At 38.8% G+C, this 144,179-nt stretch overlaps 1 long non-coding RNA gene across 1 annotated transcript; it reads left to right on the top strand.

The window, feature by feature from the left end:
- Positions 1-7,398: 7,398 nt before the first annotated feature.
- Positions 7,399-9,496, top strand: LOC140499387 (uncharacterized). Its single transcript, XR_011965426.1, has 3 exons — positions 7,399-7,436; positions 8,500-8,651; positions 9,278-9,496. It is a non-coding gene; the product is annotated as an uncharacterized lncRNA (long non-coding RNA).
- The last annotated feature ends 134,683 nt before the right edge of the window (positions 9,497-144,179 follow it).

Raw genomic sequence — 144,179 nt, forward strand, 5'->3', positions numbered from 1 at the left:
GGAAAACTGCTATGAGCCAGGATAAGTCTTTCTCAAATTAAAGTAGATAGGAGAAAGGAAGAAAGGAAGAAAAAGAAAAAAAGAAAGAAAGAAAGAAAGAAAGAAAGAAAGAAAGAAAGAAAGAAAAAGAAAGAAAGAAAGAAAGAAAGAGAGAGAGAGAGAGAGAGAAAGAAAGGAAGGAAGGAAGGAAGGAAGGAAGGAAGGAAGGAAGGAAGGAAGGAAGGAAGGAAGGAAGGAAGGAAGGAAGGAAGGAAGGAAGGAAGGAAGAAAGAAAAAGACAGAAGGAAAGAAAGAAAGAAAAAGATAGATGGAAAGAGAGATAGATAGAGATAGACAGACAGACAGATAGATAGATAGATAGTTTCCTAAAACTGGTACGTCCTCCCCAGTTCAAAAACATTGTGTCTCTCCATTGCCTACAGAATAAAATATGAACTGTTTTGTTGGAATTTAAGGTCCTTTTCACTAAGTTTCTAAACTTATCTTTCCAGATTTACTTCATATTACTCTTTAGAGATAATTATGAAGCCTCTACCCTCAGTGTTGTGTTAGAATACATATTAGCCACCAGGAATAGTCAAGGGGAATGAAGCTCAGCTCCATACATGACAAGATGGGAGGGTGGTTGCTTGGTTCATGAGTACCACCCTCCCATTACATATGTATATTTGCCATGTGCTTTGCACACCTTTAAGTTTTAAGAAACAAGATTATGCTAACAGCCCAAACCTCCTCCTTAAAGGAGCTTTATAATCATTATATCATTTGATCTTCACAACAGCCCTGGAAGGAAAATGCCATTATTAAACTCCATTTTACAGATGAAGAAACTGAAGCAAATGGAGGTCAAGTGACTAGCTTTAAGGTCACACAACTAACAAGTGTCTGAGGCTGTATTTCTGATTCTAGGTCCAGTGTTTTATTCACTATGCCATTTATGAGATGTCTGTCTATCTAATAAGAGAGGCGAATGGAACACTGGGTCCAGTGTGTGACAAAGAAATCAACCTTCAATTCATTATGGTTAGCTCTGTATGAAATACTTTAAGGAGGGGGAAGTTTGGGCTCTTAGCATAATCTTATTTCTTAGAACTTTATTTCTTAGAACAGACTGGACAACAAATCCTTGAACTGTAAAAAGACAAACTCTTAAGCTGCAAGCCCCCGGAACCAGGGTCCCAATATCAGACTCCGTATGTCAGAGGGCTCTCCTGGCAGAAAAGTTATGTCCTTCCACTGTGTTGCTAAGAGAAACAGTTAGGGTGCTAAAAGGACAGTGATTGGTTCATATAGGAATGACAGTTCAAGTGGGATCTTCCATAAGCCAAAGTGGCAGATGCATCCAAACAGATCAACCTCCTCTTATGAGCATTTCTGAGCATTTTTTTGGTCTCAGGCAGCCTCAAACATCTGCTTCCCACATCAACGGAAAGGAGAGAGGGCACATAAGGTAAGCCGAGTAGTCTATTAGTGGTGACTCTGTTGTGCATCCTAGGAGTATGACAGAAAAGGGAACTTGAGGTACAACAGTAGTAGGTATTGGAGAAACCCATGGGTATTTATCCATCCCTATTCCTCAATCTATAATTATTATAATTAATAATCATAGCTAATAAATGTATGCAACTTACTATGTGCCAGGTACTACATAAAGAGATTTCCAATTATTTTTTTATTTCATCCTCATAGCAACCCTGGGAGGTAGTGCTATTATTATCCCCATTTTACAGATGAGGAAATTGAGGTAAATGGAGATCAAGTGACTTGCCCAGGCTCACACGGCTAGTAAGTGTCTGAGACTGAATTTGAACTTGGGTCTTCTTGACTCCATGTCCAGGACATTATCCATCATACTGTTGATCGTCTACTTGTCTGTCTGTCTGTCTATCTATTTATCCATCCTAATAATAGAAACAATAGTTAACATTTTCATGGTGCTTAATATATGTCAGGCACTGTGCTAAAAGCTTTATAATTTTTATATCATGTGATCTTTATAATAACCCTGGAAGGAAGGTGCTATTATTAATCTCCATTTTACAGATGAACAAACTGAGGTAAATGGAGGCCAAGTGACTAGCTTTAAGGTCACACAACTAATAAGTATCTGAAGCTGGATTTAAACCTAGGTTTTCCTGATTCTAGGCCCAGGTTTTATTCACTATGCCATTTATGATCTGTCTGTCTGTCTAATCAGAGAGGCAAATGGAACACTGAGTCCAGTGCATGACAAAGCAATCAAACTTCAACTCAATTCATTATGGTTAGCTGCTTTAGCTGGAAGAAGTAGTGGAACGCTTTAATCAGATACATTGGGATAAGGATAATTATGCAGTGAGACTTTGGACATCACACTGAGAGAAAAATAGGTCTGCAAGGAAAGCTAATGAGACTTGGCCACCAGAGGATAAAAATTTACAGTCCTCCAAGACGGGCTAAGACCTTACAGCCAATGACAGGGAGAATAAAACTTTCCTGTTCTCATTTACTCCCTAGAGGGGTCCTAGGTCATCATGTCTACTTAGGTGAAGTTGGAGATAAAGGGAGAGTCATTTAAAGTGAGTTTTTGAGTTTGTCAGTTCAGGCAAAGGTTTGCCCAGTTTGGAACCACATGGATAACACCCAGTCAAAAGGTAATCATCCCAAACTAGGTTGACTGGCTCATTTCAATCCTTCCAGATAAGCTTGTAAGGACTAGTGATATAGTGAATAAGATACTCAACTCAGAGTCAGAAAAATTTAGGTGAGAATCCTGCCTCTCTTATTTCTAATACATTTGGCCCTGGGATAATCACTTCACCTTCCAGTGCCTCAGTTTTCCTATCTGTAAAATGAGGGATTAGACTAGAAGACAGGTAAGATCTCTTCCAACTCTAAATTTAAAATTGACTAGAGACCACGGTTACATTCATTTTGAAATAAAACATTTCCCTCTTAACTAATTCTGAGACTATGACTAGATTTTCAGAGTCTTGGCCTCCTTCCCTACCCTGGTGTTGGATGGGATACACACAAAAAGATCAACAGAATATCACAATGTTGGAATGGAAAACAATGGCCACCTAGTCTATCAGAGTAGAAAGAAAATCTCCTCTATGACATTCTTGATAAATGGTCCTCCAGTGTTTATTGGAAGACCTCCGAGGCAAATAAAGTTCAATGATTTGCCCATAGTCTCTAGGGAGAGGGAAATCACTACCTCCTGAGGCAGGTCACTGCCCCCTAGGACAGGGCTATTTTTAGATAGTTTTTTTTCTTTCTATCAAGCAAAAATCTGCTTCTCTGCAGCATTCACATATTGAAATTTCTGCCTTTTGAGGCAAACCAAAACAAGCCTAATCCTTCTTTCACGGGACTCCATGTCATTGATTGCCTATCAATTCTTCATGCCATTGAAGAGTCTTTTCTTCTCCTGGTTAAACATCCCTAGTTCCTGATCTACTGTGAATGCAGTTGGCCAAGTGATTTGTGACTTAGAATCTCAAAGATTTGCCTAGAATGTTGAGAGGACAAATGACTTTACCTAGGACCATGGAAGCAGGGCTGCTAGATGGGGTGGTGGATAGAGCAGTGGACTTGGAATCAGGAAGACTCCTCTTTCTGAGTTCAAGTCTGACCTCAGACACTTTTCAGCAGTGTGACCCTGGGCAAGTCACTAAACCCTGTTTGCCTCAATTTCCTTATCTGTAAAATGAGTTGGAGAAGGCAATGGCAAACCACTGCAGTATCTTTGCCAAGGAAATCCCAACTGGGGTCCTAAAAAACTGGATATAACTGAACAACATTATGACCAGGATGTGTCAGAGGCAGGATCTGAAGCAAGACATCTCTTTGATGGATATCCCACCATTGAAATTATAGCCCAGGAAGTGAAGTCGACAGCATGAAAAGATCCATGTATAGAAAAATACTCATAACAGCAATACTTGTGATAAAAAACTGAAAATGAAAGATTGAACCAATTGGGAAATAGCTAAACACATTCTGGTATATAAATGTAATGGAATCTTGCTACATTTTAAAGAATGATAAATGTGGATAAATCAGAGAAACATGGAGAAAATGGAATAAAGTACTGTGGAATGATGGAACAGAGGCAAAAGAAAAATAGTATAATGAATCAGGCAGTCTAAATAACAACATGGAGAAGGGAATGGAGTATTCATTTGCATAGTACCTACTATGTGCTAAGAATTGTGTTAAACGATTTTAAAAATAAATATATTATTTGAGGCTCACAGAAACCCTACAAGGTAGGTGCTATTATCACCCCGAGTTTTCATTTGTGGAAACTGAAGCAAACAAGGATTAAATGATGTGTCCAGAGCCACACAGCTAGTAAACCTTAGAGACTGGATTTGAACTCAAGTCTTCCTGACTCCAGGATTAATCTCTATCCACTGTGCCAGCAGCTGCCTTTGTGAGAGAAGAAACAGAACTCTGGTCAAATGCAAGTACCATATTCCCAAACTTTAAAAAAGGAATGGAGGAAGGAAGGAAGGAAGGAAGGAAGGAAGGAAGGAAGGAAGGAAGGAAGGAAGGAAGGAAGGAAGGAAGGAGGGAAGGAGGACGGGAGGGAGTAATTTTTTAAAAGATGCCACATTAAGGCATAGAGGTGATGTGGTGAATAAAGCACCAGCCCTGATGTCAGGAGGACCTGAGTTCAAATCTGACCTCAGACACTTGACATTTACTAGCTGTATGTCCTTGGGCAAGTCACTTAACCCCAATTGTCCTACCTTCTCCCTCCCCCCCCCCCAAAAAAAAGAGAAAGAAAGAAAAACTGCCACATCTCTTGGTACATTCTTCAGGATGGATACCTTATTCTCTCATCCTGGAGGGTTATTACCTCCAAAAGTACCAATAATATCCAACGAATAAATGAGCTAACTGATTATTTAGGCAGATAATATTCTTCCTGAGAAAAGGAGTTTTAGGGGACCCTGGGCCACTGGATCAGGAGAAGGAACTTGTATACTCCTTGCCTCCGCAGTGTCTCTTTCTGTAACCATCACTCAGTAAATCTTTCACTCCTTTAAAATTCACTTCATATTACTGAAATCCATGTTGCTCCAGATAGAGACCAGGCTGATCCTCACCAATAATTTCAATACCTGTCCCAAGGACTTCTACTCTGCTGTCATTCATCCCATTTAAATTCTCTGGCCTCCCATATCCTCAAGTGCCTAAAATTCCATGACTTATGACCACTTCTCTCCCTCATCAGTGGACACATACCTTAGATTTATCCCTGTATTCCCAACTGAATATGCCCCAAGGACTGGAATTCCTAGCTACAGCTCTGAATATCATCCACTCCTCATGAAATGAGCACTGAAGTACAGGCAAGATTTTAACATTGCACTAAACAACGATTAAAGGCAATTTCTAAATTACACAACTGACTGAATAAGGCTCAGACATTTCATCATTCAGGACTGAAGCCTATTGAGAGTACAGGGTTAATGATAAAGCAGAAAACAAAACAAGATAAGGAGGGATTGAGCTTTGGCTAAAAAAATGAAAAAACAAAAACTCCTAGCATTTAGATCTCTTCTGTTGCTCCTGGGCAAGGTCAATATTTTTTTGAGCCATAATCTCTTGCTTAATAGATAGGAAATAACATGACACTTGGCAGGGACTCGGGTGCCTCTCTCAAAAGCCAAGTGTTATTAAGGGTACGTGATTAATAAACACTAGTCATTTGCACTCTTGAAGCCCTTTTACCATTGTGGGGGTTGGTGCTGAACACACCCAATTAATTTTACAACAGCACTAAATATTCCTCTTTGTGAAACAGAAATTGCCTGCACAAACAAGTCTCTGGCAAATTAAATCTTGGCTACCCTAGGGAAGCAGTGATTGAGAATTCTTTTGTCCAATTAATGATTTGAAATTGATTACATGTAGGCTCCTGGTAAGATGGGGAATAAGGGCTGGAGAAGGTTACCTGGCTCAGTGCCAGAATTCCCTCCAGGACCAAGGGTAACCCAGATTCCACATCCATTGGAAGCTTTTCTTTGGAATAAGAGAATCCACCAGTTACCACAGGTTTTGTGAAGAGAGAAATCCTTTAAAAGGGGGGAAATGGAGGACCAAGGCTCTTGTTAAGTAGGTGCTACTAACAATGAGGCAGGAAATGAGTGAAAAAATGAATAAACAACAAAAAAGCATGTACTAACTTGCCAGATGCTACGCTAAACACAAAAGTGAGACAACGCCTTCAAGGAGCTTATATTAAGACAGGTGAAATGAGAGGGGAGGGGGGAAGGGAGAGGGAAAGAATGGGAGGGGAGGAGAAGAAAGGCAAGGAGAGGAGAAGAGTGGATAGGAGAGGGGAGGAGAGGGGAATGGAAGGGAGAAGAAAGAGGAGAGAAGAGGAGAGGAGGGGAGAAGAGAGGAGAGGGTTGGGGAGGGGAGAGGACAGGAGAGGAGAGGAGAGGAGAAGAGAGGAGAGGAGGGGAAGGGAGGGGAGGGGAGGGGAGGGGAGGGGAGGGGAGGGGAGGGGAGGGGAGGGGAGGGGAGGGGAGAAGTAACCAGGTAACCAGGGATTAGTGTTTGATTTGGGAAGGGAAGTCACAGCCATGGTGAGTGAACCCAAAAGACAACTGAGAGACATACATTATTATGTAACATTATGGTTCCCAATGGAAAAAGTAGAAAGTAGAGTGGGAGAGGGAGGCAGATAAAAAGAAGATGACCACAGTAACTTGAATGTGAAGCATGGCTGGGAACAGGTATATACGTACATACATACACATATAGAGTCATACATAGTCATGTAAGTCTTTGCTCAAAAGTATACCAGTCAAGACAGTAATGACCTCAAGTATAATTTCTAAAGTTGAGTGGTTCAATTCCCCAGGGCATGGTTTTTGAAAGACCAGTGTTTCAGCAGATGCATTGGTGTGGTGGCTGGTTAGAAGATGACTGAGATGCAATGTGAAATATAGCTGGAGTAAGGCCATTCAATTATGCCAGTATACCCTTTGATCATGCCTCAAGTAGGCACTACAGAGAGCTGAATGTGAACTTACAAAGACCTGGGGTACAGTGCTATGTCTGACACACACCAGCTCTTTGGCCATGGGTAAGGCACTTCTCTATGCACCTCAGTTTATTTATCTACAAAATGACAGTAATAAACCTAGAAGAAGGGATACCATTAGGGTCAAAGGAGATGATATATGTAAAAATACTTTGGATAATTTAAAGTGCTATATAATTATGAGTGACTACCCCCCCTTCCATTTTGCCTTTTCCTCCTTATGCTGTTTAAGTTACTACTACTACTACTACTATTACTCCTACCTCCACCATCACAATCACATCATTATCACCATCACCAGTCCAGCCCTATCACCATCACTATCACGGCCCACTCTGTCACCATTACCAATCCACCACTATCACCACAACCACCACTGCTTTCAAAGGTAAGGTCTCTACCAAGCATATCTGCCTATCTTGTATGACTCATGAACATATCTTCCCCTACATCCTCTAAAAGTGGTACATCCAGTATTTTGGAGGCCTTCCTCTAAGTTACGGGTGGGGAATCTGCGGCCCTTTGACTGAATCCAAACTTTTATTAAGGGGATTTTTTCTGAAGTTTAGAGTCAGTTAAAGGACCACTCTTGAGGACCTAGAGGGATACATGTGACCCTGAAACCACAGGTTCTCCATCCCTGCTCTAAGTCTTCTAACATTGGTACCAATGCCTCACTTGGGCTATCCATCTGCTATTCCTTGCACCATGACTGGCTCACTTATTTTTAGATTATACACCATATGGCTGATGTCTTTATAGCATTTGTAAAATTGCCCTTGATAATAAGCTGTAACCTCTGTCTTCTTCATCATCATCATCATCAAACAATCTCCAACTTCTAGAGCTTAAAAAGTGTTTTCCTCCTAATAACCATGGGAGATAGGCAGATCTAGAGATAGGTCTGCACCTGTGATTTATTTCATTGGTGAAGTACGTTCCCCATGAGAACTCTATTAACACAGATTGCCACCTCCTCTCCAACTGTGCTGTAACACATTGCTGGTGGAACAGAGCACTCAACTTTCTAAGTACAGGACTCCTCTTTTCAAAGACGTTCCTGACTGAACACCTGATTAAACCTTTCCTCCCTGAGACAGGTATGATAGATTTGTTCTCTCGACATGTCTCTGCCAGAAAATAAGGGACCCTCTAAGCTAGTGATCATGGGTCCATGACACATCAATGTAGATCATCACAACTATTCTACTTCTTATGAATTGCTTCCATGTTGGTCAGGCAATAAGTATTTATTGAGCCACTTTCTAGGTTCTAGATACCGTGCTAAGAAAAGAACAGTAAAATCACAATCCTTGTGTAAAGTCAACTTTCATCCTAAAGAAGGAGACAACAGTGAAGAAAAACAATGATATCACTAGGTCACGTCTTGCACATCAATTGGATTTGGGTGAGACAGAGTTGCACAAAGTCAGCCTCACTTTCTTTTCCAGAGTCCATCAAATCAAAAGTCAAGAGCCCCGAATGAGGTGGATGACTTTGGCATCTTTGTTGTCTGATCAAGCTCTAAGCACTATAGAGTTCCTGCTTCAGCTGTGGTTCTCAACTGCCCATGCTGCTGGAGGAAGTCTTTACATACTCCCAGGTAGATATTCCTGTGACTCATCAATGGGTCTGAGGTGGTTGCCCTCAATTTGGTTTAGCCCATCTGCTGAGATGGTTTTACTAAGGTATGGCCACTGTATATGCTAAAGCTTCTTGGAGCCCTGGATGAAAGTTGGATGCCAGGTGGACACCAAAGGGAGATGAGCAGCCCTGGGGTGTATGGGAAGTTTAGGGAGAACTAGTACCTCTGATGTGTGGCCAAACCCTTTCCAGGGCTGCTCACATACAAGATATACACAATGTTAATGACAGATTATCTCATAGAGAATATACTAGCAGGGAAGAGGGTTTGCTGAGGAAGGAAAAACCTCTTTCAAAAGTTTGAATAGTTAAATTTGAAAGGAATCCAAGGAAGCCTGGAGCCAAAGAGAAAATGGAGCATATCCCAGACATGGAGGGCATCCATTGAAAAGTCATGGAGTGAAGTGTTGGAATCTCTTGTTGAGGAACAGGAGGTTATTGTCCCTGGATTGTAGGGTTCAAGAAGTTTATAGAGTTTAATGTAAGAATACTGGAAATATAGAAAGAGGCAAGCTTTCATTGGTTCAATTATCACTTGATTCCCAGATCTATTTATTCAGCCCTAACCACTCTCTTGGCCTGCAGTTTCACATCAACAACTTCTGCTGAACATCGCCCACTGGATCTCCTGTATACATCTACAACTCAACGTGTTCAAAATTGAACTCATTCTTGGTGTGAGCCTGAGTGACTAGAGAGAATGATGGTACCCTTGACAACAGAAGGAAAAAGGGAAGGCTCTGGGAGAAAGATATAGTGGATTCAATTTTGCAATAATTATTAAAGTTACTTAAGTCTAAGTGACTGATTTTAGTGGGAAGTGTATTGGTGGGGGCTCATGAGTGACAGAATTAGAAATCTTCATAAATTACTCCTAAATCCCTGAGGTAAAGAGTAGCAAGCTTCTATATAAAGACCCCAACTTGTGAGTCCAAGTTGTGGGAATGGTCACAGAGGGAAATTAAAAGTTCTTCCCTCAAAGAACTTGCAGTCTATGGGTAAAAACAATATATACATAGATAAGTAAATGCAAAAAAAATTGGGGGGAACGGTGGAGAATACTAATAATTGGTCAGGAAAACCCTAATATTGGATGTGGCACTTGAGGTACTGTGAATGGGAGTAGGGTTTCAAAGAAAGAAAGATGAGGAGGCAGAGCATTGCACCTATGGGCAATAGCTTGTGCAATGTCATGGAGGTAGGAGTCCCTATCCTATAATATCGCCACTTATCCTTTGGGTATTCCTTTTCCTATATCCTGAGTCCCAAGGGGGCTCTCAAATGAGACAGTATGTAAAAAGTGCTTTACAAACATCACCGTGCTATAAAAATGTTAGCTGTTGTTTTTGGTCCAGTCCTCATCACCTGACATCTGGATCCTACTGCAATAGCCCACTGGTTGGTCTCCCTACCACAAGTCTCTCCTTATTACAATCCATCCTCCACTCAGTTACCAATGTGACTTTCCTAAAGTATAAATGTGACTATGTCACCCCTCTACTCAATCAACTTCAGTGATTTCCCATCACTTCCAGGTTCAAATAGAAATTTATTTAGCCTTCAAAAATTCTTCATAATCTGGCTCCTTCCTACATCTCCAGTCTCATACATTATTCCCCTCCATTTACTCTGCAGTCCAGTGATTCTGGCTTCCTTGGTGCTTCTTGAGCAAGATGTTCCATGTCCCAATGATCATTTTCACTGAGTGTCCCCTATACCTAGAATGTTTTCCCTCCCCTCTCTGCCTCTTGATTTCCCTCAAATCCCAGCAAAAACCCCTCCTTCTCCAAGAAGCCTTTCCTGATTCCTCTTAATTCTAGTGCTTTCCCTCTGTTGATTGAGTCCAATTTATCTGGTATGGAGATTGTTTGTACAGTTGTTTGCAGGATATCTCCCCCATTGGACTATGGGGTCCTTGAGAGGAGAGATTAGTGTTTGCCTTTCTTTATATTTCTAGCACTTAGCACAGCACCCCATGGTAGGTACTTAACAAAAATGTCTGTCGATTTGACTTGACTAGCCTGGTCAGAAGGGCTGTTTGCTAACTAAACTCTGTCTGTTCTCCCAGTGCTCTGAGCTCTGTTTTGAAGAGGTGCTAAATCAGTACTTGCTATTTACCAAATAGACATGCTTCATGCATATAATCAGCACAGAAGATGAAGTTGAAGCCCATGACTTATACTTTGGATCATTTATTATTATTTTGTTAGGTTTGGTTTTAAGAAGGGGAGGGATGATACAAAAGCCAAGAAATTGAACCCTGGCTCTATCCATCATGCCTTGACCCTTAATAAGATATTGATGTTCCACAGGCTATGATGCCAGGAGTCATAGAAGATGGAGGGCCTGATCCCCAATGCTCCTCTCCTGACTCTGACATTAACATGCATTATCACAAAGAAGATGCGAAATATGCAGATGAAAATGCCACCCATCCATCACTCCTGCATCCTTGGGAGAACAATGAAAGGAGAACATTTCTCTCTTTCTTCGTCCTTAGGGAGGCTCAGGGGAGCTGCCATCTTCTCAAGACGGCACCAGCTATTTCCCCCACACCACCATTTTCAAAATGAAAGCCATAAAACAGACATGAATCAAAATTCAAGTAGATCCATAAACATTTCACTCATTTTATTTTGGTGATTACTTCTCCTTCTCCTGACTCCCACCTCTCCCCTAACCCCTTCCCTGGCAGGCTGCTCTCTTGCTCTCTTCCCACTTCATCAAACAATATTTTACATTCAATGCTTCACTAGCCACGCTTCCCCTCCATGGCCATATATTCTGATCACTCCACTCCAAGGGGGTTTGCTGCATTTTATTCTCCTTTATCTTTATGATTAAATAAATCAATGTTAATGTCATGCCTTTAAAATCTAGCCTCTTCTTTACTGAAACAGATGTTGGCTTTCTAGATGGAGTATGCTGTAATGTCGCATCCTCCAGGAAAAGTCCAAAGGGAGATGAGCTGTCTGGTAAATGAATGGCATTTCTCTTGTGTCCTCTCTCTGAGCTGGACATATTCTCATAATGCCCTCTTGTTATTTCATATGACCAGTATTGAAGGTAGTGCTGAAATATTTTTCCCCCTTCCTTAGCTTTTTTCCATTGAATTTTTTCTCAAACATTAAGAATTATTTCCTTTCCCTCTCACATCCAATCTCTCACTGTTCTTATGGAGAAAAAAGAAAAAAGAAACACACACCCCATCCTAGTAAATATTCATCATTTCCAGCAGAATCAATTCTCACATTGGGTATCTTCAAAAATGTATATATCTCATTAAGCATCTTAAGTTTCTAATCTTTCTTTCAGGAGATGTGTACCTTTCTTCATCATTAATCCTTGGGAACCATGATTAATTAACACACTGATTAGAATGCCTAAGTCTTTCAAAATTTTCTTTTACAGTATTGTATTGTAGGAATTATTTTCATGTTTTGCTCATTTCTCTCTGTATCAGTTCAGACAAATCTTCCCAGATTCCCCTTTGTTTAGAAAAATTTATCTTTAATTTATGGAATAAAAACATTTCCATGACATAACATAATAAAAAGATGATTGTGCATGAAACTCCAAATCTGCTATGTGCAATTTGCTATTTCTTTTAGATATGCGACAAAATTATCATGTAAAATTCTTTTTTCCCTTTTTAATTCTCTCTCCCTTATTAATTAGTGATAGATACCCCTTAAGTTTCCAGTTTTTTCCACCACAAAAAGAGATGCTCTAAGTATTTTTGTGCATATGGTTCCTTTTCCTCTTTCTTTGATTTTTTCTCTCTTATTTATCAGAGAGCTAGAAGAGTGTGTCTAAGATCTGAAGATAACCTTGGATATAGCTCACCACCACTGGATACAAGAGATTTCATAGCAAGATCAGGGATTTTAAGCTAAAGGGGGTCTTAGAGATTATCTAGTATACCCCTTCATTGTACAAATGAGGAAACTGGGGCCCAGAGAGGCTAAGTCATTTGTCCAAAGCTACATAGGCATAGGTAGTAAGAGACAGAACCAAGACTTGGCTGCAGATCCTCTGCTTCCAAATCCAGCCCTCTTTCCATGGGGGCAACATCAGACCACTGTTCCTTTTTACCTTCAATTAACACAGAAGTCATTTACCCATCATTTTAAAAGCACTGGATTAAGTACATTTTTCCTTTTTGGTTTTGATAAAATCTAGCCATTTGGGGGCTTGGACTCTGAAACCATGGAAACCAAAAGCTTCTTGAAGGCATCAGCATCAGCCCAACAATAACAAGGGTGATCTAGAAGATGATCATTTTTTTGGCCCAGAACTATGAATTCATTGGTAGAAGAATGTGTCTCTAATTATGCAAGTAGGCACCCACATTCCCAATGATAATAGTTGACATTTTGTAAGGACTTAAAAATGATTGCATGTATTTATACTGTTTGAAGATTCCAACAACACTTTGAAAATATGTGTTTCCTTCATTATTTTCTATATTTTATAGATGAGGAAACAGACTGGAAGAAGTTAAATGACTTGCCCAGGGTCACCTAGCTAGGAAGTATCAGTCTTAAAGTCTAGCACTCTGTTCATAGATCATGTAGCTTCCACAAAGTGAAGACATGTGAATTACATGATATGAAGTTCTTTAAAATGCCTGTGATTCAATTAAGGACTTCTAAAGTCATAAGTCTCAGCTAATGCATTGGATATAGCATACTGTGTACACTAATAATAATATTATAATGAACAATTATTGTTAATAGTTACTTTATTAAGAAAGTCAATAATAATTTTATGTGATTATTAATGTTCTTACTGTTTTATTTTTTATTTCATAAAAATAAGGAAAGGCAGGATGACACAGTATAGAGAGAGGTGAACCTGAAACCAGGAAGGTATAGATTCAGATCCTGACTGAGATGCACATTATGTGATATTGACTTAGCGACTGAACCTCTAAGTGCCCTAGGGATCTCCCAGAGATTATAAATTACATAAATGTGACTCTTCATTAACTGAGGGGGTATCCTTATTCAGAATTCTCTATACCAATGAAATTGGAAGTCTTCTAACCTCCACAATGATAATGTAATGCTGAAAAGACACCAGGTATATGATTTGGTTGTTCAGTTATTTTCAGTCAAGTCCGACTCTTTGTGACCCCATTTGGGGTTTTCTTGGCAAAGATACTAGACTGGTTTGCCATTTCCTTCTCTAGCCCATTTTACAGATGAGAAAAGTGAGACAAACAGCAATAAGTGACTTGCCCAGGGTCACAGAACTAGTAAATATCTGAGGCTAGATTTGAACTCAGGAAGAGGAGTCTTCTTAGTCCAGGGCCAACACCCTATCCACTGTATGCCACCTAGCTGCTCTCAGGTAAGGAGAGCGTAAGATAAAGTACTTTCCTCAAAAAAACCCTGGGAGATAAATCACGGCAGTCTTTTTACCCCCAATTTACAGATGAAGAAAGTGATACTGAGAGGTTAAGTAACCTGGCCAGGGTGACACAACCAGTATGTTTCAGAGGCAAGACTTGAATCTAGGTCTTCTATCACCAAGTACAGGGAATGAAGATTCTACTAAGGACTTTAGTAAAGCAGCTAGGTGGCATAGAGTGCTGGGTCTGGAGTCATAAAGACCCACGTTCAAATTCATTCTCAGATACTTACTGACTATGTGACCCTGGGTAGGTCACTTAACCCTCTTGGCCTCAGTTTCCTCATCTATAAAATGAACTGGAGAAGGAAATGACAAACCACTCCAATACCTTTGCCAAGAAAATGCCAAGTAGTTTCACAAAGAGTTAGACACAACCGAAAAATGACTAAAGAAGAACTTTAGTGCATTCTGAGAAATTCTCTGTCTCTCTGTCTCTATTGTCTTCACTCTTTCTCCGCCTCTCCTCTTTTTTCTGTCTCTGTCTCTTTCTTTTCATCTTTCTCCCTCTTTCCCTTTTCCTCTTCTATTGTCTTTCTTTTCATCTTCCTAATTCTTTCTCCCTCCCTTTGCTTCTCTTTCTGTCTTTCTTCATCTTCTTCCATCATTCACTCTCCTCATCTGTCTTTCTCTTCATCTTACTTCCTCTTTCCCCTTCCCTCCTCTTTTATCTGTCTGCCTTCACCTCTCCTCCTTCATCTTACCTCCTCTTTCCTCTCCCTCTTTTTTTCTCTGTTTCTTTCTCTCTCTCTTCACCTTCCTCACTCTTTCCCTCTCCTTCCCCTTCTCTCTGTCTCTATTGCTATCTCTCCTCTCCCTCAAACAACTCCTGAATATTGAGGACCCCTCATTTGCACCTCCCTGTTTTGCTCTCTCATTATACCATATATTAAAGTAGTATCCCTGCCTAGTCTATAACATTCCCAAGGTCAGGAACTCAGTTGACTTTCCATTTTCATCATCTTTGGTACATCTATTACCAAATCCAAGTTTAGCATAGGACTAAATGGAGTAATTGCTAAACACAGGTTGAATTATCTTCAAACAGGCTAATCCCCAAAACATTGCCCAGGGTAGCCTGACCCTTATCTTAAAGGAAGAGAAGTATGGAAAGCTTAAGAGATGTGTGTGTGTGTGTGTGTGTGTGTGTGTGTGTGTATACATATATATATATATATATATATATATATATATATGTAATATTGCACCAAGATCATCAGTTTTCTTTTTTCTTCCTTCCTTACTGTTATTTGAGTAGTGGAATAAGCCCTAGATTTGGAGTCACAGGGTCTGGGTTTACACCCAGGCTCTATACATAGCACCTGTTAAAACTCGGGCCACTCATTTTCTCTCTCTGGGACCTCAGTTTCTTTATTTGTAAAATAGGAGGGTTGGAGGAGATGGCCTCTGAAGTCCCTTATCTGCTCTAAACAAGTAATCCTAGGATTCCTTGTCACTGTAACTAAATATATATATGCACACGCGCACACGCACACACACACACACACTCTCACACCAAGAAAATAAAACAAAATAAATCCCTACACTCCAGAGGGAAGAAATAAAATATGCTCTGCTATGACCTCAAGGAGCTTGGAAGAAAAAAAAAGACCTAACTTGAATCCTGAGGCAAAGTCAAATTTGAGACATTACCTGTAACCCCTTCCAAACTCTATTTGCAGGGGTCACACTCTCCTTCAAGGCCTTCCAGGAACACAGAGGGGAAGAGATATTGATGATATAATTTTGAAGAAGGATAGTGTATGGGAAATCAGCTTGCAGACAGTATGTGAATCAGCCTAGAATCCATAGAGAAGAATATATTGGACTGATCAATCTTTATTCCCAGGCAATCAAGCAATGCTACATCTCCAGGGCTCTTTATAGACAGCCCATAAAGGGCCAATATTGATTAGGACCCAAATTTGTAGTTTTGACTATAGAGGCAATTTTTTTTTGTTGCTGTTTCTTTTTTTTCTTTGCGAGGATGGTTATTGAAGATGAATGCATTTGCGTTATTAACTTCAAGAGCAACCCTCTCAGATAACAATGCAAAGAAGAATGGGGAGGGTTGTGTCCTTGAAGAGCCAGTCCTTCATAAGGCTTCTGAGACAGTAGCAAAGCAGCTGTACCATTGGGGAACGGTAAACATTGAAAAGGTCAACTCTTAAGTTTTGCAAAGAGACTTTTATTAGCCAAGCAGCAGGGTAATGTAGTCAGCCAGTCAATAAGCACATCGTAAGCACCTGCTGTGTGTCACACACTTTTGACAAGATAGTCCCTGATCTTGGAGAGCTCATAATCTACTGGAGGAGAAAACAGACAAAGACTACATATATACAGATACTGTAGTACAAAGACAGATGTTGGAACCTAGGAGACCTGGTTGGGTTCAAGTCTTGCCTTTGCTACATACTATATATGTGACCATGAGTCATTAACTATTTCACTGTCCCAGGAAACTTTTTAAGACTATAAGTTAAAGAAGAGGTACAGATCTGCATTGGTGAATGGATTTTCCTTCTCAGGAACTCCCTATACTATTGAACTCATGGATGCAGACTGAATAAAATACAAATAGTGACTACAGGAATGTGGAGGAGGAAGACTAACAATTGTATTTGTAACCTACAAGTGCCCTGCAAAGTTCAATGTGCTATAGAGAGTCAAGGAGACATCATAGGGTCATATATCTAGAGGTAGAAGGGACCTTAGAGGGGGGTGAAGCCAAGATGGCAGAGTAGAAGCAGAGATTTCCCAGTGCTCTTCCCCCCAAGCTCAGCAAAATACCTGTGAAAAATGACTCTAAACAAATTCTGGAGCTGAAGAACCTACAGAATGACTGAGTGAAGAAAATCTCCAGCCTAAGACTGCCTGGAAGGTCGACAGGAAGCATCAATGGTACTGGGCTGGGAGCAGAGCACAGTGTAGCATGGGCTATACCAGCACAGACAGGACCTGAACAGGTCTTGGGGGAACTAAATCTCTGGCACTTGTGGTGGTTTCCAGACTTCACAACCCCAAAAGACCAAGGACAAATTGGAAGGTCAGCTGAAAAAACATGTGGGACCTGTATGAGAGAATAGAGTGGTTTGGTCTCAGTCCCAGGGTGGTAGAGGGGGTGGAGGAGCCTGTAGCAGCATTGTCAGTAGCAGGGGTAGCAACAACAGTAGCAGCAGGGGCAGAGGCAGTGACTGTTTCTGGAGCTCTATGCTCACAGATTGTGGGGGCAATCAAGCAGCTAACAGTACACTTCCTCACTAGAACAGAGAACTACCTTGACAAAGAGCTCAAAAGTCAAATAAATTGCTGGGGAAATGAGCAAAACCCAGAAAAAGAATCAGACTATAGAATCTTACTTTGGTGACAAGGAAAACCAAAATATACAAACAGAAGAAGACAATAAAGTCAAAGCTTCTACATCCAAAGTCTCCAAGAAAAATATGAATTGGTCTCAGGCCATGAAAGAGCTCAAAAAGGATTTTGAAAATCAAGCAAGAGAAATAGAGGAATAAATTGGGAAGAGAAATGAGAGTGATGCAAGAAAATTATGAAAAATAAGTCAACTGCTTGCTAAAGGGGACCCAAAAAATGCTGAAGAAAATAATACGTTAAAAAATAGACTACCCCAAATGGCAAAAGAGATCCAAAAAGTCAACAAGCAAAAAAATACCTTAAACAATAGACTCAGTCAGATGGAAAAGGAGGTCCAAATGCTCACTGAAGAAAATAATTCCTTAAAGATTAAAATGGAACAGATAGAAGCTAATGACTTTGAAAAATCAAGAAATTATAAAACAAAATCAAAGGAATGAAAAAATAGCAGACAATGTGAAATATTTCATTGGAAAAACAACTGAAATGGAAAATAGATTTAGGAGAGATAATTTAAAAATTATTGGACTACCTAAAAACCATGATTAAAAAAAGAGCCTAGACATCATCTTTCAAGAAATTATCAAGGAAAACTGCCCTGATATTCTAGAACCAGAGGGTAAAGTATATATTGAAAGAATTCACTGATCACCTCCTGAAAGTGATCCCCAAAAGAAAACTCCTACAAATATTGTAGCCAAATTCCAGAGCTCCCAGGTCAAGGAGAAAATATTGCAAGCAGTCAGAAAGAAAAAGTTAGAGTATTGTGGAAATACAATCAGGAAAACACAAGATCTAGCAGCTTCTACATTAAGAGATTAGAGTGCTTGGAATACGATATTCCAGGGGTCAAAGGATCCAAGATTAAAACCAAAAATCACCTATATAGCAAAACTGATTATAATGATTCAGGGGAAAAAATTGGTCATTCAATGAAATAGAGGACTTTCAAGCATTCTTGATGAAGAGACCAGAACTAAATAGGAAATTTGACTTTCAAATACAAGAATCAAGAGAAGTATGAAAAGGTAAACAGGAAAGAGATATCATAAAGGACTTACTAAAGTTGAATTGTTTATATTCCTACATGGAAAGATAATGTTTGTAACTCCTGAGACTTTTTCCAGTATTAGGGTAGTTGGAGAAATTATATACATATTGACAGAAGGTACAGAGTGAGTTGAATATAAAGGGATAAAATCTAAAAGAATAAAATTAAGGAGTGAGAGAAGAATATATTGGGAGAAGAAAAGGAGAAATAGAATGGTGTAAATTATCTTTCACACTAAAAGGCAAGAAAAAGTTTTTTCAACGAGAGGGAAGAGGGGGGAAGTGAGAAGGAAAGAGTGAACCTTACTCTCATTGGTTTTGACTTAAGGAGGGGATTTGGCTTAAGGGAATAACATGCTGTAACAGAAAGCACCCTAACATATACAGGAGGCCTTGCTACGCAGGTTTTTTGATCTATTTCTCTAAAAGGAAAGGCAACTTTTGAGGGGTTAACAATCTCCTTTAATCAAGCACATATATCATTCACCTAGTTCAGGGGAAAAAGTCAGCACCCTGAACCAGAGAAAATACAGAGAAATCAAAGATACAACAGACATGGCTTCCAAATGTCTAACCATAATCAATACATGTATCACAAATCAACAGAAATGTCCAACTGTCTGACCATGGTTATCAGAGATGGAAGTACCAACATCTGGGTTTTCAAAACCAGCAGTGGGGGTGGGGGGCTGGCTCCTTAGCAGCTTCACAGAGTCTTGTCTAGCCAAAGAAACACTTCCAGTCAGTAAGCCCCAAAGTAAAACCTCAGCCCCAGAGTATTTGTATTTTTTTTTAGAGTCAGAGGGCATCACAACTCTTGAAAACCAATGCCTGATTAACAAAAAGCTTGGGCCTTCCTACAAATCTTCCCAGTCCCATTAATGGTGGGGAAGATTTTTAATCACATTAACAATACAAATACATATACTGTTTCTAGTTAAAGAAATTCTTGTTTCTATACTTTTACTAAAGACTTTTGATTGATAAAGACAAGATTCAATCAGAGGCACTTGATTTTACTAAAACAGAAAGAGTAAAAGATCCCACTTTGCTTGCCATCACACATGTACACTCAACTTGGCATGAAAATCTCTCTTACACTACAGGAAAGTAGGAGGGATGGAGATAACTGAGGGGTGGGGGGAGTGATAGAAGGGAGGGCAAATGGGAGAAGGGAGTGATTAGAAGTAAATACTTTTGAGGAAGGACAAGCTCAAAAGAGAGAATAGAATAAATGGGGGGGCAGGATAAGATGGAGGGAAATATGGTCTTTCACATCATGACTGTTATGGAAATGTTTCACATGACCACACATGTATAACCTATATGGAATTACTTGCCTTCTCAGTGGGAATGGGAGGGGAGGGAGGAAAGAAGAGATGCTAGAACTCAAAGTTTTAAAAAAATGAATGTTAAAATTTGTTTTTACATGCAACTGGGATATAAGACATACAGGCTATGGGGTATAGAAATCTATTTTGCCCTACAAGAAAATAGAGGGGAAGGAGATGAGAAAAGGTGCAGTGTGACAGAAGGGAGGGTAGATTAGGGAAAGGGGTAATTGAAATGGATAATGTCCTTAGGCAGAGGAGAGAACTGGGGAGAAAATTTGGAACTCAAAATCTTGTGGATGTGAATGTTGAAAACTAAAAATAAATAAATTGATTTTTTAAAAAAAGGGACTTTGGAACCCATGGAGCCCCACCTTAATGTACATCTAGTCCAATCTCATTTTACAGATGGGATAACAAGCCCAGAGAGCATATATAACTTGCCTGAGATAATAGTAGTAAGAATGCAGGCAGTATTTGAATGCAGGTTCTTGGACTCCTGAACCAGTGTACCGTACTGCTATTCTTTGGAGAGAAATATGTGGCTACATATCACATCATATAGAGAATGCTGCAGAATTAGGAAAAAGTACTGCCTCTGACACATAATGGCTGTGTTACCAGGAGCAAGTCACGCAACGCTACTAAAAATAACAATATGGAGCTTGAAAATTTGCAAAATACTTTACAAATATTATGCATTTCATTCTTAAAATAACCCTGAAAAAATATTGCTATTATTATTCCAATTTGATATCTAAGGAAGATGGGGTTAAGTGCATCACACAGGTAGCAGCTGACTCCAGATTTGAATTTAGATCTTCCTGAATCCAGGGCCCTACCCACTGAACCACTTAGCCCCCAAGAAAGTTATCTACTTCTGTGTATTTATTGTTGAATAGCTATTTTTATTATATTGACCTGATTTTTTCCCATTTGTTTAGATCTGACATTATTTGTTTGAAAAGTGTTTTGTAATGGTGTTCATATAGTTCCTGGGGTTGTCTTGGCAAATAGATGCAAAAGTATTTCAAACTGTATATAGTTATTTTAAATGGAATTTCTTTCTTTCTCTTGCTGCTGGCCTTTGTTAGTAATATATTGAAGTGCTGAAGATATCTCTGGGTCTATTTCGTATCCTGCAACTTTGCTAAAGTTGTCAATTAGTTTTTTTGTTGTCATGGTTGATTCTCTAAATATACCATATCATCTACAAAGAGTGATAATTTTGATTCCTAATTGTTTATTCTAATTCCTTCAATTTCTTCTTATTTCATTGCTATAACTAGCATTTCTAGTACAATATTTAATAATAGTGTTGACAATAAGCACCCTTTCTTCTCCCCTGATTTTACTGGGAAAGCTTCTAGTTTATCCCCCTTGTAGATAATGCTTATTATCACTTATTCTTTAGGATTAGATTGTTTAGTTTCTAATAAATTTAGATATCATCCCATCACAGACTCTCTGTATATGTAAATTTCATCTAATTGTCCTTATGGTGTAAAGTTCTTAAGAGCTGCAAATATCATATTGCCATGTAGGGAAATACACAGTTTAAACTTACTGAATCTCTTGTTTTCTCTTTCTTGTTTCTTGTTTACCTTTGTATGTTTCTCCAGTCTTGTCTTTCAAGATCAGATTTTTTATCCATCTCTGGTCTTTTAAGTAGGAATGCTTGAAATTCTATTTCATTGAATGTCTGCTTTTCCCCTATGAAAGTATCATCAGTTTTATAAGGTATAAGGTTTTACAAGGTCATACTTAGTTGTAACCCTAGCTGGTATTTTAAGCCCTTTACTCCTTTAAAGCTGCTAAATATTGTGTGATCCTGTGGCTCTGTTAAATTTGAATAGTTTCTTTCTGGCTATTTGCAATATTTTTTCCTTGACCTCAGGGCTCTGGAATGTGGCTATAATATTTCTGGAAGTTTTCATTTTTGGATTTCTTTCAAGAGGTAGTTGGTAGATTCTTTCAATTTCTATTTTACATTTTACCCTCTGGTTCTAGGACACTAGGGAAGTGTTCTTTTTTTTGTTTGTTTTAGTAATTTCTTGAAAGATGATGTCTAGACTCTTTCTTTGACTGTGACTTTCAGGTTATCCAATAATTCTTAAATTATCTGTCCTCAATATTTGTTCCAGTTCAGTTGTTTTTCCAATGAGTTATTTCACATTTTCTTCTATTTTTTTCATTCTTTTAACTTTGTTTCACTGTTTCTTGATGTCCCACAGAGTCACTAGCTTCCACTTGTCCACTTCTAAATTTTAAGGAATTGTTTTTTTCAGTGAGTTTTGTATCTCTTTTTCCATTTGACTAATACATTACAGAAAAAATAACTTTAATGTCATCATAGAAAAGGTAAGACAAACATTTAAGTTGAGATGACAGGCATAATGAAGATACAAACCATTCCTATAAATAGCAAACTCACTGTATTTTAATTAAGATTATGTTTATATGTCCCCAGGTTCTTAACTTAAGAGTCTGGGTCAATCCTGCTTTTTGAGGTGTTAATTTATTCAATATTTTTTAAACCAGGCCATTAACTGTTTTTCCATAATTTTATTCCTTTGCCTTCATTTCCATATCTAATTTTATATCCACTGCTCTTATCTAATTTTGAAAATAAATTTTTATCTCTTCCAGGAATTCTTGTCATGCTTGTGTCCAATTCTCTTTTTATTTGAGGCTTTGGTTATAGCTATTTTGATTTCATTATCTTCTTTTGAGTTTGTGTCTTGATCTTACCTGTCACTATAGCAGCTTTTTATGGTGTGGTTCTTTTTTCTTGTTGCTTGCTCATTTTCCTACTCTATTTCTTTATTTGGAATTTTATGTTAATGTTGGGCTGTCTTCCCATCCTTGGGGGAGGAGGGGCACTCTCTCAAGTTTTAGACTTTTTACATTCCTGTTTTTCCATCTAGTTCTGGGAGTTTGGAGTTTTTGATTCTTCCAAGGTAGTGTGTTTGTCCTTTGTTGCCAAAGAAGACCATGCCATCAGGGAAATAATGACATGACTTGCACTTGACTTTGGTTTGAGTGAGGGAGGGCTGTGCAGTTCACCAGCCTCACCTCTCCTCCAGAGCCATCTGTATCCAGTGACCAGATATTCATCAGGATGACTGGAGATGACCCAGGATGAGGCAATTGGGGTTAAATGACTTGCCCAAGGTCACACAGCTAGTGAGTGTCAAGTGTCTGAGGTGAGATTTGAACTCAAGTCCTCCTGACTCCTGCACTGGTGCTCTATCCACTGCACCACCTAGCTGCCCCTTCCAAGGTAGTATGATCTGGGAAGAGGTGTGGACACTGCTTTCTTTGTTTCTATTCTAGTCCTTACCCAGGAAAGACCCACAGTCCCATTGGATCGCTCAGTTTCCTTCTTTGTAAAAAAAAAAAAAAAAGGAATTGGTTATATGAGATGATCTCAATGGTATCTTCCCTACTCCTGGAATTCTATAATCCCACCAAAAGATGCAACATTTTTGATAACAGAATTAACTAACTAGAGGGCAAAAAAAAAAGCCCTTCCCCAACTGCTTAACAATATCCCAATGCCCTTACAGACACACAGTAAAATATATGAAAAAAAAATATTAGAAGATCATAGATTCAGAGGTTGAAGAGACCTTAGAGGTCATTTGACACAAAAGTCTCATTTTCTAGAGGAGAAGGTTACTGAGGCGCAGAGGCTTAAATTGATTTGTCCATCATCACTAAGGCAACAAGTGGTAGAGCTGGAGTGTGAACTCACATCCTCTGACATGAAATCCAGGGCACTTTCCATTGGAGTACACTGCCTCCCATCTTGGTTTCTTCAGTAATATATTACTTCCTCTGCAGGGCAGCTAGTTGGTGCAGTGGATAGAGCACCAGTGCAGGAGTCAGGAGGACTTGAGTTCAAATCTCACCTCAGACACTTGACACTTACTAGCTGTTTGACCTTGGGCAAATCACTTAACCCCAACTGCCTCATCCTGGGTCATCTCCAGTCATCCTGATGAATATCTGGTCACTGGATTCAGATGGCTCTGGAGGAGAGGTGAGGCTGGTGACCTGCACAGCCCTCCCTCACTCAAACCAAAGTCAAGTACAAGTCATGTCATCATTTCTCTGATGGCAGTCTTCTTCAGGCAACGAAGGATGAATACACATACTTTCTCTGCACACCAGTAGCAGAAAGGCAACTAAATTGAAACACTCATGAGAAGGCACTTCATCCTGGCTTCAACCATTTCCTTACTAGATCCCCCTCATTCTCTGTTTATCACAAAGAGTATCTTACAATTTCAAACATCTCTCTGTTCCTGCTTCAATTCCATGGATATGAGAGAATTAGACACAAGAAATCTTCTGCAGAATAAATTAAAACCTGCCCTGCCTAGCTGTTTGAAGTCTCCTTTTATCTTGTGGACAGTTAAGAAAGGGCAGTGGATGATTTCATTTGGAAATCAGACCCTTGCACATTAGGTTTTTCTCTTCTCTACCCCCTTTTTCTCTGACAGGGGAATTCTCAATGGCCAGAAAAATTCTCTCTCTCTCTCTTTTTCTCCCCCCCTTCTCTCTCTCTCCCCCTCTCTCTCCCCCTCCTTCTCCTCTCCCTCTCTTTGTCTCTGTGTCGCTCTCTTTCTCAAACCATGGGTCCACATTTAATTTTCTTTCATTATAAAGTTCACTGATGATTAAAACTCCTGACTCCAAAGGTTTCCATTATTATTACCTGTCCCTTCTCCAAAATGCAAGATATTCTAGCATCTGGTAATTGATTTCAGAAAATTTTATCTCAGAATCATTCATTTTGACCTGAATGAGGCCTTAGAGATAAACTTACACAACCTCCTCATTTTGTAGAAAAAGGAAACTAAGGATCAGAGAGGAGCAATGACTAGCTCTTCTTACTCCAATTCTGCCTTCTCTTTACCCTACTTGATCACAGTAGTGAACTAGCTTCTGTTCATGGATGATCAATATCAGAGCATTTATTTGTCAATTCCAGAGCCACTTAGAGAACAAAACTCACCAAGTAGATCAGCATCATTCCTCCTGAGGGACTTGCACAGGTTCTCACTGATTCCTCTGAAGACCAGTGAGTTATATCCCTAGCATTCACCCAGGTTCAGCTTTTATTTAAAATGATGATCCTTGGGAGAGAGGGCATTTTTCACCATTCTCCAAAAGCAATTTACTAGCCTTTTCTGGTTTGTTTAACTTTCAAGGGAAAAGAGTTGGTAATCTCTGTGAGTTTATGCAGATGGGAATTGGGTGGGGTTTGGGGGGTTGGGATATGGGAGTCATACCTGGGGAACAAAACTGAATGAATTCACTTTGAGCTGGATAGGGAAGCTACAGCAGAAATTTGTTTGTTGCACTCAATTTTTATGAGAGAGAGAGAGAGAGAGAGAGAGAGAGAGAGAGAGAGAGAGAGAGAGAGAGAGAGAGAAGGGGAGTGAGGAAATGACAAGTAAGTAAGTTGAAAGAAGAATTTGTTTTTAGCCAGTTTAATTTCTAAAGTGAGTCAGAGTACCATTAAAACTTAAGCCAAATAGAATATCCCTTCTATGTAGGATCAAAGAATCATATGTATGGAACTTGAAGGAATCTCAGAGAACGATCATCATCTTCATTTAGTTTTATGTTTTGCAAAGTATTTTACACATGGTGTCTCATTTGATCCTCAGCCACCCTGAGAGGTAGATGCTATTTCCTCCATTTTTATTGATGAGAGAAGTTAAGGGAAGAAGTTAAAGGGAAGTTAAATGACTTACCCAAGGTCATATAGGTAGGAAACATTAGCAGAAGTGCTTGGACCCTGGTCACCTGATTTCAAGTTTAGTGCTGGCCAGTATCATAGGTTTCCTTAGTAAAATATCTGTGTCTTATTGGCTGACTGTCTGGTGTTATCCTTCTCCATACTGGGCCCAGCTGGACCTTGGATAACTGACACAGACTTACTTCAAAGTTCAGCTTAAAACCTGCCTTCTTCAGAAGACCTCTTTCAATATCTCTTCCCCACCCCCTCCTCTTAGGACTAGTGTCTCCCCTCTGAGATCATCTGCCATTTACTCTGTATGTATCTTATGCACAAAGTTGTTTGTATGTTATCTCTCCAGTAGAATGTGAATTCTGCATGTAGGAACTCTGGGATCTGCCTCTCTTTGTATCCTCAGTGCTTAGCACAGTGACTGGCTTTTCCTTGGCTTTCTTTAAGACTCAGCTCAGATTCTACCTTCTGCATGAGGCCTTTCCAGATTCTCCCTCATGCTTAACAGTGTTTGGTGCATAGGATTGTGTTCATCCTTCATTGCTGAAGAAGACCATGCTATCAGAGAAATGATGACATGACTTGCACTTGACTTTGTTTTGAGTTAGGGAGGGCTGTGTAGGTCACCAGCCTCACTTATCCTCCAGAGCCATCTGAATCCAGTGACCAGATATTCATCAGGATGACTGGAGATGACCCAGGATGCAATGGGAGACCTTAGGCCCCTTAGGTCAAGATCCATGCAGGTACTCACTTAGGGTAAGGAAACGACCCATTTATTGAATAGGCCTTTTTAAGATGTATCCAGGGCATGTTCCCTTTAATGAGGTCAAGAAAAAGAAAGACATCAGGTTGGGTGGGAAACAGCAACAGTTACTTTTGACAATCACTCTAAAGCCAGGAGGGTCCAGAGAAGCCCTTAGGCAGAGGCCCATTGGTGTCTCAGTTTCAGAGTGTGGTAAGTTTTTGTGAAAGAATGGTACATAGAAGGGGCTTAATGAATGCTATTAAATGATTCAGTGAAATGACTGAATGATAATACTTAGACCTATTGAGCTTATAAGACCTATCAGTCATATCAGAGTCAGAGCTCCACAAACAGAGGGTCAAGAACGTAGGGTCACCCCCAAACTAACTCATCTGAGGGAGGATTTTGTGGATTTCTATCAATAAGTCAGCCAACAAGCATTAATTAAGCATCTACTACATGCCTACATGGCACCCTTTGTGCAAGGTGTTGAATATACAAAAGAAAAAAGGGACTTTCTCTTTATATCTACAATGACTCCTCCCAGTGAAATGTGAACTTTCTGAGGGCAATGGCTATTCTGAGACCCTAGTATGGGGGGGGGGGGATGGCAGAATTGGGTGAGAGGGGGGTGGAGAGAGATTACATACAAATATATGAGGCTTAATACATCCATTTAGCTTCTCTGCCCCTCAATCTTATCACCTATAAAGTGATTATAATTAATACAAACTGTCCATACCATGTAGGGTGAGAGAAGTCCTGTGATACAATAGATGATATGCTGAATGATGAGTCAAGAGAAACCAGGGTTAGAATCCTGTGTTGCACGGAGTCATTCAGAGCTTCCTGTTCCTTTTCTTTTGAATGGGAGAAATAACATTTGCTCTGGCTGTCTCACAGGGTCATTGGGAGAATACTGCTTTATAAACCTTAAAGTGCTTTGTAAATATGGCTTGTTGAGTTTGTAGCTGTTATTCATAGGATCAGAGACTCCTAGTTGGAAGGGATATTGGAAACCACAGAGTGCAATCCCTTCACTTTATAGATAAGGAAACTGAAGTCTCAGGAAGTTAAGTGACTCGTATGTATGGTCATACAACTAGTATCTGAGACAGGAGTCGAACTTGTCTTCCTAACGCTGATGTCAGCACTCACTCAACTACCTCAGCTGCTTGTTTTGAGAAAATGTGGTTTAGTGGAGGAGAGGATTTATGTCAGAGTCTGGACAGGCTAGGGTCTAGTCCTCTGACAGCTGCAGGCTGTGTGACCCTGGGCAAGTTACTTCCTATCTGTCAGGCTCAGTTTCATCAGCTATGAAATGTAAATATTAATAGTACCTATTCACAGGGTTGTTATGAGGTCAAAAGAGATAATATTTGGAAAGCACTTAGCACAATGGTTTGCACATAGTAGGCACTTAATAATGTGTGTTCTTCCTTTGGTCCTTTCCCCCTCTCTTCCTCCTCCTTTTCCTTTCTTTTCCCTTCCTTTCTTCCATCCTCTTTTCCTTCTTTTCTCTTTTCTTGATTCCTTTCTCCCTTCTTTCTTTCCTCTGTCATTCCTCTCTACTTCTCTTCCTCCTTTGATTTCTCCTTTTTTGTCCTCTTTCCCTTCTTCCTTCTTTCCTTCTTTTATCTTCCTCTCTCCCTCCCTCCTGTTCTATTAGACATTAATTCATGGGATCACAGGGCAATAGAATTCCAACTGTAAAGGCCCTTGAAAGGTTATCTAGTTTATCTCTTTCATTTTCTAGATAGGGATTCTAAAGATCAGAAAAAAAAAACAAAAAAACCTTATATCCGTGGGACCATAGATACGAAGCTGTTTGAACTTAGAGACCATCACATTCAAAGCCCTCATTTTACAGAAGAGGGAACTGAGGGTGAGGGAAGTAAAGTTATTTGGCCAAGGTCACACAGTAAGGGGCAGAGCCAGCATTTGGACCCAAGTCCGGACTCCTATACAGTGTTCTTTCTACCACACCAGGTGGCTTCTCTCAAAGTCCCAGGATCCCTCTGTCATTCCCTGATGTGGGCTGTGTTTCTTTAGCTCTCCACCAGACATCGTAATGGAAAGATAGGCAATAGCTTGCTATGCTCTCATCTTCTATTCCCCTTCCAGTTACAGAAAGACAAGGCTTCCTTTTATTCACCCATGACCAGTCACCAAATATTTCACTCAGGACCCTTGTTCTACTTTCTGTCAAATATCATATATTTTTTTCCCCTCTACTTATACCATCCAGCTTCTTCTTTAACTGTGTAATGGCCTTCTGATGGGAAGACCTGCTCAATGCAGCTAATTAGAAGGTAGATTAAGCTATTTAAGGAAAAAAAATCCTTAAGAGGATGAAACTTCAGATTCACTGAAAAGGCATTAGGGTGGTGTGTGTGTGTGTGTGTGTGTGTGTGTGTCTGTCTGTCTGTCTGTCTATCTGTATCTGCCTGTTTGTGTGTATGTATTCAGGCAGGGCAATTGACCAGCATATACGTTATCAGAGAGGCAATTTATTGCAGTGGATCAAGGGTTTAATTTGTAGTCAAATAGCTCTGGGTTCAGATCTCTCTGCCACTTAGTGGGTCTCTGGCCAAGTCTTTTCATATCTTTGAGTCTGTTTTCTCATCTGTGACATGGGGATATTGATATCTGTAGCATTAATGCTACAAAGTATGAGATTCACATGAGATGATGAATGGAAAAGTGCTTTGTAAAACATAGAATGTGGCAGAAACATCAATGACTGTGTTTGGTGTTATTACCAGTAACCAGTGGCAGCAAACTAGAGGCCATTAGTGGAGGGTGGACCCACATAAATTAAACAAAAGATCCTTGAAGTGGAAGGGGTTATACAAGGAGAAGATAATAAGAAATAGAGGAAAAAGAAAAGATTAAAGTTTCATTACTATTAAAGGTCTTCCTTTGGGATGATCATTTCTTGGAAGCTTTGGAGAGACTCATGAACTCTTCAGCATTCAAGCTGGATTTCCTTTCCTGCTCCTTGTGATCAAAGCATCCCTAGCTGGTACAATACCTTTCTATGAGATTCTAATCTCTCCCCTCCATTTTATGTACTAATGTGTATTTTATGTACCTCCCTTCCATAATGTTGGAGGAGTATACTGGGAAAGAGATAGGGTTACTGGGGTTTATCTTATCTAGGCAAATGAAATTTGAAACAGGCATCTAGGCAAATGAAACAGGATAAAAGATAGGCTTTGCAGAAGATCCCAGAGGAGAAACTTTGAAGGCCTAGAGGAGGACAGGATAGCACATGCTTAAACAAGAGACAGTAATAGGCTATAGAATACCAAAAAACTCAACATATTTATACCTTCCTTTATCTCCCTGCTTGCTGAGCTCCACTAACTATTCAACTGACACCTCTTTATTCCCTGACTTACTGAAAATGGGAGGAGTAATGAAGAGAAAAATACTAGACTGTTCCCTCCCTCTGACAGTCCAAGGAGCTGACAGTCCCAGCAATTTGTTTCCTCAGTGGATCTCTGTCATTTCGTTACTTATATCTTTAGTCTTACTGACGTAAAGAAAAGCTGGTGACCACTAACCTTGACCAATGTGACTAATAACTGGGTAAGGAGAAAGAGAAAAGGAGAAGGTTTGCTTTGTTTACCCTTAAAGAGACAGGAGACAAGTTTCCCTTTTTAGCAGAGGCTAGAGAGGAGGGAGAAATCCCTGGATTCCAGAAGGACAGTATATAAATCATGCGCACCCCATCGACCTGGGTAGAGAGAAACTCATAAGGAGTAAACTAGGCAAGGAAACAACACAAGTAGAGTCAGGGCTAGAGACTGAATTGATAGCACAGTTCCTTACTGGCATGGGGCTACTTGGCTTTAGGATTGCTAGAATTGTCCAATATGTTTAGGATTTCACCAGAGGCAGACTTCATGAGAGTCCAACATAACACATAGAATATACTGTTTATTAGAATTTATAATTACATATAGGAGCTCTATCTATCCATCTATCTCTAACTTTTTAATGCACTCAAATATGTACACACTCTCCACCTCAATTATATGTAAGCTCCTTGAAGGCAGGGAGTATTTCATTTTTATCTTTCTATCCTGAGTTCCTGGAATATAAAAGGTAATTAACAGACATTTGTTGATCAATTGATATACCAGTCCAATGTTCTCATTTTACAGGTGAAGAAACTGAGGTATGGAGAATTTATATGGCTTGCCCAAGACCACACAAGTAGAAACTTGCATAACTGAGATGGGAACTGATGCCTTTTGACACTAAATTCAGTACCCTTTCTACTATATCACACTGTTTCCTTCTTCAATGTTAAGTGTATTTGCTTGTCATTGTGTGGCTATCTATTTTAATATTAATTTTATCTAATTCAATTTTAACCTAGTTGAGACCGACTTCAGTAAAATTGAGTCGCAAAGGGAGAGAACAGAAGAGAACAGGAAAGAAGATTCTAGGATCATGATTTAGAGCAGGAGGATACCTTGGAGATTGTCTAATCCAACCACTTCATTTTATAAATGAACACTCATTCAAGTTGATACAGGTATTAAATGACAGAGTCCAAATTTGTACCCATTCTTCTGACTCCATTCCGAGTTTTTCTACTGTACCATAAGCAGAAGAAATTCAAATGGAAAGCTTAAGTAAGTCTCCAAGTCTTACTGTGTCTCATTCCAACCCTTTGGTCCCTTCTACCCCTTCTATTTTTTCAACTGTGAAATTGATGGGAAATCTATGCTCCATTTCTGGTTCATCCTTCCACTACCTCACTCTGCCCCTTAGCATCTCTTGCTTCCTTCAAGGAAAAGGGATCATGAACAGTCAAATTCTAAGCCAAAGGTTATGTGAGTGTATATATAAAGTTAAAACTGAATGCATCAATTAGTATTTCAACATAAACATTGCCACAATGTTTAGTTATTTGTATATCCACATGTATTTTTCTATATACATGACTAAAGCATTGAAAACTAAAACAAGATTCTTCCATGGTTCCCTGTTACCTCCAGGATAATGTTCCAACTCCTCAGCTGGCCTTTCAAACCTTTCAGAATTTGGCACTCCGTTCCCTTTCCCAAAGCATTTCTAATTATTCCTCATCATGTACTATAATTTCCAGCCAAACTAGGCTCTTTGCTCTTTCTGGAATTTGGCATCCCACATTCTCTCTCTGGGCCTTTGCCTGGGCCTATTTCCCATGATTTGAAGGCAAACTTTACTCATTTTCTCCTCTTAAAATCCTTTTATTCCTTCAAGGCCTATCTCAGACATGGCCTTCTAGGAGAGTTGTTCCTGAAACCTCTAATAGTTAAGTATCCTTCTCCTTCTTAAAGATATTTTTATGTTTTCTTATTTTTTTAAATCCCATATTTCCCAGTTCTTCAACAGCAGGGTTTAGCTGGTCAAATCCAGTGAATGGCCATTTGTGAAGTTCTTACTCTGTATCAGGCACTGTGCTAAGTACTGGGGCTATTTTTAAAAAGGCAAAAATACTTCCTGTCCTCAAAAACCTCTCAGTCTAATGGTCTTTTGCACCTAGCACAGTGCCTGGCATACATTAGATATATTTTAAAAATTTCTTGCTTAATTAAATTGAACTGTGTTTTGCATAGACATGAATGATACTACCCTAACTCCAAAGGGAACAATATTCAAATGAATTTCTTGACTACTTAGTGTCATCTCCCAGGTTAGATGATGCTCCAGTCCAAAGGCAGAAACCTTTTCATTCATCTGGAAAGAGGTCTCTGCCTGGTTCTGGAAGGATCCATGCCTTACAATAGGATGTTTGTTATGAATTAAAACCAAACCCAAACCCAAACCCCCTGGTGATGGGAACTTCAAGGTTTTAATTTGATTCGCTTTTTAGCAAGAGCCCCAAATTAGAAAAGAAAAAAATCCCAATAAGTGCCAATTAAGAGTAGTTTTGGTAACAAATGCAGTACTTGGAAACTTACTGATTATGAAATCCTTCCTGTGAGACACATCATCGTGCTTATGGAGTTCTCTGAAAAGCCATTAATTTTTATTTTAAGGAAACACAAGAGCTTTTCAGGGCCCAGCCAAGAAATCAAGGAAGAAATTGGCCTAGAAAAGTGATGGGAAATAACTGTGCTTAAATATACAGTAGAGTTCGCATAATTACATATCACATAATCTAATATGTGGGAACAGAATGACAAGTACAGCACTGAGTTTCTCTACAGGGAGTGCATGGTTCTAGAAGCTTCTCAGTTCCACCCATTTCACTCTGCCCAGAGCATCTCCACCTCTCATTTTTGGCAATGAACAAAGAAAGGTATCCATCAGGCCATCATTGGGCAGACTGTCATACAAGATTCTGGAACTGGCCACTTGGAATACATTAAGTCAATGTTCAGTGAATTGATAAGTGGAGAGTAGCCAGAGGGCAGGGACCAGGATGAAGGAGGTCCTCGAATTCATATCTCACACAATGAAGGAAAGGGCAATGGATAAGATCCCAGGTAAGAGAAGGTTCAGGGGGCATAAGATAGCTGTCTTCAAGTGTTTGAAAGGTTGTCATGTGGAAAAAGGATTGTCTTATTCTGTTTAGACTCAGAGATGGAACTAAGAGTGATGGCTGAGGCTAGCAAGGAGGCAGATCAAGGATGATTTATTAACAGAGCTGACCAAAAGTGTAATGGGATGCCTTGAGAGGTAATGGAATTCCCTCTCCTACTAAAGATCTTCAAGCAAAGACTGAATGATAATTTGTTTGGGTCTATCCTAAAGGGGATTCTTTGGGGAGGAGTATGTGTTGAGATCGATGGCCACTAAAGCCCTGTCCAACTCTGAAATTCTTTTTTTTTAAATGTACCGTGTAGAAATTGTAGTGACCTATTCATCAGTAAAGATGTATAATCTCTTTTCTTTAGTATTATTCTTGTCTCGAGTTTTCTATTCCTACGCGGAGGAGAAAAGTCTGAGAAGAACAAAAAAGGGGAAAAAAAGAAATTTACATGATAACTTTATTATATATTTAAAAGGAAGAGCAGGTTGTACATAATAGATATGCAGTTTCATGTGCAATCATCTTTTTATTACACTGTTTTATGGAAATGCTGGTTTTATTCCATAAATTAAAAATAAAATAAATTTTTCAAAGAGAGAAGCCTGAGGGTGACAGTGGGACAGAGATAAGGGAGTGGGAGCTATGTTCAAAGAAATCTACATTAGCAAGTGAGAAGAGGCATTCAATAAATCAGTCAGCAAGGTTTGGTTAAGTGCCTACTATGTGCCAAGCACTGAAATAGGTGATGGAGATACAAAGACAGAAGAGAGACAGTTCCTGTCCTCAAGAAGCTTACATTGCCCTGAGGAGAGAGAGCATGCACATACAGACAGACAAAGCATTTATCTGGTGCTGACTGTGGGCCAGGTGGTGTTCTAAATACCAGACTATCAGCAATATCTTCAAAATCAGTACAAAGGGTTTTAAGGAGACCACAACAGCTAGCATCATCAGGAGAGGTTCATGTAGAAGTGGGTACTTCAACCAAGTCTCGAAAGAGGCTAAGGATTCTAAGGGACAGAGAGGATGAAGGAATATTTTATTTTATTCCAGGAATAAAGGACAGTTAGGTGTGTAGGTGGTAAATTGAATGTTGTGAATGGAGAACAGTAAGAAGGCCAGTTTCATTAGACCTCAGAGAACATGGAGTCGAGTGCTGTGTAGTAAGACTGGAAAGACACATTGGTGCTGAGTTTTGGAGTACTTTAAATGTCAAACAGAAGAGAGTTTATCATAGAGGTAATAATGAATCACTGGGATCTTTTGAACAGGAAAAGGACAATTAGACTTCTACTTTGTGAAAATCATTCTGGGAGAATGTGGAAGATGGATGGAAATGGAGAGAGACTTGAGTCAGGGACACCACTTCGATGACTTTTGCAATAACTTGGTTAGCTTGGTCCCAGAGGTCAGAACCAATAGGAATGAGAGGAAGTCACAAAGAGACACAGTTAGAGTCTGTGTCCAGGAAACCTTTCTAACAACAAGAGCGTGCAAAAACAAAATGGTTGTCTCAAGTCGTAATGACTACATTTCTGGTATTCAGCAAGCAGAAGTCAGGTGGCCATGTCAGATCAGAGGTTTCAAAGCAGGAAGAGCCATTGAAATCATGTAGTCTACCTTCCCCTACTTTTTATAGATTAGAAAACTGAGGTAGAGAGGTAAAATTATTTGCCAAAGATCATACCACCCTGTTTTCCTCAGTTTTCTCCTCTGTAAAATGAGCTGAAGAAGAAAATGGCAAAACATGCCTGCCAAGAAAATCCCAAATGGGGTCATATAGAGTCATACATGACTTAAATGACTGAACAACACCACTACCACATGGGCAGCAATACAAGAGACAGGATCTGAACCCAGAGCCTCCCACTCCAAATCTAGCACTCTTTCCTTTACATCAAACTTGGTACAATTTGGACAGCATGGTTCTTTGACGTCTCTTCTCACTTTGAGAGTCGATGATTCTTAACATGATAAGCACATATGATACAAAGTATATTATAAAATTGTACATTATAAAATTTAAATAAAAATGGAAATTAGAAAAGAATATATCTTTGGGTTTCATTTTTCCCATTTGTTAAAGGGGGGTGGTTGGATCAGGTGATCTCTAAGGATGCCCTCCACATTACAGTCCGATGATCCTATCAGAAGGAATCACATACATGGGTTAAGTGAAAGAGTGCTGTACTTGGAATCAGAAGAGACCTTGGTTTCCATCCTAATTTGGACAGTAACAAGTTGGTTTACCCTGGTCAAATCAATAAATCTCCCAGTACCTGGGCTTCCTCAACTATTAAATGGAGATAGTAGCTCTTTCACTGTTTGCCTACCTTTTGGGAAGGAAAGATTGGGGGGACAAAATAAACTATTAAGTACTTATTCTGTGCCAGGCATTGTGCTAAGTACACAAACATTATCTCCTTTAATCCTCACACTCTTGCAAGGCAAGTGCTATTATTATTCTTGTTTACAGTTGAGTAAACTGAGGCAGAGAAAGGTTAAGTGACTTGCTCAGGGTCATACAACTAGTACGCATCTGAGTCCAAATTTGGACTCAGGTCTTCTTAACCCCAGGTTCAGTGATCTATCCACTGTACCCTCTAGCTGCCTTACAGAGTAGTTGTAAGGAGAACACTCAGGTGATATGTATTTATGATATAGAATTATTACCTCTGGGGACAAATCTTAAAGTTTTAGAAAATTCTGGATAATCTATTTCTCTAGAATCATGTTTTAGAGCGATGATTTCCAAAGTTGAGGCCATACCCCAGTCTGAAAGGGCTGGTGGTGTTATTTCAAGGGGTTCGCTTCCCACCCTCTACCCAGCACCATTATGGGCATGTCTCTGACACATCTCTACTATCTCTCCATCCACCACTGTTCAATGGTCCTCCACTCCATTGCCTCCAAACGCTGGCCTCCCCCAAGCTACCCTGGGCTTTGATCCCTTAGAGCAACTATAAACTAAGACCCAGGAGCCCACAAGAGCTACAAAGGGTAAATTCCAGGCCTCCTTTCTCCTCTTCCTCATTTACCACCCCACTCCCCAGCATCTCTATATCCTTAGATAATCTGCTGCAAGACAGACTCAAGGATAGTGCCCTGGAAGCAAGAGCCCCATCTCCCCTTCATTTTTCCATGGGACAATCAGTCAAGAAACATTTATTACCATATGCCAGTCACTGTGCTAATGGCTAGACAGAGTGAATTGCATAGGACGCACAGGCATAGGTGGGCTGGAATAAAATGACGTTATCACTGTGATTGTTCCCTCCCCGCTCCTACCCTGCCCCAGATAATTTCACTTCTGACCTTCTCTATTATATCAGGGTCACCATCATTCTCCCAGTCACCAGGGTTGGCAACCTTGATGTCATCCTTGGCTCCTCCATTTTATCTACTCCATAAATCTAAACAATTGTGAAATACTGTCATTGATATATCCACAATATTGTTCATGTCTTCTACCCACCTCCCACCCTCTCCACTTATTGACTCAAGTTTTGCAATAATCTCCTAATTAGTCTTTCTGCTGCAAACCTCTCCACTTTCTAATCTATCCTCCACATTCAGGACTACCAAAGTGATTTTCCTAAAGCACAGATCTAACAACATCACTCCCCTTTTCAATAAACTCCAGTGGCTCCCTATTGACTCTAGAATCAAATTTTATTTCATTATTACATCACCCTTTCTTCATTTCTATTTTGTGTAAGTTTTATAATGTAGTGTAAGATAGAATTTGTAATTAAGTTAAAATATGTGTAAAATGTATAGCCTCGGAGTCTGGTAGATCAGACTTCAGCTCACAATTCTTACCCACCATGACTTTGTGACTCTAAGCAATTCTCTTAATCTCTTACTGCCCCCGGGAAATCTCTAAGTCTCTAAATTGCAGAAAAGGTGCCTGACACTGGTAAAATGATTTTCTTCATCTAGGAGTTTCCTATAGCCATGAAATCACAAGTCCCATACCTATCCCTAGGCTCCACTGGGGATACATGCTGAAAGGTTTTTTGTTTTGTTTTGTTTTACTTTTTAATCTTGTTTTATTTTTACTAACAGGGACGTGAGGGAAAACTCATGGAGGTCATCCTTTTAGAGGAGTCTTAGAAAGGATCTTGTCCAGCTCTCATCTCATCCCCACACCCGTATTTTACAAGTCAGGCAGTTGAAAAGCACTTATTTTATTTTGTTCAGTTGTTTTCAGTCATTGCTGACTCTTCCTGACCCAATATGAGGTTTTCTCAGAATAGGTACTAGAACAATTTGCCATGTCCTTCTCCGGCACAGTTATGAGAAGCTGAAGCCAAAGAGGAGGTGACTTATCCAGGTCTCACAACTAATAAGTCTCTGAGGGTAGATTTGAACTCGTCTTCCTGACTCCAGGCATATCATTCTATTCACTGTGCCACTTAAGTACCTATTGTGTGTCAAGCACTGTGATACGTGCGAGAGATAAAAAGAAAAGCCAAAGACGGTCTCTACCTTCAAAGAGCTCCCAATCAAGTGGAAGAGGCAACATACCACATCTGCGTACAAACAAGCAATATATGGGCTAAACTGGAGATAATCAACAGAAGGAAGGCATTAGAATTAAGAGGGGTTGGGAAAGTGTCCTGTACAAGGTAGGTATTAGGAAAAGAAATCAGGGGAGCCAAGGTATGGAGGTGAAAAGGGAGAGCATTCCAGACATAAAAGAGTCAATGAAAACGTCCAGAGTCGAGACATGGAGTATCTTGTTCAAGGAACAAAGGCCAATGTCCTTGAATCACAGAGTTTGGGGGGGCAGGGTAAAAGGGAGAGATGGTATAAGGTGTAACCAGATTGGAAAGATGGGGGATGGCGCATTATGAAGAGCTTTGAATGACAAAAATAGAATATCATCATTGATCTTGGAGATGATTGGGAGCCACTGGAGTTTATTGAATAGGTGGTGATATAATCAGACCTGAACTTTAGAAGATCAATTGACCACTGAGTGGAGAATGGCCTGGAGAAGGGAGAGACTTCTAGCAGGCAGATCCACTAGCAGACACTGTAGTATTCTAGGTGTTAAGAGCTGAGAGTGTCTACCAGGGTGGTTACAATGTCAGAGGAGACAAGGGGACACATTGGAAAGATGTTATGAAGTAAAATAAGCAGGTCTTGGCCACTGATTGACAATGTGGGGGGGGGGGAGTGTGTGAGAGAGTGAGGATTGGACGTTGATATCTAGGTTGGGAGTCCAGTTGATTTGGGGAAGGTCTGGGAGAAAGATAATGAATTCAGTTTTTGACATGTTGAATTTAAGATTTCTATGGGACATCCAGTTCAAAAGTAGGTCACTGGAAGTGATAGATCAAAAGTCAGTAGATGAGCTAAAGCTGGATAAGTCAATCTGAAACTCTTTGTCATAGAGATGATCATTGAATCCATGAGAGCTGAAGAGATCACCAAGAGAAAGAGAATTGAAGAAGAGATGAACCCAGGGTAGAAAAGGGGCATGATGATAAGGGGCATGACATAGCTCATAAGTATCCTAAGGTCAAACATCTGGAGTCATAGGTTGTCTCAGAGGACAGCTAATCTAACCTCCTAATTGTACAAATTAGAAAACTGAGATCCATGGAGATTAAATGACTTGCTCAGGGGTTCACAGGCAGTAGATGTTAAAGGTGGGATATGGACAAAGTCCTTTCTGACTCCATTTCTAGGCCTCCATATCCTAAATCAGGCCATCTAGATGATGAAGAAGATGGAGTTCCAAGTTTAGAATCAGGAGGACTCATCTTTCTGGGTTCAAATCTGGCCTCAGATTATGTGATTCTGGGCAAGTAACTTAACTAGGTTTGCCTCAGTTTCTTCATCTGTAAAAAGAACTGCAGAAAGAAACGGCAAACCACTCCAGTATCTTTTTCCAAGAAAATCCCAAGTAAGGTCACAAAGAGTGAAACAGAACTGTACAACCACAACACACACACACACACACAAACACAAACACACATGCACACACACCATAAGTCATGCTGCCTTTTTAAATGACATTTCCACTTTCAAATTTCTTAAATACATATCTTGTCTCTACTCAAAGCCAACACCTTGGTCCAAACCCTCATTATCACTTCATGCTTAGACTATTTTAATAGTCTATTATTATAATACTAGTCTCTTAATTGGCTTTTAAAGTCCTTCATAATGTGCTCCCCTTCTATCTTTCCAGTGTCTTCATATATCCTATTCCCTTCCATATACTCTGCTATTCACTAACACTGGATTCCTTTCTGTTCTTTCCACAAAATGCTAAGTCTTCTGACTATGGGCATTTCTTTCTCTTGTGCAAGAACTCTCTCCCTCATTATCTCTGCCTCCTGGCTTCTCCAGCTTCCTTAAAATCTCAGCTAAAGTCCTACCTTCTACAAGTAGCCTTTCACATCCTTCCTTAGTACTGGTGTCTTCCTTCTGTTGATTATCTCCAAGTTTTTCTTGCATTTCTTTTGTCTGCAAATAGTTGTTTGTCTGTTGTCTTCTCTATTAGACTGGAAACTCACTGAGGGTGGGATTTTTTTGCCTTTCTTTGTATCCCCAGGTCTTAACATGGTGTCTAGTATACATTAAGTGCTTAATCAATGCTTGCTGCATGCTTGTTAATTGAATAGGTATTAGAAGGGCAGATAGAAAGATGGATAGATGGAAGAGGTAGGTAGAAAGACACAAAGAAATTGATGGATGGATAGATAGATGGATGGATAGAGAGAATAGGTAAGTAGATAGACACAGAGAGAAAGGTGGATGGATAGATAATACATAGATAGAATAGGTAGGTAGACACAAAGGAATAGATGGGTAGATGGATGAGTGGATAGATAGACAGATAAATAGACAGATAGGTAGATAGACACAGAGTGAGAGCTAGATGGATAGATGGATGGATGGATGGATGGATGGATGGATGGATGGATGGATGGATAGACAGGTAGAAAGAACGTTATATATCAAGCACTTACTATAGGCTTAGTGTTGGGCTTAGTGCAGGGAATGCAAGCAAAACTAAGCAAAACAGTCCCTGCTCTCAAGCAGCTTTGGTTTCAGTGAGAGAGAACAATACATAAAGGGAAACTATAAAAGAGGAACAGGTACGAGTGTGGCAGCATAGTATGAAATGTCCTGTAAATACAATGGAAGTGTAGATTAAGGTAAAATTTGATCAAAGCTGGCTCAGGAGGATTACAGGGCTGGATTCCAAGGTTTAGGTGAGGAGGAGGTAGAGATGCTGGAGTAAAGATAGTATGACAGGAAACATTAGGGTTAGATAAGGGTTGTAGACATAGCCAGATGGCTCAGTTTGTAGAGTGCTAGACCTGGAGTCAGGAAGACCTGAGTTCAAATCCAGTCTCAGACATTTACTAGCTGTGAGACCCTGGGCAAGTCACTTAACCCTGTTTGCCTCAGTTTCCTTATGGCAAATACTGGCCGAAAGAAAATGGCAAACCACTCCAATATCTTTGCCAAGAAAACCCTGCAAAGTAGTCCCGAATGAAACAATGAATCAAGAAAACCATTTGGTCTACCTGCTTCCGATAATGTGTGGTCTTGGGCAAGTCACTTCTCTGGGCTTCCACTTTTTTCAGCACTAAGCACATAGACTGTAGGGCCTCTAAAGCCCTTTCTCACTCGATCTATGGTTCTATGATAGTAAGCAGCCCATGATAAAATTCTAAGCCAGGTCCTCTGATTCCAAATCCAAGGTCTATCATGCATGTATTTTGGGAGAAGCTCTACACATATTTATAACTGCAGACTGCTAGGAAAAATCTGTCCTACTTTCAGGAAATCAGAGACAAGAGAGTGAGAGGCTCAGATGAAATGAGTATCAAGAAAGAGGCATGAGGCCAAGGGGGAATGGCAAAAAATAAGAAGTTGTGACACTCCCTCAGTGAATCAAGTTTGGAGAAGACTGAGGAATCAGTACAAATGGCAGAGTTCACTTGACGGGGAATGGGAATTGTCTGGCTACTTCAGTCTAGACCCCTTGAAGTTTAAAGAGCGAGAACATAAGATCATAAAAGAGGAAATTACAATAGTGGAGGTGGGAAATTTTTCAAGCATGAATAACGATCAAGGTAAGGATGAATTTTGGAAGTATGCCAAAGATGGTAATAGGCAACTCAGAATGAAGGAAATATTCATGTGGGAGGAAAGAGAAAGATAAGGTTTAGGAAAAACAATATTATTCTACCTCACTGTTGTACCTTGCTATAAAGAGATGAACACAACAGAAAGCACCAGGCAATTGTAAGGTCTTTCTCCTGCAGAGCAAATCTGATCTGAAAAAATTAGAAAGGAATATGTCCATCGGGGTCCACTGGAGCATCATGGGATCATGGATCCAGACCTAGGAAGGACCTCAGATGCCATCAATTCATACTCTCCCTTCTATAGCGAAGGAAACAAGTAATTTCCTTATTCCCCTCAAGTCTTCTCCAGCTTCATAGTAGTTGTCTTGGCCCATTGAGGATGACTCCACCCTAAGGCTGACCTGATGACTGTTGGGTCCTTGCCCAGACACTGTACATTCAGAAGTTGCAGCCACTTTGTTCATTCCCCTTCCACCTCACTGTCTGGGCTGCTCCAGATCTGCACTGGTCAACCCTCTCTCCCTGACAATACCACCCTTTCTCCTTTATTATGTCTTCCACCATTAGAATATAAATCCTTGACAGTAGGAGCCATCTTATATTCTCATTTTTCTATCCTCCATGCTTATCGTTGTATCTGACACAGAGCAAAGAGTTAGTAAGTATTTTATCTAATGTAGCAAAACAAAGAAAAATGACTTGTTTAAGGCTACTTTGATAGAGGTACCCAGGTAGTATCAGGGACAGAATCTGAACCCAAGTGCTTGGACTCGAGAGTAAGTATTCCATGTTTCCCCCACTGCATGACCATGAATCTTCCAAGTGTATCAACCTAGAGCCAGACATATATCTAGGTAAACTATATGTCTGCAATCAGAAGGTATTACCTCATTTCCATCTCACAACAATACTGGGAGGCATTGGGAGGCACTTTTGGATATATGGCAATCGGAATGTAAGTCCAATCTCATCCTTCGCTAAGGCATGCAGGCTAGCTTTAAAAATAAATGAATTTCAGAAACACTCCAAAGACGTATGAGGTTCTGCAAAATGGATTAAACATTTGGGATTACCATGAGATAATAGGCATATGTCTTGTAGAAGCCCATTGGGAACATTTGAGGTACCCTATGTGTTACATTAGAAGGCGCAGTTAAATCTCACCCCCTGAATTAGGAGATTTCAGGTAAGACCCAAATCTACACATTAAATGAACCTACAACTTTAATTTTTTTTCTTACTTTCATTATAAATAAAAGTCGAATAATTCAGAAATTCAAGCTGCCATCATCTTGACAAGCCTTGCCCCATCCAAGACTCATTTCTTCCTGCTGGATTCAGTCAGCAACACCTGGGGAGCTTGAAAATGAAATGTGCTAGCCATTAGTATCTTCAAGCATTGCTCCTGTGAATCACATCAGGTGGGAGACAGAACTTACCAGGAGGAAGCTCAATGGTCTAACACGCTGGCAGGAAAGAATTTACCTGAAACTCAAGGAGTAAGTTCCCTGCAATAAGATATATTAGAGATTGGGAGCTGTTCCTTTTACGTATGAGTTTTCTTTCTTTTTTTTCTGAGCAGAGATGTGACATGATCAGACCTTCCCTGTAGGAAAATCACTTTGGCAACTGAGTAGAAGGTAGACGGAGCAAGGAGACACTTGAGGCAGGAAGAGGAACTAGAAGCCTACTGCGGTGGTCCAGGTGAGAGGTGATTAGGGTCCAAACTAGGCTGATGACTGAATGAATGGTCAAAAGAGAACGTATATAAGAAATTTTGTGGAGACAGAAAAAAGCCAATATTTGGTCACTTACTGCAGATGGGGAGTGAATGACTGTGAGCAGCTGAGGATGACACTTTGGTTGTGAACCTGGGTAATGGGTAGGATGCTGGTGTCTATCACCATAATAGAAAAGTTTAACAGGGAAGGTTGGGAGAAAGATATTGGGTTCTGTTTTGAACATGTTGAGTTTGAAATGCCTATGGATGTCCACTTAGCAACTATGATGGGGTAATAGATCTCAGAAGAAAGGATACCATATGGGGAACACCAGAGGAAACATGATAATTGAACCTATGGGACCTGGTGAGATCATCAAATTAGAGAGAATAGTGGGAAAAGGGAAGAGGGCCCAGGACAGAGCCTTGCGGTAGATCTATAGTTAGTGTGAAAGACAAGGGTGAGGGTTCAGCAAAGAAGACTGAGAAGGACTGGTCAGAAATAGAAGAATCATGAAAGAACAATGCCATGAAAACCCAGAGAAGAACAATAAGCTAGCATTTATATAATGTTTTAAGGCTTGCAAAGAGTTTTAAAAATTATCTCATTTTATCTTCACAGCAACTTTGGGAGGCAGGTTCTGTTTTATTTTTATTTAACAGATGAGGCAAAAATAGGCTAAGTGACTTGCCCAGAGTCACATAGCTAGTAAATGTTTGAGGCCAGATTTGAACTCAGGTCTTTCTGACTCTGGAATCAGTATTCTACCTACTATATCAGCTAGCTTCTTCTAAGAGAGGATATCCTTTAAGGAAAAGTGTTCAATCAATAGGGCTGTGATCTAGTGACAACTGCCTCCATGTGGTTTTTCATATATAACACTCCATATCTAGACTGGGCTTTCTCTCTACCTCTCCCTCCTTATCTTCATTTTTTAAACTTCCCTTGATATCATTCAAGTCTCAGCTAAAGTCTAGTCTTCTTGAATAGGTCTTGCCTAGGTGTTCTTATTCTTAGTGCCTTACACCCAAGACTACTCCCAATTTATACTGCATAAATCTTGTTTATATGTTGTCTGAGCAGACTGAGCTCCTTAAAGGCAGGGATCATGTTTTTGCCTTTCATTGGATCATCAGAGTTTAGAACCATAGTAGGTACTTAATAAATGCTAGTTAACTGACAGAGAGGTCAAGAAGCCTGAGAAAAGGCCATTAGATTTGGTAATTAAAAGATCATTCAGAACTTTGGTGAAAGCAGATAATAACAATGCAGCAGCTGTTCAGCCTTCATTTTTTGAGGAGTACCAGTGACATCAGAGAGTAATGACTTGACTTGTGTATGAACTAGGTTTAAGTGAGTCAAAGTTGTTAGCCTCACTCTTTCTGCCACAGTCATCAAAGTCCAGTGGCAGGAAAAAATGTCAGAATGACTCATAATGGCCTTGAATGCAGTGGATGACCTTGGCATCTTTGAGGTCTCACCAAGCTCCAAACATGCCATAGTGCCTGCTTCAACAACCTTCTTGGCCATTGGAACAAACTGCATTCTCTCTGTCTCTCCCACAGACAGACAGACACACATACGCACACATACATGTGTTTGTGTGTGCATGTGTATGTAAATAGATAGATATAGATATCCTATCTTTAATGTTCTCAATGAGCTTTGACTAGGTAATCACATTCACTCCATACATCCCAACAGTGACCAAATGTTTTTTTTTCTTTCTTCCCAACATTTCTCATCCTCTTCTCTCCATTAGTGCAGATCAACCAAACGAAGGGGTTAAACCAGATGACCTTTCTCATCTGTTCCAGTTCTAGGTCTATGACTCTCATTTTCCTTTCTGTCGCATTTGAGAGAACACAGTACAGGACCAAAAGACTATAATATGAAGAAAAAGAAAGAAATCAGATAAAATACCTCAGGAAAACCCAAGAAAGGAGAAAGCCCAACTTGCTTTCCCTGGGTCTCAATTTCCTTCCCTGTAAAATGAGTGCATTATAATAGATAGAACTTTCAGGTTCTGAAACCTTTGAGGCTATGGCTAATGCTTGGGTTTATCTTGGGAACAACCATTTTGTTCTTTTTTGGGCCTCAGTTTCCCCATATGTAAAATGAAGGTTTTGTTTTTATTCAATCTCAGATGTCTCTTCCAACTCTAAAGTGAAGATTCTATGATCAAAGGGGATAGTGTATGTGAAGCATTTTGCAAACCTTGCAGTACTTTGGAAATGTCATCTATCACTTTGTTCTTATATTGAATGGACAAGACAATGTGATATGTTACAAACAAAGACGGGTTTGGAATTTGGACCAAATCCCTGTTGATTTTCTTACTTCTTATGACCCTTCAGTCTTCTGGGTTTCAGTTTCTTCTGTAAAGTGGTCTTGTTGGACAAGGAGACCTCTAGCTTCTCTTCCTGATTTACACCCTAAAGTTCATAGCTTGGGTAACACATGGCCCTGGAAGCAGGAATTGGCCATTAGTCAGTGAACATTTATAAGTATCTACTCTGTGCCAGGTTAAGTTCTGGGGTTACAAAGAAAGGCAAAAGACAGCTCCTGCCTCAAGGAGTGTACAGTCTAATGGGGAAGACAACATGTAAGTAATTATGTAGAAACACATTATAGACAGGAAAAATTAGAACTAATACACAGAGCAAAGGCACTGATATTACGGGGAGTCAAGGAAGGCTTCTTGTATTAGGAAGGAGTTTATATGGGACTTGATCATAGCCAAGGAAGGCAGGAGGTAGAGATGAAGAGGTAAAACAATCCAGGCATGGGGGACAGCCAGAGAAAATGCCCAAAGTCAAGAGATGGCATATTATGTTTGAAGAACATCAAGGAGACTCATGCCACAGGATTGCAAAGTAGATGGAGGAATGTAAGATCTTAGAAGACTAGAAAGAAAAATGTGGGAGGAGTTGGGGGAGGAAGGACTCTGAAAACCAAGCACATTTTGTCTTATCATAGAACCTGAATATCTGAATGAAACACAGCATGGACTCACGGAAAGGGTATTTAATTTTCTTCTTTGAGTTTACAATGCTTAGCACATTTTCTGGCACATAGTAACTGCTTAATAGATGCTTATTGAAAGACAACTGGATCTGAAGTCAGAGATCATTGTTGTTCAGTTGTGTCCAATCCCTTGTAACCCCTCTTGAGGTTTTCTTGGCATAGATACTGCAGTGGGTTGCCATTTCCTTCTCCAGCTCATTTTACAGATGAGGAAACTGAGGCAAATAGGGTTAAGTGACTTGCCCAGGGTCACAAAGCTAGTAAGTGTCTGAGGTTGGATTTGAACTCATGAAGATGAGTCTTCCTGACTCCAGCCCTGGCATTCTATTCAACTGTGCCACCTTGCATTCAAATCCTGATTCTCCCACTTACTTCTAGCATCACCATGACCTCATTTCTAGGGCCCTCAGTTTCATTCTCTATAAAATAAGGCCTTTGGACATGATATTCTGTAAGGTCCATCAATCAATAAACATTTAATAAGTACCTCCTAAGCATTGGGAATACAAAAAGACAGTCCCTGCCTTTAAGGCGTTTATAATCTAATGATCCTTCCCAGGTCTCAATCGACCGACCTATGATTCTACAAAAATAGGCTTCCTACTGATCTAATCACTGAGCTCAGATATGTCTTCTTATTTATTCCACCAACAGCCAGACCTCTCACTTATGGGCCATTTTAGCATACTCCAAAGCCTGACTCAGACATTAAAAATAAGAAACAACAACAACAACAGAATTCAATAGAAAAGTTCTAGATTTCAGGAAAAAGTGCAAATTGCAATAAAGCTCCGTGGATCAAAAAGAAATTCCAATTGAAGATGACAGCTAATGCTGAAACCCTTTCACCAAGTCGGAGAGAATCAAGATAATGCTCAGAATGCGAGAAAAGGAGTTGGCAGGGTAGAACCAAACTTGGAGCTTGACAGCCCTCATATCCAATCTCCCAAGGCCTCTGGGACCAGCAAGAAACAAGCCTGGGGAAGCCCTAAGCAATTTTCTTTTGGTAGGAATGCTGTCAATATCCAAGACATGTTAATTTCTCATTTGAAATCTCCTTTTAGAATCCCCTCTTTTAGTATGTTGGCCAGTTCTCTAAATCTTGCTCCAAAGCATTCAGAGAAGACGTCGGGAGTGCAGGGTCAGTGTGGCAAGCTAGCGAGACCCAAATCCATCCTGAACTGTTGATAGGGGCCCTTGAAAGAGATCCTGGGAATTAGGATATCTAAATCCCAGTGCTGTCTGTCACTAGGTTTCAAATAAATACTTTTTGAATGAAGGGAGGTAAGGAGGAGCAGCTGGCCAATGCGATCATCCAGGGCAGGAACTGGAATCTAAACCCAGATTGTCTGTGGCTGCCCTTAAGAAGGGACAAGGCTAGAACTCCAAGTTCCACAATGGATAGGGTATTGACGCAACAGGAGGCTAGGAATGGGGGAGCCTTGGGATGGCTTGATAATTTTTATTAGGGAGTGACTGATTCTCAATATCTGAGCTGTGTCTGGGAGCTCCTGGGCTTGGGGTGGGACTCTAGACAAGGGATGTGCCCTCTAGGTCCTCAAGGGTGACCCTTTGACTGAATCCAAACTTCAGATTCAGTGCGGCTCTTTGAATCCAACTTCAGATTCAGTCAAAGGGCCACACTTGAAGACCTAGAGGGCCACATGTGGCCTTGAGGCCACAGGTCCCCTACCCTGTTCTAGATTATTAAAGGATGACCTGGATATGGGAAAATGACATATCTGGAGCCTGAATCGGTCATTCCAAAGGATTTTATTTGATTTGATGAGTAAACTTGATATACAGTCAAGGAAAAACAAACAAACAAACAAAAGATACATATGAGTATAACTTTGGCTAATCATTCCCTTTCTCTTGGCCTCAGTGGTCTCCTCTCTAAAATGAGACAGCTAGATAAAAGAGGCTCTAATATTCCTTGCAGCTCCCCAATTGTCCAATTCTGTTATCCCACCAAATTTCTTTCATTTATTTATTTTTTTAATGTTCTACAATCACTACCAAAAAGCTTATATTTTGACTCCTCTGCCTACCCCTCACCCCCGTCCTTCCCCAAGATGCCATACAATTCTATATATGATCTACATACACTTTCCTAATGAATACATTTTCACTATAGTAATGCTGTATAGACAAACTAAAATAAATGGAAGAAATTCTGTAACAAATCCAAACACAATACACACACACACACACACACACACACAAACAAGATCTGCTACATTCTGCAAATGAATTCCATAGTTCTTTCTCTGAGTGTGGAAGGCATTTTGCCTTAGAAAACCATTGGGAATTTTTTTTTTTATGTTCTTAACTTATTACGAAGTTCCAAGTCCACCAGAAAAAACTCTCGCACACTGTGGTCATTGCTTTGCATAAAGTTCTCCTGGTTCTGCTCCTTTCACTCAGCATCAGATCATATAAGTCTTTCCAGGCCTCTCTGAAGTCTTCTTGTTCATCATTTCTTATGGCGCAATAGTACTCCATTACATTCATATACCATAATTTATTCAGCTATTCCCCAATTGATGGGCATCCCCTTGATTTCCAGTTTTTGGCACCTACAAAGAGTGCTGCTATAAATATTTTTGTACATGTGGGACCCTTTCCCATTTTTATGATCTCTTAGGGATACAGTCCTAGAAGTGATATTGCTGGGTCAAAGGGTATGCACATTTCTGTAGCCCTTTGGACATAGTTCCAAATTGCTCTCCAGAATGGTTGGATGTGCTCACAGCTCCACCAACAATGAATTAGTGTTCCTACTCTCCCACATCCTCTCCAACATTTATCATTTTCCTGTTGTGTCATGTTAGCTAGTCTGATAGGTGTGATGTGGTACCTCAGAGTTGTTTTGATTTGCATCTCTCTAATCAAAAGTGATTTAGAGCATTTTTTCACATGATTATAGATATCTTTAATTTCTTCCTCTGAAAATTGCCTATTCATACCCTTTGACCATTTATCAATTGAGGAATGACTTGTATTGTTGTACATTTGGCTGAGTTCTCTATATATTCCAGAAATGAGGCCTATCCCACCAAATTTCACAGAGCATGTTGCATGGGCTATCACGTGAGGTCCCAGAGGAGGGTGGGGGGAGACTGGACTGGGTATGGAACAGGAGGATTTTATTTTCAGTACCTACTCCCTATTCACTGTATGGCCATAGGAATCATCTCACCTCTCTCAGGCTCATGTTATACATCTGAAAAATGAACAGGAAAAGAGTTGGCCTATGTGCAACATGGTACAACAGAAATGATGTTCTCACTGAATGTAGAGGAACTGGGTTCGGATTCTGCCTCTGGTAGTTACTACATGTGTGAACAAGTCCTTTAGCTTTCCTGAGCCTTGGTTTTCTCTTCCGTAAAATGGCTTTTGAGATTCCTTATAGCTCTGTGATTACAAGGAGAGGAGGGTAAAAGACAGGAAGATACAGTACATAATATCTTAATCATTAAGATTTGGCCTTAAAGAATTAGAAATGGAGGGAATGTCCATCAATTGGGGAATAGCTGACCAAGCTGCGGTATATGATTGTGATGAAATTCTGTTGTACTATAAGAAATGATGAACAGGATGGTATCAGAAAAACCTGGGAAGACTTTACATAAACTAATGCAGAGTCAAGTAAGCAGAACCAGGAGGACATTGTATACCCATAACAGCAACAACGCATGATGATCAACTGTGAATGACTTAGCTGTTCTGATCAATACAATGATCCAAGACAATTATGAAGAACTTATGATAAAAAAAATGTTATCCACCTCCAGAGAAAGAACTGATGAATTCTGAGCACAGATTAAAGCATATTTTTTTACTTAATTTTTCTTGCTGTTTTCAAATAATGAAATAGGTTTTAATGATCTCACATGTATAACTGATATTATATTTCTTGCCTTCTCAATGGATGGAGAGGGGTGGGAAGAAAGGAGGGAATTCAGAACTCAAAAATGAATGTCAAAATAAAGAAATAGCAATTTTTTAAAAAGAAAGAGAAAGAAATAGTTTGGCCTTGATGTCAAATGCAGTAAGAAATGTCATCATTTTCCCAATTCTGAATCACAGAGCAGTGCTTTCAAGAGTTCCAAGCTGTTCCCTGTCACTATAGGCTCTCTCTGTCTCTCTCTGTCTCTGTCTCTGTCTCTGTCTCTGTCTCTGTCTCTCTCTCTCTCTCTCTCTCTCTCTCTCTCCCCATCTTTCTCTCTCTTTTAAATACCTGCTGAATATGCTTCAAGATTATAAATTCTAAAACATCTCAAGCTCAGAAGAATTAAAATGGCAATTGAAATAATGAATAAAAAGCATTTATCTTGTGCTTAATGTATTCCAAGGACCAACAAATAATTAGCATTTATAAAGGCTTACAAAGTACTTTACAAATATCTCATTTGAGTGTCAAGACAACCCTAGAGAGAGAGGTGCTATTATTGTGCTCATTTTAAAGATGTGGAAATGGAGGAGAGGTTAAGTGATTAACCCAGAGTCACCCAAAACTAATAAGTGGTCTGAGGCTAGATTTGAATTCAGGGTACTCCGGACTCCAGGTCTAATCCTCTATCTCCCGAACCCTTTAGCTTGCTAGGAAAAGCAAGACAGTTCATGCTATCAAGAAACTCCTACTTTAATTGGGAGAAACAACCCAAATAAAAGCACCAGAGTGAATGGCAAGATCCAGGGATCCTCCAGAGGTAATATCAAGGCAGAATGTGGTCCCTGGAGGATCTTAGGATATAGTAACAAGGCAGACAGTAAGATCTTCCATTTCACCAAAAAGGTTATAGTTGCTGATTCCCAGTTTATCCAAACTGTCTTCTTTCTCTCATCCCTTCCAATAAATCCATGAGATCTTGGCACCCAAGGACCGAAAGAAAGGCAAAGGGAAGGCAAGGGGCAAGGAATGGTGACCCAATTGGTGAGTTAACTCAAACGATAATGGAAAGATGGATAGGTTTTTAGGTTGGTCCCCAACCATATTACCAGCAAAGACTTGTATGGGAGAAGTAACATATAGGAAGTTATCACATACATTTTATATTGCCTTATCTAGATACCCATTGTAAACGTCCTCCCCCAGTCCCAAGCAGAATGAAAGAAAGCTCATTAAACGCAGGAATTATTTCATTTTTTGGTTTTATATCCCTAGTTTTTAGCATAGTACCTGTGACACATCAAACATTTAATAAATATTGGGTTTCGTGGAATTAAGTCAAAGTGAAGTGAATTGAATTAATGATGCCATGAGAAAAAAAAAAGCAGTTGATCTGAAATCAGATCACTTGAGTTAAAATTCTGTCTCTGCCATTTATATCATGTTTGACCTTGGGCAAGTAATTTCTTGAGCTCTATTTATTCATTTGTAAGGGGACTGGATTAAATGATCTCTAAGAAGGCCTTTCCTAATTCTAAATCAATAATCCAATGAATTGGATTGAAGCAAAAAGGAAGGAGGAGTTGGACAGAAGTTTGATCACCATCACCTTCAGCTCTCAGACCAAGAGAAGGATCTCTAGCAACTATCCTGACTGGGTTTCCAAGAAACCTACCTGGGCCTGGGAGGTTATAACCAGCAACCTAGATTCTCCAAGATCTCTGACTAGTTTTTGGGTCTCTACCTCAGGAGGAAAGGTATCCCCAGCAAGCCCAGTACTGGGATGACCTTTGGTGTAATGACATTCCCTGTTACAGGTCTTTCCTCATGATGATTGAATTAGACAGGGAACGCATACAAAAATAACCGATATTCAAGGTCCTCCACAGGAGATCCCCACCTATGTTTCCAGCCTTGTTTTATGTTATTCTTCTTCCTAAGGCTCTATGGTCTTGGCAAACTGGATAACTAACTCTATTTCTATTGGATTCTATTTCCCAGAATTCAATGTACCATTTCCACACCAATGCATTTTCATATGCCATTCCCCTTTGCTAGAATACCACCCTTCTCATCTCTGATTTTGAGAAGTCTTTTCTTCTTCAGAGGCTTAATTCAGATGGTATTTTCACTGAGAAGATTTCCCTTATACATTCTCCCTCCCCTTTCTCACACATAGACATGCATCTCCCAAGATGTTAAGTCTCTGTGTTTCTTTATTTCTCTCCCCCTCACTATCTGCTTTTCTGTGTCTCTTTCTCTCTCTCTCCTTTCCCTTCTTTTTTCTTTTCCCCCTTTTTTCTGTGTCTATCTCTCTCTGCCTCTCTATGTCTCTCTAATTCTCTCTAATTTTGTCTCTCTGTCTCATTTGGTCTCTCTGTCTCTGTCTTTCTGTGTCTATCTTTCCATCTCTGTCTCTTTCTCTCTGTCTTCCTCTCTCTACCTCATTCTGTCTCTCTGGGTGTCTGTCTCTCTGTCTCTATGTGCCTGTCTCTCTCCAATTTCTTTATACAATACTTGTTTCCATAGACTAAGAACTAGACTGGACATTAGACACATGTTGTATACCCTTAGTCCAGGGATTCCTCACCGTTTTTTGTCTCACGGACTCCCTCGGTAGTCTGATAAAACCCATGGATTCCTCAGAATCATGTTTTTAAATGTATAAAATACATAGAATTATACAAGAAACCAATGAAATGAAAATATATTAATCAAGAAATACTTTTTAAGTTCACAGCTCCTGGCTAGGAACTTAAGCCGAAGATAAGCTTCTTGAAGGCAGCTTTAATGGTTTCCTTTTAAGTGTCCTCTTTCCTTAACATAGCCTGGTGCAGAATAGGTACCTGTTGTTTCCTCCTGTAGAAGGGAAGTACCCTGAGGGCAAAGGGTGTTTCATTTTTGTCATTAGTCCCAGAACCTGGTACAGAACCTGGAACCCAGTAGGTTCTAATGAAATGTTTGCTGATTAACTGACTGAGAAGCATTGCATCTGGTAAGATGGAAAGCTTGAAGCAGCTTAGGTATTTCAGTGCCGGATCTGGAGTCAGCAAGTTCAAGTTCAAATCCTGCCAAAGATACTTACTAGCTGTATATCTCTGAACAAGTCACTTAAATTTTTTCAGCCTCAGTTTCCTCACCTGTAAATGGAGATAATTAGAATACCTACTTCACAGAGTTGTTGTGAGGATCAAATGAGATAATATTAATAATTTGCTTATCAAAGTACCTGACACATAATAAGCTCTATGCAAATGTTGTTGAGGGGTTCAACTATGTCTGACCCTTTGTAACCCCTTTTGGAATTTTCTTGGAAAAGCTACTATAGTTGTTTGCCATTCCCTTCTCCAGCTCATTTGACAGATGAGGAAACTGAGGCAAATGGGGTGAAGTGACTTGCCCAGGGTCATACAACTAGTAAGTTTCTGAGACTGGATTTTAACTTAGGAACATGAGTCTTCTAGACTTCAGGCCCAGCACTCTGTCCTCCACCTAGCTCCATCTAGCTGCCCTGTATAAATATTAGCTATTACTATTGTTACGGCCTCATAGGGTTATTATGAGGATCAAATAAGAAATAATATTTTAAATAGCTCTGCAGACCTTACAATGCTATATAAATGTTAGCTATCATTATTATTGCTGTGGTCTTATAGGATTGTTATGAGGATCAAATGAGATATTTGTAAATAGCTCTGCAAATGTTATAATGCTCTAGGAGTGTTAGCTAGGTAATTCATTTTCACCATCATCTCCACTAGTGAAGAAAAGGACCCATCATGAATTATACCTGTGACCCTGTGAATTATCATGTCCTCTGTTCCTCTGTACTTGCTTTCCAATAGAACTGGGCCAAGCAAAACTCTTTAGGAACTAATCAAGAAAATAAAGGGAAATAAACAAAAAGGCATTACTACGAATTTTGGCTGAAGCCTTCCTGTAAGCTCTGAATTGGTAACTTCCTGTACTTATCAGTGCCCAGAATTCTGAGGAGGGGGCGCAACCTGGAGGGTATGGTAGATTAAGGTGGAAGGTCTTTTTTATCTCACTTTGTCTATATCTCCAGTATCTCTGGAAAAGATCCTAAAACCATGCACAATAATTGCAGTGAGGAGAGACCAGCTGGCAGATATTAAAAATTCTCTGCCAGAACACCTAGAAATGAAGGCGATCAAGGGGCACAAACAGTTGCGACCTTACTCTATTGGAGAAGCCAAGTCAGCAAGTGCTCAACTTAACTCAGTGGGGAGCAGAAGGCTTAATTTTACACCTCCTTAGGGGAAGCAAATAGTTTGATTCTGAGCTCATTCTAAAGCACAGTTCCCATGCCCCCTTCTACCTCCTCTCAGCCCTCCTGCTCCCGAAGTCCTTAAAGCTCTTTCTTTTGAAATCACTTTCGATTACGTGGTACACACTTTGCATTCTCTAAGCTGAGGACAAGTTGAAAGTCAACAAAAATTCCCTGAAGACAGGGGCATCATTTTTGTCCATATCTCTACTGTCCAACACCATTTATTTTTTAAAATGTCTTTTAACCTCAGTTATTTTTATACCACTGCCATTTATTTTTATTATGATTACTTAGATGCCTAGAATATTCAGACATTAAGTGGCTTTCCAGGCATCATAAACGTTATCAATTATTATGATTATTAAGCATTATTAATCAGTACTAAGGCAGCTGGGTAGTGCAGTGGATAGAGCATTGGGTCTAAAATCAAAAAGACTCCTCTTACTGAATTGAAATCCAGCCTTAATCACCTGCTAGCTGTGTGACCTTGAGGAAGTCACTTAACCCTGTTTGCCTCAGTTTCCTCATCAGTAAAATGAGCTGGAGAAGGAAATGCAAACACTCCAGTATCTTTGCCAAGAAAACCCCAAATGGGGTCATGAAGAGTCAGACGTGACTGAAACTGAGCAACAGCAAAAATCAATGTTAATAATTAAAATTCTATTAGTCATCCTCAGTAATAACAGCATTTATGAGCCCGTAAAGCCCATTAATGTCTGAATGGACTGAGTATCTCTTTAAGTTTATAAACTTCAGAGAATGCACTGGACTGCATCAATGGAGGGAGTTTCTTCATCTGGGAGTTCCCATAGCAAAGAAAACACAAGCCAGACTCTCCCTATCCCTATCCTTTATAAAGTGCTTTAAGGTTTGTAAAGCACTTTACACATATTATCTCATTTGATGCTCATATAAACCCTTTGAGGTAGATGTAAATATTATCCCCATTTCACAGAGGAGGAAAGTAATTCTCGAGAGGTTAAGTGACATGCCCAGGGTCACACAGACAGTGTCAGAGGCAGTATTCAGATTGCAAGCCTAGCACTCTATGCCACTCTGCCTCAACTCCCAACCTAAAACTTATCCCTTCTTTGTAACAAAGAAAAACAATTAAGGAAAAGTAATGGATACACTGACTATATATGACAATGCAGGCAACAATCTGCTATCATAATCCTTTGTGATCAGAGATGCGTTTTTATCGGAGTCCCCAGTTCTTAATTTAGGACATAGGATGCATCAGACACTTAAGTATCAAACTGAATTGAATGGAATTCGTAGTGCCATAGTAGAAAGAGCAGTGAGTCTGGAGTCACACTCCTGAGTTAAAATCCTACAAAAGAAGGAGGGGTGTTTTATCATCTATTCTATGGGGCCACTGCTACATTGGTCAGTGATGGTTGATCCTCCTTTCAATAATCTTTTCAATGGTATTGTTGTAGTTACAGGAACAAGCCTATAGAGGTCAATAATACTGCACATCTGGACGAGGTCATTTCATTTTGTATTAATTCATGTAAATCTTCCCATGTTGCTCTGAATTCCTGATTTTTAATTTCTAACACAGAGTCTTGAACATAGAAGGTGCTTAATAAACATATGTTTCTGAACTGAATCAAATAATCACGGAAAGTGAGTTGGGCAGAAAAAAGTGCCAATGTGCCTTCAAACATTGGGAGCTGGGAAATGCCCTGTTAAACCATTCCACTCCCACCCCGGTCTGAAACCTGAAAGAAATGAAAGTTTCCTTTTTCCTGCAACATTCAATTCACATCTTCTCATAAATCCTGCCCGAAGTTTTTGCTTCAGTTCCTTGGGCTCATAACCTCATCACAAGGTCATGGAAGAGAGATTGAGGGAAGTTGGCTCCAATGTCATCATAGCTGAATGAGGATAAGAGAAAATTATACATGGGCTCTGATGATACTTATTCTTATAAGGGAAAAAAAGAGAAATATCCACCAATTATTGCTGGATCAATGAATGAGCAGTTATGGATACTTCACAAATGCAGAGTATGACTTCAATTTGTCTATCTGAAGATTTGAGATAATAACTTGCTAATTCTCACACCTCTTACAACAAGAATAACTGAATATTCTGAGACTCATAAAAAAGACAGATGTTTCTTGCCTTCAAAGCCAATCAGAAATGTGGTCATTCAATGGGAAAAAATGTTCATTAATATTTGCACAATAAATACACACTGATGACAATTACCAACACAATTATGTTTCAAGAACAGTCAGGGTAAATCATTTTATTTCTGATCTATTTGACAATTTCATTAAAGCACAAGGATGACTCTCTACATCATGGCAGAGTCTTAAGTCTTAAATCTTGACAGAGTAGATAGAGAACTGGGTAGAGAGTAAGGAAGTCCAGAGTTCACAACCCATCTCTAAAGATGCTAAGTCCATAACCCTATTGTTGCCTTTGTTCAGCTGTTTCAATTGTTTCCTATTCTTTATGACCCCATATTGGAGTATTTTTCCAAGATACTGGAGTAGTTTGTCTGTTCCTTCTTCAGCCCAATTTATAGATGAGAAAACTGAAGCAAACAGGGTTAAAGAACTTGTCCAGGGTCCTTTAGCTACTAAGTGCTTGAGCAAGCCATTTAATTGCTAAGTGCCTCAAACAAATTCCAGTATACAACCATGGGATTAGTATAGGATGGAGCCAAAGAACCTAGGTTCAAATCTCACTTCTAAAGCAATCCACTTAAGCAAGCCACCAGACATCAATTGGCTTCCTAAAAGGAGGGGGTTGTGACTAGAGGTCCCTTTCAGCTCTAGAGCTATGATCCTATGTCACCCTTGACAAATGACTTAACTGCTCTGAGTCTCAATTTTCTCATCTATCAAAGGAAGGGGGTGGATTAGATGATTTTTGAGGTCCTTTACAGTTCTAGTTCTCTGATCCTTCAATCTACTGAGTCACTACCGTATGATTTTATGATCTACTATGTCATAGGCAGATTGGTAAAGGGAGTTGTCATACCAAGAGTTCTCTACACAAAAAAACTCATAGTTTATGAATTTTTCAGGTTAATTCTTCTCTACATCGACATCATGATGGGTCCTTTGTGTACTCATGTGTGTCTGGCATCAGGTTTGTGTTTTAAGAATTTGTGTCCCCCTCATTTTTCTTTATGACAACTTTTGAAGAAATCGGAATCATTTTCAAAATAATGTTTAAAATGACTTAAGGCAAATAACTCCACCACTACCATCACCACCATTCCTGGACTGATGGTAGAAATTTTGAATTGTATCATTTCTTTATAGAAGGATATTTACAGTAATATACAAAAAGATTATTTGCTTATATCTGATCACTTTTAGGAAATGTAGTTTTCTGCTATGGATAAAGGGAAATAAGAAAGTCACATGATTAAAGCAAATATTCCTGGAGTCCTTCCCACAGAATTCTCTCCCTTTCATTTCATTCACTATCTCATTGATTACTGGGAAGGTATAATGAATTCAGTCAGTGCTGTCAGACTTTATAGGATAAGAGCATCCACATTGTTGAGTGTAAAATAAACTCACTCCTCCCCTCTCCTTCATCCATAGTCCCATAATATCCTCTTTCCTGATCCTCAAAGGTTCCTCTTCCTCACTGACTCAAGCTCCATTCACATCCCCAAGTACTTAGAGAACACCATTTAGCATGTTGGGGGAGTCATGATCAGTCACCTCTTCCCCAGGGAATATTTAAAGGGAATGCAGCTTATCAATCCAGTCCCACAGACCTGGGACAGTAGTCCCCATCAAGTACTGATATTTTCCATGCTCATATCTTGGTGGTACGCTTGTGACATATCTGTGCCTTCACAATCTGGTCATCTTAAACTACACAGAATATAAACTCCCAGAGGACGGGGACTGTTTATGTTCTTTGCTCTCTATCCTTAGGGTTTATCACATTGCCTGGCATGTAACAGGGACCTAATCAATTTGTGTTTGCTTAATTGAATCACAGTAAGGATTTCAGGGCTTTGGAATATCCTAGAAGTAATAGTAATGAAATTCACTTAGAAGGAAAACAACAACACTAATATAGAAAAATGCATTATTATATTTAAAGGACACTTGCATATTTTTTCTTATTCAGATTACAGACTTAGAATCACAAAATGTATATTCAGTATATATATATATATATACACACATATGTATACACACACACACACACACACACACACACATATATATACTAGACCAAAGAACAAAATCTATTTTAAAACAGACATGATCTTAACCAAAGCTAGAGAAAGCTTTAGAGACCATTGAATTTAACCTACTGTTTTATCAGAGGAGATAAGTGAGGTGTAGAGAGGGGAAAATACTTTGCCTGGACATCTCCAGCAATGCCACTATCCATGTATCCTACCTTCCCAAGTCTCTAGTTTGCCCTTAGATGTTGTCTTTTCTCGCTAGAAGGTAAGCTTCTTGAGGGTAGAGAACATCTTGCTTTAATTTATTTCTTCAGTGCTTAGCCTAGAGCCTGGAACATAGTAAACACAATAAATACTTTCTTTGTTTCTTTCTTTTTTCTTTCTTCCTTCCTTCCTTCCTTCTTTCCTTCTCTCTCTCTTTCTTTCCTTCTTTCTTTCTCTCTTTCCTTCTTTCTTTCTCTCTCTCTTTCCTTCTCTCTCTCTCTCTCTCTCTCTCTCTCTCTCTCTCTCTCTCTCTCTGCCTCTCTCTCTCTGTCTCTGTCTCTCTCTCTCTGTCTCTCTGTCTCTCTCTGTCTCTCTCTGTCTGTCTGTCTGTCTCTCTGTCTGTCTCTCTCTCTCTCTCTCTCTCTCTCTCTCTCTCTCTCTCTCTCTCTCTCTCTCTCTCTCTCTCTCTCTCTTCAATAACACTGTAGATTACATATAAAGCTAGTGGCATACCCAGAACTAGAATCTAGGGCTCAAAAATAACAGACCATTTGGGAGGGTTGTTTTGCCCCTAAGGGATCATTCAATCCAGCAACAATTATTTATTAAACACCTTCTATACACCAAGCACTTTGCTTGGCACTAGATTTCAAGATGGTAGATTTTAAGATGGCAGGAAGCTCAGAGACTGTCCAGTTCAACCCTTCAAATTAAAGATGAGGAAACTGAAGACCAGTGAAGTTAAGTGATTTGACCAAAATTAGAAAGGTACTAAACAGCACGGCCAGGATTTGAACTGAAATATTGTGACTTCAGCTCTTTTAGCTCTACTATGTTGCCCCAAAATGAAGAAATTCTATTATAATTATTGTTTCCATCCTTTGAATATCTAAAAACTGACCAATAATAATCAGAATTTATGTAGCATTTTAAAAATACATACTTTATTTATCTCATTTTCCAAAATGTTTGTCTTATTCCTAATATCTTCACTCTGATCATCAGGGTTATTATATGCCTCACCCTCACTGAATCATCCACTCAGGGGTCCAATGCAGGGCTTCTCTAAAACATTCAATTTATCTGACTGTTGGGCATATTATTCAAGGTCCCAACCCCTTGAAGCTTTAGTGCTACCAGCCCCATTAGAAGCCTCGATCATGACCATATTGAGAGGATTCTATTTTACTCACCCTCCAAGACGAGATCTGAAAATCCCCACTCCTCCCCAGACTGAGAATCCACCCAGGCCCGGTATGCTTCATAGAGCAGCAGCTTAGAAGAAGGGAGCAGCTAGTGGCCCCAAGCATTACATTAACAATCATCTTTTAAAAACTTTTGAGTTCCAAATTCTCTCCAATCCTGCAGCCCTTCCCCTGTCCCTTGAGAAGGCAAATGATATGACAGCAATTACACATGTGAAGTCATGCAAAATATATTAACCATATTAGCCATGTTGTTAAAAAACAGAGCAAAAAATAACAAAATAAGTGAAAAAATATGCTTCTGTCTGCTTTAAAAGTTCATCACTTCTCTCTTGGGATATGGATAGCATTTTTCATCATGAGTCCCTTGGAATGTCTCAGATGATTATATTGATTAGAGTAACCCAGTCTTTAAGACTGATCATTGTTATGACTCTGTTGTTTATGCCACATTTTAAGGTTCTCAAAGTTCTTTAAAAATATCTCATTTTATCTTCATAATCCTTGGAGGTAGGTGGTATTATTGTATAAGTAAGGAAACTGAGGCCGAGAATAGTTAAGTGATTTACCCAGAGTCACAGAGCTAGCAAGTATTTGAGGCTGGATTTAAACTCAGGTCCACCTTACTACATTTTTAGCACTCTAGCCACTTCCATAAAATAGCACTTGCTTTTTGTAACAATAGCAGATATACCCCATGGTATTTTCTTAATCTAAATGTGTGAGGTAGAGAATCTGCCTTGCCTTTGAGACACTAGAAGAATAACTAGACATCTGTGAAATTTTTTTTACTACAATTCTCTTTTCAACCGATAAATCTTCAAAATAATCTAGTAAAGGGTTTTCTAATCATGTCTTTGTCTTATAGTTACAGACTAATGTTTTATTTGTTCCATTTGTTTGTTAATTGTCAAAAGATTAACCTTGGCTTTGATTACCACAAGGAAAAAATAAATAAAAAGGAAACTCTCTACAAATACAAATTAAAGAAGGTAAGAGTCACTAATGCACAAAGGGATGCAGTGACTTGGTCCTTGACAAGCTAAATTTGGTGCTAAGCAACAAATGGCTGTCATTTTAAAATGAAGCCTAACCCAGGAGGGGGATCTCCAGAATTTCTTATAGATAATAATGTCTCTATCCCTCTCTGTGTGTCTGTTTCTCTGTCTTTGTGTCTTTGTCTCTATCTCTCTTTTTCTCTGTCTGTCTCTTTCTTTCTCTGTGTCTCTGTCTCTCTTTGTTTCTCTGTCTCTGTCTCTCTCTTATCTTTGTCTCTCTGTCTCTTTGTCTTTGTCTCTGTCTCTTTTTTCTCTCTGTGTTTGCCTCTGTCTCTGTCTCTGTCTCTGTCTCTGTCTCTCTCTCTCTCTCTGCCTCTTTCTCTGCCTCTCTCTCTGTTTCAGTATCTCTATGGAAAAAGAGATGACATGCTAAGTCTTTCTGGTACCTGACAAAGTAAGTAAGTAAGAATGGTGTCAAGGCCAGACAAAGAACATCAAGATCATGTCTTAAACTTGGTGAATACAAAGCACAAAGGTGGAAATCTGTCATGATAGAAATACCTACCTTCTGTAAGAACAAAACGAAACAAACAAAAGCAGCAGTTCAGAGATGAAGTAGAAGAGACCCTCAATTTCAAGGAAATGACAAAGGGAAACTTCCCAGAAAGACCCAGCAGGATCATGCTGTCTGTTAGTTGGGTACATCAGAGGCTATCTAATCCGATCCATACTGGACCAACTGTTATCTCTCCAATGTTTCTACCAAGTGGTCACCCAGCTTCTGCTTGAAGACCTCCAGAAAGAGGGAAGCCACCACCTTCTATGGGGCATCTCCATTCCACTTTCCTCCAGCCCAAATTTTTAGGAAGTTTCTCTTGGCATCAAGCTGAAATCTACTGTCAATTCCCCAAGCAGAACAAATCCAGTCCCACTTCCCTAGGAAAGTCTTTGAGATGGCAGCATCTCCTTTCCTCTTCATAGCTGGAAGAAAGCTTCTTTACATGTGGTGTGTGTGTATGTGTGTGTGTGCATACATGTGCATGTGTTTTTTAATGTTCCATGAAATAATAGTGCCTCTTTTAGCTTCTGCTCATGACTTGAAGGAACAGAGATTTACTTCCAGTTCTAGAAGCATTCCAATGCAATTAAGCAAAGGAGGGAAATCTAGAGGTTTCAAGGGGTTGGGGGTAAAGCTCATAGTGAAAGTCTTACTTTGAAGAACGTGAGCTCATAGGATCCTTGAAGAACATAAGCTCATAGACGCAGAATTGTAAAGAACCTCACATATCACCTAGGGCTACTCCTTTCTTTTATAATCAAGGAAACTGGAATCCAAAGACATTAATTAACTTGTCCAGTGTTGCACAGGTAGCAAGAGAAAAGGCAGGCTTTGAATAAGAGTCTTCTCTCTCCAAACACAGTTGCCACTGTACTACCCTGATGTATATTTTACTGTTTTTTATTACCCGTAATTCCTTACAGATATTTGTACAAAGTAAGCAGTTGACAAATGCTTGTGCAATGAAAGAAAACAACAAAATTATTCAAATAAATATGTCAAGTGGCAAAGTACTCATATTTCATATTACATATCAGTTTTCCCTAAGAGTAAGAAGGAAAGAAACAAAGAAGGGAAGGAGAGAGGGAGGGAGGGAGGAAGGAAGGAAGGAAGGAAGGAAGGAAGGAAGGAAGGAAGGAAGGAAGGAAGGAAGGAAGGAAGGAAGGAAGGAAGGAAAAGAAAATGAGGGAGGGAAAGGAAGAAAGAAAAAGAAGGAAGGAAAGAAAGAGAAAGAAAAGGGAAGGAAGGAAAGAAAGAGAGAGAGAAAGAGAAAGACTGTTGACCACAGAATTTCATTGATAAAGTTGTATATATTTGGAAGATCTTTTCAGAACTTAAAAGCTCTTATATTACTATCACCGCTTCCACTTCAAGTCTGGTCATTTGCATTAAGATCAATGACAGCCTAGACTCTGAAAGATGGACTGTGAGGCATCCCATTAGCTACTGCTTCCGCATGCATTTTGGTAATTTCACTGGCTGAAGTGTTTTATCTTTGTTCGAGATAATAAACAGCCTGGTGGTTGGCACTTTGAAATCAGAAACCACAGCCACCAACACTAGCCATGATCTTCAGTGCAGGCATGCATTTATGAAGCATTTTGATGAACACCGGCAAGCGGTATAATCTAATTATTGTTGCTATTAGATTATTATTTATGTTGCGTTATGTTCCCGCTGTTGCTCTGGCTAGGAGAGTGAAGTTCTATTTTTGGATTATGACCCTCTAGAGATCCCATCAAAAGTAATGGCAGCTGTGATGGGGAAACGAGGGTGGCACTAAGTCACTGCAGTTACCCACCAAAAGGAGATGTTAAATCATTTAATTCCAAGTTCTGTACACTCCCCTAAAATGAGAAATATTAAATGTTAAATATATGGCTATAATAAAAGTAAAGTAACACAAGGGTAAATTAAGGCAAAAACTTGTACTTTCCTTACTTTGAAAATAGACTATTCCATAATGGATCTAGATGAGTGTCGGGGAATGCTAAATGTGGCAGCCTAGGGTACAATTTCATAGAGAATTGGGCTCATAATTCCCCTCCAGAGCAATACTTCCTTATTTAAGTATTACTGCCTCCTTATTGGGTCCATATGCTGTGCTTCCCAGAAGATGCAGCACAAAAACACCTACTCACACTTTAGAGCACTAACTGAAGCAACACTGAGAGAACCTTGCAAAAAAAATCAGTCTGTTTCTCTCCCACTCTATCTCAAGGACTCTTCACTTGACTTAAGTAATGAAAGGAAGCATTAAATCCATCCTGTTCCCATAGTTCAGGACACCTGAATTCAAGTTCAGTTTCTGACACTAATTAACTGTATCAAGTTGTCAAGTCACCAAGTATTTAGATGGATGTCTAAATGGGATTATTCCAGTTAAGTCCAGAGGGGAAAATTAGGAGCAATGGGATGAGAATGAAGGAAATAAATTTGAATTTTGTGTAATGGAATGATTTCATCCAAACAGGCTATTTGGAGATGAATGGGCTTCCTTGGGAACTACTGGGCTCCTCCTCATTGTATGTCATTAAGTAGAGGCAGAATGATCATTCATCCTGAGCATTGTAGAAGGGATTCTTTGGTATAGAGTAGGCTAGAAGACTTCTGTCATGTCTAGTTCTGGAGCTTAGAAACGTCTACATTCTGAGGCTCAATTTTTTCATCCTCAAAATAAAGAGTTTGAATCCTATGATAACTAGATTCATTTAGTAAAATTCAACACAACGAACATTTGTTCATGTCTATCACACGCATGATCATTGGTAATATTCTTTCACAGAGAATGTGATTAGGCTATAACAATTAGCAAATAAGGAACTATAGAGGTAATTCAAAATAAAGCACCATGGAAATGGATCACCCCAAAAGATGGGCAGGTCACATGACAAGAGAGAGGAATAACTGATGGGCAGCCTGCTATGTTTACAAAACAGAAAGCAAGAAAAGCATTCTCCATGTTGGGAACATGTGGGTAGACCTGAACAAGGACTATTCAAGATGGCCAAGCATAAATAGACGTTTACCCTCCTTTTTGGAGAGGATGTTGTCTCTGAGATCATAGGACTATTTTAGTGTGTGCAAAGTACTCTGCTAGGCACACAAAAACAACTGGTCCCTTGACCTCAAGCAATTTATGTTCTATTGAGGGAAGGAGCAGTTATAACATCTACCAAAGTAAGAAACATCAGATATATGTACACTAATTTCAAGAGGTAAAAAGAGCTGACAATTTTAGGGTTGAGGTGTTTGTGTCAGGAGATACTTTCTGAAGGAAGTGGCCACTGACCTCTCACCTCCTATATTCAATCTGCGGTCAAGTCCTATTGATTTTCCCTTGGTAATATCCCTCATATACACCCCTTCTCTCCTCTGACCTTGCCACCATCTTGGTGCAGGCTCTTATCACCTGGACTATTACAGTAGCCTTGCTAGTTGATTTCCCTACCTCAAGTCTCTCTCCACTCCAATTCATTTCACTAAACTGTCAAACTGATCTTCCTAAAGCTCAGTTCTGACCATTTCACACACCCTTAGCCCCATTCAATAAACTCCATTGGCTCCCATCTCCTTCTAGGATCAAATATAGAATCTTCTGGCATTCAAAATCCTTCATAACTTGCCCCCTCTTACTTTTCCAGTCTTCATAAACCTTCTTCTCCACCTACAACTTGTACTGCAATCTAGTGACACCTGAATCCTTACTCTTCTTCATACAAGACACTTACTTTTCTGACGCTAGACATTTTCACTAACTCTCCGTGCCTGGAATGCTTTCCTCCTCATCTCTGCCTTCTGCCCTACTTGACTTTCTTTTTTTTCTACTTTTCTTCCAATACATTTTATTTCATTAAATATTTCCTAGTTACATGTAAAGCTAATTTTGACATCATTTTTTAAAAAAAATTCTGAGTTCCAAATTCTTTCTCTCCCTCTTGTCCCTCCCCCCTCCTTAAGAAGGAAATCTATTATCAATAATACATGTGAAGTCATGCAAAGCATATTTTCATATTAGCTATGTTGCAAAAAAAGCAACATAATATACTTCCAGAAAAATGAAATTAAAAAAGTATGCCACAATCTGCATTCAGAGTTCATCAGTTCTTCTTTTGGAAGTAGACAGCATTTTTTGTTATCAGGCCTTTGGAAATGTCTTATATTAGTGTCTTGATCAGAGTGACTAAGCCTTTCCCAGTTGAAAATCCTTATATTATTGCAGGTACTGTGTACAATATTCTCCTGGTTTTGCTCACTTCATTTTGCATTAATTCATATAACTCTTCGGCCTGAACAAGTTATGGTATATGATTGTAATGGAATACTATTGTGCTGTAAGAAATACAGAGAAGGATGATTTCAGAAAAACCTGGAAAGACTTATGTGAACTTATATGCAAAGTGAAATGAGCAAACCAAGAGAATATTGTACACAGTAAGAGTAACATTGTAATATGACCTACTGTGAGTGACTGAGTTACTAGCAGTACAAAGATCCAAGCCAATTCCAAAGGATTTATGATGAAAAATGCTATCCACATCAAAAGAAAGAACTGATAGAGTCTAAAAGCAGACCAAAAAGCATGTTATATTTCACTATTTTTTTCTTATTTTTTTTCCTTTTGGTCTATGTTTTCTTTCACATCATGACTAATATGGAAATATCTTTTGCATGACTGCACATATATACTCTATATTAAACTGCACACTATCTCACAAAGGAGGGAGAGAATTTGAGACTCAAACTTATAAAAAAATGAATGTTAAAGAATGTTTTTGTATGTAACTGGGGAAAATAAAATACTATTAATTTTTTAAAAGTATATATGTGTTCCTAGGACTTTCTGAAACCATCCTGCTCATCATTTCTTACAGTACAATAGTATTCCATCACAATCACACACCACAACTTGCTCAGCTATTCCCCAGTTGATGGGCATCCTCTCAATTTATACTTCTTTGACAAAACAAAAAATGTGATAAATATTTTTGTATAAAATGGTCCTTTCCCCTTTTCATTCATCTTTTTGGGATACAGACCTACTAGTAGTATTTCTGGGTCAAAAGTTATGAACAGTTTTATCTAGATTTTAATGTAGACCCAGCTAAATTCTGTAAGAAACCTTTCCTGATCCCTGCTTAATGTTAGCACCCTCCCTTTATTATTCCCAATTCGTCCTGTACATATTTTGTACATAATTGTTTACATGTTGTGTCCAGACTATGTTGTGAGCTCCTCGAGAGCAAGAATTGTTTTTTGCCTTTCTTTATTTTCCCCAGTATTTAGTACAGCACCTGGTACACAGAATATGTAAAGAAATGCTTATTGGACTGTGGACTGAAGGAAGCTAGGGATTCTCTGAGGAAGAAGTAAGGATAAAATACAGCCAAAATATAAGGACCAGTTTTACAAAAGCACCAAAGCAAGAATTGGAATGCCATCAATGGGGTAACAGGCAGTTGACCAGTTTGACTAGAATATAGACTGTAGAAAGAGGAATAATATGAAAGAGGACAAGAAAGGGAAATGGGAGCCATATTGTGAAGGGCTTTAAATATCAGGTTGAAGATTGTTCATTCAACTCTGTATACAGTAGGGATCTATTAAAAATTGTTAAGTGGAGGAGGACATAGTTAGAGACACTAAGGTCTTAGCTATGATGAGAATGAATTGAGAAAATGAGAGACATATTGATAATTCTGTCATCCTATGAAGTCAAAGACTGTAGCAATAGAAGGTCTTAGATCTTTGGACAATTTCCATGTCTTCAACATAATCCAAGTGCTCACCTTAGAGTACTTCATAAAGTCCAAAAATATTTTTTATGTATTTTGTGTCATGTGATCCTCAATACACTCCTGTGAAGTAGGTGGAAGGGACCTCAGTCATATTTTACTGATGGGCTATACACAGGTTAAGAAGGTCAGGAGGAGTTGTAAAATATGTCCATGGAAAATATAATTACACCTGTACCCAATTGTGAGGGATCTCAGTAGCAGAGTAGATAAAGTTCTGGAGAGGGAATCCAGAGGAATTGCCTCAGGTAATTACTATGTGACCTTTGGAAAGTCATTTAAATTCTTTAAACTTCAGTTTCCTCATTAATAAAACAAGGATAATAATAGCACCATGTTTCAAATGAGGTAGTATATGAAATCACTTTACAAGCCTTAAACTGTTACATAAATATTAGTTATAATTATTAATAATAGATCTTCAAGGCTCAAAAAAGATGGCACAGAGGCATTAAATTGAGGCATAAGTGAGGTGCACAATATGCTTGAAGACCTCAAATTAGGAGAAATCTACTAATATGCCACGATACCCTATTCTACTTTTGGATAATACCTTTAATTATCAGAAGGATCTCTCTTTCTCCCTCCTTTCCTTCCTTCCTTCCTTCCTTCCTTCCTTCCTTCCTTCCTTCCTTCCTTCCTTCCTTCCTTCCTTCCTTCCTTCCTTCCTTCCTTCCTTCTTTCCTTCCTTCCTTCCTTCCTTCCTTCCTTCCTTCCTTCCTTCCTTCCTTCCTTCCTTCCTTCCTTCCTTCCTTCCTTCCTTCTTTCCTTCCTTCCTTTTCCTTCTTGTGATTTTCACCTATTATTCCATTGAAATACAGAATTGTTTATTTTCTGAATAATAATGACAATGACTGTGATGAATAGGGAGGGGGTTTTTATGATGTACAATAGCCACTAAATTACTATTATTCACAGTCCTGCCTTAGATACTTACTAGCTGGGTGACCCTTGGCAAGTCAATTAATTTATAAATACCCCATAAAATGCTCAGAAGTTAATTCATAAGTTGGTAACTCATTGCCATCTCTGTTGGTAGAGGAATTCCCATATTGGAGCTCCTCACACTAATAAAAGCATAGTCTCATATATGTGTATATCTATATCAAGATATGGAGATATATGTATGTTTTCCAGGACTTATGTTTTCATTGAAAAGGAAATACCTTCCATTAATGCAGAATGGCATCTGCTCTCTAACTCTTAATTGCATAGGGTTGTTTAGGGCACAGAGAGATAAGGAGACTTACCTACAGTAATACAGACAGTAAGGATCCAAGGCAGGACTTGAACCATGGTCTTTCTGACTCCAAGGCTAGTTCCCCATCCCTTATGCCACACTGTGTTTTAGGTGTACTATTATTATTTCCCAACAACAAATGAATGAGTCTAACAAGAGGAATAATTATGTCAATTTGCTGTACCCAACTGCTTTGCAGGTGAATACATGCCTTTGTTCCTGGTTTCATTCATTTCATCCCACCTTCCATCTTTTTCTTAAATTTCTTTAGTTACAGAGCTTCTGTATTGTTCTCCATGGCAACTGCTGACTCTTACAGAGGGTAGACACCCACAACTGAACCCTTTCCCTCCATGGAGAGTACTAGAGATGGATTTTTTTTGGCTGAAACAAAAAGGTATTGAATTCTGCAGGATACCTCCCACAGGGGGACCAACAGGAAAGTGGGGGACCTTCAAGTGTAGGTGCTCCTCAACAGTGCTTAGGAAGGTCACAAAGAGCCCAGCATTTTGGAAAAGCAATAGTCACAAGTCTATTCCTAAGGGATATGGAGATACTTAGGCATTTTGGTTTTTTTCCTTAAAGAATTACAGAATGTGTATATGTAGGGAGTGGCAATACACTTATTTAACACATTTGAATACAAATATAGCTTGTTTTTATATATGTGTTTGCTTGTCTTCTCCATTGATTGTGAGCTACTTGAGGTCAGGAATTATCTTTTGTACTTAGCACAAAAGTGTTTGTCACAGTGCCTGACACATAGTAGGCACTTAAGAAATGTTTATCGACTTCCTTCCTTCCTTCCTTCCTTCCTTCCTTCCTTCCTTCCTTCCTTCCTTCCTTCCTTCCTTCCTTCCTTCCTTCTTTCCCTTCTCTTCTTTTCCCTTCCCTTTTTTCCTCACCAATGTTCTCCTGATGATGCTGTATGATTACAAATAATGGAACACTAACATCCCTGGAAAAAATCAAATGACAATTAACTCAAAAGGCAATGGAGATATTCATTATGACTACAACGAATGACTGTAACCTATTTCCATTATTGCATTATGAGGGGAAAATCACATAAGATCCACAAAATGTATGATGAGAAAAGGAGATACATCAGTTGTGCAATGAAAGTTAATGATGCCTGAGTGACAATACTGGGACCTCCCTCCCCCCTCACTACTACCAAATATAAAGAGACATAGAGTAAGACTTCCACTTCGTTGACTTGAGATTTCTGGGAGAAAAGGACAAGTATTATTTGAAATTAGAGGACACTTATGAGTTACTACTAAACTGATGACAGAAATATCTATGATAATGAGATCACAGTGCCATTGAAGTATTATATGCTACAAAATTGTGTGTATTATCCTTCCTTCTTGATACATGGCTAACCACCTTCTTTTCTGACCACCCGTCCCCTTAACAATCCTTTCTTCCTCCAGTTTTTAATAGTCTTCATCATGTCTCCCTCTTGCCCTTTAGCTGTTGTATTTGCATACATGTAATTAATAGAACATGTCATTTAAGGAAAGAAGGAACAATGGAAGCATTCAGAAGAAGCAGAGACAGTAGATGTTCCCAGGCACTTAAGAGTAGTTCATTATACCAGGTAGGAAATTAATTTAGCACTCGGAATGGAGGCAGGTAAAGAAAAAAGAAAATATGTTACATAATTTCATAATCAAACAAAACAGCCCATGGGACCAGCTTCTCCTGAAACTCAGTTGGGAATCATTATGCCAGTGGATTAAGATCTAACTGAGTAAGGGTAAAATCTTGGCTTAAATCCTGGTTCTGACACATGGCAGTTCTATCACCCTGGACACATCATTTAACTTTTTTGTGACCTAGAGAACTCTAAGATAATAAGTTACAGAGAAAGTGCTGCCCTATTTTGATAGAAGGAGTTTCTTCATATGGGAGTTCCCTATACTAGTAAAATCACAAATCTGGTCTTGATTCCTAATTTTAAGGCTGACCCTTAAGAAAGATGTAGATGTAAAGAGAGATCCATACAAAAAAGGAAGAAACTTCAAGGAATTCAAGCATGGCAGTAGAGAGGAAAATGGTCTATGGAGAAAAGCAGACTTTGTAAAGTTAGCTGAACAACTTGCCTAGTACAAACTACATCCAAGGGGAGCTCTAGAAATACTCTGTGAAAAGATCAAAGATTCCCAAGCCCTACCAGGGGTGGGGAACTTGTGATCACATGTGGACTTCTAAGTCCTGGGGTGACTGAGTCCAAGTTTTATACAACTTTTATTTTTTATTTTATAAAATAAAAATAAATAAAATTTTATTTTCTAGAACTTTAATTTACAGAATCCTTTTATTAAGGTAATTTATTCTATGAAGTTTGGATTCAGTCAAAGGGCCACACTTGAGGACCCAGAGGGCCATATGTGGCCTCAGGGCTGCAGGCTTCTCATTCCAGCCTGTACTATCAGTAGATATGGATTGCCTTTGCTCGTATATATCCTTCACATGTGTCTCGCTACCATATTATTCTAAGTTTGACCTCACTCTTCCCATAAATGCTGTGTGTATTTATGGTCAAGTACATCTCAGATTTATGGAGGGAATGTTTTGTATATACTATTTGTATTTTGATGTCTTAATAAAAATCTTTGCAAAGAGCTGATTGTGACTTCAAGTAGACACAATTTAATGTGCTAATGGAAGCACACCTGTAGGGGCTCATGAGATATAATGTTAAAAGGATAGCTGCAAAGGCTTCCCCTAGAACTCCAAGAACAGTCACTGCTCCTAGAGACCACACCATAAACTGGAGGGAAAGTTGGGAAAGTATCCCAGAAGAGTTGCTTCTCTCATTGATGAGTTCTTTCTGGGCCCTCTATTTGGAGAAGGGGCCCAGGGTAGTCATCCTTTATTTCCCCCTCAATTGTGCTTCTGACTCTCCTGACTTCACCACTATGCCCCCAAGTAGGTACTTTTTACATTTTGTCTTTCTCAATTGGAATGTAAACATCATGAGGGGAGAGAATGTCTTTTGTCTTGTATTTGTATCAATAGCACTTAGCACATTGCCTAGCCTATAGTAAGCATTTAAGCTTATTGCCTATGTACTTGCCTTATTGGTATGGGCTAGACTTCCCTCCCTCAAATTAGGGGGCCAGATTCCCAAATGAAGGCTGACTACTTCTCCCTCAGAGTTCTAGAGGTAACCTCTGAGAGTTGGAATTTCTATTACTGTTGCTCATAAGTCCCCATCAGTGTGCTTCCCACTGACCATCAGCCAGACTTAGCTTTTAGAAAGGTTATTAACTATAGTTACAGAGCAAATAGGATTGTTAAAAAAAATTCCTCTCCCCCAAACAGGGGGCACATTCTTCCCTTACTCCCATGATATTCCAGGGGAACATGGGCTCAAACTTAAATCTGCACAGAGTGAGGTCAAAAAAGGCAAGGTGATGGATGCAGCCCGTGGCCAGCCAACAAAACAGCTGTGAATCTACTCAGGGGGACTTTGGGAGATTACAGGATTGCCAAGGAGTTGATATTGGTAAGTCCACTCTTCAATCACAAGGACTCAGGGACAGGTGGTTAGAAAGATATTTGTCTATATGAGTAAAAATGGAAGAAATTAACACTGCACCTGTCTGTCACTTATCCAATCATCTAAGACTCTTGGTTACTACATGAGGCAGGCTTCGGGAACTCAAAGTGGTAATTGACAGGCAGACTTAATTAGCCATTCTGTTTCTGTTCTAGAATATTTGCCAGTAATATTCATTCAACAACACCCTGCTGGCTGTGATAATATTGGTATGTTAATTCTATTACAATTAAGCTTTTAGCAGCCCCCAACCTCTCCAAACAAAATGAGTGATCTATTTTCACTTAGATAAAGAAATCTTTCAATTCCAGTGAAGTTTGTCACTGGCTCAAAAAAAAGTCTCCTTAATCCATGAAATTACACCTGTCACAGTAATTTGACTTTATCACCACAACTTCGTGAACCATGTTAAAATATCCAAAATACAAAAGCCGTGTCTCTCAAGCTAATTAACAGGGCCACCTTTACATTTGTGAGATTGGTGGCTGATTTTTAAGAGTAATTAAACAATATGCAAATGAGATAGAATATTCATAAACTCTAGCAATTCCAGAGGCAAGACTCCTGGTGGTAATATTTGAACATGCCCCAGTCTGTATTCAATACTAATTTTCTGAGAGTACCAATAAAAGTGTAACCCAAACCACAGTCTCACCCACAGGACCCAGAGCTATATTTTTTCATTTCACTTCTTCCAAAGAAAAGAAAAAAGTTAGGGTGGGAACCAGAGAAGAGAATGATGACTGCATGACAAAGGGAATAGGATCTTATTTTTCAAAACTGTTAAGCAGGATTTGATTCAGCAACAGGCAGCATTAATTGCAGTGGCCAACTGGAGTTGCAGAGAATGGGTGATCAAATGCTTTCCCTTGTGTTGAGTGTTTTCTGAATTGCCAGATTTAGTCTTTTTTCTTGCTTGGTTTTGATGTCCTTTGTATTGCAGAAGAGAGGTTCCTTGGAGAGAGGAGTATGCTAATGTTCAAAAAATTCATCAATAAAACTTTTTTTTAAGAGATAGGTTCCACTACGCTCAAAAAATGTGCATACCCTTTGACCCAGCAATACCACTTCTAGGACTGTATCCCAAAGAGATCATACAAATGGGAAAAGGACCCACATGTATAAAAATATTTATAGCACCTTTTCTGTGGTGGCTAAGAATTTGACATGAAGGGGATGCCCATCAATTGGGAAATGGCTGAACAAGTTGTAGTATGTGAATGTAATGGAATACTATAAGAATGCTATAAGAAGTGATGAACTTCTTAAACTTCAGAAAAACCTGGAAAGACATATAAATTGATGCTGACTGAGGGGAGCAGAACCAGAAGAATATTGTACACAGAACCACATTGTGCTATGACTGACTTTGATAGACTTGGCTTTTCTCAGCAATGCGAGATTCTAAAACAACTCAAACAACTCATGATGGAAAATGCAATTCACATCAAGAGAAAGAATTATGGGCTTTGGATGCAGATTGAAGCATACTATCTGCTCTCTCTTTTCTGTTTTATTTTGTTTCTTCTTTCTCATGGTTCATTCCATTGGTTACAATTCTTTTTTACAACATGACTAATGTGAAAATACGTTTAATATGAATGTATATGTAGAGCCTATATAAGACTGTACACTGTCTTGGGGAGGGGGATGAGTAGGATAAGGAGGGAGAGAAAATTTAAAACTCAAAAGCTTGTGGAACTGAATGTTGTAAACTAAAAATAAATAAATTTATATTTAAAAAATAAAAGATAAAAAAGGTAAAATAGATAAAAAGATAAAAATAAAAGATAAAGTGTCTATTTTGTTGGTGGGGGGAGCCAGGAGAGGATGTTTTGCCTTTATTTGTAAACTGCAGTCACCATGTTACACCTATGCCTGAGGAAGCAGACTTTTTTTCTAAAAATGGTCTAAGTTCCTAGTGCCCTTGTTAGTATAGTTATGAAGTAGCTTGTGATTTTGCTCATAGAAAATACACAAAAATCATCTCTCTAATAAAGACCTTGGGAGCAGAGGGGATTGGGTTGAGATCCTCTCTCTGAATTAGGAACAGTCACTCTCTCCCACATACTCTCAGAACTGTCCTGTATCCTCATGTCACAAGCAAAGAGACACCAAGAAATCACAAGTGTTCATGAGAAATAAGATTATATCCCTGAAATGTAATTTTTAATAGAATAAAAATAGGACAGATAGATGCAGGTTCCAGAAGCTGTATACAGCTGTTTGCATGTTGCCCTTCCCCATTGGATTGGAACCACCTTAAGAGCAGGGATTATCTTTTGTCTTTTTTATCCCCAGCACTTGACCTAGTGTCTGGCACATAGTAAACACTTAATAAAAGTTTAATGACCAATTAACCAACTATAGTAAGTCAAAAACTGGAGAGAGACAGACCACTAATTCTTCAGATCTGTTTTTCTCTTACCACTCTAGATGTGAGTGAGCATCTGCCATTAAGAACCAAAACACATTAAACCAAACAAAAAGCCTGCCAGCTATGTATGTCTCTCCTGCTCTGTTTCGATATCACCTCTAATGGTTTTCCCAGGAGGCTTGGAATTTGAAGAAGGGAACCACAGATATTGCTACCACTGAGCACCACGCTCATGCTACCGTTCCATCTTCTACAAGGATGACCCACTACCACTTCCCTCTTCTACTTCTCTCTCTCTCTCAAGATACTTAATGCCCCTCCACCCCACTCTATGGGGGAGGGAACTGCTCTCCAATTCTTTTCTCACATTAGATTATTTTCCTTGCCGAGCTTGGGTCTTTGCATCCAGTCCAAGCTTTGCCAGATGTTTCATACATATTTTTGTCAATTTTTGAAAAAATATAATCTTCACTTATGAGTATATCCCTCCCCACTTTTCCCTAGCAGTCTATGCCTTATAAGAAGTAGCTGAGAGAGAGACACAGCAGAAGGGGTAAGGAGAGAGAACATTGAGAAAAACTAATCAAAACATCAAATCTTCTCTAATAATGCAAAAATTGGAGTTAAATCAAATTTTTCTACAAATTATGTGCATGTGTGTGAGTTTCACACATTAGTCACATCTCAACCAATAATCCAACTATGGTATTTTCCCTTTAAAATGTATTTAAGCAAAATTGCTGATAGAATGTGTCAAGTTCCATTTGGGGAATATATGATTTACCTGGAAAGAAGTTTTCTTTAACTTCAGGAATTTGGAGCCAACATCATCCATTGCATTTGACCTGAGTTTTATTGCATTATAATCATATTAATTTACATTTGTATATTCATTGTGCTTATTGTCCTTTTTTGCCCAGCTTTCTTTTCTCTGGGTCAGTCCATATGAGTTTTTTCAAGTTTCGTTGAATTTTCCAAATCTGTCCTTCCATTCTGAACAATAATATCTCATTACATTCATAGAGCACAATTTGCTCAGCCATTCATCAATGGATAGATACACAGTTTGTGTTGAGCTTTCTTTTGCCCTGAAATAATCTTTTTTAAATGAAAGAAAAACACATTTTCTGAAACAATACTAAGGGATGAAGAAAACTGAGATCATACTCTGCAAGTGAATAGGAAATACAAAGATTTCATCTTCTTTTCATTTTAAAAAGAGAGTATTGTCTAGAAATGCAAATTAAAACAATTTTGAGATACTACTTCATACCTATTAGATTAACTAATAGGAATGAAAAGGAAAATGATAATTGTTGGAGGGGATGTGGGGAAAATGAGACATCAATGTACTGTTGGTGGAGTTGTGGATTGATCCAACCATTCTCTAGAGCAATTTGAAATGATGCCCAAAGGGCTATAAAATCATGCATACTCTTTGACCTAGCAAAACCACTACTAGGTCTATATCCCCAAAGAGATAAAAACAAAAAAGGACCTATATTACAAAAAATATTTATAGCAGCTCTTTTCTGGGGGCAAAAATTGGAAATTGAGGAGATGCCGATCAATTGAGGAATGGCTAAATACATTGTACTATGTAATCCTTATGGAATACTATTTTGCTATAAGAAATGATGAGCCGGATGCTTTCAAAAAAACCTGGAAAGACTTATATGAGCTGATGCAAAGTGAAATGTGCTACGTACAAAATAACAACAGTGTTGTAAAACGGTCAGCTGTGAATGACTTAGCTAGTCTCAGAAACACAATAATCCAAGACAACTCTGAGGGACTAATGAAGAAAAATGCTGTTTATTTCCAAAGAAAGAACCGATGAGGTCTTAATACAGATTGAAGTATACTTTTTACTTCATTTTTCTTGAGGGCTTTTTTTGGTCTATGTTTTCTTTCACAACATGACAAATATGGAAGCGTTTTGCATGACTACACATGTATAACCTATATCAAGTTGCTTGCCTTCTCGATGAGAAGTGGGGAGGGAGCAAGGGAGAGAATTTAAAACTCAAAGTTTTAAAAATGAATGTTAAGAATTGTTTTTATTTGTAACTGGGGAAAAATAAAATACTAAATAAAAAGTGAATAGAGTATAGTCTGAGGACATCTAGGAGGTTAGAGGCATTAATATGATTATCTATTCAGGGACAATGCCATTAAAAGGAAGTCTTGCCAAGGCTGGAGGGAACCAAATGAAAAAGACAAGAACATCCTAGCAACAAAGGACATTTGGTTGGGGAATACTTCAAAGACAGTGACATTGAATTCAAATAAATGTCAGAGCTCTCAACAGAAACACTCATTTCTTAAGTATGTCAAAGTTACCGTTGGTGTCTTTTCTCCCTTTTCTTCAAAGCTGATGAGAAAGGAAGGGACATCATTCATGGTGTGAAATTCAACATGAAAAAGAAACCATGGTGTTTATAAATGTCCAAAGCCCTCTCCTCCAGACTCCAATGTAAATGATGAGATATTTCATATCAGAAGTAGAGAAGGAGCAACACTCAGAGGGTAATAGATTTAATAGTGAAAGGGATCTTAGAGGGCATGAATTCCAACCCCTTCCTTTTATACATGAAGAAAATGAGTCCCAAAGAGGGTAAGTAACTAGGCCAGGACCATATAGCTAATAAGCTGTATGAGACAGAACTTGAAACCAAGTCTTTCTGGCTCCTGCACTAACACTCTATAGTCCATACATTACTTCACAATTCCTTTAAGAAGACAGGGAAAAACATCAATTGGATTCCTCCTTTCTTAATTCCAAATTACCCCTCTTCTCATAAGAAACATATTTTCCTCAATGTAAAAAAGGTAGAAGTGACAAATACCACCAGTCTGCATAATGCTTTAAGAGTTTTAGATTTCTTTTCTCATCACAGTTCTGAAAAGTGAACACTGAAAGAAATGTTATTTACATTTTACAAATGAGGCAACTGAGACCCAGACAGAAGAAATGTCTTGCCCAGGTCTAAAACTAGTGTCTGGAAAATGCATGAATTTAACCCAGATCTTCTGAGTCTAAGTCACAAATCCTCCTACTGAACCATATGTCTCAAATGTATTCCTGATATTAATTCTTTCCCTGTGAATACTTATAAAGGCACGGAGTTGTTCATCAGGGAAATCCATCCAACATTTATTGAATATCAGGCATTGCGCTAGGTACCAGGGTTATAAAGATACAAAACAACCAAAAAATGGAAAACAAAAAAACATTATCTGCCCTCTAGAAATTGACAAGAAACAAAACAAATACACAAATAATTATAGTCAAAAAAAGAATAATGTTGGGAAGCTAGGTGATGCAAAGTGTGAGACTTGGAGACAGGAAGACCTGAATTCAAATGTGACCTCAGACACTTCCTAGCTGTGGTACCCTAGGCAAGTCACTTAACATTATTTATCTCAGTTTCCTCATCCATAAAATGAGATGGAGTGGAAAACTGCTCCATTATCTTTGCCAAGAAAACTGACAAATGGGGTCATTAAGAGCTGGCCATGACTGAAAAATGACTGAAAAGCAGAATGATATCTGAATAGGTGAGAACTACAAACGGAAATGATAATAGTTTCAAGAGGGGAGAAACCATATTCAGGAGGAGAGGTAGGAGAAGGTTCCATGGAAGACACCTGAGGAAAAGACACCAAGAAAAAAGATGTCATCTGGCAGAAGTATTGAGGGATGGTACTCTAACCACAGGAGATGGTTCAAGCAAATGCATGGTAACTGCAGTAGGTAGATCACGGTGTAGAAATGAATAATACAATTTAATTGGGGCACAGAGTACCATAGATGTTTAATCTGGAATACCAAATGAAGAACTTTATATTTTATCCCAAAAAGCAATGGAGTGCCACCGAAAGGGGAAATTTTATTTGAACCGTATAGCAATGGGGCCCAAATATTCAGGATGAAAACACTGCCTCTGAATTCCCCAAGCAGAAGAGATGATATGAAATTCTGTTCCTCTACTTTTCTACCCTTGCAGTGGCCGGTAATAAGGGTATTTTGATACAACTTTAGGAATTGTTGACTTAAGGATGTCTAGAAGATTTTGGGAAATGAGTCTTCAAAACCCTTATAAGAAGAATAAAATATTAATGAAAATGATCTCATATTGCTCAGACATTTAGTCTTGTAGATAAGCCTTTGGTGTGTGACAAACTGACCTCTCAACCTGAGTAGAATGTATTCTCCTTAAGGGTGAGGAACATTGCATTGTTATCCTTGTATCCTTGGTGCCTAACATGGTACCTTTAATGTTGCAGGCATTTAATTAATATCCATTACATTATTTATTCAGTTTGTTATTTATTATTTTTATCATTTTTTATTTATTGGTTACGTTATTTATTTATCACTTTATTTATTTATTACATTGATCAAAGCTACTACCCTACTAAGCATCTCCCGTCTGTGGTTCAAGGTCAATACTGGTAGTGGAAGGAACAAAGACAGGTACTGTGAGAACAGTTAGTTTTTCTCTCCAAATTTTGTTTTTGCTACATATATTATTTCATTTGACTTAACTATTGTGTCCCCTCCCACTTCCAACAGAATGTAAGGTGCTTGACAGCAGGGAATTCTTCATTTTTTTTGTCCTGTTGTCTCTAATACAAACTCATAGATCGAGAGCTGAAAGGGACCTCTAAGATCATCTCATCTAAAACTTTCATTTTACAAATGGAGAAACTGAGACTCAAAGAGGTTGCCATCTTCCATGATCATGCTGATGTTGGTGTTGCTAAGTTGTTTCAGTCATTTCCAACTCTCTCTTGAACTCATTTCTTAGAAAAGATGCTGGAATTGTTTGCCATTTCCTTCTCCAGATCATTTTACAGATGAGGAAACTGAGTCAGAAAGGGTTAAGTGACTTGCGCAGGGTCACACAAGGGTAGATTTAAACTCATGAAGATGAGTCCTCCTGATTCCAAGCCCAGTGATCATGAGTTTGATCTAAGTAAGCTTTTGATCACTTCATTTTTTTCCTCTCTACCTACCATTTGTACTCCTGTTTTCCATTCCCATCCTCACCTTCAGTTCTTTCCACCCTTCCTCAGTTCTTTTCCAGGCCAGCTCCCCTACAGAAGTATTCTCCCTTTATTCTAACACTTAGGACAGTGCCTGGTATGTAGTAAGCTCTTAAATATTTACTGATTGTTTTCTTAACTCAAACATTTGGTAAACCAGTTCAGCGCTACACTTTCCCCCAAATTCTAGCTCCTTGCTGCCTTATTCTATTGCCAATTATTTCTTGCCAAGCCTGAACCTTTGATTATTCTCACCATCTGCTATTTCCTGCCTCTTCGAATACTGTTTAACAGAACTGGAGAAAATCGTGAAACTACTCTGGATATATCAACTACAAATATATGTTGTATAATCTCAAGTGGGTCCACACTGCAGCAAAACAATCCTTTAATGACACCTTAATTGATTCCCTATCCCATTCATGACAATCTCTCCCTGTCTTGTGCTTGTTTCCTGACTGCCTATAAACACAATTGTCTAGACCATTTTTTTAATTAAAAAAAAACAAAAAACTTTACAACCCTCTTTGGGAGCCATCATGCTATATCTCATCTGTTTTGTGGCTAATTTTTTTTTGGGGGGAAAATCATATATTATCAACATCTTCACTTCCTTTCCTCCTACTCCCTGATAATCCTCTACAAACTCTTCTGAGCTGATCATTCAACTGAAAGTACTCCCTCAGATGTTATTAATGATCTCTTAATTGCCAAAGCTGATGGCATCTTTTCAACCCTTATCCCTCTTGACCTCTCTAAGGCCATTGATCCAGCAGATCACCCTTTTCTCATGGATACTCTTGCCCTCTCTAGGTCTTCATGATATTGCTTTCTCCAGATTCTCCTTCTCCCTGTTCTCAATCTCCTTTGCTGGATCTTAATCCAGGGCATTCTCACTAAATGTGGACATCTTCCAATGTTCTCTCCTTGACTATCTCCTCCCCTCATGCTTTCTCAAATATCTTGATTGACACCACTTCCATTAGCCTCCTCTGACTGGAGGGTGGAGCATAAATTTCTCCCAGTGTCTTCCATTTATAGAGGGCAGAAACCAGATTCTCAGCTCACTCCATTTTGTATCTGTTGCTCTGTCTGGTTTCACCTCAGTAGCCAAGATCCCTGAACTCACCTGCCTCTGGTGTCCTCCATTCCTTCGCTTTCTCTTTCTTGCCTCTTTTTGTATGTTGTCTACCCCTATTATATTGTAAGCTCCTGGAAGGCAGGGACTCTCTTTTTTTAAATTAATTGTATCCCTAGCTTTTAGCATAATGCTTAGCACATAGTAGGTGCTTTATGTTTCTTGGATTGGATTGGGGTCTCCTCCATTAGTGTGACAATCAAAAAGATTCTAGACATTGTTTCTGGGTAATAGAATCATTTTATTAATAAGGGAGCAGGTTATTAGTAAAAAGATGGTCATTTGGCCATTTCTCTTGGACCAAAAACATTCATGGCAGCAGGCTCACAATTTACATAGCCTTCAAACTTCTAATGATATCATACCCTTGGACAGAGAAATGATCTTTACTCAGACCACAGCAGCCTTGGGCTATCTAGACAAAGGATCTGTCTTCACCCAAGCTTGAAGAGAACACAGTAGGCTGCCCCATGCTAATTTAAATTCCTGGCAAGGTTGGATGAGGTCTGACCACGATCTAGGGGAGTCAATGCGATCTCATTATCAGTGTGTGTTTGTCCTTCATTGCCGAAGAATACCATGCCATCAGAGAAATAATGACATGATTTGCACTTGACTTTATTTTGAGTGAGGGAGGGCTGTGCAAGTCACCAGCCTCACTTTTTCTCCAGAGCCATTTGAATCCGGTGACCAGATATTCATCAGGATGACTGGAGATGACCCAGGATGAGGCAATTGGGGTTAAATGACTTGCCCAAGGTGACACAGCTAGTGAGTGTCAAGTGTCTGAGGTGAGATTTGAACTCAGGTCCTCCTGATTCCTGCTGTATCCACTGCACTACCTAGCTGCCCCTCATTATCAGTAATGTCCTTCAAGAAAAGTGAACTTTTTAAAACGAAGAATTTAGAAAAAGGGGAGACCTCTGAATCACCCTAAGATACTGGTTATTAATAGTGACTTCTCTCATTACAATGTGAACTCCCTTAAGGCAGTGCTTAGCACAGGGTCTAAAACATCAAGGTACTTAATAAATGTTTGTTGACTTACTGACTGACACATCTATTAAGAGACAGAATTTGAATATAAATCCTGCAACTAAGGAATCAGGGCTCTTTCCTCCCTATACAGTTGTATGTACATAATAGGTAGTTAAAAACTACTTGATAAATTGAACACCTAGTTACACATGATATATAATGAAAGGGTTACAGCCTGTCCTATGGATTATTCCATGGTAACCAATAAAATGTGAGCTCCTAGACAGCAGAACCTGCTTTGTTTAGTCTTTGTGTCCCTTAGGCCAGCACTGGAGACCCAGAGTTTAAGAAGTGCTGAAGGGCTCTCAAATGAAAAAAGCCCTTCCTTAGGCATTAGCACAATGCCTAAAACATGGTAGATGTTTAATAAATGAATGTTGAGTGATTATTGACTAATTGAAGAAACCTTGTATTTGGAGTCAGGGTTCAAGTCTCAGCTTGAGTTCTATCTCCAAACATATAATGTGGATGAACTTAGCAAATCCCTGACTTACTTCTCTGGTCCTCAGTGTCTTCCTCTTTAAAATAAAGGAGTTTGATTAGATAACCTTTCCAAGTCTTTTTGCTCTTTAAAACAAAGGAGTTTGATTAGATAACCTTTCCAAATCTTTTTCCATCCCTAAATGCATCTCCGTAGATGTTTCTTGAATGTATTCCTTAGTCTGGAAGGTGGAACTACTTCCCGTATCACAGGAAGACATCACTGGTTGGTACTTCAACAACTCTTTACTCTTCTATACTCTCAAGGTGTGAAAGAGTTAATTGAGAAAAGAGGATACACTTCAAGCAAAGCTGTTCTCAATCCCTGTGACCCCTGTTACCCCTCAACTGTTAGTGTTTTCTTCCTCCTCAGACTTCCTGGTATTGATTTATTTGTACACATGTTGTATTCTTCCCAGTGGAATATAAGCCCCTTGAGGGCAGGAACTATTTTATTTCTGCCTTTGAATGCCTAGCAGCTAGTACAGGATCTGACAAATGAAAAGCCCTTAATGTATGCATGCTGAATTAAACTGAATCAATAAACTACACACTCTAATAGCCAGAGACTGTAGTCATTACTTACAGCAGTGATCACAGTCAGGTAATAAGGAAATAAAATCTATCCTACAAACTAGAATTGGGGAGGGGGGGAAGATTGTTCACAATTTGATCCTAGCAATGACAGTATATTATACTCAGAGGACTATTACATTAGAACTAGAAGGGACCTTGGAGGCCATCTGATTCGACCACCTTATTTTATAGATGGAGGAAACTAAAACCCAAGGAGGTTATATGGCTCTCCCTAGATCATAGAGTTAGGACGTATCAGAGGCAAGATTTCAAGCCAAGTGTTTCTATACCAGTTAGAAGGGACTTCAGAAGTCACGTAGTTCAACCAACTCACTTTAGAAATGAGGATACTGAGACTTGGAGTGGTGATGTGGCTTGCCCAAGATCTCATACAGGTAAGAAATAACAGACCGAAGATATGACCTTGTTTCCTCACATTCCAAATTCAGTGCTCTTTTCATGAAACTATATTGCTTCCCTTTAGGGATTATGCCTTTGCTTCTCAACTTTTAAATGAGTTTAGAAGGAAACAGAAAGCAAAAATTAGAAATCCCTAAAATGAAATATCTGGTCAAACTAGGAATTTGTTCCATCGTCTCAAATAACACATGGGGGAGATGGCCATCTCCTCCAGAAAATATTTCTGATTCTCCCAGTCTATAATAACCTTCTCTCCCCAACCCTCCTTATCTCACAAAGCATTTTGTTAATAAATGGTCATAGACTGATTTTGGATTGAAGGTTCCCTACTTAAGTCCATCACTTTAGGAACAAACATATCATTGACAGCCTGTGTTGTCATCACAAGAAAGGGTTAAGCAAAGTGGCCCTGGCCCTCTCACCATCATTCCTCCTTCCCTGTCACTTATTCTGCTCTTGAGGGCCAGGCCTCCTCAAGGCTAGAATCACATTATATTTTCCTACCCACACTATTCCAGGCTCAAGGTCTATTAGAATTCAGAAATAGAATTACATTTTCTGCATTGTCTAGAGAAATCTTACCCTGGCCTAGAAGATGCAGAAAGCTATTTCTACAATTTCATTGCATTGACTCCATCTTGGAGACCTGGACTCTGGCAGAGCCTGTCTGTTCCCTGTGGAGCTTCACCAGGCATCTGAGATGCAGTGAGGTTCATAGGTTCAATCATAACCAGGCTGGATATCTACTAGGCACCCTGACAACATCGTTTATCAAGTTACTTCACAGGTAATAGAGATATGTTAGAGCTTTTATGTCTATAGAGAGTGAATCAAAATCCCTGCTCTATTCCCTGTAGTAGATGATAAGTAGAATTTTGTCAACAAATCTTTGCACACAAACACAAATTTCATACACCAATTTCAACAGTATTGGGAATTCCCAGCGTGAGAACTGTATCTCCCCATGCACATTACAACCAATCCATGACTTAGGTGGCAGAGAATTATATCAGTGTAAAAAGATTTGAATTTGGATTGTAAGGACCTGGTTTCAGGGCCAAGGTCTTCACTTACTACCTATGTGCCTTTGGGTAATCATTTAACCTCTCTGGACCTCAGTTTCCTCCTCTCTAAAATGAGGCTAGAATGGATAACTACCTAAGAGATTATCCAGCTTAGCACAACGTCTGGTATGTTGTTTTTGTTCAAATATGTCTGACTCTTCATGACTCCATTTGGGGTTTTCTTGGCAGAGAGAATGGAGTAGTTAGCCATTTCCTGCTCCAGCTCATTTTACAGATGAGGAAACTGAGGCAAACAGGATTAAGTAACTTGTCTAGAGTCAAACAGCTGGTAAACATCTGAGAACACAGAAAACATTTAATGAATTTTTATTGATTGAAACTATGACCTTAAGGTGTTTCCTCCAGGCACGTTAGAGATTAATTGAATCAACCAGGGTCACATAATTAGGACCAGTTCTGGAAGGCATATTATAAGCCATCTAGTCCAAGCCCATCCTTTTACAGATGAGGAAACTGAGACTCTGAAGAGATTAAGTGGATTGTTCCTGATGACATGGGTAGTAAATGGCAGAGTTAGAATTTGGGTAGGTCTTCCTGAAACCAAGGTCACTTTATCAGAGTGACACCAGAAACACAGCTGTTACATGATAATATGTGACAGGTACCACAGAAGATAGAGACCCAACCCAGGAGTCAAGAAGTTCTGAGTTCAAGTCACATCTTTGATGCATGAACACTAGGTACTCACTTAATTTCTCAGTGCCTCTAGACAAATACTCTATGAATATTATTTACAAAATTTTTACAACTCTACATCGATCAACAGAATTTTCCTTAACTAGAATTCCTTATACCTATGAAATTTCAAGTCTGATTTTTAAAAAAATAGCTATAGCCAAATATACTTGGCATATACTATTTTAGTCTATATGACCATGTTTAGGAGAGATGCCCAGATACCTTTTAATCTGCCATATGTGAGATGGATTGATAATAAAAGGGTAACTCTGGGGACAAACTAAAGCCCACTGAACATGAAAGAGTCTTTGGGATTACACATGGCATGGGGCTCTGGCCTAAGAGATACCCTCCATGTCTAAAAAGTTCATTGCAAATAATAGCTCACCCTTGCTAAATCCACTTTATCTCTATGTTTTTGCATTATCACCAGAGGAGAAAAGTATACTTTGATAGAAACGCACATTTGGACAGCGTCCAGCAAAGAAATGGGGAGAAACAAAGGAGACCAAAGGAAACATCAGTGGATTTAAATGTGTGTGATACCAGTTGGGACTTACCTGTTCTCAGAAGTGGTAGATTTCCTCTGACACACATATTTCCCCGTGTAATCCACGCTCTCTTTGACATCCCATAAGTGTGGGTTGCTGGCTCGTACACCAATAATATTAATACCTTTCTTTACTTTTGCCCTGTTGGGGAGGAAATAGATATATTTCTGAGATAAGACAGACCTGTGGTTAATAATAATTCATGGAAACCACTTATGCTGTGATGATATTATACCTCACCCTATGAATGCATGACCAACTGAGGAGGGTACATACAAGAATCAGGCCAAATATTAAAGCTTGGTAAATTGGAAAGAAGACGGGACAGGGAGTCCAAGAGACTTGGTTTAAATTCTGCAGCTGACTCTAAGCAGTTGTGTGGAGTTGGACCAAGTACTTACTCTCTCTGAGGCTCAATTTCCTTATTTATAAAAAAGGGGGATATATTTAATTTTGATAGCTAGTATTTGCATAGTACTAAAGCTTGAAAAGAATTCTGTAAATGTTATCACATCTGATCCTTCCAAAAACCCAGGGAGGTAGGTGCTATTATTATTTCTGTTTAACCTATGAGCACACTGAAGCTAAGTGACTTGGCCAGGGTCACACAGCTAATAAGAGTCTGAGGTCAGATTTGAATTCAGGTCCTCCCGACTCTACGCCCAGGGATCTATTCAACACCGTGCCACAGTTGCCTCAAGAACAGAGATAGAAATATTATTATTCCTATATGACAGAAGCAAAACTTGGGGCTTAAACAGTAATATGAATTACCCTAGGTCATGTAGTTAATAAATACCAGTAGGAATCAGAACTCAGATTTCTCACCTCCACGTCATGTGCTCTTTGTACATGTGAGCTCTCCAGATGATAACGGTGTGATTACAGTTATAGTCCATTAGATAGAATCATAGGATGTTAGAACTAGAAGGGATCTATCCATCATTCTGACAAGTCTTTAATTACACTCTCAAGGGGAATGTGTAGAACATTTTTAAAAAACCAAATGATAATACCAGTTACAAGCCCTTCTGCCACCTTGAGAAAAGAATATCTTTAAAAATAATTTTTAAGATAACTTTCTTTTTTGTATCAAGGATATACTCCACCCTCCCCAACAAAACCTGCTCCAATTAACCTCTATTTATAACAAAGGAAAGTTAGTAAGGAAATTATTCAACACAATGACTGCATCTGACCATGGGCATGACACTCTACCCTTGTGGTGCCTCCTTATAGATGTCTGAGAGAAGGATCCATTATCTGGTCCCAAGGAACATCATTGGTTTCTTAATTACTCAGAGTTCTACCTCCTTTAGAGATGAGAGAGAGACAGAGACAGAGAGAAATAGAGACAAAGAGAAAAAGGGAGGGAGGCAGTAAGGAGGAAAGGGAAGAAAGAAGGGAAAGATTAATGGAGGGAGGGAGGGAGGAAGGAAGGAAGGAAGGAAAGAAGGAAGGAAGGAAGGAAGGAAGGAAGGAAGGAAGGAAGGAAGGAAGGAAGGAAGGAAGGAAGGAAGGAAGGAAGGAGAAGGAAGGAAGGAAGGAAGGAAGGAAGGAAGGAAGGAAGGAAGGAAGGAAGGAAGGAAGGAAGGAAAGAGGGAGGGATGAAGGAAGAAAGGAAAGTTTTCTTATTGCATCCTTTAGAAGCTGGAATAAAACTCAAAGATGATGCCATTATAACATCTGATAACAATATTTGGGTGAAAGACTTCTGCTTACAACTGAAGCTATGTCTGGTTGTTGCAGTCCATTCAAGGTTCTTTGTCCAAAGGAATGAAGTAACCCAAGGAAATTGGAATCTAGTGGTAAACCAGATAATTTTTTTTACTTCTTATAATGTCATCAGTCAAAAATTATTTACTGAGCACCTACTATGTACCTAAGTGCTGCTCCTGCTGCTGTTTGACCATCATTCTCAAAGAGGACCATGCTATCTGGGAGGTGAGGCCATGCCATGCAAGTGAATTGGATTTAAGTGAGGCAAGGCTGTGCAAAGTAACCAGACTAACTTGAGTGCTGGGAGACAAAGAAAGGCAAAAGACAGTCCTTATCCTAGAGGAGCTCACAATCTAATGGGGGAAACAAAATGAAATGACGTGGTTATTAGTCAGACCACAGAAACTTAAGAGGAAAGTGAGAAGGGAATTGGAAATATTGACCGTAAATGGCCTTCTTAAGGAGTCTCAGCTTTCTTGAGGAATTTATTCACAAAAGGGAGAATATGGGACAATAACTAGCCAAGTTGGATAGACCAAGTGGGGGTGTTTTGAGGATGGGAGACACATAGACATGTTTGTAGGCAGTGGGGGAATAGACAGTAGACAAGGTAAATGAGAGTGGGAAGGTAAGGACAAGTGTGGGAGTGATAGATAGGGCAATCTAAGGAAGAACAAAGACCACTTAAGCATGAACAAGAATTTGCTTTGGAGAGAATGGTCACCTTTCCATGTGACACTGGAGTGCAGGGAAAGATAGTGGCAAAAGGCATCTGGGTTAGGAAATAAGAAGAGAGAGCTCTCAGTAAATGACTTAATTATTTTTGGTTAAATATGGGGCAAGGTTCTCATCTGAGAGGGAAAGGGGATAAGGAATCATGGAAGGTTTGAATAGGAATGAAATGGTTTGAAATAACCGCTGTGGTGAGTAGCATAGTGCACCAATTAAGGAGGAACAAAGTGATTGCCTTGGTGAAGGGAGGGCCCAGTTGAATTATATAAGATAAATTTGTTGTAGGTTCATTTAGCATGGTTTTGTGATTTTCCCCGGCTTTGTTCAGCATCCCATAAATAGGAATGAAGGAAACAGATGGTGAGAATAATTGAAGGTTCAGGTTTGGCAGAGAGAGTTCATTGATGGGATAAGGGGCCAAGGTATTCAAAAGAAAAGAACAGTGTAGAGTTGAAAGGACTTATCTGGTGTCAATATAGGGAAGAGAGGAGAGTATGACCAGTGATGAAATGATAGCCTGGGAAAGAATTGAAAGGTCAAGGATTTCAAGGTCATGGTGAGGATGAAGAGCAAAGTTCAAGGTTGCAGGGCAGAGGGGGGAAATGAAACGACAAAAAACTGTGATCAGATTAGGGAAATTCAGAACTAATGAACATGGAAGTGGTACATAGTTGGAGGATGGCAAGACGAAAGGTGTGAACATCTCCACGTAGCTGAGGTAGGGTGGAAAAGAAGATCATGGGAAATAAGTCAAGGAACTGGGAGTTTAGTGTGTTAGAGAAGGAATAAAGTTCTATTGTTTTTCTGGGATGTGGAACCCAAAATGTCAGATTTGTATAAGGCAATTGTGGGGTTATTTCTTCCCTACTAGAAGAGTTAAAGAATGGTGGGAGGGAGGGAGAAAGGGAGGAAGTAGTCCCATATGCATCTACATCATATCTGGGCAAAAGCTGCTGCTGCTACTCCTCTCTCCCTGACATCAACCAACCACCACTATGAATACCACCAAAAAATCAGCAGCAAAAAGTAATATCAACTACGACGACTGCAATGAAATAATAAAAACAGCAGCACCTACTGCCGCTGCTACTGCTACTAAAAAGTTATATAATTCATTGAGTTTTAATTCAACAAGAATTTATTAAGTACCTAAAATATGCATGACAGTCTACTAGATAAACTGTAATACCATCCAATGCATAGACAGAAATGGAGCAGTTCTTGCCCACAAGGAGTTTAAATTCTACTGGTCAATTAAATATACTCAGAAGAGAAAACAATATATTTAAGGTGAGAGTGAGGACACTCCGCTGGGGTATCAGAAAAGGATTCCAGCGTGAATCTACCTCCAAAAAATAATAAAGATTATAAAGGGTGAGGGCACATTCAAGTAACTCAGAAGATGTTCAGATGGACTTCATCTCACTTGATCCACACAAAAGAACTGTGAAGTAGGAGTTACAGACATATTATCTTAATTTTAGAGGTATGGCAGGTAAAACTCAGAGATGTTGAGTGACTTACCTAAAATCACACAGCAAATAAATACCAGAGTTAAGATTTGAACCCAGATCTTCTCCTAACTCCAGATCCTGAACTGGTTCTACTATACCATGTGGCAGAGAAAACGGTATATCAACACTTGATGGCCCCAGTTATAAAGTTGCCAAAACTAGTTTGGTTTCCAACATAGTGTGTGCAAGCAATAGACCATATTTCTACAGGGTGTTGCCTTCTCTGTCTTTTAAGGAAATGTGCAGCCATCCTAAGAAATGTGTAGACAGATGAAAGAGGAACCCAAGTGGGGATCAGGTGCAAAGTCATTTTTTGTTTGGGGCTTGACTCCCAATAGTAATACTTCAGACTATTCAGTCTAATCAAGGGCCATCATGACTTAGCACGAGCCTTTCTTTTCAGTCTTTAGCTTTCCTCCAGTTAGGGAGAGCTGTGACCAACTGTAATATGCACACCATCCAATACCGAAGGGTGCAGATAGGGCACACGTGTTAGACATCTGTCTATTCATGAGGGTCAGATATATCATGAAACAAGCTTTGAGATCCTTCCCCTGAAATACGCTTAATAGAAATGAGAGTCAATATATCATTTTGTAAAAAAAAATGAGATGAGAGAATAAAAGATTAAGAAAGACTTGTAGATAATGACAGTAATATTGGAACTACCATAGTCAATTTGTAATATGTGTAAATATACAACTATCTGTCTATATGTTTGCCTTTCTACCTATATATCTATCTACATATCTACTCATCTTTCCATTCATCCATTTATCTACCCGCCCATCCATCCATCCATCCATCCATCCATCCATCCATCCATCCATCCATCCATCCATCTATCCATCCATCCATCCATCCATCCATCCATCCATCCATCCATCCATCCATCCATCCATCCATCCGTCTATCTATCTATCTATCTATCTATCTATCTATCTATCTATCTATCTATCCATCTATCTATCTACTATCCACCTACTTATCTATCTCAGGCTGGGTCTCCTTATATCAGCCAGGCTAGTCCTACTCCAGTTGGCAGGAGAGCTTCAACTTTTTCTGTTTCTGATCTTGTCCACTTTATTCTTCCTTAAGTAACCCAATGAGTCCCCACTCTTAGGAACTCAGAGTATTAATTCTGAACTTGCCATGGGTACCTGATTGGCTTGACATATTTCAACTTAGAGCTCCTGAGTTCAAAAGATGCACTACTCTCATTCAACCTCCCTCATACAAAGGATTACATGTAGGTGTCACCATGTAGAGTTAAATACACACACATACGCACATATTTTATAAACATATGTACATATATACATATATGCATATGTTATGTATATATATGCTATACATGGTAGAAATTCCTGATTTCATGTGCTACACTCTTTTTCTGTTGTTTGTACAGGAGGAAATATTCATGTTTATAGACATTTTTTAAATTCATGATGATAAAAAGAAAATATTAACTAGTATTTATATAATGACTTAAGGCTGGCGAAGTACCTTATGTACATTAACTTATTTGATCCTCACGGTGGGTTGCTATTCGTGTTTCCATTTTATAGAAGAAAAAACTGAGACTGAAAGAGGGGGAGCGATTTACCTAGGGTCATACAGCCAACAAGTGTCTGAGGCTGAATTCCAATTTAGATTTCCCTGACTCCAAGTCCAGCACTATCCACTGTGCCACTTGGGGAGCCTTCTTCTGGCCCTAAGTGACTGGGGGACTGAGGCCATGTGCTGAGGAGTTCTTATGCTTCTCTTCAGAGACAGAAGTATGAATAGTGAAGCCAGAAATAAGTTTGCATAAACTAGGATCAATCAGCCCCTCCCATGGCCCTTTTGACTGAGCGCTTTGATGACTATCCAGAGACAAAATGAACCTTGTGATCCTTGAAAGGTTTGAAGAACTATCAGAAGGTGGAAGGTAATCAGCATATTAAGCACCTACTACTAGGAATTGTGATAAATGCTTTACAAATATTATCTCCTTGAATCTCCCAACTCTATGAGGCAGATGCTTTTATTATACCACATTATATTACATATACTTATATATATAATATTTATATATATAAACATATATATATTGTCTATTTATGTATATTATCTCAGTCAAGGAACTGAGACAGAGTTGCTCAGGATCCCACAGACAGTAAGTGTCTGAGGTCAGACTTGAACTCACATCTTTCTTACTCCTTACTCCAAGCCCAACACTATCTACTGTGCTGCCTGGCTGCCCATGAGTTCTTACATGAGTTACTCACAACTTTTAAGATTGAGCCCACACTCCCCATGGACTACGTATGTACCAGGGGAAAAGTGAACTTCTTCTTTGTGGAATTTAAAAATGAAATAATTTCTGTCCTTGTTATACCACCTCAGTACATATCCTTTCGTAAAAGCAAATCAATATCAACTAATTAATGGATATTGTAGGAACACTTTGGTTAGGAATTTGTGAGCAAAAACGTTAGACACGGAAAATGTTTAGGTTTGCCCCTAGAAACCTTAGAAGAAAAATAGCTAGCCACCCTCTGGAGACTAGAACCACCCATGTGATAAGAGCCAGGGATATAGCCTTTGGGGGTGTCATGTTTGTTAATTTATCTGTGTCCTTTCTATTCTAGAATACAAAGTCCTTTTCTTCCTTTGTATCTAAAGCATCTAATGCATTACCTTGCAAATGGCCAGTACTTCATACATGTTTGTGGAACGGAACTGAATTAAGTCATGTATTTTTAAATTGGAATAGTATCACTGGAGTCGGTTTTATCAACCAACAAGTTTCAGCCTAATAAAAGGCTACCATGAAAAGATTTGGAGTCAGAGTATGTGAGTTCAAATCTTGGCTTAGCCTCTTGATGACCCTGCATAGGATCATTGTGGACAATAACAGCAAAAACTGAAAATGCCTTAGGGGTTACCCCTAGAAACCTAAGGAGAAAAATAGCTATCCACCCTACAAGATCCAGGACAACTGTAGAGATGGGGAGTTAAGGATGTAGTCCTTGGGGTGGGGTAGGGGCACTTTAATAAATTACTTCACATTTCTGCCTCAGTTTTCTCATCTGTAAACTGAGGTGATTGGATCACATATCTTCCAAGATCCTTTACAGCTGAAAAGTTATGGCTCTACAAACCTGTATTCCTGACCTCTCAACTACGGGTGGCAAAATCTGTGAATGGTTAAGGCTGATGAGAGAAGTCCGTGTGTGAACCAAATGTTAATTCTTCCCTTTTTTTGTTTATGACAAGTGAGTTACTTACATTCATTAATGGAAGTTTTATAACCTACTTGTGGTGCAATAAATACGGGTTAGGCCGACAGCTTCATTACTCAGAGATAAACACAGCACTTGAATCCAAGAGATAACTTTACTCTAAGCTTATATTTTAATAATGCCTCTTTCTTGGTGCAAGAGAACTCCCCATAATTTTCCCCAGAGAGTAAGTACACGCTATGGATGGGGAAATGCAAAACCTGCCCAGTCAGAGGATTTATTCCTTTTTAAAGCAATGGTTCAGCTTATATTTTCCACAGATGCTCTAGAAAGAAAGTGCTATATCCCATAACACAAGTAGAATGAACATCCAAGAAGCTACCTTCTGAAACCTGGATCACCAAGTACTCCACTTTTCCTCCTTGCCATCCTTGAACCTCACAGGAACAAGGAGACAAATCCTCCATTCCTAAATTGGACTCTCACCCATTTCTGAAATCTAAGAGTATGGAAGAATTTTGGCTATTTCTAATCTAACTAATTCCTCTCAGGCACAAAGCATCAAACAAGAATTCATATTTCACCCAAATCCACCGAACCACCAATCGTCTCCATTTCAATTGATGGCACCACCAACTTTCTCATCAACCACATTTGCAACCTTACAGTCTTCCCTGACTTTGCTCTTACATTCAGACCCCATATTCAACCAGGTCTCAAATTTTGGCTAGTCTACCTAATACAAGATCATGAATTTAGAGACAAAAGGGACCCCTCAGGCCAATGTCTTCATTTATGACCAACTTGGCATCTAAGTGACATAGTGGATAGAATGTTGGGATTGGAGTCATGAAGACAGAGGTTCAAATCCTGCCCTAGACTCTTACTAGTAATATAACCCTGAGCAAGTCCCCTCTCCCTGTTCACTCTAAGTATTTTGCATTTATATAATAAAGCAATATATAATCACAGTTGTTCATTATCATCATCAACATTATTATTAAATGTTATGCAGGTGAAAAGTAACTGAACTAGAATTTTAATCCTGGACATCTGACTTCACATCTAGTATGCTCTATGTGACATTGTCTCTCCCCAGGAACATCTCTTACATCTGTCCCCTGCTTTCCACTTAAGTCTCTTCTGTCTCAGGACCTCATTACAGCTTATTTGGATTACTAATCATTATTACACTTGGTGATATAATATTATGTAAAATCTTATATGTGATGTATGTATGATATGATATGATCCATTATATTATATCATTTATATTATGTTATCTTATATTATATAGCTTCCTTATCCCTAGCCTTTTCCTTTCCTAATCCATGCTCTACCCAATGACCAAACTGGTACTTCTGAAACAAAGCTCTCACGATGACATTTCCTCTACTGAAAATAGCAATGGTTCCTTATTGCATGTACAAATTAATGTACATTTAAATGTAAATTAATGTGCAAATTAAAACACATATTAATGTACAAAATCCTCAGCATTTCAAGCCTTCCACAACTTGTATCCCAATTATCCCCCTAGCAATATTTCATGTTGCTCCACTTCACCAGGTAAACTGGCCTGGTCATTCTTTATACCCAGCATTCCATGTTCTACCTTTGCTCCTTCATATGAGATGTTTCCCATGCCTGGAATGCTCTGGCTCTTCACTGACACCTTGAAGAATATCTATGTTCCTTTAAAGTAAAACTTTCCTGATCCCCTAATTATTAGAATTTTCTCTTTCTTAAACTTACTTTTTATTATTTTTATATACCCTACTTAGTTGTAGGTTGTAGACCCCCTACTAGCATTTAATAAGCTCCTTGAGGACGAAGATTATTTTTTAGGTTTTGTATCCTCTAACAGCTAGCATAGTGCCTGACATACAGTAGATAGCTAAAAAATATTTATCAAATGACGTTTTTTACTCTATAATATAATCTAATACTCTATAATATCTCTAGGCATTATAAAGTTTGTCACTGGCAACTGGGAGGTGTAGTGGATAGAGAGTAGGTCATGGAATCAGGAAGACCTGAGTTCAAATCTATCCTCAGATACTATCTGTGTGCCCTTAGACAAGTCACTTAAATTCTGCCTCAGTTTCCTCAAATATAAAAAACAGAATAATGATAGTACCCATCTCCCAAAGTTGTTGTCATGATCAAATAAGATAATATTCATAAAATACTTAGCAAAATGCCTGGTATGTACTATTATATATTAGATAAATGCTAGCAATTATAATAACTGTTGATGTTGTTATGGGTATTATTATCTTTATTAGTGACATCAGAACTGAATAGCCTATCCTTCGTGGAGGAATAGGAGCAGAGTTACTGTTTCCTTCATTTTGGACAAAATGTTATTTACATTAGCCAAGATTTCACTCATTACCTTTCTGACCATACCACATTGGTGACTTGGATTGAATTTAAAGGGGATGCTTCAAGTGACCACTTAGGAAAAAGGTTGGATACAAGTAATGACAGGCACCCATCAATAGCTCCCTGCTATTAGCAACCACATTATACATGTTTAAAAAAAAAGGTCATTGAATTTCTATTTGAATTTGAATGTACAAATTGACTTTTGATAGCATTCTCTGAGGTTTAAACTAATAACCTGCCTAATTATTATATTAGATAGCTAATTTCTCATTGAGTCTCTTCTGTTAAGCACACTACTCATTTGCTTTCTCTCTCTCTCTCTCTCTCTCTCTCTCTCTCTCTCTCTCTCTCTCTCTCTCTCTCTCTCTCTCTCTCCCTCTCCCTCTCTGTTGATCTGTCTCTCTGTCTTTGTCTCTGTCTGTCTGTCTGTTTCTCTCTCTTTCTCTCATGCTCCCATTTTTTTCAGTAGGGTGCTGGTGTAAACTCAGAGCATCTATATTCAAATCTCCTCTTCTCTTTACTAACTGTGTATGGTCTTGGGTAAGTCCCTTCATGTATCTGGGGCTTCCCTAATTTCCCCATCTATAAAAAATGAAGTTGGACTAGATCAGGGCTTCTTAAATGTTTTCTACTGATGATCCCTTTTTCCATTTTGACAGCCTTCTTGGTGTTGTATGGCCTGGGAGCATGTGCAATGCAAAGTGTGCATGCTGTGTGTTCAGAACCCAGGTGTGAGTGAATTTGCAGGATGCAACTCGGGCAAGTGCTGCCAGAAACATCTCAGATTGTTTGACTTTGAATTAATTTTTGATTGTCAGAAAAGGTCAGAAACCTTTTAGTGTGGCCAAATTTTCCACAACCCCATATAGTTTTGACCCACAGTTTAAGAGGGGCTAGACTAGATGACCTCTAAGGTCCCTTTTAGCTTTAGGTCTTATGATCTCATTTCACACTTTTCTAGATTGATTTAAACAAATCACCTCCCACTTAGTGTCTTACTTTTCTTATGTATTATGTATTTTTTATAAAAAATAAACCTTATATCACTTGGTCAGTCAATAAAGATTTGTTAAGCACTTATTATGTGTCAGGCACTGTGCTAAGCACTGAGGATACAAATAAAGGCAAAACAAAACAATCCCTGCTCTCAAAAAAGCTTATTTTCTAATGGGGGAGATAACTGCACATAAAATAAGAATACATCATGTATGTGGATTGTAATCTCAGAGGGAAGACAGGAACAATGGCCAGGGAAGGGGGAAAGGATCACTTCTTATAGAAGGTGGGATTTGGGATGAGCCTTGAAGGAATTGTGGGAGGCTACGCAAAGAGGTTAAGAGTGATGTTATATATATTTTTATTTCAATTTTCGGAATTGGTTTGAATGAAAGGTCAAGGTAACTTTGCTAGGTCTGTTATCTTACTGGTGTGAATATTCCAATGTGGAAAATGACCAATCAATCCATTCATTCTCCTCATCCCATGCAACTCTTACTCCCTTCCTCCATAAACTTCCACAGGAGGGCCATACAACATGTTAGGAACCTTTTTAAAAATCTCTTTGTGTTCCTATCCATTGGCCATTCCTTCTTCTTTCTGTGCTGGTAGAACTATTCCTCTGCCATTCACCAATGTTGGATGATATGTTTATGATTCTTCTCCTGCATATTTTTGCCGCCTACTCATACCCACCTCAGACATCTCCCTTGTCTTTTGGGTGACCTTCACCTTTAATTCTAACAGATAAATAACTACTACTGTTCAAGCAACAAGATGCTAGAGAAATCTATAATACAGACTGCCTATAACAGTGCACCAACATTCCTTTTTATATGATGTTCCAAAATTTGTTTTAAGTTATTGCAGCTTTATACCTATCTCTCTATCTCATATATATATGCATATATATACACATATATATGCACATGTACATGTATGTGGATGTATATATACATATACCTCTCTAATAGATATATCAGTCTATCTAATAGATCTCTCTCTCTCCATTTATCTATCTAGATATAAGGGCAGCTAGGTGGTACAGTGGATAAAACACCAGGGTTGGAGTCAGGAAGATGTGAGTTCAAATCCATTCTCAGATAATTACTAGCTGTGTGAACCTGGGCAAGTCACTTAGCCCCTATTTGCTTTAGTTCCTCATCTATAAAATGGGGACAAACTGGAGAAGAATATGGCAAACCACTCTAATATTTGTGCCATGGACAAAGTCTACAGGGTCACATAAAGCTGGACACAATTGAAAGACTAAACATTGACAATATGTAGATATATCTCCATATATATACATATACATATATATGTGTATCTAAATATACACACACATACATATATACATAAACACTCATATGTATGTATGTATGAATGTTGTGTATAGGTATATACATTGCAGTGCTGTGCTAGAGAAAGATGATTGTTAAATTTTCAGAGGGAGAATTTACAATCAGTAAACCTAAAATTGGGACTGGATTTATTGTCTTGTTGGGCATCTAGATTTAATACAGTGATGGAGAAAATGTTCGTAATGAACATTAGATCTAAAAGTGCGTCATGAGTACATTTTCAGTGAGCTAGTTCTTAAATGATTATCAGCACACCAATACACATATGCATGTGTGCTACTTTTTGCATCACCAAAGAGTTGCATAAGAAATATGTACTCATCAACTATAGAAAGGCGAAAGAAATTGTGGTATATTGGGCAGATAGGTGGTGCAGTAGATATAGCACTGGACTTGGAATCAGGAAGACTCATCTTGAGTTCAAATCTGGTCTCAGACATTTAATAGCTCTGTGACCCCAGGCAAGTCATTTAACCCTGTTTGCCTCAGTGTCTCATCTGTAAAAGTGAGTTGGAGAAGGAAATGGCAAACCACTCCAGTATCTTTTCTGATAAAACACCAAAATGGGGCCACAAAGAGTTGGATAAGACTGAATTGAATGAACAAAAGTAACAATGATTATAATAGAATAAAATTTTATCAAAAGAAATGGATGAATACAATGAATTCAGAGAAATTTGGAAAGATTCATATGAACTGATACAGAGAAAGGTAAGCAGAACCAGCAAATTTTACACAGTGATCAGCACATAGGAAAAAAAAAACTACAAAATCTTCAGAATGGTAATCAGTGAGGAGAACAATCATGACTTCACAGAACTGACTGGGTAAACCATGCTTCCTGCCTATAGAAGTGATGTACTACAGGAAGGGAAAGAGACATACATTGTTAGCTATGACCAATTGATATTTTTTAAAAATTTGACTAAATTATTATTCTTTTACAAGGGAGTTTGGAGGTGTTTAATAAATGCATATGGACTTCTATTGGAAGTTGGGGGAGTGATTAAGAAGCGATGGCAATATAATAAAAAGAGCATTAAGAATATTTTTTCCAATTTAAAAATTATTGATCTACCTGAAAACCATGATCAAAAAGGAGCCTAGATGTCATCTTTCAAAAAAGTATTAAGGAAAACTGCCCTGATATTCTAGAACCAGAGGGAAAAATAGAAATGGAAAGAATTCACCAATCACCTCCTGAAAAAGATTACAAAAGAAAAACTCCTAGGAATGTTGTAGCCAAATTCCCCAGTTCTCCGGTCAAGCAGAAAACATTATAAGCAGCCAGAAAGAAACAATTCAAGTACTGTGGAAATACAGTCAGGAAAACATAGGATTTAGCAGCTTCTATACTAAGGGATTGGAGGACGGGGAAGATTATATTCCAGAGGTCAAAGGAGGTAGGATTAAAACCAAGAATCACCTACCCAGCAAAACTGAGTATAATACTTCAGGGGAAAAAAAATGGAATTTCAATGAAATAGAGGACTTCCAAGCATTCTTGTTGAAAAAACCAGAGCTGAATAGAAAATTTGACTTACAAATACAAGAATCAAGAAAAACATAAAAAGGTAAACAGGAAAGAGAGTCATAGGGAACTCACTAAAGTTGAACTCTTTACATTTAGACATGGAAAGATGACATTTGTATCTCATGAGACCTTTTTCAGTATTAGGGTAGTTAGAGGGAATGTATACATACATACATACACATATATATGTATATATGTAATATGTATACACACATATAGGTATATATGGATATGTATGTATGTACATATTGTATATTGTATGTATATGTGTAGGTATGTATATGTACATGGCGTGTATGTGTGTATATAGACAGAGGGGATGGTGTGAACTGATTATGAAGGAATAACACCTAAAAAATAAAATTTACTGTTGGGTAGAATGTACTAGAAGTAAGAGAAAGAAAGATGTAGAATGTAGCAAATCATCTCACATAAAAGAGGCAGGAAAGCGTTTTTATCATGGAGGGGAAGAGGGGGGAGATGAAAGGGAATAAGTGAACCTTACTTTCATAATATCTGGCTTAAGGAGGGAATAACACACTCTCAGTTGGACATGGAAATCTATTTTACCCTGCAGGAAGGCAGGAGAGGAAAGTCCTGGGAGTATGATAGAAAGGATAGCAAACTGGGGAAAGAGATAATCAGAAGTAAACACTGTTGTGGGAAGACAGGTCAAGGGAGAGAATGGAATAAATGGAGGGCAGAACAGGACAGAGGGTTAGTCTTTTTTATGGAAGTGCTTTACATTGCTACACATGTATGACCTATATTGAATTGCTTGTTTTCTCAATGAGGGTGAGTGGGGAGGGAAGGAGAGAATATGGAACTCAAAGCTTTAAGAATGAATGTTTAAAAATGGTTTTTGCATGTAACTGGGAAATAAGATGTACAGGCAATGGGGTATAGAAATCTATTTTGCCCTATAGGAAAATAGAGGGTAGGGCAATGGAATGGGGGGGGGTGTAATAGAAGGGAGGACAGACTGGAGGAAGGGGTGGATGGGGCGCATGCTGTCCTGGGTTGGGGGTTCAGGAGAGAGAGGGAGAAAATTTTGAATTCAAATTCTTGTGGAAGTGAATGTTGAAAACTGAAAAATAAATAAATTATATATATTTTTCAAAAATAATATTTTTCCCCCAGTAAGGGGCAATGTGGGATAATGGACATAGGGTTAGTCTTTGATTCAGAAAGCCTAAATGTTCTAGCCCTTCCTATAATACATGCATATATACACATACAAATACACACGTGTACATACATATATACACACATGTACATACATGTACACACATATATAAATATGATATGTGACCATGGACAACCACATAATTTCTCAGTGACTTTGGCAACTTTCCAAGACTTTATGTTACTGATGTGTTGCCCGTCTTCAGAGGTGGAAAGAGATATTCTGCACCTTCCTGAAATTGCAGGGTTTAACCTCCTTTTAAAAGGCAGAGGAAATAAAAAGGACAGGGGAACTAAAGTAGGAAAGCTCAGTCCTACGCTCTTCCTATTCAGCTGGGCTGCCTTAGCCTTGCAGCTGGAGAAAAAGGACACTGGAGTAGTATGTCCTAGAAGCAATAGTTTCATATGGTAAGAGGTTAGTAGCCAACCAAGTTCAGAGGTTCCAGATGAGGAAAGGAGCTGGAACAATGAAGACTATGAAGTATAACCAAAGGACACATGAGGATCTCATGCTCAGACCCTCACCAGGTTGTGCTGATAGAGTTCTCTTTCTTTCATGGGGCCCTAGATGAGTCAGCAGGACTTCAGCTCATTAAATATGGCCTCTGGGCTTTCACTACCATCACACACAGATGTTTGATGAATTTCTGGGAAAGAAACAAAAAAGTGATTTCCTAGTTAAATACTCTCTGCATATGTTCTGATTTACTTCAGGGCACCTACACTGTGTTCTGTTTCCCGGTATAAAGAAGAGACAAGGCTACATAAGGCCAGTGTCCTTGAATTGGGCATCCCTGTTATGCAAGATTCCAGAAGAGACACCTGTAGTTAAGATAGCAGGATTAAGAATCACTGCCTGACGGTAGGCTGACTGCTTGCTTTCAGATCTCAAGCATGTTTGACTGCTGGATGGTACGGTGGAAAGAGTGTTAGACTTGAAGACAAAGGACCAGGGTTCCAAGTCTGTCTTTGATTCTTGACTAACTGTGTAAATCCAGGCCAGTCAATCAATCAATCAGCAAACATTAAGTAAGCCCCTACTATTTTGCAGGTGTATGCTAAGTGCGGGGGGGATACGGAAAGAGACTAAAAACCCTTCCTTCCCTCAAGGAATTTACAATCTAACAAGAGAGATAATCTACAAACAAACATATACAAACAAGCTATGTGCAGGATAAATATGAAATAATTAAAAGAGGGAAAGCACTAGAATTGAAGGATTGGAAAAATTTCCTGAAAAGATGGGATTTTAGTTGGGATTCACAGGAAGCCAGGAAGGTCTATAGGTAGAGTTGAGGAGATAGGTATGGGGGACAGCTAGAGAAAATGCCTGAGATGGAATGTTTTGTTCATGGAACACCTGGGGATCTGAATCATTGGTTCAAAGAATATATGATGGGGAGTAAGGTATAAGAAGACTGGAAAGATAGGAGGAGTATAGCTTATGAATTCTAAGTCACTTAATTTCTCTCAGCCTCAGTTTCCTCATCTGTAAAATAAGAATGAGAAAATAAAAGCACTTTCCTCACAGGTTTATGGTGAGAATCAAATTTTATACACACACACACACATATATATACATATATATGTATGTATATACTCACATATAATATATGTATATATATGCAAATTACTTTGCAAACCTTAAATCACAGTATAAATGCTGTTATTATTGTTACTGTCATTATTATATCTTTCCGAGTTGGCTTCCTCATCCATAAGATAAGGAACAACCTCTTTCATTGAATTGTGATGAGGAAAACCTGTCATATACCTTAAAGTATTATAAAAATGTGAATTATTTAGGTCCTCCTTCCATCAATACAGATTGTAACCCACCTACATTGTAGTAAATAGTCATTTGGTAATGCTGAGGCTGAAAATGTATTCCCCTATGGCCAATAGTAGTAAAGTAGTAAAGAGCCCTTCTGAATCTGACTATGCTGGTCCTTCAAGACCAGATATATAGTCCATCCCTGTGTTTGCACTTAAAAGTTTTTCCCATTAAGTAAGGATTGCCAGGGTTTGTGTTCCAATAGCATTGCTTTCAAGAACCAAGGTCAGCTCCACTCCAAAATGAGCATTCATCAGAGTAAGTAAAATTTAGAGAATTAGGACGTTGACTCATTAAGAGTACGGACTATACCATTCTTTGTACTTGTGATTTCCAGAACCTAATACAATGCCTAACACTGAGTAGATCCTTCCTATCCGTGATTTCTTCTGGTGAAATAATGTTCTCTTTCTTTCAGACACCATAATTTATTCTTATTTCCTAACAGGAAAGAGATGATAGAGACATGAAGAATTAGAAATTTTGTAAAAAAAAATGGTGTGCATATTTCCTAAGTCCTTTTTATAGTCATAATGCAAAGAAGATAAAAAGTAATGCACCGTAAAAATTTATATGTGAAAAATATTATAGTTTTACCCAGTCCAGTTGGCAGTGCCACCCTCCAATTATCTTAAAGTTTGTGTATTTATTTTGTGTGTGTTTGTATATACACACCTCTTTCTCAAATCCAGTATGCTTTTTCCTACTTAAAATTTGTTTTTATACCACCTTCATTTTTCAATATATTATTCCATGTTCTCTCTCACCCAGAGAGTGAGTTATCTACCTCTACCATCTTTTTATCTATCTTTTTACATCGTCTGCCTCGCTATATCATCTATCTCCCATTTATCTCCCTATCATTTCTCTCATTTACCCATCTACCTCTCTATCGAGAGTCTCCTCTGATTAAATGTAAATTCCTTGAACACAGAGACTGTTTCAATTGCCTTTGTATCCTCAATGCCAGGCACATGACAGGTACATAACAATTCCTTTTGACTGATCAGTTGAGCATACAAAGTAGAATGTGATAAGTTATTTAATGTATCAATGGACATTTATTAAATATGAAGCCCTGATCCTGTGCTGAATACTGGGGATATGAAGATAAAATAAAATCTCCCTTAACTTCAAGGAGCTTATGTTCTCTCAGAGGAAACTTCACATACATATAAGTAGATTTTTTAAAAATTCATTCAAAGGAGTGAAGTCAGAAGGATATAAACATAAGCAGAGCCTTCAACTGGGAATTGACCAGACACAATGAGGTTTCTGCACTTAACGGAATGCTGTTGTGTTATAAGAAACTACTAGTAGAAGACATTAAAAGAAACATGGGTAGACTTTGACAAGCTGGTGGAGAGTAGAGAAAATAACCAGAAAAATAATATGGAAAGTAACTACCACAATGGCCTTGAAAACACTAAAATTGTATTGAATGTTTTTGGTCTATGCTAGGGCTTCTCAGTTGGCAGTTAGCTGGTACAATGAATAGAGTGTCATGCCTGGATTCAGGAAGACCCATCTTGCTGAGTTCAAATCTGACTTAAGCCACTTACAGGCTCTATGACCCTGCGCAAGTCACTTAACCCTATTTGCCTCCATTTCCTCATCTGTAAAATGAGCTGGAGGAGGAAACTATTCCAGTACCTTTGCCAAGAAAACTCCAAATAAGGTCATGAAGAGTCATGACTAAAAATAATTGAACAACAATAAAAAAATGGCTTCTTAATTTTGTCTGTGTCCTGGACCCCTTGTATAACATGGTAAAGATTAGGGACCTCTTATCAGAATAATGTTTTTTTCAAGTGCATAAAGTAAAATATAAAAAATGACAATGGAAATCAGTATAATGAAATGCAAGCATCATTTTTTTTTTAAAGTTTAAGCATCCCGGATTAAGAATTCCTAGTTTAGATGAAGAACCACCTACTTGCATTTTTTAGAAAAGAAGCAAGGGATTATGGGTAAGCAACACTGCATCAAGGTGATTGTGCTATAGTGGCTACTTTGTTAGATGAATCAGAAAGACCTGGGGTTCAAATGCCCTGAATACTTACTCTCTGTGTGACCATGTACAAATCATAAGATTATAGATCTGAGATTAGGATCTATCTGAGATGCTACCTACTGCAACTCCCTCCTTTTATGGATTAACAAACTGAGACCCATGGAATCTGGGTCTTGCCCAGAGTCATATAAGTGTGATTTGTGTGTCAAAGGTGTGATCCACACCCAGACCCTCTCACTCTAGTGCTTTTTCCATTTTATACTTAATTTCTCTCATTCTTAGTTTACTCAGTTTTTCGTATTAATAGGATCCATTACTAGAATACAGGACCTACTTCATAGGGTTTTTATGAAAATTAAATGAGACTTACAACCTCAAATTCATAATCAATTCTTTAGTCAAACTCATCAAACATATCTATTCTACATTCACAACTTCTCCCATATTTGTGCACATTTGTACTTTCAACTCTCATGACTTACTGTAATATTGTGTATGTAAGCCCCCATCACCTCATACTTAATCTATTACAATTATTTTTGGAGTGATCTTCCCGATTCAATTTTCTTCTCAATTCTCTACTTAAGATTCTTGAATTTCTCCCAATTTTCTCCCCAGTCGAATATATTCTACACTTGGCTGCCAAAGTAATTTTCCAAAGAGCACAAGTCTGATCATAACATATCCCATTCAAGAAACTCAAATGGTTTCCTGTTACCTCTAAGATCAAAAATCAAATCCTCTATTTGCAGTCTACATCTCTGCAAACATGGCCCCTTTTTACCTTTCCAGGACTCTTCCACTTTATACTCCTCTCCACATAATCTCTGATTCTATTAATACATGATATTCCACCTTCCTTTTTCATGCGTTTAAATTGGTTATCCCTCATGCTGAGATTCTCCCTTCCACTTTCTGGCTTCCCTGGCTTCTTTCCATAGTCAGTTCGAATCCCATTTTCTGCAGAAAGACTTTCCTTTTGTCTCTCCCTCCTCTCCACCCTGAAAACTATGAATGCTACTTTTCTGAGACTATTTTCCATTTTCTCTGTACGCATCTCGTGTATACAGGTATTTTCATGTTGTCTCCTCTGTTAGAATATGAACTCCTTGAGGGCAAGGACTATGCGTTTGCCTGTCTTTGGAACCCCAGCAAAGAGCATAATGCCTGGAATGAAGTCAGTGCTTAATAAGTAGTTGTTCATTGATTATACAGTAAAATGTCTTGAAAACTTTAGAAATGGTAGATCAATGATAGCTATCAACTCTTATTATTACATACAATGTCAACCACTGTTAGTTTTGTCTGACTGTCTTTATTACAAGGGAGGGACATGGGATGGTGGTAGTAGTGAACTTTTTGGAAATTACCAAAGTATCAAACAAAAGTCAACAATAAAACTTCTTTTAAAGAAAGAACAACATTGAAAGATACCAGAATCTTTATTGATTTCAATGGCCCATCTTGGTCCAAGATAATAACTGGTAAAGCACATTTACTTCTTATCAGTAGAGAGATAGAACACTATCAGGACAAAGTGGTGCTTATATTGGCAGATTTATTTATTGTGATAATTGTTGCTAGGTCACTGAAGTTATGTCCTGCTCTTCATGACTATTTCTTTTTCTTGACAAAGTGACTGGGGCAGTTTGTCATTTCTTTCTCCATCTCACTTTACAGATGAGAAAGCTGAAGAAAGTTGAGTCCAAAATATATGAGAAAACTGTGGAGAAATATGAGAATTTGGAGGCTGGGTGACTTACCCAGGGTCTCGCATCTAGTAAGTGTCTGAGGCCAGATTTGAACTCAGGTCTTCCTGACTGCAGGCACAGCACTCAATCCACTACAACCACCTAGCTACTCCTATGCTGACTGGTTTTGCTTAAATGTTTTATCAGTCATGAGAGAGGGTATAATATGAGCAATATTTATCAGTGATTTATTTTGGGGTAAAAATGAAAGATATTGATAAAATGAGTACAATTGTCCCTCTCTTTGCACAGGTGGAAAACTATAGAAGGTAAAGCACATTATAGACAATTGAAATTGATGTGTTGGTTAATTGTGCTGATGTGACCTTTGTGTTCTCTATTTTTTTATATAAGAAATGGTTCTTTGGATAAGAGAGGAAAAGGGATAATATGTTGAGAGTTGATGTTGATATTTTAAAAGAGGGATTCACATTTTAAATGAAAAAAAGTGTCATAGATTTAGAAATAGAAGACCTGGTTTCATGTGATAATTCTTCTACTTTACAACCTACAAGACCTAGGCAAGTCGCCTGTCACTCTAGGCTTCAGTTTCCTTAACTGGAAAATGAAGAGGTTGGATTAAATGGCCTCTTAGCTCTAAATTTGTGAAATTTACATATACTCACAAAGAGGCAGCTAGGAGTGAAGTGCATAGAGTCGTGATCCTAAAGTCAGGAAGAATCATCTTCCTGAGTTCAAATCTGACCTCAGACACTTAGTAGCTATGCGACCTTGGGCAAGTCATTTAACCCTGTTTGCCTTAGTTTCCTCATCTGTTATATGAGCTGGAAAAGGAAATGGCAAACCACTCCAGTGTCTTTCCTAAGAAAATCCCAAATGTCACAGAGTTAGGCATGACTGAAAACAACTGAACAAGAACATATATACATATGTACTCATATAATGCCAATAGAAACACATGTATAGGTGTAGATACGTATAATATGTTTATATATATAATTATAGATAGATACATGAATAGATAGACAGATGTTCAGACATAGAGATGGATGGACAGACAGAGAGATAGGTGAATAAATGAATAGATGTCTAGGGACTGGAACTATGATTTTATTGAAATAAAGAATTTCCTGATAAAGAAATTCCCTCTGCTGCCTCTACTGTCCCACTATTTCATAAGGGGCCAGGCCATGCACTTTTCACCCCTGGCTTCATTCACTCTCCAGATTCTTTCCCTTTCAATAGTAGCCTTACTATATTTTGGGTACCCTCCTCTCTTTCCAGCTCCTTTTTATGAATTATCTTTCCTCATTACGATATAAACCTCTTGAAGGTAGAAGTTGTGTTTACTTGGCTTTATATCCCCATTGCTTGGCACACAGAACTCCTTAATTAAAGGCTTTCTCCATCTTTATCTGTCTATTAATTCCTGTGAGCATCTTGTCTGCCCTGACAGTCACAGAGAGTTGCCTACAGCGTTGAGAGATTGTGTCTTGCCTGGGTCATATAACCAGTAGGGGTCAGAGGCCAGACTTTAACCCAGGCAGTCAGGGTCTCACCACACCATTCCTGACATCCCTAGCACTATTTAAGGAAGCCTATCTACCAGTGACTCCAGATTTAAAACTCTCTAGCACATGTCCCTATTTTTCAGGGAATGATGATCCATGGAGGTAAGTATGTGCTTGTTTTTAAAAAGGCCTAATTTTCCTTCTCATTAAAAGCCCCAATCCTTTGATTTGACTGAAACAAAGGAAAAGACAGGCTAGCCATTGGTTCAACCTCTGAGATTACCATCTCTGCAGTGGAATTGGCCACACAAGGCACATTTCTCTAATTAGGGATGTATTTTTCAATCAAACAGTGAACAGCCTCTATAGATAATGCAGTCCAATTTTCAAGGGGTGACTTTATGCTTTTGTCTTTTTTTTTGAAATATTTTCCTCTGCCAACTCCCTTTAAACAACTCATCTTTTACTTTATCCAAAGGTGACCTTGAAACAAAGAGGTAGATGTGAGCAGTGGCTACTTTGATTGAACAATAAACATAATGAAGACCACAGTAGAACTGGGGGAAAATTGCCTGACTGATCACAGGGTCAAATGATTCATCGTAGCCTTGAGAGGTGATGGAAGAGAACTAGGGATGTACGTCTAGGCAGAAGCCTAGGTTTCAGGGGTCGATATCTGCACTCTCTCTTAAATAATGGGCAGAAAATTGAAAGGGTAAAAGGAATTGTTGTAACTTCAAATTGCCAGTTGTTCAACAGCTACTGTAGCTATGCTTTAATTAATGAGGAATATGATGCTTTGGAACTGTTTGTTTCCAGAGACCATGTTACTAGAGGTAGAAATTTTAAAGGAAGAGATCTGCCTCCTAGAATATCTCACTTCTGTATTGCTAACAAGGACTTTCTCCCTTCCACATTTTGACAGACTTAGTTAAAGGAGATTAATTCCCAGAGGATACATTAATTACTATTTATGCAAGCATGGTAGAGAACTGTACAAGAGTAGCAGAGACTGAAAGTCAAAAGGGACCTTAGAATGTTTTATATAAATTGTAAGCTCTCTGAGGACAGGAGATGATTAATTTTTGTCTTTGTATGCCTAATCAATTAATCAGTCAATCAACAACCACTAATTTCCAGGTGTTAGGTGCTTGGCATGCAAAGAAAAAAATAAAATTGTCCTTGATTTCTAGGAGTTTCCATTCTATCACAGGAAGAAAAAAACATACTTATGCATTATGTACACATACACACACACATATATATGTATATATATGTATATATAGACACACACATGTATATATATATAGACATATACACATATATCCACATGCACATATATACATATATAAGAATATGCCAGATCTATACAAAATAAAAATGGGGCAAAAATTTTGAAGGTAATAGGGCACTAATAGCTGGGGAATCATAGAAAGCTTCAAGTAGAACTCAGGTTCTTAACCTGGGGTTCACAGACCCCTCCTCATACAAAGGAACCATGGACAGTTTCAGTGAGTAGGGATGAAAATTTCATCTTTGGCTTCCTTTATAATACTATCAGTCTATCTATCCATCTATGTATATATGTATGTATGTATCTATCCATCATCTATCAACACACACACATATAAACATATGTGTAAATATACATATATATGCACATGTGTGTATATATACATACATACATATATACACACACATCTAAAAACATGATTTTGCAAAGGGATTCATAGGCTTTGATTACCAAAAAGGTTCAGGACACACACACACAAACACACACATACACACACAGAGTAAGAACTCCTGATATAAAAGGTATCATTTGAGATTACTTTTGTTGGAAACAATAAATTCTAAGAAAAGTCAGAGTGCATTTCAAGCCTAAAGGAGAGTCTGGACAAAGGAACAGGAATAGGAAATGAGGTGGGGTATGCAAAGAAGACAGTTTTGAGGTAACCAGGTAGTACAGTAGCTAGAGTACTAGAACTGGAGTCAGGAAGACCTTCGTTTAATTCTAGCCTCAAACACTTGCTCTGTGACCTTGGAGAATCATTTAACCGACTGCCTCAGTTTCCTCATCCATAAAATAGGGATAATAACACCTACTTCCAGGATTGTTTTAAGAATAAAATAATATTTGTAATTTTACAAGTCTTAATTTGTACTTTAGTTATAATTAAATTGTAATTTTACAAGTTGTAATTTTAAGGTTTTGGAAATCTTAAAGTGCTATATAAGTGATAATCATAGTAGTAGTAGTAGTAGTAGTAGTAGTAGTAGTAGTAGTAGTAGTAAGGAAGTAATAGTGGTAGTAAGTAGCAGTAAGTAAGTAAGGTGGCAGGGTTTTTAATTTAGGTTTGAACTAAATGACTTCTGAAGGCCTTTTTAATTCTCACTTTCTATGATACCGAATTCAAATTTTTTTTCTTACTAGCAACAGGAAGTCATCAGTATTGTTTTTTCAGGAGATATTATATATAATTCACAGCCCTTTGAATCCGAGTTAGCACATAGTAGGCATTTAATAAGCACTTGTTGACTTTAAATGAATTTAATTCCATTTTTCTGGCTTAAGGTCAGCCCTGAAAAATGTCTGTAGAACATTATGAATACAAAGTTCTTTAAAAAAACTATATGGCTTGATAAAGTCCACATAACCTCTACTCAAGGAGCTCAGAGGTTCAACTTCACAGGCCCATCCTAAACACCCTCATCTGTAATTTAAATTTTCTCTTTGAACCTGACCTAATCATTTGTTCTTAGGCCCCACAGACATAACCTGTTCCAATTCTGTGAAAGGAAAGGAGGGCAAGAGAGAAGCTTAACTAATCAAAGTTTAATAACTTCCCATCCAAGAATGCCTGGCTTTGCTCTTAGGCACTTGGCTTCTATCCATATGCGATTACCTGCCAAGGCCACAATGACTTTTCCCGCATCTGAGTATAAGGATTGAGAAGTTTCAGGGGGTATGACTTCCTTGTCCTCTTCTGGAGGGGGAGTGGATGGAGGGAAACAGATTGAGTTTTGGAAGCTATGGCTAAACTGAAACATCATCAATAATCTCCAGGGTACAAGAGAGGTTGTGACAGTCTTCCTCTGAAAGAAGAACTCAAGCCCTGAATAAGCCTAGGTATTTCCTGAGAATCTCAAGATATTGATTTCTCTGTGGCAGGCATTTGGAGACCAGTTTGTGCTGGCAGAGAAAAGTCTTCAGCAACCAGCTGTGTGAGTTTTTGGCAGAATGCCTCTCAGGTAGCATTGTTTTCTCTCATCAGCGGAGGGACTACAGTGATGGAAATGTGTACACTGGGACACAGAACTGGGAGGAGAATCTGAATGGGCAATTCAATTGGGAGTCAGGTGAGCAAGACCAAGGATAGAACATAGGCCCAAGAGATGGATAGAGATAGGACAGTTGGCCTATACGGTGTTTAGGAACTACTGGGTTCCATCTTTGCCACCAGCTAGATGGGACAGCTCTGAGGATAAAGGAAGAAGCATGTCTGAACAGTGCCTAAATCCCCTATCTCTCTCATCCAAGGGGTCAGATGTTTAATTCAAAGTTTTCCTGTTGTTTTTTTTAAAGTAACACTTATCATTCATGATAAATTAGCTTTGAATTTGCCAGTTATATAAAGCAATAAATCATATGCATTCTGACTTCAGTGCTTCACTATTTATGAAAGGGGAGCTACAAATGAGGGGGGAACAATGACTGGCATAGACAGAAGGAAACATAGATAGGTATAGATATTGTTGTTCAGCCATGTTTGACTATTCACCATCCCATCTGGGGTCTTCTTAACAAAGATACTAGAGTGGTTTGCCATTTCCTTTTATAACTCATTTTACAGATGAGGAAACTGAGGCAAACAGGGTGAAGTGATATGCCCAAGGTCACACAGCTAGCAGTAAGCATTTGAGGCCAGACTTGAACTCAGAACAATGACTTTTTCTGGCTCCAGATCCAGTGGTCCATCCACTTTACCACCTTGCTGCCTTTCAGATGTAGATCTATACATAGAGATATAGATAGATAGATATAGAGATAGATCTATACATACACAGAGACAGACATTAGTTTGAATTCTCTGTTTAAATTTCCAAGATTCTATCATGATTAGGAATTCCTGAGTTATGTGAGAGAATCTTACTGTATTTAATAAGCTTTTCAATAGCAGAGAAAGATCAAGAAATGTGGACTGAATCCTTCTTCCCCCAAGACCAAATGAAATACTAACTTTAAAAAAAAGTTCGCCTAGCACTGGTGGGACAGAGATTTTTGTTGCGATTTCAGTATCTCCTTTTAGAGGCAGTTAGGTCGTATTGTGGATAGAGTCTAGTGTCTGGCAGACCTAAGTTCAAATCAAAACTCACTAGCTGTGTGAGCCTCAGCAAGTCACTTAGCCTCTGCCTGCCTCAGTTCACTCCATGGTAAAATAGGGATAATAATATCACCATCGTCAGTAGTTGCAAGGATCAAATAAGATGAGGTTGGAAAGCATATAACATGGTGTCTGAGGTGAAATAGGTACATGATAAATGTCTTCCCTTTCTTCCCTCTCCTTTTACCTGCTGTTTTCCTTTCATAAATGCTCACAAAGTTCCTCCTGGTGGAGCCGAGGGCGGTGGTGGTGGATGAAGACACTGAATAGAAATTATGTCACACTTGGTGAGTGGAGAAAGGGAGGGGCTCAAAAAAAATCTAATGAGTTCTACATTCCAATGGTGGGGGCCTTTCAAGAGAAGTACTTAGCCTTCTTCATCCTATAGAACTAACTTCACACAGGCAGTAGGATGCATTTAAACTGCATCTTATGACCTCATTAATCACTATATTTACTTTAGGAACAAAGAAAATACTGTACATGCACTCAGCTCAATGCTTTTTCTTTCAAGGCTTAGCCCTGATGCCAGTTCCTCCATGAAGCCTCTCTCCCTATTAAAATGTTCCTAGAGTACTTGGCTCTCTTTTTTGCATTGTCCTAGACCTAGGCTACTTTGTATGCAATATGTTTTACAAATCTATCCCCCTTGTTAGATCAAAGCAGTATTGAAATCCCTCCACATCTGGTTCCCACCTACCTTTCAAACTCAATTTCACAAAACATCCCTTCGTAGATATTCCATTCCAGTTAAACTCCCCATCTGGCTGTTCTCAGAACTAACATTCCATAACTCCTGCTTCCATACTTCAACAAAAATGAGCCTTCATGTCCGGACAGCACTCCTTTTATACCTCTGCCTTGTAGAGAATTCTGAACTTCCCTTAAAATGTAACTTAGGTGCTATTTTCTACCTAAATCATTTCCTAAGTCCCTCAGTTATTAGTACTATCTCTTCTTGAAATTAATTTGTATTAACATTATAGAATCATAGATTTGGAACTTGAAGGGACCTTAGAGTCCATCTGGTTCAACTCCTTTTACAAATAAGGAAAATGAGACCCAGAGAAATTAAGTTACTTGTCCAAGATCGTACAACTAGTAATTATCGAAGGTGGTTTGGAATCAAGTCATCCTATTTCCAAGTCTAATCTATCCACTTTGCCATTTTTTTTGGCAAATATTTGTGCATGTACTGTTTCTCCTTGCTAGGCTTACTCTCTGGATTTTTCCGCCTCCTCACTAATATCCTTCCTATGCAGGATATACCATCACGTTGAATCTTGATCTCAGGATTGGTTAGTACCTCGTCTGGATCACTATTTCATGAGGGGGTCCAGCTGTATTCACTTTATTCCCAACTTGAGTCACTCTCTGGACTACTCCCCATTCTCCCCAGTAACCCTGCCCTCCTTTGTAGTATCTCTTTCCTTCATTCCATTCCCCTTTATGTGTTATCTTCCTTGAAGCAGCTAAGAGGCTTAGTGTATAGGGTTCTGGTCCTGGAGTCAGGAGGCATATAGTAGGCTCTTTTTTTCTAGCTCTAAATCTTTTTTTAATGATGTAAAACATATTTCCATATTAACTACATCACAAAAGAAAACAAGAAAATTATACTTTAATTAGCACTCAGAATTCATCAGTTCTCTCTTTGGAAGTGGATAATGTTTTTCATTATGAGTCTTTTGGAATTATCTTCTATCACTGTATCAATCAGAATAGCCAAGTCTTTCACAGTTGATCATCATTACAACATTATTGTTATTGTGCACAATGACCTCCCATTTCTTCTCACTTTACTTTCTTTCAATTTCTATTTTCTTTCAATTTCATGGTCTTGCCATGTTTTTCTAAAGCCACACCCTCATAATTTCTTATAGCACAATAGTGCTCATCAAAATCATATGCCACAACCTGTTCAATCTCAATTTCCAATTCTTTGCCAGGACAAAACAGAGTCCCTTTAAATATATTTGTACAGATAAGTTCTTTTCCTTTATTTCTTTAAGATCCAGTCCCAGTAGTGGTATTGCTAGATAAAAGAGTATGCAAAGTTTTATAACCCATTGGACAGAGTTTCAGATTGTTTTATAGAATAGTTGGGCCAGTTCGCTACTCCACCAACAGTTCATCAGTGTATGTATTTTACCACATTCTCTTTAGCATTTGTCATTTCTCATAGGTTTAAGGTGGTACCTGAGAACTGTTTCAATTTGCTTTTGTCTAATCAGTAATAAGTTAGAGTATTTTTTTCCATATGACTGTAGACATTTTAAATTTCTTCTTCGGAAAACTGCCCCTATTTATATCTCTTGACTAACCATCAATTGGAAATGGCTCCTATTTTTATAAATTTTACTCAGCTCCTTACATAGCTGAGAAATGAGGTTTTTATCAGATAAATTTGTTGTAACATTTTTGACATTTGGTTTTTTTTGTTTATAATACCTTTTTGCAAAATGTAGTTTCCCTGATTATCTCTTTTAATTAGGTCTATTTTTTCTTTTGCTTTGTCTCAGATCATGATTGCTACTCCTGCCTCTTATACTTCAGCTGAAGCATAATAGATTCTGCTCCAGCCTTTAATTTTAACTCTCTCTCTCTCTGTGTTGTTCTGTTTCAGGTATGTCTCTTGTACTTCATATAGCAAATACTGGTTTATAATCTTGTCTGCTACCTGGTTCCATTTTACAGGATAGCTCATTCTATTCACACTCATGGTTATGATTAATGACTAGGTAAATACTCCATCTTGTTTCCTTCTCTCTTTCTCTTTTTATCCTATCCCTCCTCAAAGGTATGTTTTTTTTCTAACCACGGCCTCCCTTTACCTGCCTTTCTTTCTATAATCACCTCTTCATGTTTCGTATCCCCTTCCCCTCCTATTTTCCTATTGGATAAGATAGATTTCTATCCTCAACAGAGTGTGTACATATATTCTTACCTCTTTGAACCAATTCCAAAACAAGTAAAGTTCAAGGGTTTTCTGCAAATCCTCCTTCACAATAAAATTCCTCCCATCTTTTATGTGAGAAAAAATTTCCTCATTCTATCTCTCTTTTCTCCCTTCTCCAGTGAATGCCTCTTTCTCAACCCTACTTTTTAGGGGTGATATTTTCTGAGTATAATAAACTTACGCTCATACTGTCTGTCATTGTTGCTATTTTGTGGGTCCTGTGGTTTGGAAGAGGACCAACATCATGGAATGATATCTTGACTACCATTTAAGGGAGGCAAAGTTCCACAAAATCTTCAGTCTCACTCTCTCTTCCAGAGTCATTGAAATCCAATGACCAGACAAAAGTCAAGATGACATGGGATGCAGTGGATGATCTTGGCATCTCTGATATCTAGCCGATCTCTAAGTACTCCACAGTGCCTGCTTCAGCTGCCTTGATAGTCATCAGAATAAATTTTTATCACTGACCCATTCCATTAGGGAAAGTCTTCACGTGCTTGGAGTAGACATCTCCCTAACTCATCAATAAATTTCAGGCCCGTCAGTTACCCTCAACCTGCTTTGGTTACCATCAACCTGCTTTAGCCCATCTGCTGAGATGGCTCTTCTTGGAGCCACAGAGAAGAATTAAGTGAATCAGGTAGACATCAAAAGTAGATGAGCATCTCTGAAAATGTTTCAATGATCCCTCACACAAGAGGCATTAGTTCTCCCTGAAAACCCTACACAACCCTCTATGTAGACTCCTTCTAATTGCTCTGATAATGATAAAGTTCTTAGGAACTATGTGTATCATCTTTCTATATAAGAATGTAAACTGTTTAAATTTATTGAGTCCTTTATGATTGATTACTGTTCTATGTTTACTTTTTAATGCTTGAGTGTCGAATTTGAAAATCAAATTTTCTGTTCAGCTCCGTTTTTTTCATTCTGGGATGCCTAAAGGTCCTCTATTCCATTAAACGTTCATTTTTCCCCTGAAGGATTATACTTAGTTTTGCTGGGTAGGCTATTCTTCGTTATAATTATAGCTCCTTTGCCTTCCAGGATATCCTATTGCAAGTCTTCAGATTCTTTAACATGGAAATTGCTAAATCTTGTATGATCCTAAAGATGACTTCATGATACTTGAATTATTTCTTTCTGGATGCTTATAATATTTTCTTCTTGACCCAGGAGTTCTGAAATTTGGATATAATATTCCTAGGATGTTCCATTTGTGAACCTCTTTTAGGAGATGACCAGTAAATTCTTTTAATTTATATTTTATCCTCTGGATCTAAGTTATTAGGGAAGCTCTCCTTTATAATTTGTTGAAATATATTGTTCAGCACAGTAGTAAATTGATTGTTTGATAAACCCAAAGATTTCAGCTTCTTAGATAAGAACTCACATAGATAAGAACTTATTTAACAAAAACTACTGGGAAAAATGGAAAATGGCATGGCCGAAACTAGGCATTGACTAGTTTCACCATAGGCACACTAGTTTCACTCACACCATATATCAAGATAAGGTCAAAATGTATACATGATTTAGACATAAAGTGAAATACCATAAGCAAATTAGGAGAACAAGGAATAGTTTACCTGTTAGATCAATGGAGAAGGAAAAATTTATGACCAAATAAGAGACAGAGAAGATTATGAAACACAAAATGTATAATTTTGATTACATTAAATTAAAAAAGTTTTGCAGAACAAAGTCAATGCAACCAAGATTAAAAGAAAAGCAGAGAGCTGGGAAACAGTTTTGAGAGCCAGTATTTCTAATAAAAGCCTCATTTATCAAATGTATAGAGAACTGAGTCAAATTTATAAGGATACAAGTCATTCACCAATTAACAAATGGTCAAAGAATATAAATAGGCAGTTTTCAGATGAAGAAATTAAAACTATCTATAGTCATGTGAAAAAAAGGTTCTAAATCACTACTTATTTGAGAAATGCAGATTAAAATAACTCAGATTGTCTAATATGACAGAAAAGGAAAATGATAAATGTTGGAGATGTGGGGTAATTGTACACTAATGCATCGTTGGTGGAGTTGTGAACTGATCCAACCATTCTGGAGAGCAATTTGGATCTATGTCCAAAGGGCTATTAAACTGTGCATGCCCTTTGGTCTAGTAATACCACTGCTGGATGCCAAAGGCATCATAAAAAGGGAAAAGGACTCACATGCACTAAAATATTTATAGCAGCTCTTTTTGTGGTGGCAAAGAATTGGAAATTGAGGGGATGCCCATCAACTGAAGAATGGTTGAACAAGTCATGGTACATGGATAAAATGAAATACTGTTGTGCTATAAGAAAGGATGAGCAGTTGGACTTCAGAAAAACCTGGAAAGACTTAAATGCACTGATGCTGAGTAAAGTGAGCAGAACCAGGAGAACATTGTACACAGTAACAGCAACATTGTGTGATGATCAACTATGATAGATTTAGCTCTTCTCAGAAATACAATGATCTAAAACAACTGCAAAAGACTCATGATCAAAATTGTTATCCACATCCAGAGAAAGAACTATGAAGACTGAAAGCAGATTAAAGCACAATATTTTCTCTTTTGTTTTTTCTTTCTTTCTTGTGTTTTTTTCCCTTTTATTCTGATTCTTCTTTCACAACTTAAGTAATATGAAATATGTTTAACAAAATTGTACATGTATATCCTATATAAGATTGTTTGCTGTCATGGGGAAGGAGGGGGGAAGGGAGGAAAGGAGAAAAAAATAGAACCCTAAATTTTATAAAAATGAATGTTGAAAACTATCTTTACATGTAATTGGAAAAGCAAAATACTATTAAGTGGGGGAGAGATAAAAGAAATTTGATAACCCGGCTTTTAAAATAAGGGTTTTCAGGGAGTCCAATAGTTCTTAAATTGTTTCTCCTTGATCTGTTTTCCAGGTTAGTTGTTCTTCTGATGAGATTTTTTTTTTCATTCTTTTGATTTTTTTGTTTGTTTCTTGATGTCTCATGGAGTCATTAACTTCCACTTGCCCTCATATAATTTTCAAGGAATTATTTTCTACAGTTAGCTTTTGTACCTTTTTTTCTATTTGGGCAATTCTGCTATGTAAGGAGTTCTTTGCTTCAGTAAAATTTTGCACTTCCTTTTCCATTTGGCCTATACTGCTTTTTAAAGAAGTTTTTCTTCAGTGGATTTTTGTGCCTCTTTTCTAAGTTGTTAATTTCTTTTTTCATAATTTTCTTGCACTGCTCTCATTTATTTCCCCAACTTTTCCTCTACCATTCATCTCTTTCTTTAACTCTTCTAGGAATTCTTGCTGGTCTGGGGTCAAATTAGCATTTTTCTTTGAGGTTATGCTTGTGGCTATTTTCACATTAGCTTGTAGCTAATTTCACATTCTAAGTTTACACCTGGTTCTTCCCTGTCACCAGAGCAGCTTTTTATGGTCAAGTTCTTTTTTTGTTGTTTTCTCATTTCCCCAGACTATGTCTTCATTTGAACTTTAGGTTAATGTTGCGCTCTGCTCACCTGGAGTGGGGAGGCACTTGGCCAAGCTTCAGGCTTTTTCTTTGCTACTGATTTCAGAGCTAGTTCTAGGGATCTGCACATTTTCAGTGCTTCCAAGATGATGTTATCATGGGAGAGGTGTGATCACTGGTCTCTTGGTATGTGTTCCAGTCTTTATCTAGGAACAGCCTTATTCCCCCACAGCCACAAGTTCTAGTGCTTCTCGTGGACCTGGAATTATGACCAGGTCCCCTGTTCCCTGAAGTTGCAAAAGCTAGTGCTCCTCTCTGTCTTGGAACTGTGATGAGAGCCCTTGTACCCTTATGACTCCAAACACTCCTTTCCACTTCCCACTTTACACTTTAACTTATGACCCAGAACTGGGAATGGGCAATTGAGTTTTCAGTCTGTACCTACTGCCAGAAAAAGGTCCCCTATAATCTCTTTCTGACCTGTTGTCCAACACTCTTACTGACTTCAAGGCCTGCTGCTGGTGCTCCAGGTCTGTGCCCACCCTGCTGGTACAGACATCTCCTCCAAATCCCTAAGTTGTCTTATGTTGGATAAACATCTCCGTCTAAACTCTTGTTGTCTCTACTACTTCAAAACTTGATTTGAGGCGTTATTTTAAAGTTGTTTGGAAGAGAATGTTGGGAGAATTTAGCTGAGTCCTAGCTTGTACTCCACCATCTTGGCTCTACCTATATTAGATCCCTAATAAATGATTGTTTGATTCCTTCCTTTCTCCATTAAAATTCAAGATCCTCAAGGGTAAGGACTATTGTTTGTGCTTAGCTAAGAAGCTGGTAAAGAGTAAGCACATGATAAATGTTCCATCTATCTACCTATCAATCAACTAATTACTGATGATTCTATCCATCTCTATATCTAGAAGCCAGGTTCCTTGAAGACAGGAACTGTTTCTTTCGTGTTCTTTGAATTCCCTGGATTTAGCACTGAGTCTTCAAAGAGTAGGTACTTAATTAACAGATGATAAATTGTTGAATTGAATTGAATTGAATTTTATCCAAAGTTGGTTGGGGACTTTGCATACCCAATGAATTCACAAGGCTTTGCAGGGGGTAGGAATTTTGTAAAGGTTTGCTGAATTGAATTAAGTTGGACCCTGTTAAAATGCAGGAGATGTCCCCTGTCACTTATCAAAGTGTCTGTTTTAGCATTTTCCAGTTTTCTTTGTAGTTTACAACCAGTTAGCACTTAGCTTTCAGTCCCTGTCATTACTGCGGTCTGGTAATGGCTGTGAAATTGTTACTTAAGTGTTGTATAAAGTGGAACAGCTGGCTGGTTCAAAGTACTGGCTTCCTGGCAGAAGAGCAGCTAAGTGCTGCTGCAGCAGCAGCCTTGACATGGAATCTGGGTACTGATTTCACAAGGGAAAGGACTGGGAGGGAGAGGGCACCCAAAAGAAAACATCTCTTCTTTGGGGGCACCAATGGGAGACTCAAGAAGCAAATTGTGTCCAAACCCAGCCAAGTAAATCTTCCCTCTGCTCAGGCAAGAACCAGCCCCAGGGTATGATATTCTAGGTGTCATAGCATTGATTTTGTTGTTGATGTTCACTAATTTCAGTCATTTCTGACTTGGGGGCAGCTAGATGGTGCAGTGGATAGAGCACCAGTGCAGGAGTCAGAAGGACCTGAGTTCAAATCTCACCTCAGACACTTGACACTCACTAGCTGTGTGACCTTGGGCAAGTCACTTAACTCTAATTGCCTCATCTTGGGTCATCTCCAGTCATCCTGATGAATATCTGGTCACTGGATTCAGATGGCTCTGGAGGAGAAGTGAGGCTGGTGACCTGCACAGCCCTCCCTCACTCAAAACAAAGTCAAGTACAAGTCATGTCATCATTTCTCTAATGTCATGGTCTTCTTCAGAAACAAAGGACGAACACACACATGTGTCCAACTCTTGATGACCCCATCTGGGGTTTTCTTGGCAAAGATACTGGAGTGGCTTACTATTTCTTTCTCCAGTTCTCCAGTCTCTGAGGTCAGATCTGAGCCCAGGAAGATGAATCCTTCTAATTCCAAGCCTGGCGCTGTATCCTCTGTACTACCTAGCTACCCTAAATTAGGATATAGAGTACTGGAAATAGAGTCAGAAAGGACTTTGTTCATATCAGCCTTCAACACCCACTAGTTATGTAATCTTGGGCAAGTCATTTAACCAGGCTTACAATCTCAGAATTATCACTATCCCTCACTTCATGCATTCAATCAGTTGTCAAGTCTGATTTAATTTCACCTCATTTATCCCCAAATCACAATTCATATGTTTACCACCAGGGCTGTGCTGATAAACATTTAACAACCAACTCTCTAGGGGAAAATGTATTCATTGCATAGCTTTGTTGTTGTTGAGGCAATCAGGGTTAAGTGACTTGCCGAGGGTCACGTGGCTGGTATGTGTCTGAGACTGGATTTAAACTCAGGTCCTCTTCACTCCAGGGCCAGTGCTCTATCCATTTTGATACTTGTTGCCCAATGGGAGATGGACTGTACCATCTACCTGCCCCTACATAGCATAATTTTAAATTTAATCTGCATTATTCATATTTTCTCCATCACTTTCTTAAGTCCAGACAATCATATCAAGCCATGCCTTGTAGTGTTTGCCAATTTCTGAAATAAAAATGTTCCATATTAAACTGAAATAACAAATAGCCCTGCTACCCCCTTAGTTCAGACAAGAATCACTTATTAAGGGCCCACTATGTGCCAGGTACTGTGCTAAGCGCTGGGGATATAAAGAAAACCAAAAGACAGCCTATGCTCTTGAAAACCTCATGATCTAATGGGGAGACATGAAAGCAACTATGTACAAACAAGCTACATGCAGGATAAGTAGGAAATAAGCAAGAGAGGAAAAATACCATAATTAAGAGGGAAATGAAGAGGCAAAGAAGAGAGTCCCATTCATGGGAGAAATCCACTAAAATATTTACAGTTGGAAGATGGAAAGTCTTGCTCAAGCAACTGCAAAAAAATCATTATCACCGAAGAAGACAGAGTGGCGTAAGGGGTAAGAAGATGAAAAGGGGGACAGAAAGTGGGAGAGTTAGGTTCTGAAGAACTTTGAATGCTGGGGCTTGTATATTTGATCCTGGAGATGACAGAACCACTGGAGTTTAGTGAGTAACATCTTGAATGTTTCAATAATGTCCTAATTGGTCTCCCTATCTCACATCTCTACTTTCTCTAACAAATTCTTTTCACAACTGGGAAAATAGCTTTCCTAAAACACACATCTGACCACATACCCCTGCTCAGTAAGCTTATGGATATCCTACTGTGGTCAAGATCTATAAAAACTACTTTGTCAACACCAGGATTTAAATCTCAACTCAACCCTTTAAGGGCCATGTGACCTTTGGCAATCCATTCCCTGGGCTTCAGTTCCCTCAACTATAAAATATGGTGACTAGACCAGACTGATTCTGTGTTTTCTTCTGATCTAAATCTATTATTTTATTATTCTAATATGAGTCTGGAGGGAATAAGAAATGTCTGGATGTCAGGCATCCACCTGGAAAGGAAGAAAGGTTCTCTTGACTTTACGTAGGCTTTGTATTTTTTTAAAAAATAAATTTAAATAATACCCATCCTATATTGAATGTTTTGTTAACCTGAAGGCTTACAAGAGAGAATAGGGTACTTTTTTGTGGAAAATAAAAAAACAGCCAAATTCTGATGTCTCTATGAGACACCCACTGTTGAGGTATAAAGAAAAGAAAAAATTTATCAAGAAGCCCTCATGACTGAATCCAGTACAGGAAAAAACAGAGCTTTGGTTCTATGCCACAGTTCTATGTCAGAGTCAGAGTGGATAGGGCATTGAACCTAGAGACAGGAAGACCTCAATTCCAATGTAGCATAGGATCACAGATAGAGAGTTGGAGAAAGCCATCTGATGCCACCTATTTAATTTACAGAAGAGGAAACCGAGGCCCAGGGACATTCAACGATTTACCCAAGATCACAAGAACAAGGCAATCTTTATACTCAAGTCAGTGTTTTTTCAGTGTATGACACTATCGACTTACACATTTTTAAGTTTTAAACTGTTATTATGTTTACTGCAGATATTTTTTTCTGACCTAAATTTCTTCTTTTCATCTCAATTATGTTGATTTTTCTCTGTTACAACTCTTTTACTCTTAAGTAATGAAATCCATCTACCAGATCCCCTAAGAGTTCTTCTATTTGTTTAATTGTTTAAAATGTGTCTGCTTTCTATAACTGAGAGAAATATATCATTCACTTTCCTTTCAAATGTTTTTCATAGCTCTAATTCAGTATGTGCTTATTAAGCACCAACTCCATGCATTTAAAACGCTTGGGATATAGGCAGAGGTGTGCTGGTAAACAGTTAGCAAGCAGCTCTCCAGAAAACAACGAAGTACACACCACACCTTTTTAAGTTGAATCTGAATTATTAATATGTTCTCTATCTCTTCCTTAAATCACAAGAAAACAGTAAGTCAAGCCCTGATTTGTAATGTTTGCCCATTTTTGAGGTATAAATGCAAACAATGAATTTAACAACTTACTCCAGCTAGGGCTGACTCTAGCACATCCATAGATACAGGCAAAACAAGGTACGGTGATTGCCTTCAAGGAGCTTGTGTTCTATTCAAGAGATATGTCGTGTAACTATGTTGTTAATTTTCTTATGTTTAATTGCATTATCTAGTTAGAATTTATTATGCAGACTTGTAAATTCAGTACCTGGAGGTGGGATTATGTACTTGGTAGGCAGTCTTGCTGAAAGGATAATAACTGGAAAAACAGTAATGGTGGTGGTGGCGGTGGTGATGATGGTAGTAGTGACGGTGGTGGTGGAACATGTATATAATGCTTTAAGTTCAGCAAAGTACTAAACGTATTATATCCAACTTACAGATGAAGAAATGAGGTTAGCAAACATCTCATTGCTACAAGGTAAACAATTTCTTCAGTGTAACTTGGAGGAGTAGGAGAAGCATGGGGAAGCCCTAAAAGGTTTCCTTTCCCTCAACCCACCTTCTGGACAGAATCCGGTGATATTATTAAGGTTTTTTTCAATCCAGGCTAAGTCAATAAATATTTCCATTTGATCAAATGAGATCCTTCGGAATCCAGGGCCAGTACTCTCTCCACTGCACTACCTAGTTCTAAATATTAAGAAGTTTGTACCAATGTTAAATCCAATTTATCATCTTTGCCACTTCTACTCTTAGCTCCTAGTTTACCCCACCTCCCTGAAGTCATCTTTCTGGCCCAGTGGATAGAGCCAGAAAGACCTGAGATTAAATCCAATCTCAGAAACTAACTAGCTGTGTGACCCTGGGCAAGTCACTTAACCTCTGTCTACTTCGGTTTCCTCATCCATAAACATGGATAATGGCAGCACCACATGTATAACCTCTGTCAGATTGCTTACTGTCTCATGAAGGGGGGAAGGGGAGGAAAGAAAGGATAGAATTTAGAACTCAAAATTTTTAAGAAATATTTAAAAAATAATGAAGCACTTACATCATTTGCAAAGTAAAGAAAATAGCAGTACCTACACCCCAGAGTCACTGGAAAATAAAGTGTGATAATATTTTTAAACCACTTTGCATATCTTAAAGGGCTATGTAAATGGTAGCCCATCATGACTAGATGTGCAAGCCAATCACAATGTTTATACATTGAAATCTTTTTTTAAGTCCCTGGAGATATGACTTATGATTGCAATTCCTTCCTGCAGACTCAGAGGAATGTGGTTGCTTCTCCCAAGCTGGGTCTCTTCTGGATAACTAGTGGAATCCAGGTAGTCAGTTAACTCTCCTTGAGAAAAGAGCTCACAGAGTTTTTTTCATTTTATACTAATACTTTGCCTGATTGAAAATACACACTAGACAAGACTGCAAAGCCCCTGAGACACTGATGGAGCACAAATAATTTGTGGAAAGCCATCTAGCACAACACCAACTATTTAGAGTTGCATAATATACTAGCAAACTCTTATTAAGGTTTGTGGTTTCCAACCCTGAGAGACAGAAACCAGTTATCATTATGCATCACCATGAAAGCAGATTAAAATTAAATCAATCTGCTTATTGCTGGGTTCTCTGTCTAATTAACATTTCAGGAGGAAAATCGTTGTGTCCAGACACCAGGACACCCCCATCCAAATTGAGATATTAAAAATAAAAGTCTCTGGAGGCTTCAGGACTAGATTTAATTAGCAAAAGAGCACGAGACCAGTTGGGGGAAGCAAAATGGGAACTGTGCACTCTATGAACCAAATAAAGTGGGACTTTTCAGATCTCTCAATTTGAGGTGAACCAAGGAGACATGAGGCCCATGATATGATTCAGAATCTGAGGAAGAAAAAGATTTTTACTTTTGGCTGGGAAAAGTGCACAATATGGAGGAGAGACAATTGGACTTGGAGAAAGGAGACATGGATGCTATTCCTAATTATGCTAGTTCTGTCATCAAATCCTAGGCAATCATTTAACCTCTCAGTCTCAATTTCCTCATCTGGAAGATGGATATAGTAATATGTGTGACCTTCACTTTCTACTGTTATTATAAGGACAGTGTTAGGTAATCCCTCTATAATTTTGACTTCCTAAGGTAGCCTCAGTGCAGTAGCAGAAGAAATCCATCAAATAAGCATTTGATAATTGTTTCTGAGGTACCAGGTACTGTGATAGGCAACTGTTTCTCTTTTGGCCAGCAACCCTGAGGGTCTTTCCCTCCCAGTCTGATTTCTTTTCTTTGTTTAAAGGGGCTATCCTTTGACTCACTTCTTAAAGAGACTTATTCACTGAATGGGCTTTGATTGCCTCACTCAAAGTCAGACCATGAGAAGACCTTAGCTTAAAAGGACCAAAGTCTCCCATTGCATTCTGGGCCATCTCCAGTTCTCCTGATCTATATCTGGTCACTGGACCTAGATGGTTCTGGAGGAGAAAGTGAGACTGGTGACTTTGCACAGCCCTCCCTCACTCAAATTAAAGTCAATTTCAATTCATGTCATCATCTCCCTGACCTCATGGTCCTGTTTGAGAACCAAGGACAAGCCACATACAATCACACATACAGACAACTACGATAGGTGGTAGGGATCCAAAGGAAAGGCAAAAAGGGGTTTTTCCTTTGATTTCCAATCAGATGGCCTGGTGTAGATCCTGTACACGCTACTTCATACCTGAGGGATGCTGGACCATTTCAACCTTGTGTTACTAAACCATAAAATGAAGGGATAGCTTGATCTCTAGGGTACCTGCTGGCCCTAACTCCTCAGATATTATTTTTATGCAAAAATAATTTCATGAGAAACAAGGGTAGTGATATGAATAGCTCATATTTCCATAAGTGCTTACATTTCAGTAAGTGTTCTCTTTACCACCAGCCTCTGAGTTAAGTAGTGCAATTATAATTATCCCAATTTCACACAATAATCCACTGTTCCTTCTCCTGTTTGTACAAAGCCTGTTTATCCTTCCAGACTTAAGAAACAGCTCAGAGAGAGGGTGAGTGATTTGTCCTTAGTCACAAAGCTAGTTCAATTAGTTGGCTCAATGAATTGAGTGTTAGGGGATAGCTAGATGGCACCATAGTGCCTAGAGGGCAGGGCTTGGCATCAGGAAGACTTATCTTCATGAGTTCTAATCTGGCTTTAGACACTGGGAAAGTCATTTAGCCCTGTTGGCCTCAGTTTCCTCATCTATAACATGAGCTGCAGAAGGAAAAGGCAAACCACTTCAGTATCTTTACCAAGAAAATTTCAAATGGGATCACAAAGTGTTGTGTGAAACTGAAAAACAATTTAACAGCAACATAAGAGCACTGGTCCTGGAGCCAGGAAGACCTGAGTTCAAATCTAGGTTCAGTAATTTCCTTGCTGCATAATCCTGGGCAAATGTATTAATTGCTCTCAGTTTCCTTAACTGTAAAATGGGGACAGCAAGAGCACCTACCATATGGGGTTTCTGCAGGACTGAAATGAGGTCATGTATGTAAAATGTTGGGGAGCCCTTAGATTGATGTCTAAAGTCTAACCTCTAAAAACTAGAAGTTGAGCTCATTTCTTCGTATTCAAGGTTCAGTGGTTATTATGAAAAATAATGTAGAAAAAAAGACTATGGATTCTTGGACTGAACCTAGGATTTCACTGGTATAAGGAACTCTTGGTCAAGAATTCCCTCTACCACTGCAGACTGGCACCTTCTCTAAACTAGGTTTCAAGAGAATTAAGGCAAGTGAGAGCAAGGAGAGATTAAGTGACTTGCCCAGGGACACAGAGGAATAGTAGCTATTATTCCCATAAAGCTTTATGTTTGGTAAAAGGTTTTACATGTTACTCCATTTCATCCTTGCAACACTGGAAAATAGGTCCTCTTATTTTCATCCTCATTTTACAGATGAGGAAAATGAGGCTAGAAGAAGGTTAAGTAACTTTCCCAGGGTCAAAGAGCCAGCATGTGTTGGATGCAAGACTTGGATCTATGTTCTCCCAATTCTTATAGATCCAGTATCTCATGGTGCTCCTCAAACTTATGGATAGTAATAACAATATTAACTAAAATTTACATATTGTTCTAAGGTTTACAGAGAGCTTTACAAAGACCATCTCATTTGATCTTTTGAACAATCTTGTGAGATAAGTGACATTAAAGCCTCATTTTGCAGATGAGGAAACTGAGGCACAGAGCAGTTTATCAACTTGCCTACAGTCATACAGTTCTTAAGTGTCTCAGACTGGATTTCAACTCAAGTCTTCCTCATTCCAGGTCAAGGATTTTATCTACTGCTCAAACTAGATATCCAATTCACATATATTTCTTTGACATTCTGATTACAAGAGCTGAAGAAGAAGGAAGCTATTTGGAGGAGGAGACTTCGGGTTAGTTAATATATGTCCAGTGAACTCCACTGGTATTCAATTAGAGGAATACCCCACTCCCATCCCCATCATCCATGGAAAATTGATAGATGGATGCAAAGTCATGAGAATAAGATGGGGGAAATGGACTGTGAACTGTGCTAGCAAAGACCCCCCCAATGATGGGATCACAAGTCTACTGAAGGATCAAAATAATTTCCTAGGGTTAACATCTTTTAATGAGAAATCAGTGTGTCTATTGATCAAAGTTTCCTCCAAGCTCCAAGCATCTGGCATTGAAATATATCCAAGAAAAACTCTTTCTGTAGCATGAGACTCTCATCATTTGGACCTTCCAGGCCAACTATGAGTCTTAGATCACACTTTTGTAAACCTGGCCTAAATTCACTTGGTCTCCTGTGTAAAGATGAAATACACATCCTTTGATTCATTTGCTTCACAGAGAAGAAGATGCAGCTCTTACCCAATCTATGACATAGATGTATTTTCTATTAGGACCGAAAGGCAGCCTCAGAAGTACCAAACTCCCCCAATTCTCCAAAAATCTAAGTAAAGCACAATTTCTTCTTGGAACTTGGTTTGGCTCATTTGTATAATGTTGCTGTTAGTCAATCTGTCAGTCCATAAATGTTCATTAAGCACCTCTCAAATACCAGGGACTGTGCTAAGCTGGATATACAAAGAAGGCAAAAGACAGTCCTCCTGTGCTCAAGAAGCTCACCATGTAATGCAGGAGACAACATGGAAACAGCTATGTACAAAGAAGATCTAGACAGGACAAGCAGTAAATAATTGACAGAGCCAAGAAAGTCTTCCTGGAGAAGGAAGGATGTTTGCTTGGACTTGAAAGAAGATAAGGAGACCAGTAGGTGAGGGTGAGAAGGGAGATCATGCCAGGTATGGGGGCAGCCAGTGTGTTCGTCCTTGAGGCCAATGGGCTACCCGAGTCTTACCTTTCACCTTTGCAGGTCTTCGGTGGCCAACCGGATAAACGTATTGAGAGAAGAGACTTTCCAGAGTCGAACAAGGGTTAGGCTTTATTGAGGGTCTTGGTTACATGTGCAGAGTGAATTCTTCCTCAGGAGAGAGGAATCCTCCTCCTCCCAAGGGGCAAAGATTGTACAACCAGAGGATGGGAGCGGGAGAGGGGAGGGACCCTCTGCCCTCTAAGGGCCCCTCAGCGCGAAGAGCACCTTCAGGTTTTCCTGACCCTACTTAAGCTCTCCCACCCATAGTTTGCACGTGAATACCATGAGTGCTCTCAGCCCTTAGCTAGTCAGCAACAGGTGTGCTCAGACCACGGGCCAATCTCAAGGGTGGGATGCTCTCCCCAGCACGTATCCCACGGAGAAGAGGCAGAGATGCACGAGATAGCCCGTGTCTCACGCCTCAATTCCCAGCTATTCCCTGGGGGGCCTCATGAGAGCTCTGAGGTTTAGAAGTCCTCACCTTTACCTGCCCAAGACTGTCCACGTGAAACTGAGCTTACACCCCCAACACCAGTGAAAATGCCCAGAGCCAAGAGGTGGAGTGTCTTGTTCAAGGAACAGGAAAGAGGCCAGTGTTATCACATCAGAACATGTGGAGGGGAGTGAGATGTAAGAAGACTGGAAAGAGAGGAGGATACGAAGGGCTCTGAATGCCAAACAGAAGATTTTATATTTGGTCCTGCAGGTGAGAGGGAGCCATTATATAGCATAAAAAATTGAAAGAAACACAGTAAACATAACCAAAATAAGTGTAACAAGTTTTGTTTTCTAGCGTAAGACAATTAGAGCCATAAAGCTGATACTTATTGATTGGAAAAGGTTAAACATACATACATGTGTGTATATATATATATATATACATACATACATGTGTGTATGTATATATATATATACACACATATATATATGCTTAACACTCAGACACACACACACACATATATATATATTATATGTATATAATGACCAGATGTTAATGAAGCAGCATAATAATAGGTAACATTCATAAAACCATTAAAGTTTGCAAAGCTCTTGTATCATTATATCAATGTAATGTATTATTTATCCTCCCATCAACTCAGAGACATAAGTTTAGTTATCCCTGTTATGCAATTGAGGGACCTGAGAAGGACAGAGGTTAAGTGGCTGGCCCAGGATCACAGAAAAGATAATTGTCTGGGGCAGGATTTAAATTCAGGTGTTCCTGACTCTAAATCAGAGCTCTAGTCACTAATCCACCTAGCTATCAGAAGTGATAAATATGAAAGATTTACTAATTTAAAATAAAAGAACAATAACAGATGCTACTGACTAAATCGTTCAGCTCTGGAACTCATATCTTTTGGTCCTACTGTACTCACTGGTAAATGCCTCACATGATCCATTTTTTTTTTTTTTTGAGGCAAGCAGTGATAAGTGACTTGCCCAGAGTCATACAGCTAATGTCTGAGACCACATTTGAACTCAGGTCCTGTAATGCTAATTAGATCTTCCCTACCCATTAATAGATCTCAAGCACTTTTTGTTAATTATCTAATGAGGCACTGTTTCTCAAGGGCTATGATGCCCACTAGCTCTGAAAAGTGTATAAATACTCTGAGGTGAGGTTTTACTTTGGGGCTTACTCATTGGAAATATTTGTTTGGCCAGAGACTAAGCAGCTACTAAGGAGCTTCCTGGCTTTGAAAACCCAGATGCTGCTGTTTCTCTCTCTGGTAACTATGTATGTAGTGGTCAGACAGTTGGATCTGTCTGTTGATCTGTGATGTATGTATTGCTTATGGTCAGACAGTTGGAAGCCCTGTCTGTTGGTTGATCTTTGTTTCTGTATTTTCTCTGTAGTTTAGGGGGTTGATTTCCCCCCTGAACTAAGTGAATGATATATGTGCCTCATTAAAGTCATTGTTGACCCCTCAAAAGTTGCTTTCCTTTAGAAAAGCAGATCTAAGAACCTGTACAGCAGGCCCTTCTGTATAAGCCAGGGTGCTTGCTTTTACAGGTCTTCCTAACTCTAGGACCAATGTTCTATCCACTGCTTCACCTAGCTGCCCCATAGTCCATTATATCTTGCTTCTTAATCTATATTGTTGACAAAATTCTGTAATGGATAAAGCACTGAACTTAGCATCAAGGAGAGTTGGGTTGGAATGATGTCTCAGACACTGACTAATTGTGTGACTCTGACTCCAAGCCTCAATTTCCCCATTTTTAAACCAAGGATAATCATAATAGGACCAATTTCACAAGGTTGTCAGGAGGTCCAAATGAGATAATTCATATAAATCACTCGTGTAAGGTGCTAAATAAATGTTAACTATTATTATAAGTTAACCAATCAGCATATATTAAATGCCAGGCACTAAACTAAGATTGAGGGTACTGTGTTTACTGTATTTAAAATGGACACATTCTGTATGATGAAATTTACCAGTTAATAATTATAATTTATTATATTTGCCTCATTTTGTTCAGTTGTTTTTATTCATGTCCAACTCCTCGTGACCTCATTTGGGATTTTCTTGGCAAAGATACTGGAGTGGTATGCTGTTTCATTCTCCATCTCAATTTATAGATGAGGAAACTGAGGCAAACAGGATGAAGTATCCAGTCATGCAACTAGTAAGTGTCTGAGGCTGGATTTGAACTTAGGAAGATGAGTCTTCCTGACTCTTCTCTATCCACTGTACAACATAACTGCCTCAATTTATTAAAATATATATTATATTGTATAACATATAATTATTAACAAATACATGATATTATATAACAATCAATATATCATATAACAACTAATCATATATAATGATTATTATATAATAGTTTGTCATGTTATTATAAAAACAATTATTCCTTCTCAATTAATAATCATTCACAATAATTTATTATATGTCACTGTATAATATCTAATTACTAACAATATTGTTCAATAATTAATGGTATTAATATGGGGCATAATGGAGAAAATTGGATAAGAAAAATCTCTTCTCTAGCTCTGTTTTGTCTAATAGCTAACACAGGTCAAGGATGGACAGGTCATAATGGAGAGCTCTGACAAAAGATGAGCCACTTGAGAAAGAAATGGCAAACCACTCCAGTATCTTTGCCAAGAAAACCTCATAGACAGAGAAGGGGATGGCAGAGAATGAGATGGAGAGGTAGAGCCAGGGTAATAATGAACATGAGCTGGGACAGACTTTGGGAGATAGCAGAGGATAGAAGACCTGATATGCTCTGGTCCATGGGGTCATGAAGAGTTGGACATGATTGAACAATAACCAGAAAAATATTCCTATGATTTAGTAGATGGTCACAACTATCCTACCCAGGGTGATGAAAGACCAAAGGAAGTATAGCATGAGGACTGACTTTGAAGAGGACCTTGAATGAGTCAGTAATTCCACATGCCAGATCTAATACATAGATTTGCCTGGGAAATTTCTGTTTTGCAGTTTGAGCTTCCTCTATTCCCTGGATGACGTGAGTTCCTCCTTGTAGATAATGTGCAAAAATTTCACTAGAAACTGAAGATTGTGATTGGCTTGTGACAAGGAGAAAATACTGGATTGGATTTGAAGCCAGAGAAACTGGGTTAAAATACTCACTTTGGCATTTAATATCTATATGACTTTGAGCAAGTCACTTAGACACCCTGAGCCTCAGTTTCCACATCCATAAAACAACAGGGTTAGACTAGATGACCTCCAAGGTCTCTTCAACCTGAAAAATCTATGGTCATAGGACCATAGATCATTGGGATAATTGGACCAGGCAACATCTTTGAAAACACAAAACTGGTAGAAATGCCCCCCAAGAGCCACTAGACATATTGAATCTACCAGGGCTTCCAGCAAATTTATGTACCTTGATATTGGGCAAGGTTAGAGTTCCAATGTTGTTATGGTTTTACACTTGTTTGTGGGAGTGGTTATTTTATGTAAGAAAATATGCAACATAATTAGAAAGAAGCAGGAGCCTCAGAAGCTATGCCTTTGTATGTAATTAATTAAGGAACAGAATTGTTTGGATCAGTCCCTTTACCCAGAGGAGAAAGTTTGGAGACATATATAGTTAGAGATGGCTAGAGTGACTTATTACTATCCAGGAATGCAAGTCCTGAATTCATAAGAATTCTAGTAGCTTTGGGGTTTAAATTTACTAATCTACTCAGGATAAAATTTGATCTACTTAGGATTAAAATATTCAATGTTAGCAAGGATTTGATGAGCTCCTAATAATGATAATACAGTAAGCACTTATATAATGGTTTAAGGTTTATGTTTTATAAATATCTCATTTTATTTTACAACAACTAAGGAGGTAAGCGTTATTATTATATTTCATTTTATAGATGAGAAAATTGAAGCAGGCAGAAATTAAATTACTTACCCAGAATCACACAGGTGCTTGAGTCAGGATTTGGACTGGTGTTCCTGAATGAATGTCCAGAACTCTACTCAATGTACCTTCTAGCTTCCTGTCTCAGTACAAATATCTCAGTCCCTAAGATCTGCACGTTAGTTAGTGAGCAGATTGTGTCTGGATAGAAATAATCACCTGGGAACAGTTACATTCACATCTTCATTTCCCCAGGCCAGACAAAGATGGGGACCCAGTGGTGTGCATCGGAGAAGAGCATATGTCTTTTTGTATCCTTCGTGCATGAGTCAGTGTGTCCTTGTACATTATTCAATATACTTCTGTAGTTACATTATTAACTTAGCTAAAGGTGGGTGCCACCATGTTCCTCAAAATTCCAAAACTGTCTCACATGAATTGCCACCATCACTAATAGATCAAAATTGCTAATGACCCACAGACCAATGGAGGGAGTCATGATAGATGTAAGTTGCCTGTAGAGTATTGTTAGCGGTGACTTGCCCAAAAAGTCAGTCAATGATTAAATATTTATTAGGGGCCTGTGTGCTAAGCACACACAAGTGTAAGAAATGATCCAGAAAATGAATTATCAGAAAAGGAGTCAGATGGGTCACGTGGCAAAAGCTAGGATTAACAGATGGACAACCCAACAGCCTACAAGTACCAAGGTTAGTACCAACAGAATACCAAATCTACTGACTTAAAATCTTGAACCTCTGAGATGTTAGGATTTTCTCTCTCCTCAAATCCATTCTCCAGCTGAAGATAAGTTCCTTGAGAGCAGGAACAATGTTTCCTTTTGTCTTTGTATTCTTTAATTAGTGCACAGAATAGATGAGTCTGACTAAGGATCAGAAATGTTGTAGGACTTACTGTCATAGGGATATTATGGATTAGAGGCAGGATTTGAACCTAGGACTTTCTGAGTTCAATATAGCACTCTATCCACTAGGCCATAATCACTCTGGGGGAACAAAGACAAAGCAAAAACAGATCTTGTCCTTGAGAAGCTTTAATTCTTCTGGGAGATAAAAAAATTCATGTAAAGAAATAAATTAGATAATTTATAAATATAATAGTATTATAATGTTATATGTATTGCATTATATGTTATAAATATTACAAAAGATAATCTAGCATGAGATCATTTATTCCTGTTATCCCTGCTACCAAGGAGGCTGAGGTTGGCAGATCTCTTGAGATCAAGTGCCAAACCCAGTAGGATAAACCAATTAGTTATCTGCACTAAGTTTCATCATTAATCTGGTTAGCATCTATAAGTGGGGGACACCAGGTTGTCTATAGAGGAGTGAACCACCTCCGGTAGGAAAGGGAGCTATTCATAGATCCCATGCTGATTGGAGTAAGATTGGACTCTCAAGTGACCCTGCAGCTTTTAGTCTAATTGAGAGAGAAATGTCCAGCCTTAACATAATTAATAATTAGAAACTGAAAAGAAGAAGAGTAATTAATAACTAGAAAAATCAGGAGAGGCTTCCTTTAGGAGATGGCACTTGAGTTGAGCCTTGGAGGAAAACTATGAGTCAAATCCAGAATCTTTAGGTAAGGCTCATGAAGGAGAAAAGTGACTAGTTTAAGAAAGTTTTTGGAATGAGACATTTTTAGTATTCACATGTCAGCATTCAGTCATTTATTCATCCATCCATCCATCCATTCATCACACAATCATTCACAGTCCTTGCCTTTAAGTGGTTTATAATCCAAGAACATCTGATCTAATCAGGAAAGACGAAAGTAAAAAGGCAACCCAGGCCTTCAGGAAGCTGGAACATCAGAAAAGTTTCATGCCCCCCAAACTAGCAGCAAAATAGGATGTGAATCAGTTATATAACAAAGAAGATGATTTGTAAGGCTCCTTCCAGCATGCCTGAGTCTAAGACCCTATGGTGAAGTTATACAGTGGGAGATGTTCCTACATTTCAGTCATGTCTGCCTCTGTGACCCTATTTGGGGTTTTCTTCGTAAAGATTCTGGAGTGGTTCTCCATTTCCTTCTGCAGTTCCTTTTACAGATGAGGAAACTGAGACAAACAGGATGAAGTGGCTTGCCCAGGGTCACACAGCTAGGAAGTGTCTGAGACTGGATTTGAACTCAGATCTTCCTGACTCAAGGCCCACCACTCTATCCATTTTGACACTTAGCTGCCCAATGGGAGATGGACTTTTGCTATTTCCACAAAAATCATCAGATCACAAAACCCACCAAAATCTGACATTTGCACAGCATTCCATATGTTTAAAAAGTATGCCTCCATGTCAGAATCTCATTTGATCACATGCATTAAGACATAGGAGAAGGTACAAAGGAGGGCTACCAGAAAGGTGGCTGGACCTTAATGTTATATCATATTTAATACTGAGGATGTATTACCTGAAGAGAGAAAGACAATGAATGAACATTAAAGCTTCTTTTAAGTATTTGAAGAGTTGTAAGTGGGGTTAAGTTTATTCTGGTTTGTCCCAGAGGATTCAATTAGAAGCAAAAGGCAGAAGCAATAAAGAGGCAGACATGTTTTCTCTAACATTTTCAACTGACAATGCAGCCTAATGGATATAGTATGTGCGTGTGTTCGTCCTTCTTTGCAAAAAAAGACCATGCCATCAGAGAAATGATGACGACTTGCACTTGACTTTGTTTGGGCTGTGCAGGTCACGAGCCTCACTTCTCCTCCAGAGCCAAATGAATTCAGTGACCAGATATTCATCAGGATGACTGGAGATGACCCAGGATGAGGCAATTGGGATTAAGTGACCTGCCCAAGGTCACACAGCTAGTGAGTGTCAAATGTCTGAGGTGAGATTTGAACTCAGGTTCTCCTGACTCCTGCACTGGTGTTCTATCCACTGCACCATCTAGTTGCCCCAATAGATATAGTACTGGGCATGGAGTCAGGAAGACCTAGATTCAAAATCTGCCTCTGACAGCTACAAGTTGTGTGATCTTGGACAAGACATTTAAACTTTATACCTCAGTTTCCTCATCTATAAAATGATGGGACTGAGCTCTATGACCTCTAAGGTCTTTTCCAGCTCTAAGACCATGATTGCATTATCTCAAAGTGAAATGAGGTACCCTCTTTAATTAATGGAAAGAAGTACGTTACAATGGAAAGAGCTTTGACTCTGGAGTCAGAGGTCTTGAATTCAAATCCTATCTGTGTCCTTACCTATGAAATCTTTGCTGGGCAAATCATTTGAGGATTGGTGGCCTCTATTTATATATCTATAAAATAAGGGATTGAATTGAGATTCCTTTCAGCTGTAAACGAATAATCCTGTGATCCTAAGATTTGGGGACAATTGGAGTTCTTATAGAGGAGATTTTAATATTAGGTTATAAAGATCCCTTAATATTCAACATCAAATAATTCTGAGATTGTGACCATTATGAGATGGAGGGAAAATTCCATCTAGTGCTGCTCATGATGGTTGAAGTAACAGCTACTGATGATGAACAAGTGGATGAAGAGCTGCTCAACTCTTGCATTCTTTCTATGTTCTATGTCAAGGAGAATTATCCTGGTACATAAAGGGACAAGATTAAAATGACCAAGAGGGCTTTTGTGTCCATAATAAGGAGGTAAGGATGAAGTAATAAGATATTTAGCTGTCCTTGATAAGTTCAAGTCAATTGGCCCAGATGGCATCCTACAAGTCCTGAAAGAACCAGCAGATATGATGGCTGAGTCCATCAGTTAATTCTACACTATCACATAGAATGAGAGACACATGGTATCTGGTGCATAGTTTGCTTTTCAAAAATGCTTGTTGACTTGATTTCCACAGGACTGATGGAGAGAAATGTAGCCTCAATGTTCAAAAGTAGGAAAAATGAAATCCAAGATCACTAAAGACAAACGATGTGGTGTGATCTCAATGAAAGTTATCTCCCACTAAGAGAGAAGCAGGTTCATAATTTAAGGAATAGAGAAGAAATTGGATTTCTGAGTTCCCCCTCTGTCCTAGTGTCTGATAGAAGGACACCACTGGACGAGGGAAATTTCTCATCCGTCAACCTGTCACAGTCAGGCAGTTCACAATGTTACTGTCTCTGCAAGGTAGTAAACACTAAATCAAAAGAGGGATATTAAATGCTACCTCCATTCATTAAAGTGAGATAGAAATAAGAATCACTGGGAAGAACTGGTAATTTGGATGGGAGCTGTTGCTCCTTAACTCTCAGGTCATTTTCTATGAGTCCAGAACTGTTGGAGGTGATTGACAGGCACTGCCATCTGAGTCTGACTCCCAGATTGTCCTCTGTTGAAATGCAGTCATCTTTGTGGAGCAAGGTGGCTCATCTCTCTAATGGACCTGGGAATGTTTATTGAGATATGCGCTCTGCCCCCTCAGGAGGAACTTTTCTATTCACCCCAGAGAAGGGTCAGATTAGCGACCTACTTCAATGGATTCAGGACCATGGACAGCATTGGCTTCTTGGTGAAAACATCTGCAGGGTAGGGGCACTGTATGAAGCATCTTAATTAAAATACATTTTTTAAAGGCAACCAAGCCATCTGGAGTACCACATTTGCTTTGGGGCATCACTGTTTAGGAAGGACATTGATCAATTGGAGAAGGTCTTTAGGAAGACACCCAAAGTGGTAAAAGGCCTTGAGTTCACACCACAGGAACATGTGTTAAGGGAACTGAAGACTGAGCCTATACAAGACAGGACTCACTGGTGTTGGAGTGAAATACCTTTGATCATTTGTAAGGCTGTTATATAAAGGTATTCTGTTGTGCCCCTGAGGGCAGAATCAGGAAAAAGTGGGTGAAAGTTACAAAGTGGCCAAAGTAGGTATGATTGGAGTGTGGGATGGGGAGGGATAGTGTCACTTAACAAAGAGACATGGCCTCTAATGAACAGAGTTGCTTTGGAAAAAAGTGACTTCCAGGAGTGAAAGGAAGGTCTTAAAGCAAAAGTTGGAGGACTAAGTATTGGATGTGTTGGAGTTGATCTTCTTTTTTGGGTGGAGGCTAGACTAAATAGACAGCAAAGTCCCTTCTGACATCATGTGATGAGTCAAAAAAAATCACAAAGCTATAGCAACTTACAGTAGCCAAGGATCAACCCTCCTTTAGGGTGAAACAGCACAATAAAAGTCTGTCTTCTGGAGATGGAAATAAGAAGCAGGGATGGGGGTAGGAAATTGGCTTGCTCTAACATCACAAGCTCCCCTCCCCCATATACATATGTATATACACAAACATATTCCAATTCCTGTTCGAGTAATTAACCAATTATTTTGGAAGGTTATTTTGGCAGCAATGCATAGGATGGACTGGAGTGGAGAGATATTTGAAATAAGGAGACCAAGCAGGAACCTGTTGTAATTTTCTAAGAGAGAAAGGGTAAGAACCTGAATTAAGGGAGTAGTCTTATGAATAGAGAGAAGGGGCCAGATGTGAGAGATATCATGAAGGTAGATACAACAAGATTTACAACCAATTGGACATGTGGGGTGAGGAAGGCAGAAAAATATTGAGGTTATGAATCTGGAAATTAGAAGGATGGTGATGCCTTTGAAAAAAATAAGGGTGTTTAAAAGAGAAAAGGCTAATGAGTTCAGTTTTGGACATGTTGCGTTTAAGATATCTCCAGTATATCTACTTTGAAATGTCTAGTAGGCAATTGGTGTTATGAGACTAAAGTTCAGGGGCTAAACATGTGTGATAGCATACATACACACACACATACATACATACACACATACACACATACACATTGATATGAATGAAAATCCTAAGGGACAGAGTTTCTGCATAATAATCAGTTTCTTAATTAGGCTAGCAAATAATCAATACATTTATGGTCAGTGGTCTCTCTCCATAACCAATGACAAAACCATGGAGATCTCCAAATGTTTAAATACCTTTGGAAAGGTGATGCCCCTGACAGATGAAAATCAACCATGACTGATGAACAATTAATGGGGGGATGGACATATTAATTAAGAGGTAGGCTAAAAGTCTTCAGGTTCCCCTGATGAGAATGTGACTTGATCATGACAGTCAGACACCTCCAGCAATCTGGACAAGAGAATTCATCTCTACCCAGACCGCTCTGGTTGGTTTTCTCCTTCATAAGCTGGGTTACACCAAATTTTAATGGAGGGTTCTAAGGACAGGGGCTTATTTCCCAAAGGCAAGAATTCACTTAGATTAGATTCTGTTTATGTTCTAAACAGAAGTGAGGTCTTCTAGTCTTCCCAAGATTGCAGAACATGAATGCTGAGGATTTGAACAATCTCATCCATCATTAATGTCCTTCAGAGACTGAATGACTTGAAAGAGCTGGTCTCTGGATGAAGAAATAGAAAGGAAAAAACCTCAATCCTAATTTAACAATTGGTTATTAATTTAATATAAAATATTAATTTATCTCAACATACACATACATACATATACATCCATATATATGCCCATGAATCATGTGCATAAAGGTTATAATTAAACCCATGGAAGCTTTTGAAGTTATAAGAGGAAATATTGAAAAAGAAGACAAGAGGGCACAGGCTAGAACCCTGAGAAACACGGATAAGGGAAGTGTTCTATGGAATATGGTCCAGGAAAGTTGGGGGAATGGGGGGGTTAAAGGAGGGGGAAAAGCAAATCGGTAAAGTGAGTCACAAAAGAAGCCATATGAAAGAGGGTGTGCAGGAGGATAAGGTGGCCAATAATATCAAACGCAGGAAAAGCTAAGACTAAGAAAAGTCTATAAGATTGGGCCATTAAATCATTGGTAACTTCAGAAAGGAGTATTAGTAAGGTGATGAGATCAGAAGTCAGATTGAAAAAGGATGCAGAGGAATTGAGTAGAGGAAGCAGGGATGGGCTCCTTGTAGATACGGCTGTCTTTGCCTTTCTTTGTATCTCCAGTACCTGGCAAGGCCTGGAGCAACAGATGCTTGTTGATTGCCTAAATTGACATGGAGAGATTGTGATTTTCAATGTTGGAGGAAATGCCTGTTTTGTGGAGATCACAGATAAGTGAGCATTTGCTCAGTGCTATCAGACTTCTCATTCTTATTTTTGTATTCTGCTGAGTTCAAGTAGAGACAGAGTAGGGCCAAGAAATTACCTAACTGTTGCTCTTTTATGCTTAATGTTTGATCGCTGATTGCTTTCTGTAGTTGAATGAAATCATTGAGATAGAAGCTCATTTTGTGCAGGTTATTAATGAATGAATTTTAAAAGCATTTATTAAGTGCCTATTAAGTGTTAGACATTATGCAAATAATAAAAAAAAAAGAATGACAGTGCCTACCCTCAGACCAGATATTCATCAGGATGAGTGGAAATGGCCCAGTACCTATTATGTGCTGGACACTGTGCTATCCTCATACCTGTGAGGTAGGTGCTATTATTATCACCCCTATTTTACAATAAAGAAATGAAGGCAGACAGAGGTTAAGTGATTTGCCTAGGGTCACTTAGCTAGGAAGTGTTTGAGACTAGATTTGAACTCAGATCCTATCTCCAGGCTTGGCACTATATCCACTACTACCAAGCAGTCTCCTTCCCCATAACCCCATATCTATAGCCGAGGGGCTTTCTCATCAACAACGTAAAGTTCATCCAACCCAATTTTTAAACTCACATGGTAATCACCTCCCTTAAAAGGGAGGCTGAAAAATCAATCACTGGACTTGTGGGGTGTTTGTAAAAAATCTCAGTCCCATTTAACTCTGAGGCAAGAAGCAATCTCCTCCCCACTGAGCACCTAATGTCACCCTCAGAGGGTGGGGATAGAAAAAGGCAAGGGAAAGATAAGCTAGTCTGTTAAGGAAGTCCTTTTCATTGGCGGAGTAGATGGTGGCTCATCAGCTTCTGGTAGAGGGAGAGATGAATGGTGTCTGTCTTTAGAGGAAGGTATTGCTCCCCGCCCCCACTCCATACATAAATCAAATGGACAAGGAAAGAGATCTGGAAGTGAATGTCAAAGAAATCCCAACTGAAAGATCAGCAACAATTTTGGGATTAGGGTCCACCAGGAGTTTATCAAATCTGTTCAAAGACCTGCAATTTAAATGAATCTCATCCAAGCAGAAACAACAGCATATGTCCTGCTAAGTTTTCATGTGTTTTTGTGCTAACCAATCTTCCATATCATTGACTTAAGATGTCAACTCTATCAAACATATTTAGAATCCAGTCTCATACACATACTAGCTGTGAAACCCTGGGCCAGTTACTTAACACTGTTTGCCTCAGTTTTCTCATCTATAAAATGGGGAGAATAATAGCACTTTCTTCCCAGAGTTATCATGAGGATCAAACAAAATAATATTTGTAAAACACTTAGCATGCTGTTGGACACATAACATAGGTTTCCTTCCTTCTTTCCCTCTTTCCTCTTTTCCTTCCTTCCTTCCTTCCTTCCTTTCTTCCTTCCTTCCTTCCTTCTTTCCTTCACTTGTGAGTGTCCAAGATCTTTTTTTAAAATTCTTTACACCATCTTTCTCATATCACTTTCAATGGCTTCATTTATCATATTAGTCAGATGACCCAAATTAATATATTCATCTCTCCTGTTTCACCTTGAGGATAGGAATCATGTTTTGTTTTTCTTTGTATCCCCGGAGCTTAGCACAGAATCTGACATCTAGTTAGTATAAGTGTGTAGAATGTTGGAATTGGAATCAGTAAGATCCTAGTTCCAAATCAGTCTCATATATTTGCTACCTGTGTGACCCTGGACAAGTCACTTAACTTCTGTCTACCTTAGTTTCTTCAACTGTAAAATGAGGATAATGATAGCACCTCCTCATAGATGTTGTGAGGATCAAATGAATTAGCATACGTAAATTTTGCAAAGTACTATAAATATGCTACTTATTAAATCTCTCCTTTTTATCATTATGAACCTGACAGTCATCTACAAATATGAACCCCCACCCCATAAGAACAGAAAAAGGAGATTGCTTAAGAAAACATTAATCTCCACTATATGTAGTAGAGATGTTTAAAATATACATATTTTGATGGGTATGGCAGTATACACCTCTAATCCCTAATACCTGGGAGGCCAAGGCTATCAGATCTCTTTAACTCTGTAGTTCTGAGTTGCATCATACGAAGTCAATCAATGTCCATACTAATTTCAACACTTAGATGGTGATTACCAGGAGGAACACTAGGTTTTCTGAGACACACACCAGAAAAGTATGGGAAGCAAAAGCAGGACAAATCTCTTAGGAAAATCAAAGTAGGATCAGACCCATGAGTAGCCTCAGCATTTCTAGGTGGAGGGTAAAGTAGAGATACTGAGTTTTTAGATATATAGATATGCAGACAGAGAAAGAAATGATCTATAGCACTATCTATATTTTAAGTTTAACATGGTGGCTCCAGTATTGTCTTCTGTATCTATGCCTCCTTCTCAACCTTCTTTTGCCCTGCACTTTTCAATTTCCTTTAAAATGATGCATTGTCTTTTGTTTCTTCCTATCATGCATGCTTTAATGGAAGGATCTCAAAACTGTTTCACACGTCTTCGGTCCTCATGAATAGACAGATGTCTGATAGAACTGCCTCATTGGCACCCTTGAGTGCTGGATGGTGTGCACTATAGTGGGTTATAGCATCTCCCCAGTTGTTAAACAAATTCAATCCAATCCAATATGCTTTTATTAGGGACTTGTTATACGCCCTGCACTGGGCATACAAAGACAAATAAAAGATACAGTTCTTGACCTTAAGGAACTTGTATTATTTCAGTAGAAATAATATGCAAACATATTAAATGCATAATCAATGAACAATTATGAAGAACTTACTATGTATCAGGTACTGTACAAATGTGCGTATGTCATCCAAAATATATATATATAATATAAAGTCAATTGGGCAGGGAGAACGTTAACAATCAGGAGAATTGGGAAAGGCTTCATGTAGGAGATGACATCTGATCTGAGTATTGAAGAAAGCCTGGCATCGGAAAGGTCAATATAAGAAAAGAGAGAATTACGGGCAAGAGATGGCACTTCAAGAAGTAGATTATTGTAGATGGGAAACAACAAGTAAGCTAGTTTGGCTAGAGTGCTGAGTGAGTGAAAAGTAATATTATAATAGAATAATATAAATATATTATATATGAAATATATATATTTAGAATATAAATATAATATAAGGCAAAATATAGAAACAGGTAAAAGAGATTAAAGAGAACTTTAAAAAACAAACACAGCCTGTATTGTATTCTAGAGACAAGAAGGAAGCAGGGAAAAGTGACATTAAAATAAAGGAGAATCCAAGGGGAACTCATCCTTTGGAACTGATACCGAGATGAACTTTATGGAGATGCTGGGACGCCCTCTACCTAGCTTCAGAATTTTTGCAAATACCATCAGGGTTTAATTAAAAATATATACATTTTCTGCAGAAATTTTCCGTAATTCAATTTAAATTGGTCAATATTTAATAACTACCTACTGCGTGCAGAGGAAGCTGGGGAGAGATAAAAGGTATGTCTAAGACAGTCTTTGAAGATAATCAAATGGATAGGTGAGTGGTGCTAAAAAAACAAAGGGAAAATTATAACTCATGGGTTAAAAATCCCAAATGTATGAAATGACAGGATACTGTGAAGGTTAACTTGAGGAATTTCACTTAAGGGGCCTTTGACAGAGCCCTTATGATCCATATTCATGGGAGTCCTGGAATGCTCTGACCTGTCAGTACATTCATTAACTTCCTCTGCATCAGAAAAAGCCCACATGATAAACCAGTCAAATTAAGAGGGGCAGTGATCGTACTAGGCTAGAGTCAAGTAGGAGCATATTTCATATATCAAAGGAGATAGGTAATAAGTAATACACATAAAGCTGGAATGAATGACTTAGTGTCAGCTCTTCATCAGATTTGCCCTTCAGGAATTACAGATAGGGGTCAAATTAAGGTGATTGTTTAGGTTTTAATATCTTGAACCATGATATTATTTTTTGTAAGTGGATCAACACCCTTCAAAGGGCACGCTAAACAGTCTGTCATTTTTCAGTTGTTTCAATCATGTCTGGTTTTCCATGACTCCATTTGGGATTTTCTTGACAGAGACATGGGAGTGGTTTGCCCTGAATCCAAGCCCCATGCTCTATCCCCTGAGCCCTTTTGGGCTGCCCTTTTGGCACACAGTAAGAGATTAACAAATACTTGTTAATGGATTGATATTAAAAGATTTTTGTTCAGTTGTGTCCAACTCTTTGTGACCCCATTTGGGACTTTCTAGGAAAAGATACCGGAGTGGTTTGCCACTTCCTTCTCTAGTTCATTTTACAGATGAGGAAACAGGCAAACTGGGTTAAGTGACTTGCACAGGGTCACACAGCTGGTAAGTGTCTGAGGTTGGATTTGAACTCATCAAGATGAGTCTTCCTGATTCCAAGTCCATCACTCTTTCCAACTAGCTGCCCAAGATTTACAGTAACCCCAAATTAACTTTATTCTGCATAAAACTGATGAGTTCTCTAGAAAGAATCATAGATATAGAATTAGAAAGATCCTCAGAGGCCATCTAGCTCAATCCCTCATTTTACAGATGAGGAAAATAAGACACAGAGAGTTTAAAAGACTAGTCAAAGGTGAAAAATCCAAGAAGTGGGATCTGAACCCATGTCTTCTGCCTCCAAAGTTAATGTTTTTTCACTGTAACACAAAACAGAAGCATAAGATCTTGATCAGTTCTTCTCTCAATCTTGGCCAACAATCATCTTACTTTACTGAATAGTTATAGGCTATCAATCCAATAATTCAATATACTAAAGGCCTAATATGTGCCTGTTACCATGCTAGGGATAAAAAGACAAATAAAAATATCCCCTTTCCTTCAAGGAACCTCATTCTATTGAGAGAAACAACATGTACACTGACCAATAAATCATTTCTCAACGACTCAAATCTTCTCTCAGCACCTACCCTTTCCCTCTTGCTCCCTTCTCAGGGAAGTGGCCTTCCTCCTGGCCAAGGCTTACCTTTCCTCTGATGCTTTAGAGGAAAGCTGATGCTTTCTAGCCTCTGGGACTATGACCCACCAATTGTTCTCTGTCTCTCTGTCTCTCTGTCTCCCTCCCTCCCTCCCTCTCTCTCTCTCTCTCTCTCTCTCTCTCTCTCTCTCTCTCTGTCTTTCTCTCTCTCTCTCTCTGTCTTTCTCTCTCTCTCTCTCTCTCTCTCTCTCTCTCTCTCTCTCTCTCTCTCTCTCTCTCTCTCTCTCTCTCTC

Source organism: Notamacropus eugenii, chromosome 4 (assembly GCF_028372415.1).
Source record: "Notamacropus eugenii isolate mMacEug1 chromosome 4, mMacEug1.pri_v2, whole genome shotgun sequence".
Classification (NCBI taxonomy): Eukaryota; Metazoa; Chordata; class Mammalia; order Diprotodontia; family Macropodidae; genus Notamacropus; species Notamacropus eugenii.